Raw genomic sequence first — 124,377 nt, forward strand, 5'->3', positions numbered from 1 at the left:
TCATTTCAGGTCCAGAGCTATAACCATTATATCTGATTTTATTACATTTCACAAGATTTCGATGAACTTCCTGTCCTCTGTTCACTATATATATAAAATATGTAGAAACATAAAATGGCCCAAGCACCTACGGCAAAATTAGCAATATGTTTTCATGAGTCTTGGTCCCAGAATGAGGACGAATTTGTCATATGGTTCCTGGCTGAAAAATAAGGTCTACATTAGAGAGAAAATGTGTTATCGGTGGGCTGCCAAGTGCCTGTGCAAGAACCTGCTGGGGCCAATTCATTTATATTAGGATGCCCTGCAGAGTTTGTCTATGCGAAACTGCAGTGACCAGGGACATCCATCTGCAGTGAGCTAATGAGGCAGTGCTGGGATAGTGAATATTGGTCATATTGGAAGACACACGCACATTCTTAGTCATGCACAGAGACACACAGGTTACAGAAACAGGCCAAAATTACTTTTTGCTTTATGTTCTGTATGAGGTTTTCTGTAGTATTGTGTCTCTGAAATGCTGTGTTTTCCTAAATGTCAAATTTTATGAAACATTTTTCTTTCTGAAATTTCATCAGATTCTAGGAAAATAAATATTTAAAATTTTTTGTAATGTTGTATTTTCTGAAATCATGTTTTTCAAATGTTGTGTTTGCTGAAATTGTGTTTTTTTAAATTTTCTGAAATCATACTTTTTTCAGTGTATTTTCTGAAATGTTCGTTATTTGAAATGTTGCGTTTTCTGCAATGTTGCTGCATTTTTTCTGTATTATGTCATTGTGTTTTCTGAAGCATGATGCATGAAATGCTGGCTTTTCTGAAATGCCATGTTTTTTGGTGGAATGATTTGTTTTCTGAAACATTGTTGTGTTTGCTGAAATGCATTTTCCAAAATACTGTCGCATCATATTTTCTGAAACATTGTTTTTTCAGAAACGTGATGAATTCTAGAAATGTGTTGTTTAGTGAAATGTCGTTTTCTGCAAAATTTTGTATTTTCTCAAATGTTGTGTTTTGTGTAATGCTGTGTACAAACACACATTCTTGCTCATGCACACATGAGCATACACACAGGATATACAAACAGGCAAAAGAAAGATCTTCACACATGTAAATACATACACACGTAAATAAATATGCAGACATTCATCCACACATAAACTACATGTAAGTAGCTGGCAGTCACACACAGAAGCACAGCCACACTGGCCCTCACTGGTAATGAAATCCACATTGATCAATAAAGAAAGAGAAGCCAGTCGAGCAGCACGTCAGCCACTACAGCAAACAAATAGTCCGGCTGACCAATGCACCTCTAGCAATTGTGGGCTACATCTCAGAGCGGCATTAGCCAGCGTTGCTAATGAGCTATTATACCAGTGACCCTCGGGACAAACTCATTACCAGGTGACAATAGACGGCAGACAGAAGCTAGATTCATTATCATAATTATCAGCGCCGCCTTTATTGTAGCTCACTGGGGTTGCTGGTCGAGGTGCATGCTTTTGTGTGTGTGTGTCTGTGTGTGTGTGTGAGTGTGTGCGATCATGTGTGTGGACGGAAGCCCATACTGTGTTACTAGTAGTTATAGACCATTACAATACTGTGAGAAATGATCTCCTTGCCCATGCAATAGCTCAGAGCAATTTGAATGGAATTTTCTCATATGTTTTTTGCTATAATGAGGAGGCCTCCACTTTCCAATAACATTTGGTTGTGTCCATTTTGCCCCATAGAGTCTTAAATGATTCTTTTTTTTCTTCTTTTTTTTCCAAAACAGGCTGAAGCTCGAGCTCTAAATCTGGTGAAAAGGCACATTACAAATCTTGTCTCAGTCCGCTCAGTTTGAGAATGGACGGCCACTTCAGGGCTTTGCAGCTGTTCCATCTGTTCAGGGAAATCCATCAAATGCCTATCTATCAATCCGCTCCCTCGCCTGTTGACTTGCAGCAGGAAGTTTACAAACTTCTGCTTCTCAGCCTTCAAGACAGAGAGAGGGGGGTGGATTAGCAGCTTTGAGCGCATCAAAAATGTAATTCTACCTTTCCACAGAAATGATGTATGATGAATTTCTCTCCTGTAAACAATCATTGCTGTTAATGTCATTGTAAGGCTATGTGTTTGTAACGTACCTTTGGTTCATTATGAGGCACAAAAGCATAAACAATACAATGTAATAATTCCTCAGTTATTTATAGCCATAGCCTAATTTTAATAGTTGGAAAATACTGCTCACATTTTTACAGTTTCTTTTTCTTCTTATTCTGTTCCGGTTCTGTGATTTTATTACTAACCTTGTTTAATCACTTTCTGCTGTCACTTGAACTGAATTTACTTGTGTATATCTTTCACATGAACACAACTGTAGCTGGGTGGGAAAACTCAGAGTTAGTAAAACCAGCTGATACTGTTTCAGCCATGTTTGCTCATGTCCCAAGTTTGGGTTTAAGTCAGTGATCAATAGAAGGCATGTGTGTGGCACCCCACCTGTGACAAAGGTTGATTCAGAGTCAACTTAACAAATTAATTAGTTTTTATTAGTATTTGAAATGAAGTTAGAAGATTCATTAATGTTTTAGCTCAGATTTTACTCAACTTCTTAAAAAGTGGGATTAAATGTAGGTGCATTCTGCATTTATGTTGAAATTAAGTGTTTTAATTTGAATTGACTTTGTTTTCCAAGTCCAAGGTTTGTTTTGTTTTCTAGATGATCTTCCTGCTTGGTGAGAAAAAAGACTCATTCTACACATCTTTTGTTCTCAAACAATAGAGCTGCATGAATTGTTTCATTGCTATGTTGCAACCACTACCATTATTGTGTTATTTTATTAGCTGCATGTTGAATGAAATACTGATGAAGGCATTCCTAAACACTGCTGGTGCCATCGGGACTGTTATAATTAATAATAACTACAACTCTGTGTGTAATGTGGATTCACATTCCACCCTGGGTCTACTAAGCGCTCCACGAACACGCTTGAAGACCTGGGGGGTTCGGGCCTTCCAGTCAACAGCTCCTAAGTCTTCCACTAAGTTTGAGAACCCTGGATTCAGTGGACTCAACTGAAAACCCATCTGTTCAGACAGGCTTCTAGTTAGTATGTGGTATTTTATGCTCTTAACCTTTGTCTTTTATCCGTTTTCCTCTTGTATATCTTTTTGCATGTCTATGTCGTTTTTATTTTTGCTCTTATTTGTTGTATTTTGATTTGAATTCTTTCATTTGACTGTGTTCTTTGACTTGTGAAGCACTTTGTGACTAGTGTCTGTGAAAAATGCTATATAAATAAACTTTGCTTGCTTGCTTGTTCAGAATTTTCTTCCACTAGGTACAGATTATTATCTGAATCCCCACCAAACCATATAAACTCATAGATCTCAGCAACATAAATATGATTTTTTTACATCAAGATCCAAACACTATTTCCTGACAAATTGATGTAAGTGTTGGAGAAATGCTGTATCTCGTAATGTTTAGGAAAGTGAAAAAAAAAAAATCCTGGATCCACCCCTTTGACCAGATCTGCTTCAAAATGTAGTCAGTTCCTCCCTGGCCCTTGCCCCATCCCTCCACCAAGTTTCAAGGTGCAAATCGGTTTAGTATTTTTTGTGTAATTTTGCTAACAACCAAAACTCAGTGTTGAGCTGATGCAAAAACCATATGGGCCTATTAAACTTAACAAAGGTTAAATCGACTCCTGCACAGCTTATGAAAACGTTTGCCAGCTAACATAGCTAGCAGGAGAGGACAGTGGATGAAGGGTTGTAGAGAGGATGAGGGGGGTTAGAGGTGATGAAGGAAAAACAATGAAGAAATAGGAGAGAAGTTTTAATGAGAAGGAGGAGGGGATGAAAAGATGGGAGGATTGAAGGCAAGACAATGAGAAGGAAAGAGTGATGAAAAGAGGATGTTCAGTGGAGGAAAAGGTGATCAAGATTAAGGAGGAACAATTAATGAGGAGCAGATGGATGGGAGGGAGGAAACCAGTGAAGTCAAAAAGGAGGGAATGAACAGAGTGAAGGAAGACAGATATGGACTGAAGACAGGAGGGAGGAAGCAGGGAAGAGAAGCTGGCTGGCACAGAAGATGAAGGAAGGAGAAATATATTTATTTAAATGGAGAAAGAGTCTGAAGAGGAAGAAGAAAGTGAGGAAGGAAGAGGTGTGATCAACATCAAGCAGCCAGGATGGAGGGATGAAGGAAGCAAAGGATGGTTGAAAAGAGTGAGGGATGACGAGACGGGGGCCGTGACGGGGAGCCATTAATAATTTATGATAGCCTCAGCTTTTCAAAGCAGCCCAGCGGTCCCGCTCTCTGCTTTCCCCTGACGTTTAATTTGTCTGAAAATCAGCGAGCGTGGAGTCTGATTATCGTCTCCGTCTGCCAACGCCTCTGCCTCAATCTCCCTGACACCAAGGTGGGATCACAAGCTGTTCTGTACACACGTCAGCCCGGATTCCTTTAGGTTGAAACAATCCTCGTAGGTAAGCTGAACCTTTACAGACACACAGTATAAGGCCGTATCTCTCTGTGAAGCATCTCTGAGCCTCTCAGATCTGCCTGAAGTTAAACGCTGTGACACCGACCTGAGATGTTCTGTGTTTTTCCATTTATGAGGCCATTATATTGTCAGGGAAATGCAGTAAAGTGCCCTTGTCAGAGCTGTCTCTGTATAGTTTTACAGGCTGTTTGATGGGCCTATTTCAGAACAGGGGACAGAGTATCTTGGTTTCTTACAGTAAAGCTTCTCTAACAGCTAAATGGCTTTTTGGTCTCTATCGATGCCTCGCTCACCACAGGAGGGATTAGAGTTGGCAAAATGTTGTACTAGAAATTAAGCTTCTCTCATATTAGAAAACTTGCTTGTGGAAACTTTGCTTGTCTGCATTTTTTTGACATTGTGCTCATGTTACAAATGACAGAAGATCAGTCTCGTACGGTGGCTGAGATGTGATTATGGTGGCACAAAAAAAAACAACCTATAAGTTCATAAAATACAACACATTGTTAAATATCAGTCCCTGTGAACCCTAAAAAACCAGTTGCGATTGATTGTCATCCTTCAGATGTCTGTGGGCTGTTAGTTCATCAGAGACATTGCTCCTCTGAACCTTTCAGAAGGTTTTTAATTTGAACTGTTTGAACAACTGTGGAGAGAAAAGATTAGAGAAATGTCTGAGAGGAAATTAGTAAAGCAGAACTGCCTTTCGTCTTTGTTTCTGTCCTGTTAATTATCTGCCTCTGATTTATTTTGCAAGTCTTTGGAAGGTTTCGAAGCCAATGGTTTAAACTAACTGTATCTAAAGTTAAGTTGGTTCCTGCTATTTTTCTTTAGCCTCAAAGTAAACCTCTAATTTTCAGGATGAAATCACAGGACCTGGCAGGGTTGAGTGAAATCTAATGAAAAGAGCCATAGAAAAACACTTACAGAAACAGAATTATTTTGTGTTTTCCAGGTCTTGGTAAAATAAAACATCAGACACAGACACACATGTGGGTGCTCCACTGCCGCCACTTGGTGGTGTTGTTGTGTTACAGCAATGCAGCACGAGTTCATCCTATACAGGAAAGGAGCATTCCAACAATTTTACATATCAAAGTCACATGGAGCCTGTTAGTCTCTGGAGAATCTTGATAAAGTGAGAAGTTACTCATCACATCGTTTGAATAAACTCATATCGATCGTGGCTAAAGAAACAAGACCAGTCATGAACACAATAGGGAGGATCTAATAAAAGACGGGCGTTAACGGGCACACCACACTGGCAAGAAGTCAAATACCACAAGGCGGCTCCGAGGGTGTTGTCAAAACAGCCAGGTGTTCCTGACTTACTATGCAAATTTACTGGGGCAGTGTGGGGTGCAGTGGGTGGTGGAAATTTCCACTTTCAAGACTGATAAGATCAATGTGATATGATCACAGGAGGTCACTTAAAAAATATATCTTGCTGAAATGATTTCTGGATTTCTGACAGTTTTCATTCTCAATTGTTAGAATTGTATCAGTTGCAAAATATAGATTGTTTTCTTTTCATATAGACATCTCCTGCTTTGGGGAAATATGCTATTGAGCTGAATTTTTGGGAAAGGTAAGATCAAAACTTTTTCTAGGGAGTAGAAGTTACAACATCTTAGCATCCGTGGCTTTGATTTTCATCACTGCTTTTAATCAGTCTCACAAAAATCCCTCAACTTTATGACAGTTGTAACTTTTACTTGTGGTGTCAAAAGGTGTCAACCCAATAACCAGACAAGCAGGAAGTCAGTGATGTCATATGATTTACTGGAAGCTGAGTCATTGTAATAACATTTTATTAGGTCACTTAAAAAAAGAGACAAATTTTACTCCATTGAGGTTTCTGAGTTTTCCTTTTATTTTTTCTTTCTTTTCATATCAGTTGTAAAATATATAGCCATATATTAACACTCAGTGTAAAATGCATGCACTGCTATTTGCAACCTTTAAAAGTACACTTCTTAATAACATTAGAAAGAATTTCTTTGGCCCTACCTGTACTCTCACCCACAGGTGTTGCTACAACCACCCAGATAAGTTGGCACACATTACATGGTGTGAAAGCTCTTGACCTTAATTATAATAGTTTAACAAAATAACTTTAAATGCAAGGTCCACCTACTTTTTCCAAAGCTTTCAAACTCATGTCACAGTCACAGAGATGTATGTTCGTATATCTATGAAAATTACATCATCAAAAAATTCCTTGTGCTTTTAAAATATCATATTTGTCCACAGCTGAATGTCTTCTCATTTTATCTTTTCTACTTTATACCTCGACGTATGTTTGAAAACGTATCGCTTTTGGAATGGTTTCTGCTCATACCCTGTGTACACCATGTTAGTTTGTGATACTGTGACATGGTCCATACATTTTAACTTGTCATAGCAGCAAACTTACAGATGAAACAAATCTTATTAATGATAAATAAGTTCCTTCAAATGTCCCAGAAAGCTGTGCCAGTGAGCCAGCACAATAACTGGAACTGGAACTAACTCACCTAAAGGCAAGGTGGTAATTTTTAATGGTACCAATCAGACCTTTTGCTGCTATATTGGTTGGCTGTAGTAGACTGTGGCCATGTCTTTGGTCGAACTTACTCGTGCAATATTTTGAAACGTGTGTTTGAGCATTTGTCAGTGTTGCATTGTATTTTTTACTTAATTTGTCTTCAGTGATTAATAATTACCTCACCGATGCAAAAATATTAGTTTAGCACCAACCCGTATAAAGTATGGTCTTATGTGGAAAAATACACACATACTGAATATTCATATAAAAAAGGTAAAATATGAAATATTCAGTGTCATTGAATATGGAGAGCTTCTGCAAACTTTACATCTTTGCTTGACATGTATACAAAAAAAAAAAAAACACAGAGTAAGATAAAATAAAGATTTTTAAAAAAGCATAGCATTTGCATGTACCAGTGCTAAGAAATGAATGTGCGCTACCTCAGTTCAAAAAGTGGCTCTTTGTTGAACCTTGAAGCTTTTGGGAGGACAGTCTGCTGCTGCTCCACATTATGAAGACGTGACAGAGACTTTGTGGAAGCTTCTGGAGACGACGTTGGGGCTGTTGCTGTGTGAGAACGTGGCCATCAACACTTTGGTGCCAGGTGAAGAGGCCATGATGGACACCTGCTTCTCTATCTTCTCACCTGGCTTTAGAAGAGACAGGCTGGGAGAGAGAGAGAGAGAGAGAGAGAGAGAGAGAGAGAGAGAGAGAGAGAGAGAGAGAAAGGAGGATATTAATCTTTTCAGATTTCAACCCTCACAAACGCGCACACACAGACACACACACACACACACACACAATATCTCCAGAAGCCCTGAAAGAGTCTGGAGATTAATGGCTTTGCACAAAAGTAGGTAATAATACTGGACAATGAATAAAAGAGGCAATTGACAAGAGATTTGCTGTCCCACAGCACAGAATGATGGTAATGTAAATGTGTGTGCGGGTGGTGAGTTTTTAAGTGATGAGTGATTAATAACTTCAATTATACAACCAAGTCTTTGCCAGGTACAGCGCTCCCAGAACTCATTCTCTGGCCTTTTTCAAGCCAAGGAAGCAAATGCCAAACCAGTTCTATTGCTCCAGGATTTAGCATGAGGATTTATCACCTCTTAACTAGACATGTCTCCTGAATCTCTTCTCTTGTTAGCGAGCTTATTCCTCTCTGGAGTGAAACTTGTCTGGGCCAATAAAAAGTCACAGTGGCCCAGGGCACTGAAATAAGAACAGATCAGGACCAAACCAATAAAAGTTCAACTCAGAAGTTGTCACACTTTCACTGACAAAGTTTGTTCAGTTAAAGCCACAGAAGAGCTGGAGGAAGATAAAAAGAAGAGGAAGTAGAAGAGGAGGATTAAGTCTTAAGCACAAACAAGGAAACAAAAGCAACATGCAAATGTGGAACATAGAAAGTTGCAAACATTGTAGCTATGCTATTTTACAATGAGGCAATTCTAAAAGTTAAACATGTTGGACAGCTACATTAGGAGCCCAATTTGCAGAGTGTGGTGGATTAGAATTCTTCTTAAAAACAGGCTTTTGTTTCAGGGGAGACCTGATGGCCGGGTGGTTAGAGCGCATACCAGAACCCTGAGCTGCAGGTTCCTGGTTTGGCCCCGGCCAGCCAGGAACATTGGCTGCATGTCTTTACTCTGCATTTCCTGTCTGCCTCTTTCTCTATCGAATAAAATAACTTAATAACTTCTTTGAAAGAATAACACAAATTTTATTTGAAGGAAGAATGTCTTGAAGTTGACATAAGCAGAGAAAAAGAGGAGGAGATTGTTGCATAAATATAAAGGTAGATTTGTAGAAGGTAGAGTGTGTTGGTGCATTGCTCTCCCTCACAGTGCTACACCAGTGCATTCGGATGTAACAACATTGGGTTCCAGCTGTTGCAAAATCGTACCTGGCCACATTCCCACACCACATTCCTCAGACACTTAAACCACAGATCATGTTTTCTTCCCAGCTCAAACATAAAGGACAGATATGTGTGACATCACTGGAATGTGACCACAGGACAAAATGTCTCTTTTTTTCAGTGACACCTCTTGGGCAACAGTTATAAACGTCATTTGAGAATGATGATTTACTGACTGACTGACAGACATACCTGGCCTCCTGTTTGCCATGCAACAAGCCAGATCCCTCCACAGTCAGAACAGCTCCATTCAGAGTTTTGGTAAACTTGTTGGTGAAGGACACCTGGGCTGTGTGCTCCCTCCTCATCTCGATGCTGTCCCCTCCTTCGATCTGCAGAACAGCAGATTACATGATCAGATACAAGACCAACAAATCATTCATTCACTTGATCGTGAGCTCTGGTGATCAACCTTTGGTCCACGTGTGCTGTGAGTGATCATTAAATAGGACTTGTCATGTCCTTCTTTGTCATTCCTTGTTTCATTTTTTTTTTCATCTTTATTCTGTGTTACAAACATGTCCTCTCGTTTCAGATCCTTTACTTCCCTCCTGCGCATGTTTCCCATTGTCTTCCCTGTCCTAGTCTATTCAGCCTCTGTGCTCTCCTTCCTTTGTCTTTGTCCTATGCATCAAGGGTTCCAGTCTTATTCCCTAGTGTTTGTTATCCCAGTTAATGATTCTTGCACACTTCCTGGACCAAGCTCTAGTTTAGTTTGCCTGCTCTACTGACTGTCTACCCCTGTATTGAACCTTTTTCAGCCTGTAAAGACGGATCACTGTATCCCGTCCCTGCTTCTGAGTCGTGCTGTTGAGTCCTCACCTGCATTGTTTCACGTTGGACAGATTTGCTGTTATGCAACAAATGAAAAAATCTGTTTTAAAGCTACTACAATAGACAGGTTTATTCTCTTCAGACGGTGCAAAAGACCTATGATTCGGAATTCTAACTGTGTTAACTCAGTCAGCTCGAGGAAATGTTTGATATTCTTTTTTATTTATTATACTGATGTTTGGATTCACTTAAAGCAGAAGTACGAAATGATCAGGTGATTCCAATTGCTAATTACTCATCATGGTTGAGAGTCAGTAAGTCAGTAAGTAAGTCAGATGAGTATGATCCAGATGTGCTATGAGCTGAGGCAGTAGATATCAACATATGTGCAACATGTGGCCATTTTTAATAACAAGCCAAAGCCAAAGTATTGACATTTGACTCTGTTCATGAAACCATGAACAGAGTCTGTTGTTGAATGTTTCTGTGATGTGATTTCTGTCATTGCTCTTCATTAAACTGATAACAATGACAAGCACGAGGGAGATCAAAGCGAAGAAGATGAAAATAAAAAAGGAAGGAAGACAACGCTTCATTATTAATTCATAATACTCTGTGAGCTGAAGAGAGGGGAGGCTGGATGCTGTTGTACCTCTATGTTGATCTGTGGCGAGCTGATGTTGACCTCCTGTGTATCCAGGAACCTTTCTTCAGTCGTCACGTCCTTTATCACCACTGCAAAATTCATTATGTCATCACCCGCCAGGACTGACTCATACTCAGAGGGCGGGATGGTGTGCTGGAGTTTCAGAACTGCAGAGAACATAAAGGATGGGGTAAGAGAAAAAAAAAGGTTATCAATCAGAAGTTTGTAAAGAAATACAAATGTGACCGAGTCAGTACAGTAAACAGATCTAAAAATGAGATACTATCAATTCACCAATAGTACCAGGGGCTGTACAATTTCATAGTGTATGTGAATCAGGAATGTCTTTGTCTTTGCTTCCCTACCTTCATGTGGCTTTATGTGCACCTCTTTCTGCATTTTCCAGAAGCTCTCCTGTGGGTTGCGGTTGTACTCTTTAATCTGAGCGTTGAGGTTTTCCATCAGGACCCTGGGGTTGCTTGACTGGTTTGTGACCGTCACACACATGGGAATGCTCTCACCCACCGATGGCATCCCATCTATTTTTAGGGACACCTCCAAACTAGGTGGTGATTCTGCTGGACATGAATTTGGGAGATGTGCACATTGTTTCAAAATGGATACCGGGTAAACCGCTGAAGAAAAGCCTGCATTTGTAATATTCTAAAGACATACTACTACCATTGGTAACATTTTCAGCCCAAGAACACAATAGGTTTTTGTGTCTTATCAAAGATTGTGTTGCCAAATATATGTGGATGCCCCTTCCAGATAGTGGGTTCAGCTTCATCAGTCTCTGGTGCATAAAATTAAGAATATAGCCATGCAACCTCCTTTGACCAACATTCTCAGTAGAATGGGTCCCACTCTTTAAATTTCAGGGACTATTTGTAAGTTTTCTCTTAAACAAGCATGTTTTTTTGCCAGGAGAGGATAGTGGTGATTGCTGCTTGACAAGAGTTTCGACCATCCTTGTGTTGGCAGAAAAAGAGGTAATAATATGCCCTGTGAGCAGCAGTCTTCAGGGCAGATTTGAGGCCACAGTAGGTAAGCTGCAATTGCAGTTTTGCAAAAAACTGCAATTGCAACTGGATTTTTTTTTTTCTTTTTAGAAAAGTTGACAAAATACAATTGCAAATGGTCTGTGTTTCCGTTATAAAGCTTTGTTTTCTCCTCTTGCAATATCATTCAAATGGAACGTGATGACGGATTTCCAGCAGTCTGCCTGATACACCAGGCGCCACAACTTGAATGCAGAAAAAGTGTTTCCATTTCAATTTTTTCTATTCAACAAATATTGCTTTGTTGAGTAGTCTGAAAAACCTACTAATTAGCATATACATCTTCAGCTGAGCTGGTGAGTGGGAATTGAACCCCCTCACTGTGACAATGTTAGTACTTTCAAAAACCTAAACCATATGGTTCCCAACCTTTCCCAACTCAAGGCCCACTTGAAAATCTCAAAAATATTGGCGACCCACATCTGAACTAGTAACAATATGGAGGCCAAACAATGCCTTCTCAGAGCACTTGTAATTTTAATGATCACGGTCAAACATTCAGGACTGAACTGAAAGAGAGGAAGCTTGATTTTTCTTTTTTTTGGTGTGTTTTTTTTTGACAGGGGACAGATCATTTGTTGATTCACCATCATTCTCTAGACTCTCCTCCGCCATCCGGCAATCCATTCTGTTACTCCTGTTTCTGTCAAGCCCTAATACGAGAAAAAAAAAAAGAAGTATTTTTTAAACATTTATAATGTTTTTAAAGATCATTTTGTTTTAAAATATTTAAAACATCTTAAACATTTTTAAAACATTATACATAATTTTTTTTTTTTAATGTTATGTAATTACATCTTTTCACCATAATTTTACGGTTTAGGGAATTATTTGTCAGCCCCAGCTCACAGGTTGGGAACCCCTGTTATATGGCATTGTGAAAATGAAGCCAAAATGGTGACTTAACATATGTTCACTTTTTGACAGTATGAGGCTTACCTGCACTTCTTGCCAGTGACCGTGGTGTGGGGTGCGCGGATGAACACATCATCACCATCTCTGCAGTAAAAGTGAGATTTTGTTATGAAAAAGCAACAGCATCAAAATTAAAATGGCAAAATGCTCGACAGTTCATCAAGAGGCATAGCTAGACCACATGTTGTATGTTCACTCTTGAAATTAGGCATTGTGCACATAAAAAAACAGGTAATTTCAATGGTCTGCTCTTGTCTCAGAATTATTCAGAAACTGTTGATTATATAGGAGAAATCTGAGGTTTTGAGAACCAGCTGACAGGTTTTTCCAGGTTGAAAAATATTCAGTCAGTGAGTGGTGCATTTAATGTCTCAGTGGTGGACAGAGCTGTCAGTTATCTGTTGAGTAGCTTACTTGAAATGATGTTTGTCTCAAGCTAATTTACTGATGTCCTCACCTGACCATAAAAAGCAAAATGAGAATTGTTGCTTATATAAAATTCCTTCTGATAATTTGCATCAGCATATAGACACATTAACTTTTGGTTTTGTCTGGCCAATACCCAGTGGCAAAACAAAGTCAGTTTTAAGGTATTTGTGTGCACATATTTATGCATGGCCGAATGAAGGTGAAAATGCTTTGTTACCATATGGATGGCCTGGCAGCATGACTGCTGGATCATCACCTGAAAACAGAACAGAACATGGGGAGAAAAACTGTATCACACAGGTGGAAAACAAAGACAAAACATACCCTACTGTTACATATTGCTGACTCTTCTCATTACACAAATTGACTGCTTTTGAGATGAAAGAAGATGGACTACACTAATACAGCCTCAAAGACACAGGACCTTCTCTTACTTTTCATGGTCTTATAAGTTTGTGTCAGATTCTCTGGACTGTCCGATCCAATGCTCTTGGTGTAGATCAGCTCCCCCACCAGCTCAGTGTTCACCTTCTTTGACACCACCTGTCCATTGCGCACGATCAACCTTATGACATCAGCGTCAACAGAGGCACAGACGAATGGCGTGTCATAGTGGGCGCCAAGGCAGCGTTGCTGGACAGCAACTACGGGACAAGGGCCACAGCGGAATATCCCTGCAGTGAAATATATGTTCATTGTTACATCTTATCTGTTTAATATTCACAAATCAGATCAGGCACCTTATCCATTTCTTTCCACTTAATGTTTGGTATTTCTATCCAAACCTTTAACCCTTATTATAATTCAAATAAATAACTGTGCCGTGTTGAAGCCCACTTGGGACAGGGAACCCACCGTCACTCTTCTCCTGGGGGGTTGGGTCCACTACCTGCCAGCCATCAAACTCCTCACCGAGGTCTGGTCTTCTCATCCAGCACTCCACCCATACATGGAAGTTCCTGCAGGACATACAGGGATGGATGCACACACACACACACACACACACACACACACACACACTCAGAGAATGAGTATGCATGCACCAATAAACAAACAGTAAAAATACAACTAAGGCACAGATTCATAATTCATATGTTAATATAACACTTTCATTAAGTTAATGTTAAAACAGTCAAACAAAAATCTATTCAGTACTTAATGAAAAATTCTGTTTGAGTGTAAATTGTCAGATCATACAGATAACTAAGCAATTAAAATACCAACTATTATCTTTTGGGGTTGAGAAGAAGTGACACCAACCAAATGCTGTCCTTTGACAGGTTGAGCTTCTCCCCTGTGGTTGAGTAATACTCTTCAATTTTCACGTTGGCATTACCGTCATGGGCCGCATTGAAAACTGTAACCACCCTGGAGGGAACGCCCAGCACTCTCATCACTGCAAAAAAAAACACATCAGTCTTTAACATCACTTGTTTTACCAAATTAAGGCCTGAAGTATTTAAGTGCCTAGTAAAAATATAAAGGATGAAATTAAATTTAGTGGTTATATCTATTTCTGGACTCAATGCTATTTTAAAGATCAGTTCATCCAAGAAACAAAAAAAACAAACCAAAGAAAACATTGCTCTCTTACTTCTAATGGTATCTGGCCACGCAGATGGTTTGGGTCGCTACTTTTAATTTTTTTGTTTGTACTTTTTTGTAATTTGAACAATTCATCCCTTCAGTGTAAGAACATATACGATCTCTTAATATTCATCTTTAGTATAAACTGAGCTCATAGGGTTATCAACATAGTATAGTATCCCACAAAAGAAAGAGAACATGAACAGCCCAATATGAAATTGTAATCTGGGGCGCTTTAAAGAGAGACATTTAAAAACAATGGTCACAATAAAAGGAGCAGACACTGTATCCTACACTTCCCATAGTGCAATTTGATAGCCTCTCTGTGCCGGGTAAATAGTCTTATTCTCAAATTCACAGCCTTTCTGTTAGAAATCACTGGTTTCCCCACCCCAGCTGAAATATGAGCCAGATACTGTCGTTCAGTGTCATTAAATCAAACATTAGTAGATATTAAATGTTACCCAGTAAGTTTGGCATAAACACACTCCTGTGTCATTCAAAGTACCTGTGCAGAGGACTGATGCGAAGACCCAACACTGTCCATAGCACACTGGGCTGAAGTTGGATGAGACCCAGCGGTGAAGGATGTCAGCACTGCCGCTCCACTCTGAAGGCTTAACACCATCTTTATAGCTGCCCTGCCACCTCCCCCGCAGAATACCCATGTCATCCTCACAGTTCACCTGTGACAGGAGGAGACACATTACTGACTTTTCTTTCTTTATTCGCTGTGAAACTACAGAGAAAATTCTAGTTATGGTATTGATAACATCAGTCGGAGTTTGAGTGTTGTCTCTCACCATAGCACAGATCACCCTGCTGAGGTAGACAGGGTCTGCTCGTAGGACGTAGTCTTTGTGTTTGTCCTGGAGGTGCTGTGGGCTGAGCTGCAGGAGCTTCAAACATGCCTCCAGGACCCCAGGCTCATACTGCACATATGGAAACACAACTCTAACTATACTGTATTCTTACTTGCAAATAATGCTGTGATTATACACGATCCATTCACAATAGTGACATGATTGTCACATACCTGACCGAATGACCAGGGACGCTGACAGACGTTTAGATTGGTGCCCATGTAGATCATCCCATAATCACTCTTGATATACTCTTGTATTTGGACATCCTGTGGTATGTACACTGGGTCATCTGAAAAGCAATCACAGTGGTGTTGGATGACTTCTATAACCAGATAATAGCAAAGCTGTAGATAATAACAAGAAAGAGTATCACTTCATGGACCCACCTTTCAGCCAAGGGTTGCAGAGCAGCACAAATGATCCCACTGCATAGCTCCTTCTGAAGTGTTTGGTCTCTATGTGGACCAGGAGGGTATATACAGCCACCGAGGACGAAACAGGGGTGCAGATGTGGATGGTGACTGATTCCGCATTTATGTTGCCTGGGTAGATTTTGGCTGACCAACAATGGGGGTCGAACTGTTCGTCAGAAAAGTGGACTGGGATCCTCTGTGCCATGTTGCCTGTATGGTGAATGAGGATTCACTTAAAGCAGGACTATGTATTGTTTGAATGAAGAAATCATGTGCCTCTTGAAAATGAAAAGCTGAATTCAATACACTCAGGATCGACTTGTAATGGAATTAGAAACAGTTAGGTGACTTGATGAGTGCTCGAGCTGATTTTCTGTGAGATGAATAGATTGATACCATTCTTAAGTCTGTGCTCCAAGTACGGAGCTGGAGTCTGGACGTACTTAGCCTAGCATAGCATAGAAATTAGAAAATTAAAAAAGAAATTGTGGGTAAGTACTGGCAATATTAAATTCATAGCATGAAAATTTTTTTCATGCTATGAATTTCACATTTCTGTTCGTGTACAGATTAAAATAACAAGGTATGATATGTGAATCGGAGAGCCTTAGAGATGTTGGTATGTGTTTCTCTTCACAGATCTCTGACAGATGTCAATGTTCCCATTTTTTCTTTCAATCTTGCGTTAAATGTGAGCGGACTTAATCCCATCTTTGATACCTAGCCGAACATCCAGGACCAGGCTCTCGGTGTAAGAGCTCCACAACTGGCTGTGAAACATCAGGGTGAATTTGAACGGTTTCCCTCGTCGCACCACCAGGCGCTTTTCGCTGAGCCCCTGTGTCTCATGGGAAAGGTGGTTTTCATGAGCCTCAAAGTTGACTAACTTCAGTTGGCAATGGTCATAGCCGGTGCCTGGAAAAACAGATGATATATTATGCAAATCACATTGATCTAAAAAACTGTAGAAAAGAGCTATAGAGATGTGGAGCAGGAGCCCAAGTAAAAGAAGAGGGAAATAGGGGGAGAGAACAAAATACAAAACAATACAATGTTTAGTACAGGAAAATACTGATCTAACTGTTATTAACTGAGTTCGCACTGTCGCACTGCCTCTCTGTCACATACCTTTGCAAGACCGTCTCCACATTCCACCACGTTCTCTGCTATACAACCATGCTGTTTACATTCACAACTTGAGAGCCTGACTTTGTGCATTCATTGACTTCATTTACTAAAAAACATAAATCATGTATAAAACAACCAATTGTTTCAACTAAGAAATAAAAGAAATACATAGATTATTCTGTGGAATATCCTGAAAGTTAGAGAAAGGTAATCATAAGTCACTCATTTGGTCTCTATATTGATTTAGACAATACTTTATCTGATCTGGGATAGGGTTAATCACAGTTTGTCAGAAAGTTTCTTGCCAAGCCAGAAATGAGATAACTGAGTCTTAAATGTTTATATAAAATGTAATCCAAACTATCATACGAAACTTTACTTTAACTTAAAGTAACTCAAAAGCATGAAAAAGCTTGGAGTTAAGCATGATTTAAAGAATGGACTCACCACAGAATTTTTGCTTTGTCTGTTGCATGCAGTCCATGGCTTGACAGCAGACGCTGTGAGTGACAGAAAGAATGAAAAGCATGCTCCACCTTGCCACTGATAAGCATTCCCTGACATCATCCACCCCTGACTTTTTTTTTTTTTTTTTTATATTTCTTTAATGGTCCAGAGCAGTATACACTGGTAACAATTACTTTTTAACCATAATTTACGCACTAGAGTCCAGCTTGTGGAGCAGCAGCATGTCATTGGTGGAATTTAACCATACAATCTACTATAATATACAGCACTGGTGGTGTGACACATTCATTTTGTTCATTCTGTATGAAGACACGTTATCCCATTCTTCACTAAACAGAACAAAATTTCCATTTATTGTGACTGGATTGATATACAATGTGAAACATCATGACATGACTGATGGCTACACTAAATTAAACAGAAACTCTTGTACATTGAATATCAATCAAGTGCATCAACCCTGTAAAAATACCTATTAGCTGCTGATACATTTTTACAACTGCTTGTTTTGTTGGATTTCATAATATTACAAAGTGTAAATGACACAGTTTTTATGTTAAATGAAAAATACCAAAGACACTTTTTAAGGGTGGTGGTGGTCGGGGGGCGAAGTTTCCTGTGCTTTCAGTTGGCTGCTGGTGAGCTCTGTGCTGAGAGTCTAGTATGCAGAGCTGTGTCTGTCTGAAGCCTCTGCCTCATCCTTAAACATTACAATACATTAGTCAGGACGTGTATTTATTTGTCATATAGCTAATGCTGCTGCAAAATTAATTACTGACCAAGACATGTATTTTTTCAAGCTCAGTGGTTATCCCACAGTCTCAGTCTCTCATGTTCCCAATAGAAACAATAACTTAATAATAAATAATAAACAGTGCATTCAGAAAGTGTTCAGACCCCTTCACTTTTTTCCCATTTTGTCTGTTGCAGCATATATATCTATATATATATATAGATATATATGCTGCCACGGAGAGGGACAATAACAGACTGCAGCGTATCATCCACTCTGGGGAGAAGGTGATTGGCTGCAATCTTCCGTCCCTCCAGGACCTGTACGCCTCAAGGACTCTGAGGCGTGCAAGGAAGATTGTAGCTGACTCCTCCCACCCTGGACACAAACTCTTTGAGTCACTCCTCTCTGGCAGGAGGCTGCGGTCCTTCAGGACCAAAACCTCTCGCCACAAAAACAGCTTCTTCCCATCTGCTATTAGCCTCATCAACAAGGCTAGAGAGCCCCACTGTTGCTGATCCCCCTGATCCTCAATTGCACCAATCACCAGAAAAAATTCCTCGTATGTGAAAACATACTTGGCAATAAAACTGATTCTGATTCTGATTCTGATATATATAATATTTATATAATTATTTTTTTTTTTCCACATTCATTAAAAAGAGTGCAGTATATCCATGTTATCTATCTGACCTGGAACTAATTCAAGTTCAAACATCAAGAGAAATGACACACAGGGACACACCTGTTCTTGAGGAAAAGAAAACGGTTGAGTAAGTCTTTAATTACATTTATTAGTTTTGTACCCCAATCAAACGCCCATGTAAACATTTCTCTGGAAAGGTGTTGCTGTTGGTTCCCTCCCTTCTTGTTGACATTGACCATCACAATGACATTCTTGCGTTATCTTACGTAAGCTGTGATCCACAGCTGCGAGCCAAACCCCATTAACAATCCATTTAACAAATGATTAAACCAGATATATAACATGAAACATACACAACTGGTGGTTAAGATAATGTGTAAGTAAGAAAAGTGCAAATTCTTTTTTGATGTAAAACGACCATAAAGAGACACAAAGTGACCACAAATATACAGTCTGTGGGTTTTGCTGCTACATCGGAGGGGTGGTGGGGGGCAGGCGGGGTCCTTTTACATGGCTTCACCCAGCAACTGTTCATAGTCTGTCCATGGCTGAAAACTACAAACAGCAGATGTTTAAGTTGCTTATTTGGCACTCCTTTATAACACAGAATAAAAAAATACACACACACACATACATGCACACACACACACTGAGATTCTTTTTAATGTATGATGACATATACAGTAGGAAATGTGTTATCATTATAATTATAAAATAGATTTTTATTGCTCACAAATCCAGTGCACACCCTACTGCCTGAGGGAATGACAGTTTGTAATCAGTTCAGTGCAACAGCCCTGTAATAATTACTGTGCCGGTATTCACCTCTGTATCAGCCAATATAAGCAAAACCTTATTAAATCCTAAATTTCTACAGGGAATAAAACACACTAAGAGATGGGCCTATTGCTGGTGTTCACAATATGAATTTATTTTCTCAAAGGAACCATTTGCCAAAGTATTAATTTGATACTGTATCTTATGTATGTGGTATGTGTACTGCTGTGTGAGTGTGTGTTAGCGCAAGCTGTAATAAAAGTTATCAGGCTTCAGATCTGCAACAGCGTCACTCCACATCTATCAGAGGAGGCATGTGGTAGCCTCTTACCATCAGCCTGGCACTCCATGATCCCTGCGGACGCTTTGGTTAATTTAATTAGCATCGGAGAACTTTAAGTAAGCATGGACAGACTCTGTTAGGATTCACTTGATTTGTCGAGAGGTGAACATGTGACCTCTGGGTAATGCAGTTCATGAAAGGTCAATATGAATCGCTGAGAAATCTGAAATGGACAGAGAAGAAAAGAGCACTGGCAGATTTTGAGAAGAAAAATTAACGATTAAGAGCAAAATAAAGAAGCTCTGATACTGCATAGCGGTGTGTACCAGCCCACTTAGAGCACTGCTTTCACATCAAATGAGACTCATGACTGAAAATCACATATCAGAGAGAACTGACTCTATTTACAATTTCATATGATCCACGACTGACTGGCTTTCTCAGCGTGTTTCCTGCTCTCTTTGTGCTGTGGTGGCTGAAGGGCTCCCTCTAGCTGCTTTTACCTGTATGTGACAATACTGCTGGAAAATGAGTTACTATTTTCTACAGTGATAATCTCAGTCCTTCATTTTGATAATTGTAAAATAATATACATTTCCTCAAAAACAGGACAGACATTGTTTTTTTTTTAACAATGTTGGTTTGAAAGTAATCAAACAACTGCTCTCTATTACTCTACTACCCCAAAGAGATTTAAAACACAAGACACAAAATGACTGTGGGTCTTGACTGAAGCAGCTGTTCATAGTCTGTCCATAGCTGTAAACTATTTGGAGTTACAAACAGCAGATATTTAAGTTGTTGATTATGTTGAATAAAATATGTAACTATTAATCGTGTACAGGTTGTTGCTGTGAAGAAATGTGAGTTTTAATACATTTCTATTCATCTACAAATGTGAAAAGAACTGGAGGAAAAACAAAAAAAAACATGAATGCAAATCGTCCAATGGAACATCATGTTCGGGGTCACGCGCTCTTCCGTAATACAGAAAGACATGCAAATGAGTCAAATCAAAATAGTTAACTTTTTATTTTTGTCAAAGAAAAAGTGATACAAAAGGGCATATTGGAGCCCATTAATAAGTACAAACCTGTATTTTTTTAACCCAGAATTTAGCAACAGATAAAAAAAAAAAAAAGTGAGTGAAAAAGTGAAAAGTGATTGTTAAGTTTCCCTTAAAAGCACTTTGCACAGCGATTAATCAGGCTTCAGATCAGTTTTGTTCTGTTCAAGCAATTTCATAGCGTTTGTCAGCAGACTGAGCTCGTAGACCATTGTGTCCAAAAGTGACTTCAACACATGAAGAAATATCCTTTTGTAGAGATTGATTGTGTTACATAATTTGTATTTCATGAAGAACTCAATACAGCTCTGACGCATTATTTCAGAATGTCCTGCTTGTCCCCATCTACCTGATTTGATTCCTACATTTACCAAAGATACCTGTACAAGTTTTAACTGAGGGTGATTTGACTTCAACCAGGGTGCAAATGTTATCGTGAACCTTTTCCAAACAAAGCTGCATTCATTCACCATGTCTGCACAGAACAATAAATCCTGACTGGACTATTCGTTGATAACTCATATTTTACCCAAACAAGGCACTGCATCTGTCCTGCAGAGAACCAAAACATGACACAAGTTTCACTAAGGTTGGCAACACTTTCACTCACTTTTGGTGAACAATGTCAATCAGTTCAGCTGCTTATAGAAGCTGGCCAAGACAGACAAAAGAAAAAAAAAAAAAAAAAAGATACCAGAGGATACATTCTAGGAAGCCTTGCATTTTAGTGGCTTGAAACGTTACTGTCAGTTTAATTGAAATTATAAGATGGAATTTAAGTTTTCCAAACATAAGAAAAGAAAAGATGTCTGTGGTTACAAGGTTTTCACACATTCACATGAGACTCAGAGGCACCCAAAGGCTACACCACAATACACGCACAACCTTAGAATAGCAATGTTGCCTGCAACTGCAATATCTAATAAATCTAAACTGATGTGACCGACCATGCCGTGACTGGGCAGGGTATAAAGAATTAAATTACACATTAAGGTCACACTGAATCAGAATGACAAATATACTCCATTTGTGAATTTCCCTTGAAAAACATTTGTTGGCATCATTGGCGAAATACAAAGGTTGCACATGCACAAAAGGTAGAAAATATATTCTCCGTAAGGGCAAAAAAAAAAACAAGGCAAAATGTAAATGTGCTACTAATGAGAAGCTAATTTACAAACAAAATACTTCTTTTCACCAGTGAAGGACATTTCAACAAAGTATGACTTAAAGTAAAAGTATGGGTGTCAAGTCCCTTCCTGCAAGAAAATGAATTAGAATTTTTGTACCATTTTTTTCTATTAAAACCTTTTTTTCTTTTTAAATAAATATGAAATTCAACAAAACATTTTGTATTTTCCACACACATGCACCCACACACATATTAAAACCCTACACTTCAGGAATGCAAAAAACATGTTAGCTTACATAACTTAGAACAAGAGAAAAAAAAGAAGGTTTGACGCAGGCATTTCTAACAACAACAACAACAACAACAACAACACATAGAAGGACAGTTTTCCATCTCACTCTGAACATATGATGTGGAAACATCTGTTATTGCTGCTTAATTCAATTGAAAATGAATGTGGTTTCAACAGAAACACAAGCAAGATGTGTAGTAGACGATGTAGAAGATGTGTCGTGGACACGAAGCCTGACGTGATTGTAGTAGAAAAACAAGGAGGAATTGATCCTTCTGGGGCTGAGATAAGATGTACATCCCTTTACTTGGTAAAGGTCATTGATTTAAGGCATGAACATTAACTTCCTGAACTGATCTGATGTGCATATACTGAAGTGAGAGCCCATCACTTCCACTTAACCGCTTCCTGAAGTCTTCACTGTTCTAAACCGATTACACTGACAAAAGCAAAGATTCAACTGTGCTTTAATTCACCCGCACTGATAAACAAACCAGAACTGAATGCTTTCAGAAAACATGCAGTGAAGAGTGAACGGTTTGTGAGGATCTACTGAACTTTTCTCAACTGGCTGAAAATGTTGAAAGAAAGAGGGAGGGAAAAAAAAAAAAAAGGGAAAACCTGCACTTCAAGCGTCCTTAAGCATTTTCTAAACCTGTAAGAATCTATCATCAACCTACACATCACCCGTGAAATACATCTAAAACAGTCACTCTCATGTTGCATCAAAAACATTGATTTAAGATTTTGCTCTCATCCAAACACCTGAGACTATGGCTAAACGCCTAGCTAACTAATAAAGAACAACATATTCAGTATTAGTTTTTTACCCGCTAGCATAACTGCAGCAGTCTATCATCACCTGGTTTCCTACACAAGACTTTAATTTGCTTATTTTTTCTTCAAAACCTAATTTTTTGTCAGACTGTGGAGTTTCTACCACCGTTGTGGTTTTGAAGAAAAATAATCAATATTGATGATGTCATGGTAACCCTTTACGTTATCGTTTATTCGGAGAAAGATGAGGGTCCAGTTCCCTAAACCCATCTTAGTTCTTAGTTTGTGTTCACCCCACTGAAAAGGAGTTCAAATCCACTCACAGCAGGCAGAAATAGACCATCAGCCATTTATTACAAACTGTGGGAGACCGTGGAACATGTGCAAATCTAGTCTGGACCTGGGACGTTAGAGGATCCAGCTTTTCAGGATTCCAGTTTTAGACACAAATTATTTATAAGGGAGAAGCCTTTTACTTTGTTTCAAGCTTATAACGACCATTGTTGTGAAAAAAAAAAAAAAAAAAAAAAGTGTGAAACTATCCCACGGCTCCAAGATGCTTTCAGAAAGCCCGGCCATGAATCTGTACTACTATTAACCCTGGTTTCAACTGGCAAACTAATCAGTGTTAAGGAAACCAGCCCACTGAGTCCGCACTCCACACACACAAACACCTGCACAATCCACTTGGATAAAACATCGTCAATAACAATGAAAACCTCACTTAGTACAAAATATCAAAATAACATTCATATAAATAATTTAAATAGCTATGCTAAAGCTAAGGTCTTGGTCTAAAATGTTTCAATGGCCAAAGAGAAGTGCTAATAATGTGCTGTACAATCTGGGGGATTTAAGATTTTGTAGTTGGGTAGCATTTTAGGGATCACAGACAATTACTCTGCAAATATTTTTTCTTTGCCCCACTTAATGTCATATGAAGTCAGTTTTTTTTTTTTTTGTTTTTTTAACAAAGATTTTGTCCATAAAATGTTGATTTCCAGGCATCCTTTAGTCATAATTTTAGAACGATTTCCCCACGTTCCTCCCTTCCTCTTCTTTTTCGTCTAACTGTCGCCCAAAACTTGCGATAGGTCGCCAAAGTCACAGTCAAACAATTCGCTGATGCCTTCATGGTCCTCCAGTCCAAAGTGGTAGTCGTGACTGTGAGGGGGGGACAGGTTGATGAAACCATCCAACGGGAGAGGGAGGCCTTCTCCGTTGAGGAAGTCCGAGGAGGAGAGGGGCGAGAGGTTAAAGTCTGGCATGTCTCCGAGGCCGGAGAACGGATCGCCTCCCAGGAACGACTCTGTCGCAGAAAGTAAAATGTGAAAAATACTGCATGACTGAGAAGGATCGCAGTCTACTGATCTACTAATGATTAATCAAGTGATTCACCTTAGTATCTGTTTTTTTAATTTCGTCGTCTTCACTTTGTGTTTGAGACTGTACATATCACACATGTAACAGGTTGTTTTCTGACACCTCATTTAGTGAAAGCTAAGCTACCTTTGAAAATTTCAACGTGTGCAAAGCTGCTGTTCCTTTGCTGCTGTTTGTTGTCCTGCACCCGTCTCCAACTGGGGTCGGATGCCCACAGTAAACACAATTTTTGCTTTTAATATGATAAAATGTTTCCGTCTGATTCAGGGCTGTATTGCTGTATGTATTTATTGACACTCACCTGTGTAACCACCTAACACCAGTGATGACGGGTCCTGTTGAGATGCAGCTGTCACTGTGGACGATGTTGATGCTGGGGATGATAAACCCACCTCCAGGGTGGTTGTGGAGGTTCTGGCTTGTGACTGGTCTGTGGGCTGTGTGGCAGGCGGGGCCAAAGAGGGATCAGCATTGGGTTTTGAGGGACTACTGCCTGTCATTGGGCTACAGACACCAGAGCTGTCTTCTGGACAGAGGAAGACGTCGATTGGACCCCGCGTGCTTCTCAGCGACACCTGGTAACCCTGAGAGATGTAGACAAATACACACTGAAACCTCATGATATCACAATAAAGAAAAAAGTATTATTCAAACTTATTTTTAAGGCCTGTACCTCACTGGGTTCTGAAACTTGCATCTGGGTCTCTGGTGGAGCTCTGATCACCATCACCAGCTGGTCCGGGCTATCAAACGACTTCCTCAGGTCCTGGCAGCGCACATAGCCCAACGTGACGGACACAACAATTAAGGAACATAACACAGCTGCAGCCGGTCTCACATTAAGACTGACGAGAAGAAGACTGCGTCCAAGACTTAAAAAAAGCTTTGCTGTCGATGCCAGTTGGCAAGAATCAAACAAATTACTTGTGTTTGAGGAGGAATGTGACAAACAGCTGGAACAGATGCTACAGTACAATGCCAGTGGCATGACACCCTGTTCTGCCAGCCACTGAGCAGTTAGCAATCTACCATGACTGATTATTGTACACTACTACTGTAACATCTACATGCTCTGTTTAACAGTCATATCACATTAATCAGAGGATCCACTTTTAAGTCCCCTACTCAAAGGCACCTTGGCAATGGTAACTCTCCTTTTTACCTCATTTGGGTCACATTTTACTGAATGGAAAAAATACAGACATTTGAACATTTACATTTACATATGCTGTACATGACCATGACATGTGCACCTAGAACAGCACTCAGTGGAGCACATACCTCCAATCATGTCTGACTTTTTACATCAAGGTCCAAACGCTATTTCTCGAGGAACTGATGAAAATATCAAAAGATACCCCATCTTGCAGTATTAGTGAAACCTGGATCCACCCCTTAGAACCAGATCCATACCAAAATATAATGGGTTCCCTGGCCTCCGCCCCACCCTTCAACAAAGTTTGATCCACATCGGTTCAGTTCTTTTTGCATAGTCCTGCCGAACAAACAAACCAACTGTGGTAGAGGACGTGACAGCAGGAGAGGGTGGTGGAGTGGCTCAGGGAGCAGTGCTGAGGTGAGTTAATAATTGCAGCTACGCCGGGGTGACTAATTTCTCTGCTCTCCTTTGAATCCAGTAGGGTGCTGGGACTAAGGCTAAAGCACAGAAGTGCACCATCAAGCTGGCTCGGCAGAGCTGCCGTTGGACGAGATGTGACTTGTGTTTGGAGCGGAGTGTGCAGAACCAGAGCGCATGGCACTCATGGTGATCTGCGTTAATTAATTGTGTCTTCAGAATAAAGAGCTGGTTTGGAAGCTGACATGTTGTGTGCTCTGTGCTGAAGTGAACCCCTGGCAGTCGAGAGCTGCTATACCAGTAATAAAAAAAAAAAACAGACACAGGGAAAACATTACCTCCTTGGTGGAGGTAATTAGGCTTCACTGGTGCTGCTAGAATCACATACATATCTGATGAGTCCAGCTTAGGTCTAACAGCATCAGTTAGGACACTTGATCGTGGTCAGAAGGATATTTCTTGTTCTGTGGATCCTCTGTGAGCAGTCGGAGCTGCAGGTTGCACTTGGAAATGAGCTCGTCCAGCTGCTCCTCAGCCTCTGTGAGGTCACACACCTCCTTCTGCAACTCCTTATGGCGGGAAACCAGCGCTGTATCAATTCGATTACCACTGCACAGAAAGAAAGCACAGAAAACAAACAAAAAAAAATTGTGGTTTCTGGACATGTATTCTTAGTTCATACTGTTGCTTTGCTCCAGTTTCTTTACAGTAGTATTATGAAGTCTGTAAATACATTTTAGTCTCTTATATAGACTCACAGCCACTGGATATTGTTCTTGGACTTCTTGGAGATGAGCTGGATTCCCTCCAGGACGTTTGTTATGTCGTAGATGCGTCTCTTCTGGACATCCAGGACCTGCGAGGCCCAGTTCAGATCCACCACGCCGTCAGCTGACTGGGACAACAGGCTGAGAAAACGCTTGGTGGTCAGGTTGAGGGAAGTGTCATACCGTGACTTCTCGGTGGTGGTTCTAGGAACTGAAAAGAAAAGGGATGTTTTTTATGAGCGAGAGTTTGGTTGATGATCAGGGGTAAAGGATTATGACTGTACGTCACATTTAAATGAAACATTACATTTTGACTGACTAGTTAATGATTGTTTGTTATACTTTCCATCCACTAAAAGCAAATGTCAGTCATTTGCAGATTTTTATATTTGCAGGATATTCTTTTCTATCAAATTAAACATTTACATCAGTGGAGGTGCATGTCATTTTACTTTTTCAAAGTCATTATAGCACCAAATTACATGCAATTTTGCATTTTAGTGCTTGTAACTTTGGTTAAATATGCTATTTATGTCAGCCGTCCAAAGCATAATGAACATGTCATTCGAGGTATTTTCTCAGATACACATCTGAGTGTCTCTACTGCTGCAGTGGAGTACTTTACGCCCTTTCACACAGGACTGTTATACAGCTGTGAGCCTTTAATCCTGGGTTAATTATGGAATTTTCTAATATTTCTGAAATATGACATTATTGATGAGCTGAACTGAACTTTCTGGCAAGCATTTCTTTTTTCTCCATCTTTTCAGCATGTATTCTCCTCCTTTTATGAACAATAGTAATGGCCAAAAGTCAAATGCTGACATCTATTAGAAACACATCAAATCTTAGTTTGGCTAATTGAGTGGTGATAACAAAACAAAACACTTGAATTCCAGATGTTCTGAGGCGATTGAGAAACACATTTTAAAAACCTTCCTGAATCTCAACTGCTTCCAATCAAATTCACATTATTCACAGCATCTTCCAAGTTTCACTACCACTCTGACTTCAAAGAGAATTTGGGATGAATATGACACTTTTTGAGTCATTTGGGTTTTGTACTTCAGCTCCAGTCATATTCTGTGCAAAACTTTCCCAACATTCAATTCTCTCATGTTCTTACAGTTTTCAAAATAATATTTACTTTACTACAGTTACTGTTCACTGCTCATTTTCAGTACTTAATGCTTTGCATATATCCCATCTTAAACGGTACGAGTTTGAAGATTTTTATGCTGTGGAAGCGCAACAGTAATCCACGTGGATAGTGTTTTTAAAGCATTTCAGATGTCTGTCAGCGATCAGTCTCACAGAACAGAGGCACCTCAATTTCCACAAACATTAACTCTGAGAAATGTGTTTTTTTTTTTTTTTTTTGTCACTCCCATCAGCAACCATTCAAATCTCCTACCTTATGTTTTTAACCCGTGAACCACAATGACTGATCACAGTCAGTGGGAGGGAGAAAACAGGATAAATTAACTCATAAATAATAATAACAACCATTGTCTTCAGTGTTGCTTAAAAAGTAGGGTTGAACAATTTATCAAAATATCATCAAATCAAAATATGGCCAAATACAATATCCAAATTGCAAGCATTGTGGTGCTGTTTGGTACAAGCTACATTTCCAACAAAAATCATGACTCATACTGCAATCACAATATCTTTCAAAATAAACACAATTTAAGTATTTTTTTTTTGTTGCATATCATTCAGTCCTATTAAAAACTACCTTTTCTCTCTTGAACAGACCGAAAGTTATAATATTTCAGTTGCTAGTCAGCCTGGTGAGGACAAAGACAGGTTGGCAGGTTGTAGCAAAGTCAGATTATATATGGACTGAATGGATTAGATGGATGAATGGATGGATGAATGGAGCACTCATACAGATGATGCGGTGTTTGTTTTAAATTTCTGTAACAATGAAAGATAAATAAGTGTGTGTGTACCTCTGGGAGGGGCAGGCGTGGAGGGTGGTGCTTGACCCACAGATGGTCGAGTGGTGCTGACATACTGATGGTCACTATCCAGGTCCAACTTCCTTTTCACCTGAAGAAATACAAATAGTTGCAGAAAAAAAATATAGACTGTCAAAAACCTACTATTATTATGAACTACATGTTATTACAATTGTGTTCTAATTATGTCTTGAGAAGAGAAAAAGTAAGTGAACACGACTGGAAAAGAAACAGCCTGGTGAAAGCAAAACAAAATGTCTTGAAGCAACAGGTGGAGGGACTTGTACGCTTCTGTTGGACACGTAGAAGCACGCCCAGGAAAACATTTCAAAATATTGTGCTGAAGGACAACTCCTCAGCTAACCACTTCCCACTTTCACTTTCTGTCTCTCTCCCTCCTTGCCACACCACGTCCCTCCCTCCTCACCGGAGGTCTTCCCAGAGCTGGTCGTCTCTTGTCCTGGATGCCCACATCAGCAGGGCCCTGGGGCGTGGCAAACAGCAGGATTTCCCCTGTGCTGGTGGGGGCGATGGCCGGGTGGAGTCCCTCATTGCTGGGGCTGGTGATGATCACTATCTGGTGGTCCTCACCCAGGTCAATACTCCCAGAGTTCAGCAGAGTCTCAAAGTCGGCCAAAAGATCCTCCGATGTCTGCCCTGTTATCAGAGTCTCTGACATTGCAGTGTGTCACTGAGTACCCCTTCACTGGACTTAAGGGGTGCTGAGGGGTCACAAACTAAGACGCTGTGGTTAGACAGATGCTCAGCACCTACTTGCATTTGCTGTACTCAGTGAATTTAAGGAACAAATGTTGAAACCTCCTGAAAGTTTTCCTGCAGGTTTTCAGAGGCTGCCCAAACATCTCTGTACAATGCCTCTCTTTCTCTATTATCGATCTAATTGATTATAGACAAGCTACTACACATATATTCTAACTAACAATATAACTTTAAGTGATATCTATCGCAGGCGACGTGCTAAATCAAATTCAGACTTATGGTTGAACAGTAAGACAGGATGTTCTGCCAAACAGGAAATTTGGCAAATAAAACAATATCGCTAAATGCATATCAAATCTGAGCCTCCAGACTCAACCGCTGATGTGTCATCGAAGAAAGACATACATTGACCGTGGCAGTAATAAACGCTGGGGGTTAGCGAGCTAGCAAGGGAGCGAGCTAATCTTTTGTTTTCATCTCTCCTGTCACCACAGTACAGCCGTGAGGCCTGGCCACACTGCCCTCAACACAGCTACCGCCACTGCTAACGGGCTAGCATCTGTCCTAACAACACACAGCGACACAAGTTCGCAAACCACCCGGTGCAGCCGCCAAACTAGCCATCAACGGGTGTAAAACTAGATTATTTCTCCTAACGCCAAAGACGGGGCTTAGTTAAAAGGCTATTAAAACTTTAAAGCAGCTTTCCAGAAGTAGGCTATCGAAATAAAATGTCTACTGATACAAAGGGCATCTCCGGATCTCAAAAGCATCTTTGAGAGTACGCGTATGCGAGCGACACTTGGTTCAGCGGAGAACACATAAAATCGTTACATGTGAAAATATATGGCAGATTAGCATGCTAGCTAAGTTATTAGCCGCAGTTCTTCAACCCCCTCGGTCTGTTGGGGCACGCAGGAAGCAGTCCGATAAAGCTGGAAATACAAGGAATAAAGCGATGAAATACACATGCATCCTTCACAACAGGAGCCGCTGGTCCTTCGGTTGTTCACGTCGGGAGCGGTCCATGTCCAAAAGCGCCGTCTCGACCCAGATATCGGCTGTTATTGTTGTTATTGTCCCAGCTGATCTACATCTAAACAAGGCTTGGACGGTTTTCGCGCGAAATCTTTTTTGCCGCGAAACGGGCACGTGCGTCGATCCCACGGTTACCATTGGTCAAGAAGCGGCTCTTTCCGCAGGGCGGGGCAGACGCTCTCCGATTGGCGCAAACGGTCGTCTGTCACTCTACCGAGCGCAGATTCGTCGATCATGAGGTGCGTTCATGTTCCGCGGAAAAATGAAACTTTCTGCCCTCGCTTTCATTGTGTCATCTTACTTCAAATTAACACGGCATTGATTTACGATCGATCGCTATTTAAACTACAGTGCATGCCATTGCTGTACCAAAATATGAACTATTTCTAGTTTACGTGTTTAACGTAATTGTGTTTTCACGTAGGAATATGTCCAATAGAGCCATGAAAACCTGAACTGTAATGCTTTGGTCCTTTAGACAAACAGACAAGCTGTACTTTCAACCGCTGTATATTTTTATACATATTTTTATGTTAGTGTGGACGTTAGCTGGCCTCCACCTGATGGCTTGAGCGCTTCCGTCGTCCTCCCCGACCAGCTGAGTGGAGCGCACCTCAACGGGCAGACCCTGCTAATCGAGCGTCTAGAGCGCCGCTGGAGAGCTACAAGATGGCGCAGGCAATATTTGAAGTGCTTGAAGGTAGGAATATTTGGTCAGTTACCACGTCCCTACAGCCAGAATAACACGCGAATTTGTATTGCAAACAATGTCAGTGTACCGGGCACATTTCGATGCACGGAGACCTCACTATCAAACGATTTCATGCGTGCATTCTTGTTGGAACAATCCAAACATCCCCAGGAAGGGAGAGTGTCTAGGACTGTAAACAAACAAACAGCCTGGTTATTGTTTCGACCTTATGGACAGCTTGTGACTGTAAGTTGGTCTCATCTGCCGCAGTCAGGCAGCAAAACGATGTGGGCCTCCTCCTGCTACTCAGACTGCATCTGCAGCAGGCCATTTTAATGAAAACCCATCATGTAATATTTCATTTCATACCTGTAAGGATTGATAGTGTGTGTGTGTGTGTTGGTGAATTTAAAGTGACATTTTACTGTGTGTATTCTATCTTTCGAGGTATTAATCATTATTATGAATGAATTTGTGTGCATTCTTCCTCTAATATATTACTACCACAGAGAAAAGGAGCTGCGGTTGCTGAAAATAACCCGATATGAAGCTGCTAGTCTTGACTTAATGCACAGTATTTTTTCTTTTCACATTTGACGGCTTGGCAGTTAGTGCAGAGATCAGCCCTCTGTTGAAGTGTTCAAAAAGATGCAGTTCATCCACCATCTTCAGGCCCAGACTGGTTATTCACCTACACCCCTTAAGAGACTTAAAGACAGTCGGATTTCAGTGAATGGATTGCCCAGAATACAGTGGGGCATGTTACTTATTACACTGTTTCTCCACCCTCCTCTTCTTCCTCTTCTTGCTCTTAAGGGATGGACAACCAGACAGTGATGGCGGTCCAGTCTCTGCTGGATGGCCAAGGTGGAGTTCCTGACCCAAACAACCAGAACGTCTCTGGCACGACCACTATCCAGTCTATGGGTACGTGCAACAAATACAGTACACGACAGCTATGTGATTGCAAAACGAACAGAGGGATAAAAAGCAGTGAGATGAGCATCATCGCTTCATAGAAAGAAAATCCACAAAATAAAAAAGCCATCTGGTAGCTGAAATGGGATGTAAAGGAATACTATCTTTGGAAAACATGTGACAAGGGGCATTTGGATATTAGTTTTATCAAATGTGTCAACGTCCCCTAGGAGATTTTTTTAGCATCTGAAGATCGGTTTAGAGAGTAAATATTGGTTTAAATAGGAGCCACGCTCAGTAAATAGTAGTAGTGCAAGAAATAGCAACGGTTAATGTTTTATTTTCTTATATTTGGATTTTTTTTTATTTTAATCCGATAGTTACAAGTTGCCCATAATTGTGGTTATTATTGTTGTGCGTTTACTCTAAAATATCTCCCTCTTAGTGCTTGTTTGTGAGCAGCATACTTTAAGCCTCTCGCCCTGAAGGCTGCTGTTATTAATGCTGGTCACCGTGTTGTTTCTGCTCTGCAACCTCTTTGTTGCTGCTTTTTTCTTTGATTGTGCAGCTGTGGACGCTTTTGAAACTAACCTGTTTCTCTTCTGTTTATTCCAAACAAATCACTTTTGTTGCTACTTGAAACGTAAAATGCATCATCGCATCCTGTACGGCCAAAACTGGCGATACAGAATAATGTGTGAATACAGCAATGTTATCTAAGTTGACATGTTTTGTAAGAACATGCTTGAGGCTCTGACTGCAGCGTAAAGCAGTGTAGGTCTGTCATTCCTTCTCCACTGTTTTCTGCAGCGAGTGCCTCAAACCTCCATGTTTGTCCCCCCCCCTACAGATGACGAGGACGTCTTCCTGTGTGGAAAGTGTAAAAAACAGTTCAATTCTTTGCCAGCCTTCATGACACACAAGAGGGAGCAGTGCCAGTCCAGCGCCCCCTCCCTGTCCACGGTGTCCTTGGCCTCCACCAACGTCTACACACCCGTCCCGTCAATCAGCTCCGGACCACAGACTCCTGCCAACAGACAGGTGAGGACAGAGAAATGGGTGATTGCTTCATTGTTAGATCAATTAAATGCTGAATCAGCTACTGAAAGGAGAATTTATTTCAGGTTAGGTCAAACAGTTTGTTGATGTACTTGCAGAATATAAACCAGAAGCTTGTAAATATGGGTTTGAATAATAAACAGAGAACAAAGAAAGTGACCAGCTGGTCGAACATTTGCTACAGAAAACAAAGAAAGGACAAAAAAATAATAATAATAATTTTTAAAAACGTAATAATAAAATTTAGAGATATTTTATCATGTGAATTTGTGTAAAACATGACAGCAGTGACAGCATGACTGTAACTATGACAAGAATTTCTAACAAGAAAAAAAAAGTTCCAGCTGCAGCTCCTTTAAGAACCAGTGCACTGAAACCAAGACAAATAATTATGATGAATAATAATAATCACAGCATTAAGCAAAGTAATAAGGATTATAATTGTTTAACACAATCATTTATGTTTTCTGACTTTGGATTGTTTCTTGATCACGACAGCAAATACCAACTCAGATTTTATTTTGTTTTACTCTGCACTTACACACCAGGTATCCACCTACATCACAGTCCCCCCCTCCCCTCTCACACACACTCTGGTGCAAGGCAACGTGCTGGTCAGTGACGATGTTCTCATGTCGGCCATCTCAGCCTTCACCTCCATCGACCAGCCCATGGCCGCCATGCAGACGCCTATACAGGTAAAACAACAGGAGCTAAACTGGGACAGTTGAAAATGTCCGTTCTCACAACAAAATGAAAACGAAATCATACAACCGTTTGTTTTGTATTGCAGAGTAACCTGAGCATGCACACAGCCGGCGTATCTTACCTTCAGCACCATCACCACCACCACCACCACCATCATCATCATCAACAACAGCAGCAACAGCCTCAGCCCTCCCACCCCTTGCCCTCCAGCCAAACACCGGCCCACCCCCTGCCAGCCGGCCAGCCTGCCCAGCAGCCGCTCTCTTCTCAAGTCCCAGCGAGCCACAGCAACTCAGTGGTCCAGGTGTACAGCACAATGCCCCATATGGCTGCGGGTGGAGGTGCAGAGATCCACACCCTGGGTCTGCAGCCTTTCCATCCTGTACAAGTGAGTAAGCTTCGCCGTTTGGTTACCATCTCAGTGTTACATATGCTACACATCATTTAATTCCAAGGCTGTTTTTGTCACAGGGGAAAAAATGTAAAACCTTTGTGACTATAATGGCTGAAGGAAGAATATTAAAGAAAACTCCAAATGAAACAATTTCAAGAACGCTCAAGTACATGATCAGATGAAGCATGGAGTCGAAGTTGAAAAGCAGTGTAAGACAAAGCACTGAGTCTGTGTGTGTCCCTCAGGTGCCCAGTCAGTGTGTGGAGAGCCAGTCGTTCACCACCCCTCCTGTCTACAGCCCCGGGAAGCAGGGCACCAAGACAAAGACCTGCAGCATCACCACCAACCTGACGGAGCTGGGCGACTTTGAAAAGGTCATTATTCCCAAACGACCAAGAAGCAGCAAGAAGAGCCCCGACGGAGCAACAGGTCTGTGAGGAGAAAGACTGAAGGGCACTGAAGCTGTTCACTGGGGATATTCTGTGCTGTTGCCTAAACTTATATTTGACCAGTTTTAATAGCAGATGATAAAAGCATCATGAAGGAAAATTCTCTGAAACATCAGTTAAATTAGAGACAATACACATCTAATGTTTATAATGTATTCCTGCATACTCGTCTAAGATCCATTCAAAATGAACAAATATTGAGTTTTAAAACATGATACGATTTAATTATTAATTAATGAAACTGCAAACAATGACTGATTCGAAATGTGTCTTGATGATTGTAGGATAAATATTCATTCCCTAAATGTGACCTGTTGCTCTTTCTGCAGCAGAGCAGCTGAAAGGAAAAGGTCCGAAGCTGAAGTGTAATTTCTGCGACAAAATCTTCTCGAAGAATTTTGATCTCCAGCAGCACATCAGAAGGTGAGTTACTCCCCAACTGACCAAAAAAAACAAAAACAAAACTTCTGTACAGAAAACAGCGACTCAGTTTAGTTCCAGTCATGACTTAATGACTTATAACCATTTTCCTTTTACAGCCACACAGGAGAGAAACCCTTTCAGTGTATCGTCTGTGGCCGAGCCTTTGCCCAAAAGTCCAACGTGAAGAAGCACATGCAGACACACAAGGTTCGCACAACCAGCTACAGTGTCTTTGACCTAATGTTGTAGTTCTGAACAGTCAGAAAATACCTGTGGTGCAGTGTTGTGAGTTGTGCATACATTTTTAATAGAGACTAACACAGCTATTGACTGGGAGTTTTGGTTAATGGAATATACTGCAATGTCCAGTTTGCTGTAGAACATCATTTAAAATTAGGCTTCATCAGAAGGCTCTTTCATTTTAAACCAATCAGTGACTTGTTACTCCCATAACACGTGAACGCAATATAATGCCAACAACCTAGTAACAGCAGCTGTCTTTATCTTCCAGGTGTGGCCTATGGGTGTGGCCAGCACAGTGTCAAGATTACCAGTCACAGTAAAGGTGGTGCCAGTGTCATCCAATCAGGAGGAGGGAGGCGGGGAGCCGCAGCAGCAGCAGCAGCAGCAGCAGCAGCAGCAGCAGCAGCAGCAGCAGCAGCAGCAGCAGCAGCAGCAGCAGCAGCACTGTGAACAGGAGGAGGAAGGGTCTCAGCAGCAGAGCAGTCAAACACAAGCAGAGGAAGCAGCAGCTCAAACAGGTAATATCTGTTGTGTGAAATTACACTGATGACATTACAACAAGTTAATAAACCAGTTGCCATTACACTGCTGTGTGCTCGTGGTTTCCTGCCACATGTTCAGCACTCTGCTAACGAAATCATCATCATCATCAACATATCACTCATATTGTGTTGAGTTTAAGGTTTTTACTGATCCAGGACAAAGAAACGCTAATTGCAGTTGTAAAAGTAATAATGCTCAATAAACACAATGCATGATTGCAGAAGCTCCAGGGGATTTGGAGGAGAGTGCAACTGAGGCTCAGGCGGATCCGGAGGGCAGCCAAGGGGGGGAAGCCGTGCGGAACGGGCATCCCCAGGGACAGATGCAGGTGCAGTCCAACCAGAGCCAACAGTGCCAAGCTCCGACCAAACAGATCGTCGTGATCGACAGCTCCTACCAGTGCCAGTTCTGCGCCAGCAAGTTCAAGACCTACTTCCAGCTCAAGTCCCACCTGACCCAGCACAAAGGGGAGCAGGTGAGCAGATGCAGGGTGTTTTTGTTTCCTTTGCTACAATAACAGTATGAAATGATTTTCTGATTACTTCAGAATTGGATGCGGGATGCAGCCTTTTCATTACAACAAGCTGCGAAATACAGAGGGATAAAAACAGCCAATAAAGCCAGATTAGTGACTTCATATCTGCTTCCCTGCAGGTTTATAAGTGTGTACTGAAGTCCTGCTCCCAGACTTTCCAGAAGCTGGATCAGTTTTTGGAGCACATCAGGACGCACCAGGAGCAGCTGACCTACCGCTGCCACCTCTGCAGCAAAGTGTTCCCCTCGCTGTTCGAACTGGGCGTCCACCAGTACTCCCACTGCTTCTGCCCACAGCAGAACACGCGCAAGGAAACCACCATCTACAGGTCAGCTCAACCACTCATTACATATTCAGTTCAGCAGAGCACAGGGGGAAATAGTCCCAAATAAACACACTAGTCAAGTCAGTTGTATTTGCATAGCACCTGGTTCACAACAGAAGTGATCTCAAGGCACTTTTCAAATAGAGGAGGTCTAGATCTTCTCTTTACAATAATATTTAGAGAGACTCAATAATTCCCACTGAGAGCGAGCACACTAGCTGAACCTGACTCAGGGTGGGCGGCCATCTGCCTCGACCGGTTGGGTTGAGAGACTGCAGGGGAAAAGACCACCATGCAATAATAGTAATTATAATAATAATGATCATAGTAGCAGCAGTAACAGCAACAAAAATAATGTTAATGTGAACTTATAACTGCTATAAGTATAGTACTAATGATAGCTAATATCAGTAATTAATTATAATAAGGTGCCCATCTGTTTTAACTTTTTAAAAAAAATGAAACTATATTTTAAGCCACTTATAAAGATGATATCCTCAGTAAGAATGATTGCCGCAGAGAGGATGGGGAAGAGGGAGAGTTCACACTGTAGTGTTAGTGCTGTAAACATCTGTAGTGTCTGAATGAAGCTGAGCATGATGGACGGTCTGACCACCACCAGTTGGTCCTCAGCTCATTTTATGTTTGTACTTATCTGGTGTGATGGATATGTTACCGTGGTCGCTTCAGTGCATCTTTTTTTTTCCTTTTCTTTTTCAGGTGTGTGAAGTGTCAAAGCAGATATTCTACCCAGGAGGCCCTGGAACAACATCTAATGACTGCCTCACACAACTTTCCCTGCCCACACTGCCAAAAGGTACAATAGAACACAAACTACACATGTCTGAAATCTGTCAAGGTATCCTCATGTAAAAAAAAAAAACTGCATGGTCAGCTGTTCTGTGTAGTTCACTAGTTCAGTTTTTTTTTTTTTTTTCATGTCACATTTGCAGTGCAGTGTCTCATCTGATGTCTCTCTGGCCATCAGGTTTTCCCGTGTGAAAGGTACTTCAGACGCCACCTCCCCACTCACGGCGCTGGAGGGAGGTTCAAGTGTCAGATCTGTAAAAAGGCCTTCAAGACAGAGCATTACCTCAAACTGCACACACGTATTCACTCAGGTCTGAGAAACATTATTTCGCAGGAGAACTTTCAGCCTCCAGACAGCTGTGCATTTTCCTAGTTCTGTCGCTAAGTCAGGGGCAGATGTGCTGATGCTGTTGCTGATTGCTGATGATGATGACTGAACACACTGTGGCCACATTGGGCCATCACTGCTAAGGCCTACAACCCAGTTCTGCTCTATCACACCAGAAGGAAATGCTAATACTACCTTAACAATGCCTGAGTAAACTCCTGGGCTACTGATAAATGTTAGATAATGTAAAGTTGATGGGGATGAATCTCAAATGTTAATATTTGAACGCTTTGGATGCAATTGCGAGAAATTAGTCAGAGCAAATGCTAAAGTTACGTTCACCACCGTTTGTATATCATGTTATCTAACATCTGACATCTGTAGGAACCATTAATCAAAGTAAGATTGATGCTGATTCCATGTCCCAGGTGAAAAGCCATACAAATGTTCCCTCTGTGAGGCGACGTTCAACAGGAAGGACAAAGTGAAGCGACACATGCTCATCCACGAGCCTTTCAAGAAATACAAATGTCCCTTCAGGTGAGGATCCCCAGTGGGAAAGTCCGATCAGCTGAAGTCACTCCTCCTCTCTATGCTTTTTTCCTTTTCCTTCTCACCTGTGCTCCTATGTCACCTTTATTTAGTTCTTCCTTTTCGCTTTGATTCTTTCCTTTCAGGCTGTCTTACTTTTCATTTAATCCTATTCTAATGTTTAACATGTTTTCTCATTAGGACGCACGTGGGCTGCACCAAAGAATTCAACAGACCAGACAAACTCAAAGCCCACATTCTGTCTCATTCTGGTGAGTGAATAATGCCAATAATAATTCTTATTTAAATAAAGAAGACAGAATATTGTTTGTGATGCTCTGATAAGCTGTAATTTGTCTCTTAACTGATCCATCTGTCAGCAGAATCTGTCAGCAGAATAATAAGGTGGAATTATTGCTCTTGGATGAATGAATGTTTTCTAGATAAACCTAAGACTAAACTGCAAAGTGCATGTTTACAGAACCAGGATAGTACATTAACTGATAGAATAACGTCTGTAAATTTAATCACCAGTTTCTACCTCCAGAGCAGCTCAAAATCCAGTAGCTTCTTGTCTATCTACAGTCGTCAGTTAAATACAGTACATGTTTACATAAAGTAGGCACTGAAACTATATTATTAACTCTTCTCTCACCCAGGTATCAAACCCTACAAGTGTCTATTTTGTCAGAAGGCGTTCAGCCGCAGAGCACATATGCTCGAGCATCAGCAGTCCCACACAGACAACTACCGCTTCAGATGCTCCACCTGCAACAAGGGGTTCACCAGGCAGAGCTATTACAGAGACCACAAATGTCCAGCAGCAGGGAACAGGACGGGAGAGGAGGGAGCGGCCGGAGAGGCAGAGGGAGACGAGGCCATAGGAGTGTCAATGGTGGAGGAGAAGGATGCAGAGGATGATGGGAGAAGAAGCAGGTTCAGGAGAGAGGCAAAAAGGCCAGGGACAGGGGGAGATGATGGAGAGGAGGACGAAAGCTCAAAGGGCAGCCACGAGCAGGCGGAAAGACAAGAGGAAGAGGAGGAGGAGGAGGAGGAGGAGGAGGAAGAGGAGGAGGAGGAGGAGGAGGAGGAGGAGGAGGGAGAGCGGAGAGGGATTGAAGAGGGCTGCCAGGCTGCTATGTCTATCACCACCATCGATGGACAGGCAGAAAGAGAGGAGGAGGAGGAGGAGGAGGAGGAGGAGGAGGATGATGACGACGACGACGGGGTGGAACATGGCGGCGAGGCACTGATTCAGAGCAATGATCAAAACTGTTTGCAGCAGCCATGTTTGTAGTTTCATCATCTTTTTGGGAACATTTCCTGGACATGGACCAATTATCCATTACAGTATTTAAAATAAAAACAGTCAGAGTCTGGGGAATGATTTTATTATGTGTTTTATATTAAAACGCTACTTCAATCATATGCACGTATTTTACTTCTTTTACTATAAATGAAAATGGGGTATGTTACCTGGTGGATCCCTACTGCCACGATAACCAGTGAACCATTTCCATACAGATTTTGTGTCACCAGTGTGTAGGTTTTAGGGAAATTTTAAAATAATATTTATAATTATGTTTTCATTAGCGTATAATCAGCTGAAACTAAGAGTCATTGTGTTTTCGTTATCTTACAACGAGACCTTCACATCTACATTGGGAGTGGGTCCACTTCCACAGAGCCCACCATGTTGCACTGCCATGATTCTACAGTAGCCCAGAATGGACAAACCAAGCACTGGCTTTACGTCACTTTATGTTACCTGAAGACCACCACAGGGTCTCCCACACATTTGGAAAGAGATGGGTATTCAATTGTTTGCAATCTGCACCCTCGCCACTAGATGCCACTAAATCCTACACACTGGTCCTTTAAACCGTGAACCGTAAACAGTGATCAAGGCGACTGTTTTCTTGAATTCTATGTAGCAAAAAGTAAATTGTTATAGGTTTACTTGTGTCACAAAGAATATGTGTCCATATAAATGTCCCTGTATTTGAGTAAAATTTCACCCTCTGACACTCGTTTACTGTTGTGTAATGATCAGTTTTTGCTCAATTGATAAATCACAGTAGGTGATATCTTAAATATCTATAAGTTCACCTCATGGGAGCACCCAAAGAAGGGCTAAATCCAATAATAAATTGTGGAATATAATTGTGTTATACAGTATTGTTAGACTATTATTTAAAATATTTATGGCCATAATGAAGTTTGATATTGCATACATGCATAACAGGTCTACATTTTTTTATTGTTAGACAAACTATTTCCATCCAACACAGGAAAACTCCACCGTATTGAGTGAGTCAAGTGTAGAGCATCACCTGTATTAATTATAATTAAACAACATGTTTACTGTTTATGTCAAAGAACAAATCACATTCATCCAAGGCACAAAGACACATTTTTGATTTAATTTATTAAGGTGACAATTTCTATATTACACATCTTTCATGTACATCAGAAATTAAACAGGGAAAAGAAAATATAATGTTACCATAAACCTCTTATTAAAACCATTCTTTTACAAAAGAAAATTTGTTATTGACACCATTTACAACTTGTTTTCATATACAGGAGTGACAGTGGTTTAGTTGTACATAGAGGATTCTGGAGCGCAAACACAAACAAAAAAGAGCGGTGAATTATGATATTTACAAATTTGCTGAACTACTATGTACCCGGGGTTTTTATTATGTGATCGACCCAGAACAAGATTAAAACGACACTCTGTATGAGGGGTAACAATCTGAGGCAAAAAAAATGTAAATAGGCAACTTTACCAATTAACTATTCGTCATGTTACATTCGTTATATTACACTGGCTTTGTCTCAGTATTTGTTATCCCAGCTGAAGTCACAGTTAGCCATCGAAACAGGCTGCGTGTCATCAACTCTAGTCTCATAGCTTTTCCTCACTGGTGCAGTTTCTTCATAAGAACTTCAAACGCCTCTTGGTCTGGTTCCGTCTCCACAGCAGAGCCAGAGTCCAGAAAATACATCTGACCATGACACCTGCGTGGTCCATCATCTCTGCTGGCATCAGGTTGCTAAAGAGAATACCTGATGCCTGAGGGTGGAAATAAGGCTACCTGAAGGCTAATGACAAGCACCACCTCACCACGCATGTGGAAACAAAGAGCCTAGATTTACTAACCCAGACTGGAGGCTCCACATGCTGCAAGAGAGGGCGGAGGGAATTTTATTTATTTATTTTTTTCAAAAAGTGCTGTGCTTTGTCAGATGAACAACACCTGAACCCAACATTCACCAGTAACCAAACCTAGTCTTTTTGGTGTTTAAATAAATAATTCAAAAGGACACTCCAAAATGAGCAACCACACTACCTGGTGTTTTTTTGTTTTTTTTAAATTTCATATAGATAAATAAGATTAATCATCTGTTACTGTTACTGTTGAGCAGATGTTGTGTAACGTCAGCCAAACCAAACCAAACAAGTATTCACAGTTATATTATAAAGACTGTTTCTGTACACACTCCATGTTGAGCTCCATGTTGGTAAAAGCATTTGAAGGTTTCTGCCAAATTTGGCTGTTCTTGGGATCCATCATCAACAGTCCACAATCCACAGTAAGAATCTTTACCTTAAGTCATATCTTGAACACATCTTCAAAAATGAAAGCTCAACCACATGAATTGTTTCACATGTGTGTCAGACGATAATTCTGAAGCAAATGACATGAGAGGAATTCTGACTGTGATGAAGTGAAAATACTCAGAGGTAAAATGTTCCTTCAAGTGTAAAACGGAAGACCAAAGTTTTGAATAGTGAACTGCATCTTTCTGGCAGAGGTGTTTAAATTTTTTCATTTTGCGGTTTGCTATGGGGCAAGAAAAGAGGTAAATAAGGTAACAACTCCATTGCCAACTTTCAAATGCTACAGGTGTGTGAATTTTGTAAAAGCATGCAATCAACAATGCTGATTTCGATTGGGTTTGACTTGAATATGGTGTTTTTCACTTGTGTTTTTGTGTGATCTGACAAAATTAATGAAGCGATGAATACACACTATCTTAAAATACTTTCTTCATCCTAATGAGACCACCCCACAGATTAGCAGAAGGAAGGCATTAAAATGTCTGAAACTGATATTAAGATGAATAATCTATAAAATTCCCCCTAGAATACTCTAATCTAAGACGTCCCATCCAGTCCAGTCCCTGGCCCTATAAAACTAGGGTCAGTTTAAGTTCTGCTGAAGTCCTCCACATTTTCCCACCACTATGAATAATGGAGGTTACAAAACTTCTCACAATCATTAAGTCATTCACAGATCAAATACTACAGAACCAGAACACAAAACTGTTTCTGTCTTGTTTCTTAGATTAGACGTGTCTACCAAATCTTTGAAGCACTAACACTGTTATTAAAGCGTTAATTTGGGGCACTCCTTCTTACACTACCCCTGCTCAAAGTCATCAACTTTAGTCATGAGAGATGTGGATGAAAATGTGAGAGCTTTAAGGTATGATGGGAAATAATGACGATGATAATGACAAACTCTTTCTAATGGAAAAAAAAAACAACCTCAGAGCAACAAAGTGTGCTTTTTTGGTGAAATATAACCCTGTTTTAAAATAGCACACGCTCACAAATGCTTAGTCATTGAGATGATGCTTTAGTGCAGAGCAACTTAATAAGAAGAAATCAGCTTGGTTCCAACTTTACTGTTGGATCCTTCTGGTTATGAGATTTTGACTGTAGCCCCATGGCCACCATGCCATTACATGATCACATGATGGGAAGAGGAAGGGTGAGTTTTCGGGGTCCCATGCATAATTTAGCGCACATTCTGAGAGACAGGAGCAGCTTCTGTGTTTTGGTTTAAAAGAGTACAAAATATCCACGTACCACTCAGGCATCGAGAGGCCTGCTGCGAGCACGGTGTGCACAGTAGATCCCAGTTCCCAAATCCCAGCTCCTTTGCAACAACATGCACCCATAGAAGTACCATACAGGTGCATGCATGCACGCACAAGCACAAACACACAAAACACCCCCCTATTCTGAAGAGGCTCCCTGATTTGAACACTGGTGGTCTTTCTTCCTTCAGACTCCTGCACCCACTGTTGAACTTCTCCTGGTTTCTCTCACTCTTGTCCGAAGCCTTCTGTCTCCTCGATGGCAAACATCAGCTTCTCCTTCAGTTGCTCGTAGCTCTTGTAGGGCGGCAAGTCCAGTCTGTTAAAGCTGGGAAAGGAACATGAAAAATAACTTCCAGCTTGACATCGGACTTTTCCGTCTTTTCCTTTAGTGTTTATTCTACAATGTCTTTAACAAACAGCTGAATATGACCATCAAACAAGACTTTGATTTGGTCCATGAAAAACTACTTTCTATTTACACATATAAATCCTTGTGCTTTGAGATCTGTTCTTGTAGCTCAATGGAATTTGGCCCTGATTTACGACAACTATCTAATCAGGAATTATTACAACTTTCTACAAACTGCTACAAACAGGCTTGGTGAGTTAGTTAATTAAAAATTCTGATCCACATTGAATAAATGTGCTGTGGACTCGACAGTTCATAGCATGAACTTACCATGTGTGACTTCTGGGAAGCCAGTTTTCTTTTCCCACCTTCTCAATACAGAACTTCTGAGGACCATTACTTCCTGTAAAGTGAAGCACAGGTCAGTGGGAGCTTGGATGATCATAGTTAATTTAACACAGCATGAACAATATGACACATAAAAGAAACTGGGACTAACAGTGATACCTAGCTTTACACGTGCTATAAAAAACTGAAAGTAGTAAAACAATGCTTCATGTTATAAGCTCACATTCTGCTCTGCTGTAAAAAAGACCAGTGTTACTGGTCTACAAATTAAACAGAAGACAGACATAAATGAAGAACAGGTTTACACAGACTCAAAACAGAACAGAGCATTATCCAGACTCTGGTCTAGATGCATTTGGAATGAAATGCCAACGTGTATTGCTGTAATTATGATTACCCATAAGGTCAGCGAAGCCTCCTACAGGCAGGCGACAGGTACCGGTGACAAACTGCAGCAGCCTCATCCTCTTCTCATTGTCCATCTCCTTGATGAACTGCAGAGAAAAGTGGCAAGCTGTTTAAAACACTTCAGTGTCACCAGGTTAGAGATTACATAAGAGCTCATTAAATCAATTATGTAATAGAAAAACAGCATCATTCTAACTAAAGAACAATGAGCAGGGAAAGATGTGTTAAGGAAAGAAACTTTTTTTTGACAAAAAAGGAAAAAACTAGCACTTATGGATTAAAAATCGAACAGTGTACACATAAATACACCAAAGCCTACTTTTAGCAAAAATCCTGTTGTATTTTCTTGGATTTCTGAGAGGAACCACAAAGTGTAAATCTGAGCTCCTCTATCTGAAGGTGCTGCACCACACATTTATATCTCTGTTCAAATGTCCGCTTCAGTCACTTCTGGGCTCACAAATTAGTGCTACCACCACCTACCAGGTGTCTGGCTTACTGTTTAATCAGAGTAATCATCATACGACTCATAAATGAGAAAGATAACACAAAACATTAACATAATATAACAAAGGCTCACAACATACATTAATTTAAACTTGACACTGACCTGCCAGAACCAGATGATCTGTTTGCTGCTGCGAGCGTAGTGCCTGTAGATCGTGTTTCTTTGCCAGTCTGCGAGGTCAATCTCCTGCATGCCACACAGCATTACCTACAACAGGACACAAGTTATTTACATGTTTTAAATGTGTCATTTTATTCATCTAGAAAAAGTATTACAGTACAGAATGTGTCATCCAGATGTCAGGCCTCTTCAGTGGATCCCATAGCAAATTCATACCTCCAGCTCTTTAGCATCGAAGTACTGCAGGTACTGCTGAGGGAGGACCTCGTTGAAGCCTTCAAAGAAAGCCTGTGTCTGCTCCTCCACCCCTCTGGACAGCCTCCACTCTGCTACCAGCCTGTGGGGGGGAGACAAGTGCATCCCCACAAACACAAACATTAGACTCCATCTCATAAAACTGTGTGGTTGATTTTCTAACAGAAAACTAAATTCTAACATTAGAAATGTGGAACCAACCTGACACAGAAATTAAAAGGCTGTAAAATCATATTTAATAAAAACCCACCTGATGTACTCCTCCTTGTTCTCCTCAGTGACTTGGATGTCTCCTCCTCCGTGCTTCAGCTCATGGGTGGTGATTTCCCCCAGGATCTCTTTGTCAACAGAGAAGAACATCTCCAGTCCGCACTCCTCGATGTTGTTATCCCTAAAGAGCAGCACAGACAATTACAACACTATTCCCTTCCCTTCGCTGTTGCTCCTGTTATATGTCATGTTCATTTTACTTCACACTACAAAAAAAAAAAAAAAAAAAAAAGGGGGGGGTTGACAGTTTGACATGGCAGATAAACAGTGTGTCAACAAACCTGATGGGTCTCATCTTGTGATCAACTTATTTTATAGATGACGGTGCTGAACAGTTGCCTCACTCATTGAATGTGTGGCCTTCACTGTGTGATATTGTGTCTCAACTCGTTGGTCCTTAAAATTAGGTCATATACTTTAATAAACTATGATATTTTCCTCTGACGTTAGCAGAAGGTTTGTCTGTCTTTCAGGCCAGGGGACCCACCTCTGCCTCTGAGATTCTTTTAAGTTTTAACAAGCAGTCCTATTGCTGTAATGTCTGAAGCATTCTGCAGACTTGAGACTTGACTCAGACTCAAAGGCTCGAGACTGAACCAGGTTTTACAATTTGTGAAACACGGATAACTTTGTGCTTCAGTGAGACATCAGGCAATCTCATCATCATCATCATCAACTCATCCTAGCAATACATTTAGCACATTTGAAACCCAGAGGGGTGCCTAACACTTAAGGAGTTTTATTTCAACTCTTAATCCATGAATGAAAAACAGGAACATTTTTGCAACTGAGATTGACAGAGGAGGTGCACAATCACTTAAACACGTGTATAATACCACCTCTCTCAAACAGCCTTCCACATACAGTGTACTCACTTGATCCACATGAGCGAGTTGTAAAACTCAGGGTCTATTGACTCCAGGTCTTTGAGAGCCAGCGGCTTGTTCAGGATGCGCTTGTAAAATGGCAGCGAGAAACCAGTGTCGATGAACTTCCCATGGAAAAGAGCCTGAGGGGCAGAAACAATACTGTTAAATTCTTACGATACAAAACCCTGAAACCACTCTTACAATGATCTTTCCAGCCAAGGAAAATTCCAGCACGTGATAAAATGACTTACCATGGCAATGAAGCGTCCGATGAACTTGAAATACTTGAGGTGGTCGGGGTTGATGTAGGAGGCGGGGTTGATTTGAAGACAGTAGTTATCTTTACCGGCATATTCAAACAGGCAGTACATGGGGTTCAAGACCTCGTGGGACAACAGGAAGAACCACTCCCTGAAGAAGAGAGGACAACAGTGATGAGAAAAAAATGTAGCCACCTCGCTAGCTAACAAATTAAAGAATAAGGAGTTGTCCATTTGGGGCAGATTTACATAAGTGAGGTAAAATTTACAAGAAACATGGCAAAGTCTACAAATGCTTTAAAGAAAGTGACAGTATAAAGACAGACAATAGTCCAGGTGTGAGCCAAAGTAGGAGTGGGTTTCAGAGAAGTCATGTTCCAAAAAGATAAATCATCCTCCCGAAAATATTTAAAGGAGGCTTCTGCTGCTGAAGTCGTGGTGAAGACAAATATTAACAGTGATTTTAGAAGCAAAAATTCCAAATGATTATTCAGAGTGAGGGATAGACCAAAACTACAATAAACACAACTATAATGAACACACATTTACAAGCATTCATGTTTTGCCATTTTCTAACTTACCTGGCCACGCCTCCATAATCAAGACCCTCTTCTCCAGGGAAGATGATCCAGAGTCTCCTTCGTAAATCTTGAGCATTGAAGCTCATTATCTAAAACAGAGACAATATACTGACAGGTTGGTGGTGGAGTCACTGTATTACACAGCAGTATCTTAGTGGGGGTATTATGTTTTTTTTGTCACAATTGCTGAAGCTCATTTTGTGAAACGCTGCTGAAAAACATTAAGATCAATCCCCACAACATTTTACACGGAGCAGCAAAAGTAAAACACTTTAAAACACAGCATCAATGAGTTCAACACATCATTAATACTTAACATACAGAGACCTGAAAACAAAGTCAAACACCCTCTACAGATAACTGAATGAACTTGTATTGCACATACACCAGTTACTGTTTTACATGTTCACCTTTCTGCCAAGTCTCCTACTCACAATGAGTAACTTTTTTGTGCCAGTAATGTAAAATAGATTAACAAAAAAACAATGATACCAACAAAAAAAAGGTGAGAAAGTCAAGCCGACTTTCAAAATATCTTACTACTGCTCAATGTCACTTTTTAAAAACCAGTTCAAAAATAGTATAAGACACTGAAAAAAAGAGGCTCAACTGAAAGCCTTTAGTCTTTCCTGCACTTCTGCATGCCTCCAAGCCTCTTTTAAGACCTTAAAGTTGCATCATTTCAACAACGTTTTTGTGGATTTCGTTAAGGTGGTAAATATACTGATTTTTAAGTAGAAAAGAGGGATGACCAGGACAGCGTCACTTTAGCTAGAGGCAGACTAAGTGAGGTACATTTTTTGAATAGCAGACAAAGCAACAAGCACAACGAAGTGCGTGGCTCAGGCTGGGGCGGGGTCACCTTACCTGCTGAAACGAGTCCTCAAACAGGGTTTTTCTGGATACGGTGATCTTGATGTGTTGAGGCATTGACAGTTGCTGGGGAAAGGGGGAAATGTCAGAAGCAGTTAGATGTCAAATGTGCTTTCAGTTCTGACAGGACAACAACTGCGAGATCAAGAGTCATTCAAGATGCAGTTAACAGCCGCTATGAAAGACTCACAACATCACCCGTATAATCATAGACTGTACATTAAGTCTGTGGGTATAATGTAGTAGATGCTTTTGCTGCAACTTTTATAATGATCGGTTTGTGATGGTTATAAAAACGAGACTGACCACAGATTTAGAACAAGCACAAGTCTCACAAGAGGATATACAGATGTGATTCATCCTTGTCTGAGTGAACTGACATATCTTTTCGTAAGAAGTGAAATCTTTTATAATAATTCTTTTAAGAAATGTACTTGAATTTTATTTGTTATGCAATGGCCAATTAAAATTTAGAGAAGAATATCTAATGTGTTAACAATAAACTGTAAATTATTTCTATACTCAAAGATTGAAATTAACTTAACTAGAAAAGCACTATGTAAGTGCAGTCCATTTACCTTTTATTTCCTCAGTGTAACTGCTGCTTTGCATGTTTACCAACCAACCAATCAGAATATGACATGCAATGATACAGACTATACTGAGAATGAATGTAATACTAGTGCTCAAACACACACTTATCTGCTCTTCATTTTAAAATCTCCTTCTCTTTTGAGGTTTTTTTCAGTGGATAGAGGTGCCAGTGATCAAATCTTATTTATAGTTTTCTGCATTTTCAAAAGGTGAGTGCAGCACAGACTGATACCGTGTGTGTCTGCTGCTATGATTCACTGGTCATTTATCAAACAATCTGACATGGCTCAGTGTTGATATGAACAGTCTATTAGATCCATCTGGCACAGTATACGAAATGAACTTAATAAAATTAATGTTACGGCAGCGTATGCAGGAGCCATAATGCAAGAGGACTGGCCAGTTGTGTGCCAAGACTGACTTTTATTCTAACAATTTCTAACCTTAGTTCATGCTATCCTTAGTCCACTGATTGGCACCCTTTCACATTGTGAAAGAGTGCCAATCAGTGAAATCACCTACTGCACTTCTCCAGTAAGAGAGAATTGCTGATCCCCTACATATAATATCTAGTAATTTAAAACAGCTTGTTCTGAACAGGGTATAAATAGAAGCAGTCTGTCTGCTCAGGAAACGAAGGAAGAAACATGTGCTTTACTTAAGAATAAGTAACCAGTGACCCTGTCAATCTGCACACTGATATACAGTGATCCCTACCTGGCACCAGAATCTGAAGTACTGTACTTTGGCTTTGAAGTCTCGAACGTAGGTGATCTGAGGTCCGTTTTCACTGTGAAGTAAAAGGAACAAACTCTTAATATGTTTCTATATAACTAAAGCACATCACTTATTATTTTAACATGTATTTGTTGTTTTTTTATGTCTTGTCTCAAGCTGATATTTTTTGCTGTTTTCATGTGTTGTTATGTTTTTTGTTTTTTTTTTGCTGCTACCATTAAAACAGATATACTTGCAGAGGCAATGAAATTATCTTGTTTGGCAGTTTAGTTTTCCCCCAGATCTGAGGTAATTCCAAAAAGTATTCGAGCAGTATTTGACACACATACATAAATATGTGTCTCATCACTGCCGCATTGTTATACCCACACACCAAACTGGTTTTTCCCCTACTGTTACCAAAGCAAAGTAATCACTCACAAGTTAGATTACGCTCACAGGTTATTATCATGAGTCGGCTGAGGTGACACGATGGTGAGAATGTCAGAATGAAAGAGAGGCAGTGACCTATTTGTCATATCAGGATAATACATTGCAGGTTCTAAAAATAGAGGGGGATTTCAGAGACAATGACTCAGAAACACAACTACTTTCTACAACAGAGCAGAGGGGCTATATATTAAATAATATAACTGTCAAATCCAAGCTAAAGTAAGAAATAGTTTGATGTAAATCTGAAAAAGTTAGATACCTATCAGCTTCAAGCAACTACTTTGTCATAATACCAGCTTTAGACTGTAGACTGAGTCTGTGGTTTTCTCTGACTCATTCACTTCTGGCATGCACAAGTGCAGGAAAGACTAAAGCCAGAATGTTATTGACACTGGCTCCAAGCAACATGTATCCAGGGTATAATAGTTACAAAAGAGCAACTAGTATATGTGTTTCACTCTTTTCTTTCTATTGCCAGCCACAATTCACTATGTTCACTCAATCGTCCAGGCTGTTGTAATTTAAGTACACACTTCCCCAAAAACCTGATCCATCTGCTTTGGCCTGCTGGTAAATTCCTAATTGTTTTGGAAAACAGGAAGCATGTTCATGTTCATAGAAACACTGTGGTGATATGACTAATTTTTGCTTCTCATGTCAAAAAGGTTGAATGTTGTATTAAAGCCAAAATAACAAAAACTTACAAAGCAGTATTACTATTATTACAGTTCATTCACTGCCTCTTCATTAGCTGTCTAATTTACTAGCATGTTCATGTCTAAAAATTAAAAAGTAAAAGCAGTAGTTGGCAGCTCTGTAATTCCAGTACCCAGAGTCAACAAAAATCACGGATCACTTCATGACTCTTTAAATCACAAAATAATAATGTCATGTGATTTTTCAAAAGTCTGAGGATTTTGAGTAAGTGGAAATCAATAAGGTGGAGGACATACAGTGAGGACTTTCCAGTGCGTGGGTCAATGTAGGTTGTGGTTCTCCTGTTGTGGTCTACGAAGTAGGGAATACCATCGACTGTGAACCTCATCTCCCAGCCCTCTGGAAGCGGCTTCTCATTGAGCAACCTAAAAAATGAGAGTGGATCAATATTCAGCGATGGATTATTTCAGGGGAAGTGAAAAAGATGGAGCAAACACAATTATGCTATATACAAGTACAGTGCATTTCCATTTCCATCTGATATGCATGTTATCTGAAATGACAGCAGAGGAGCATGCAAACACACACAAACTAACCCTTGTGTTCGTGGGTCCTCCCACTGTGTTGACCGTGTAGGATGATGTACAAAATAAACTCTGCCATTGGTGTCTGTTCTCTTCTCTGAAAGACATAATAACGATTAGTCAGTTATAAAACCTGATGCTAAAACAGTGGTAATTCTGGGCGTCCACAAGGCAACATTAAAACCTTTAAGCCTTTTAGCTTAATACTTTTGAGATATTGGAGGTTTACAGTGATTGCATTATTTCCCTCAGACCATCCATCGTGACCTTAAGCCTTTATAAACAAAATCATCCCTTTTCTGTTAGAAAATTCAATTGTTTCTGTGGTATGTTTGTTGCATACCAGATAACAGATAACAAAGATAAGCACTCATACATATACCTACAGTTTAATAAATTCATATTCAACAATAAAAATGAGTCATGTGGCAAACATCAGAAGTATCACTGCATATTAATGGAGCTGTAAGACAAGAGGCCTGTTTAGAGATAGAGGTACCAATAGCATGCACTCCCTGAGGTAAATTAAGGTCCAGTATAATGAAATTGAGTAACAATCAGATCAAGCAATAAAAGCAGTAAATCTGCAGAGATGTTGGTCAAAATCCAGGACAAGTGACTAACTATGAAGGTTTGGTTGTTTTTGGTGCAATGGAAGAAACAGTCTTCCTGTTAAGTATACACACATCTGCACAGTATTAAAATATTGTATTTAACAATCTTGTATATGACGTGGAAGTGTGCAGGAAGTTGCCACTAGTTGCCAAGTGGATTGCCTCATCAAAAAGAAATTTCGGGTGCCGGAGGTCACTGTTGAAAGCTACGTATTTTAAACAAACAACAAACTTCTTGAGTGAGCCCTTACAGTATAAGTAATATGGAGTACTTTAACACACATTAGTACCCTTGAATGAAATCTAAGTGCTGGTGAGCTAAAAATGTCTCAATGATGTCTCAGATGCCTGTGTATCTAAACCAAAAAGCCTTAATGATCTTACCCCATCCATGTGGCAGAGGCCCGAGAGGATCAAACTCCTTATTCTGAGTGGCGGCGACCTGGTCTTGTACCTACAGAGCAGACAAGCAGAATAGTTAATATGAATAAAATATGGTTGTTTGAGAATCAGTGGTGTTTGTCACTAACAGTAATATCATAAAAAGAAACAGGTTACTGGGTAACGGTGGAAAAATACTTTAACTTAACTTTAATTTTGCCTATTAACAGTAACTGGGTTGCAGTGACCACTGACACAAATAAATGTGTTGAAGTATCAGCATTAAGAGAAGGTTTCTAGATTTCAAATCTAAAACTCATGGACGTGTCACTTTACAAAGAGGAAGTCTCACCCCGAATATGAACCTCTGGTTAAACTGCTGCATGGCGCCCTGCAGCTGGTTGCGCTGGTGCTGCCACTGCTCATAGTTACGCACTGTCTCCATAGTGGGGCGCTGCCACGTGGTGGTTCGAGTGATGTGGTCAACAAAGTAGACACGCCCCATCTGGTCGACACGGCGCTCCCAGCTAACGAAGAATGAAATGAGGGAAGACAATGGGAGTTATGCACTATTAAAACCAATTCATTTATCATGGTGCTTTTAAACAGAAAGTGACTACTTGGTTTTAAAAATCTACATTCTGTACAAGCTTTGTCAAACTTGATTTTAACCAGCCATGTCAACAAAGTCTTGAATTGAAGAATGTTAAAATATGTTGCTAAGAACGACATGATCCATTGGGTCCACATTACTCTGCCCTATCGGTTCACACAGTGGAGTGGAGAAAGCCTGGATGAGTAAATGCATCAAAGCTCAAAAAATAAAGTGAATTATCAATGTGGTAAATGAAGGAGGCACAGGGTCGAGCCGCATGCTGCTCTCAGCAAATTACACAGGAGGCAGTCCAGCCAAAAAGCGGTCATGATCTGCAGTCAACAAAGTGTGCAGGGTTTATACTTCACTCCTATGTGGAATTTGAAAAGACTGACTTAACAAGACAAACAGAAACACTGGCAAACTGCCTGTGGAATTACAGTGCGCTTTCATTTATCTTCATATCGATACACTTACAGTAACACCCTGTTTACACCGGGAATTTGCAGAGCAAGATACCTTTGTATGTGGCTGCAGTAACAGAGGCCTGTCATCAATCGAGCTACATCATTAAATGCACTGATCTGTTGGAGGTAGTCTTTGTTCTTCACTGCACTGTTTGTATCATTCAGGCTTGACAAATGTGTGACCTCATATATTTATTAGAAAAGCCAGTTTTTTGGAATACACTGAAACCTGCACTGAATCCATGTTAAGTCTTCTTCATCCTTGACTTTGATTGTTGCACTGCTACATTTCTTGGCACGTTACTGCCACTAACTCCAGCATGATACCACTATCCACGTGCACATGGCCACACATGTTTGTATGTATGTATGGGATACCAACGAAATGGGAACCCGTCGGTCAAAACACCACAGGTTAAGTTTAACATAGTTTCCTGTTCAAATGCAAAGCTGTTTCTCTCCAGCAGCATCAAATTAAGTCTGATGATGATGTGAAGGTGTAGCTAAGACGCATTACTAGTTTGAAGAGCAGTGGACAGCAGCTGCTCCATCTACTGTACTGCACCAGTAACCATATCTTTTAAGACAGAGGCAGTCAGATTTGATCTACTATACGACCATTACTACTTTATGCTCCCATAAACCTCAAAGGGAAAATAGAAACAGTCTACTGCTTTCTGTATCTAAGAAAAGAAACATCAAACGAGAAGGATTTTTTACCCAGGGGGCAATGGTTCAGGGCGTTCCCACGTTGTTCTCTTTTCCACATGATCGACAAAATACACCCTGCCGTTTGGATCCACCCTCTGTTCCCACCTAGATAAAACATGGACAATAAAATTCAGGACATCATGTAATGGTGCATGACTCCAGCCATTTCGGTTCTGTATAGATCTAAAACAGCTATAAAGAAATGAGTCATCCTACTGCAAAGCAGCAAATAGCTGGTGAAGGTCACGATGTTGCCACAGTCATGACAATATAATAGCTGACAAAGGAATTACAGCCGGAAACCAAAGAGACCGACCAGAGAAAAAGATAGTGATGATAATGGAGTGTATAAATGTAAAAGTGACAAACTCACAGATGTGATTAATGCTCAGACACATCTGTGTTGTTTTCTACAGCCAAACAAGTAACATGTCACCCTTTCCTATCAATAATAATGTGCTAGCAGTCGCAAAAACATTTATCTACCCTCGCATTTGTCACGTGTGCCTGCTCACGTATCTGCTTTGTGTGTTTTCTTTTTATCTTCTTATGTATTTCAGTGAAGGTTTGATTCACATCAGCAAGTAATCCCACTTCATTGTTGTCCTCACACTCACACATCCCTAATGAGCATACACTTCCATTTACCAGTGTAATCCCTCAGGAATTAGATAATTACCTCATTGCCGTATTTTTATTGAGCTGAAGTAAATGTTTGATAGACTCTACTTTTTGCTCAAAGATAATAAAATTTCTTTATGACTCACTAATCCCCCTCTGAGTGATTAATCACATTTCATTTTTCATTAACTCTCTAATAATGAACAAGTGTTTTCATAGCTTGTCCTCTGTCTTTGCTCCAGTGATAACAAAATGAGAGCTAACCCCAGGGGCAGCGGGCCAGTGTTGACAGCAGGGACCCTGGGAGTGACCACAGGGGTGATGGTTGGCTGTCTGGTCGCTGCTCCAGAGCTCGAGGCCGGTGTGGAGTTCCTGTCTGAGCCTGCTGATGGACTTGTGTCTGGGGTAGATGAGGGTCCTGAGGCCGGTGTTCGTACTGGTGTGTCAGAACCTGACTGACCGTCACTGCCATCGGCTGGTGCAGAGCCGTTGCTGGAGGATGCTGAGGAGAGAATTGGAAATCACTGCGTTAATCACAGATCTTCAGACCAGGATGGGACAGTTACAGATAAATTAAGAAAGATAAAAAGAATTCTGTTTCACTTCATCAAGGCAGAAGGGCTTTGCAGCTTGAGTTGGTAACAGGTAGATTTAATTAAAGACCAATTTTCATCTTCACAGACATGACACTGACACATTTAAGCCTAATTATTTGTGCTATTTCTCAGCCTTTCCTTGTGTCAATATGACTTGTATAAGATTAAACTGAGTGTACAAACAGTGTCATTCAGAGTGAGTCAAGTGTTGGCCCAGGTCCCAAATTAGCCTCAGGGTAAATTTTTGACATTAATTAGATTGTGATACAATAAGTGTTAATGTCAGAGGAGGAGCACTTAATATTTGTGTCTAGAACAGATCGGCATTTCTTCAGTAAATGTCTGACCTGGTGAAGAGGTGGGTCTGCGGGGGGTTGGAGGAGGAGGTCTGGAGGGCCTGGGTGGCCGGAGAGGCTTCACACTCCCTGATGACACCAAGGGAGACCCTGTACTGCTCACTGACCTCCGCCCACTGGGAGACGACTTGTGCTCTACACCATCCACAGCTGGAGAACTGTCTCGACTCTGCCTGTGAGGAGCGAGGGTGGACGGAGGTAAATAAAGCAGGAAGAAAAAAACAATAATAATAATAATGTGAAAGTGGAAATGTGACACAAGTGAAACTCCACTGAGGATGAGGAGTATTGTACCTTATGGCATGATCCCCATTAGGTTGTGATTCCCCATTTGATGTACCTGAAATAAAAACAAACAAGATGAGGAAAGCATAAAATGAGTTCCTTTTCACACATAACACAACCAGTCTAACAAACATGTTCTATCTAATGTGACTATACTAAACCATGTTGATGAAGTTTTGCTTAATTATCCCTCATCTTTGAACTTCAAGGAACTAAGGCTGTGTTCAGACCTGATAATAAGATCCGTCTGGGTTGATCTGATCTCAAGGTGGACAGCTCAAGGTGGAATGCACCCAAGACGCATTGAGGATGCATTTGAGATCTGATCACCCAGACCACATTCTGAGATGGTCTGGGCCACATGTGACCACATTCTTTCAGCAGTGTGAACGTCCTGGGCCACAATGAAGAACTGCCTACTCTACGGACCTCTTCTGCCACAGTTTCATAATGAACTGAAAATATTGTACTATTTCAAAAGGTGGAAAACACCTCTCTCTCTCTTTCTTTCTCTTTCTCTCTTTCTCTCTCTGTACCAGGTCTCAACAGGGCCTAGGATTTCATATGAAAACCATTTAGAAATTTGCTCATTTCCATTTTTTTTCTGGTATTTGTTTAACTAAACAAGTGCATCCATCAATTGTATTTTTTACAGATGTAATGACATAAACCTGAAAAACATTCAAACAGGTCTGCATGCTTTTGATGTAAACTGTCTTCAGCTTGTGACTCACTGTGATGGTCAGCCTTGGCCATGGCAAACATCTCGGGGTCGACGGTCATGCCGTCCAGGCAGATGGACAGATCTCCCACCACATCTGACTGGTCTCTGTCGGCACACAGCTGTAAGGTCTGCACCACCTCAGAGACTGCGTTCAAAGTAAAACAATGAAAATTAAAATATATTACCTGCTATTCATGATGAAGTCATATCACTCATTGACGAGATGCATTGTCCCTTAAAATTTCATCAAAGTCAAACCAGCAATATAAAGAAATGATTGCCATCGGTTGCCTATGAACATCACCACATTAGTACTTCATTTCACTTAACTCATCACTCTTCACTAATTATTTAAATTACAACAAATGATCTCAATAAACGAGAGGAACAAAACAACACTGGAAGATCTGTTGTTCCTGTTCAGGCTGAATGTTTGTTCTTGCGGGAGTAATGAAGGGCTCATTTATAACAAACCCAAAACATCTTCAAATTACAAGTAATTTAAATTACAAAGTTATGGGAATGTGTGTGTACTTTTCCTTCTCTGACGTGGAACATCAAACAGCTCTCGATTTGATTCATACCCAGAGTTCACCATCATTAACACTGCTGGACAGGGTCCATGCATAAATAGTGACCAGGCAGGGGGTTGAATTGAGTCATTATGAGAAACAAACCAAAGATAAACAGCCCAAAAATCTACCAGGGCAAAAGAGGACAACAAAAAAACAGCCGCCTCCTTCCAAAAAGAGGAGCATCTCACTGATTTATTTCATATTCTGAACAAGGCTTATAAACTGCATCTGTAACTGGTTTGAAATCCGTTCAGTATTTTAGGGTTGACTGATTTTTTTTATAGAAACCTAAACAGCCTCAAGGAAAGAGGAAAAGAGAATGGCCAAGGAACACCCAGCGACGGGATCTCCAGGCAGAGATCAGGAGACCCCAGGATACACCTGGCAGGGTTTCCCACACATAGACTTTACTTGGGCAGGCGGCCCAGGTATATTGACAGCCGCCAAAGTATGATTGGCGACGCATAACAGATTTATCTTTGTTTTTAATTTGTTCAAAATGTTTGTTATAACGTTGGCTTGTCTGTGACTGTCACGTAGCCTCGGCTCCTCTCTCTGTTCGGTGAGTGTGGAGCTTTATTACACTGGTCTGCATGTAGCCTGTACGATAAAAGTACTCCCCGGTATAGACGCCCCTGCTGGCTCAGCAGTTGAGATCGTCACTGTGAACGTGAGACCTGCTGAGTGCCTTACAGACAATATGTTCTTCAAATCGTAATGAAATGATAATGTAATAATCATGTAATGAAAGGAGTCCTTATTGGAAGGAAGACAGAAAACAATGTCTCATGTCATCTAGTGAAAATACGCATTCTTGTTTGGCTTGGATCCATTCAGCTGTTATTCAGCTTGCAGGACCCTCTTCCAGTTTCTAGAATATCAATAAAATGCTAAAAGTGGGACTACGGATGCTGCACCAATGCCTATATTTCGACAAGTGCAGCCTTCGTGTTCACAACAAGATCTGGTGACAAAGTTTGTTGATCGCGCTACCTTTTCGCACGAATGATTTTAACTTGACGAGATACATTCTAGCGGGACATGTAAGGCAAAGTGTCTTTTTTTCAGGTGTGATCGGTTTTGACCCCCGACCCCAACCCCCCTCTTCATTTACCACCACAAGTATATCCCAGATCTGTGGGAAACACTGTCACCTGGTAACAGGTAGAAAAGGAAGCTAATGACCCAAAACTCTGGAGGTCCCTTGCTGACAGTCTGTACTCCCTGAGGGAGGGTGTCAGGTAGAAGTAAGTAAGTGAGTCAACTGCTTCAAGCAGTTTGATTAAAATAACTTTTTTTTATATCCACATTTTGCTTCACTGCTGTAACATAGTTGTATCAACCTGTGTCACAACAAATAGGTCTTTGCCAGAAAGTGATGCATTTTACATTGTTGGCAGCTATGACAGTAGTTATAAAAGAAAAACGGCAGTTGTGGCAGTAACAGCCAATACTGCTGAACAGACAAAAGATCCACCATTAGAAAAGAAAAGAAAATACACCCCACACTACACAAAGAACCAAAGCTGTTTAGCCTAGATGTCATTGGAAAAAAAAAAGCCATGTCACCATTTTTGAGACTCCATATACAAAGTAAAAATTATATTGGATAACATAGACTCCCTGACAAAAAATAATGTTTGGATTTGCACTGTAGAGTTTCACATGGAACCCGAGCTCTGAGCCACACCAGCTTCTGATCTACCTGAACTATATGTCAAAGACACAGATTCTAATTTGATCTAAATAACATATATCTATAATAAATATATAATAAATATATATATAATAAATACATATTCTGTTGCCATGGCGCCGCGGATGGCTGCCTCGGTGTTTTGGTGCGCATTTTTTTGCCTTATTTTCTTTATAAATCCAGTTTTCTGCTTTGGTTTCACCAGAGAAGAGCTCATTAATATCAGAGAAACAACTCCAGTGGATTTTTTTCCTACTTTTCTCGACTCATCTGTGGGATTATTGGACATTTTGGTCAGAGGTGCACTGACCGTTGCTCTCGCAGTGAAACGCCGGAGGAGAGGAAAACGTGCCGGTGCGCTTGCGCGTCTCCGCCGGCGCGCACTCCGCACACCTCTCCCAGGTATCTTTCTCTCCAACGTGCGTTCACTGCCCAACAAACTGGATGAACTTCAGCTACTGGTGCAGAAGAACAGAGACTTTTCCTCATCTTCCGTCCTGTGCTTCACGGAGACGTGGCTGTGTGGATCGATTCCGGACTCTGCGCTGGAGCTGGCCGGCTTCCAGCTCTTCAGAGCGGATCGCGACACAGAGCTGTCCGGCAAAACGAAGGGTGGAGGAATCTGCTTTTATGCTAACAGTGGCTGGTGCAGAGACGTGACAGTGAACCTGCAGCACTGTTCTCCTGACCTGGAAACTTTCATCATAAACTGCAGGCCCTTCTACTCCCCCCGTGAGTTCACCTCAATCATCCTGGTCGGTGTTTACATCCCACCACAGGCCAACGTGCAGGAGGCACAGCGGGCGCTCGCCGACCAGATACTGTGTGTGGAGCGGACCAACCCGGACTCCGTAGTTATTGTCCTTGGTGACTTTAACAAAGGTGACCTCAGTCATGAACTGCCCAAATACAGACAGTTTGTTAATTGCCCGACCAGAGAGGGGAACACTCTGGACCACTGTTACACCACAATCAGTGGTGCTTATCACGCCGTCCCCCGGGCTGCACTGGGCCACTCTGACCATGTCATGGTCCACCTGATTCCCACATACAGGCAGAAACTAAAACTGTGTAAACCTGTTGCGAGGACATCAAAGCAGTGGTGCAGTGAAGCCATAGAGGATCTGCAGGCATGTTTGGACTGCACTGACTGGGAGGTGTTCAGGACTGCTTCCAACAGTCTGGATGAGTTCACAGAGGCTGTGACGTCATACATCAGCTTCTGTGAGGACTGCTGTATCCCATCATGCACCAGGGTGAGTTATAACAATGACAAACCCTGGTTCACAGCTAAGCTCAGTCAGCTCAGGAGGCAAAAGGAGGAAGCTTTCAGGAGTGGGGACAGGGACAAGTTTAAAGAGTCCAAGTACAGGTTTAGCAAGGCGGTGAGAGAAGCTAAACGACTGTACTCTGAGAAACTTCAGCTCCAGTTCTCAGCCAATGACTCTGCTTCTGTCTGGAAAGGGCTCAGAAAGATCACAAACTACAAACCTAAACCCCCCCACTCCATTAATGACTTCCGTCTGGCCAACGATCTGAATGAGTTCTACTGCCGCTTTGAAAGACAGTGGGACAAGCCTGACACTAACCTCCACATCAGAGCCACATCAGAACCCCCCTCCTCCCCTACCAAAGGAACGTCTCTCTCTATCCTGGAGAGAGATGTCAACAGGCTTTTTAAGAAGCAGAACCCCCGCAAAGCAGCCGGTCCTGACTCTGTCTCTCCATCATCCCTGAAGCACTGTGCTGATCAGCTGTCTCCAGTGTTCACAGACATCTTCAACACCTCACTGGAGACCTGCCACGTGCCAGCCTGCTTCAAATCCTCCACCATCATCCCTGTCCCCAAAAAACCAAGGCCCACAGGACTAAATGACTATAGACCCATTGCCCTGACCTCTGTGGTCATGAAATCATTTGAGCGCCTTGTCCTGTCCCATCTCAAATCCATCACTGACCCACTCCTGGACCCCCTGCAGTTCGCCTACAGAGCCAACAGGTCTGTAGACGACGCCGTCAACATGGCTCTCCACTTCATCCTCCAGCACCTGGACTCCTCAGGGACCTATGCCAGGATCCTGTTTGTGGACTTCAGCTCTGCCTTCAACACCATCATCCCGGCTCTGCTGCAGGACAAGCTCTCCCAGCTGAGCGTGCCTGACTCCACCTGCAGGTGGATCACCGACTTCCTGTCTGACAGGAGGCAGCACGTGAAGCTAGGAAAGCACGTGTCTGACTCCCAGACCATCAGCACTGGATCCCCACAAGGCTGCGTTCTTTCTCCTCTGCTCTTCTCCCTGTACACCAACACCTGCACCTCCAGCCATCAGTCTGTCAAGCTCCTGAAGTTTGCAGACGACACCACTCTCATTGGACTCATCTCTGATGGCGATGAGTCTGCCTACAGGTGGGAGACTGAGCGTCTGGTGACCTGGTGCAGGCAGAACAACCTAGAGCTAAACGCTCTGAAGACAGTGGAAATGATAGTGGACTTCAGGAAGAGCCCAGCCCCACCCACCCCCATCTCCCTGTGCGACTCCCCCGTGGCTACCGTGGAGCATTTTCGCTTCTTGGGAACCACCATCACACAGGATCTCAAATGGGAGCTAAACATCAGCTCCCTCATCAAAAAAGCTCAGCAGAGGATGTATTTCCTGAGGCAATTGAAGAAGTTCAACCTGCCAAGGACTATGATGGTGAACTTCTACACCTCCATCATTGAGTCCATCCTCACCTCCTCCATCACCATCTGGTACGCTGCTGCCACGGAGAGGGACAATAACAGACTGCAGCGTATCATCCACTCTGCTGAGAAGGTGATTGGCTGCAATCTTCCGTCCCTCCAGGACCTGTGCGCCTCAAGGACTCTGAGGCGTGCAGGGAAGATTGTAGCTGACTCCTCCCACCCTGGACACAAACTCTTTGAGACACTCCCCTCTGGCAGGAGGCTGCGGTCCTTCAGGACCAAAACCTCTCGCCACAAAAATAGCTTCTTCCCATCTGCTATTAGCCTCATCAACAAGGCTAGAGAGCCCCACTGTTGCTGATCAATTGCACCAATCACCAGAAAAAATTCCTTGTATGTGAAAACATACTTGGCAATAAAACTGATTCTGATTCTGATTCTGATTCTGATATCAACAGATCCAAGAGGAATATTTGTGATGACATATATTCATTAAATATGTATCTTGGTCATATTGTCCTCCCACACTACAGACTGCACTTAATCAAATATTTCCAGCAAAGTTAATGAATGAATGTCATCTGAGATGTCTGGGACCAGTGTATGCTTTATATCACATCTTTAAACATGACTCTGAGCATGTATATGTAACTCAATGAATGTACAGCCGTCCTCAAAATTATTCATACCCTTGTTAATTTTGTGATTTTTTATTTTTGCGATGAAACTAATGCATTTTTGTCAAGTTTGTTTATGAATTATATGTGACCAACAAGTGAAAGAACAACAACAATACACAATTCAAGAAACTCTTAAATTCATGGGTATTTTATTGTCGGATTACCAAAAAATGCCATGTTCAAAATTATTCATACCCCTGGCAATATCTCAACAAAAATGTCCCAAATGTGTTCATCTTTGTCCCAAAGTTATTTCATGATGTCTCATTGGAATTAATACCTTTTTTGTTGACCAAATGTTAAACAAGGTTAAAAAAATAGCATCTTTCCAGAAGAGTATAAATAGTGGGAAAGTGTTCAGGTCATTGTTAATCTCTGGTCATCATGGTAAAGAAGAAGGAGCTCAGTGAGGACCTGCGTCAGCGTCTTGTGCAGGCCCACAGTGAAGGAAAGGGTTACAAGGCCATTTCCAAGCAGTATGGTGTCCCTGTCTCAACCGTCCAGAGCATCATCAACAAGCACAAGAGGTTCAACACTGTCAAAAACCTCAGTGGGCGTGGCCGAAAGTGTAAGGTGTCCCCCAAACTTGCCAGGAGAATCTGCCGAGAGGTCAACACCAACCCACGGACCACAACCAAGGCCCTAATTCAAACCCTTGAGCAGACAGGGACAAAGGTGTCACGGTCCACCATTGAGCGAGTTTTGCACAGAGGAGGTCTCCATGGACGTAAACCTCGGAAGACGCCGCTGCTCAGGAAAAAACATCTGGTAGCTCGCCTGGCCTTTTGTAGAGGTCATCTGAAGCAAGATCCCAGCTTTTGGTCAACAATCCTGTGGTCTGATGAGACAAAACTGGAGTTATTTGGCCATATGGATACCCAGTATGTCTGGAGGAAGAAAGGAGAAGCCTATAGACCAAAGAACACTGTGCCCACTGTCAAGTATGGTGGTGGAAGCATAATGCTGTGGGGATGTTTCTCTTCCAGTGGCACAGGCAATCTCGTCAAGGTCCAAGGTATCATGAAAAAGGAGGATTATATCAGGATACTTGATGAAAATGTCAAGGAATCTGCTGAAAAACTCAAGCTTGGCCAAAACTGGATGTACCAGCAAGACAATGATCCTAAACACACCGCCAAGGTAGTCAAGAAATGGTTCAAGGACAATGACATCAGTGTCCTGGAATGGCCAAGTCAAAGTCCTGACCTCAATCCAATTGAGAATTTGTGGCATCACTTGAAGACCAGAGTGATGGCGAGGAAACCAACCAACCTGACCCAGCTTGAGGCATTCGCCAAGGAAGAGTGGGCCAACATCCCACAGGAGACGTGCAAGAAGCTTGTGGACACGTACAAGAATCGTCTGGAAGCAGTCATAAAGAATAAAGGCTATGCCATTGACTATTAAATAAAGACAATGGACTAGGGTATGAATAATTTTGAACATGGCATTTTTTTTGGACTCCGTTAATAAAATACCCCAGAAATGATTTTTTAAAATAATTTTATATTGTTGTCATTCTTTCAATTGTTGGTCACATGAAGCTAAAACACAAATTTGAAAACAAGCATTTATTTCATCACTAAATGAAAAAAATCACAAGAATCAGCAAGGGTATGAATAATTTTGAGGACGACTGTATATAGTATTCTCTTGTTGATAGTGTTTTGTACTTTTTGCTGCTCTTATTTCTGTGCTCTTTACCCCTGTGTTTTGGCTGCTGTAACGCACAAATTTCCCCGTGGTGGGATCAATAAAGTCCTATCTTATCTTATCTTATCTTATCTTATCTTATCTTATGTAAAACACAAACACACACACACACACACACACACACACAAACAAACACACACAGACAAACACACACAGGACATTCTGAGGGGCTTTGCTTGTATTGCTGTGGGGAAAAAACCACAGTAAAAGGCCAGACATGAAACACAATACCTAGAAGAGCTTTGTGTGTCTGTGCATCATATACTCACTTTTCATGTCATTGGACTTGAGCGTGTCACTGATGTCCAGCGTGGCCATGCCTAGCAACACGTCGGACTTCAGGGTCTGGTGGCTCCACACGCGAAACGACAGTTTGCTGAATGGAGTCACGATCCTGATGAAACAAACAGCTCAGTTGACACATGCAACACATTTGCACCTTTGAATGAAAGACAGAGCGATGGCTTTCCTCTGTCCACTGAGGATCTGATTTTCAAAAGAATCTGAATCTGCTATTCCCTGATTAAAAACCTTCATAGCTTCCTCCTGATATATGCATCGAAATTTCTGAGCATGTAGCCTAAATGATATTAACTCACATTTATGACAATAACCAATAAATGCTGTTAATTCGTGCCATTGCTTGCTGTTCGGAGGTTGTAATGAAAAACCTATTTAGCTGGTGAAGAAGTGAAACCACTGTGTCTGCGTGAGCAGCAAAAGTCTTGGTGTTGTTGTGAAAGCAGCTCATAGACAATGAAGTTCATAAGTTAGTCACGGACAACGAGTGTCTGTAACCATCACCATGACAGTTGTTTAGCTCGCTCCCTCATCGCCCCCCGGAAAAGACATTTGTGGACACATGTGCTCAGGTCCGGTTACATCCCATAGTAAACACTTGTTATATAATAACTCTACCCCTATGGGTGCAAGAGAAACTGTAGAAGAACTCTATATTAAGAAGGTCGCAGTGCACAGCAGAAGATCCCTGACAGGCTAAAATTAAGAGGACATCTGATGTGTGAATATGTTGGACTGCAGGAAGTCAAGAGGTGTGAGTGCACTTAATGTCCAGTATGCGTGTGGAAAGAGGATTCCTGTAAACGAACCGGACACGCTCTCTCACCGCTGTGTGGCATTCTATGTACCAGCGCAGGCCATTAAAACCACATGGAGAGAGCATATCTCTTTTTCAACTGTTCACACACCATTACCCTCAACTAGAGACAAAATCCTTCCCAAAACCAAGACCTGGTGACTCAATGAGAACTAACGCTACTGCAGGAAAAAACATCAAGATCATATCTTACACCAGCAATTCTAAACACTTTTAAGGAAGTTTTTTTTTTCCTATGATTAAGAAAAACTCCTCATCCTCCCCCCTTTTTTTTTGAGGAAACTATGATGTGTCATTTTTTTACAATATGCTTCCTCCTCAAAGCCCAAACCCTATTTTCACTAATCACTTGATTCAAACTTTGGGAAATCTGAACAATGGCAGTTGTACTCAGCATGGGAACTGATTGCTATGTGCCATGTTCTTCTGTATGTTTTCTTTATACGCTTCAACAAATTTCAACAAACAGCATTCTAGATGAGCAACTTTAAGCTGCTTCTTCTGGTAAAACTGCAACAACTTTTCTTATCTTCAATAATTCTTGCACTGCATCAATAATGGCTAATAGCCAAAGGACAATAGTTTTAGATGCCTGTACAGTCTTTAATTCAGTAAGTGCTATACCAAGATTTTAGCAAAAGGTCCTGAAGGCTAAGACTTCCTTAAAAGACATATCACCCTCAAAGTGTACATGCATAAAATCTGTGCTAGAGTCTGGTGTGAGTTCATTCTTTTCCTTATCTATAATTTTGGTTTTTATAAATACTCATTGCATTACATTATTACTGATGTATTCTCCTTATTAAGCCTTAATGTCTTTAACGTCTTTGTTCATGTGGGTTATGAAATCATCAGATTTCCACGCAGGCTGAGAAAGTAAAAGTTGGCGTCTTGGTCATAGCTCGGTTATGAAATCCGACCACACCAGAGAGCGTCTCTCCTGCCGGGGCTGCTGACAGCGCTGTCAGCTGGACACTGGAGCTGAGAGAATGAGAGTGGCCAACAGAAACAAGTCGTGCTGCCCAGCCCCGCACAGTCCACGCTCTGCTGCCCTAAGCTAACGTGACCTGTCTCTGCTTCCATCATAGTTCGTTTTGTAATTTGTGATTTGTGATTTCTGTAATTTTGAGATTAGTATATAGTTGGTTTGTAAAGTTTACATCCTGCCACTCTCTTTGTACACTGAGGCAGGTAAAAAAAAAAAAACATAAGCGCTTGGCTGATGCATGGACTTTTAGGGGCAGGCCCATTAGGATGACTTATAATTCAGGTAAGGTGGTTATCAAACTGGCTCTAATATGATTTCTGTAAACATTCAAACATAAGCATTCACTCTGTGTCCTATGTGGCAAATTCCAACGTGCAGGAATATCTTGCTGAAATAATCTATTTTATGAGAAGCAACAGAAAAGCTAAGTTCTGATTATCATAAATGTGATCAAATGTCATGTGGGTATGGAAAGACTTTGACTCACACAGTGAGCGGCTGCTTCCATTTGGGGCTGTGCGTGTTGTTGCATTTCTCCGTTTTCTTGGACTGCCCTTCGACTGTCACTTCCACGTAAGGACTGGGACCAAACCAGTTTTTCTTGTTCTCTTTCAGTTTTGCTGAGAGCACTGAAACAGGAAGGACAGACCGCATAGCGGACAATTAGTCAGAGTGGTACTAGTGAAAGAAAGATGTGGTTCGCAGAGAGAAGACAACAATAATTTAGCTACAGGGCAATACTGTGTATCACAAACATTTGTAAATGGTAACAGGGATGCAAAGTAACCAGGACTTAAAAGCTATAAATTACAAGAATGGTAAATCTTATCTGGTTAGTGAAGCAGTGCTTTTACTATTTCAAAATGTACCTCTTTTGAGCAGTAAAACATTTGTGCAATACAAATATAATAATACAGGATCTACCCCTAATTTCCAGCATGTAGACCATGTAATGATAGATGGATATCACTCCATGATTAAACACATAAGACAAGGCTGAGTTCAAGTTCTCAAAATCTTTTTCACATCAGACCTTTTAACTTGTTATAGTAGCAATAGCACAGCTGTTACTAATATCATAAATGATGGCTCAGTTCCATTGAAGTGTGCCAGTGAGCCATGACAGTGTGACAGTGAGCCAACACAAACAATACCAGGAACCCAAAAGTGTAGCAGCTAAATGGAATTCGGCCATCTGTCATTTTATTATTCACACCTGCGCTTCTCTTACTGTGACACATCAAAACGTCTTACGTGGGAAAAGATGCAGAGATATTAAAGAACTGAAGCCGATATTTTTACTTGAACGCTGGTTCGCGTTGATAGAGTCTGAGGACTTACCAATGATTTGCAGCTGTGCCTTCATAGGGTAGCCATTGGACGTGCCCGACTTGGTGACTCCACTGGCCATGACATAGGGCTGGGATAGAGGCCTGCAGCACAGACAACACATCATTAGAGTGGTGACAAATCGGTTTCCTGCTGCTGCAACTTTGCAGCATACACATGAGATCATTTAGATCAAGCACAGTGTATTTAGGCCACAATATAAAAGGCTTGCAAAAAATACACTACACTGAAAAAAACACATCTTTCTTTCTCTACACCAAATGCACTAACTACTAACAAGTAAAATCAAAACACACGGTACAACCACTGCTCAATTATTAATAACTATATGTGTCTAAATTTGACTAACACCCCTTATCTAGGCTTACTTTAAGCCACAAAATTAAGCTTTCCTGGCTGTATTCTCATTACAAGAAAAACATCAAATGTAGTAAATGATCAAGTCTCAACCTGGTTTAACACTGAGCTCACTGAGCCTCCATAATACCCCATGCAGCCCTCAGACACATGAGCTATTACTAATATTTAATTTACACGTTTTGATGAGATCTAATTCTTTTTCCTTCAAAGGTTAAATGCACTTACTGTAAATCTCTTTGGACAAAAGCATCAGCCAAATGAATATAATGTCATGTAATGTAATGAAGCTCATCTGGAGCGTGTGCTTTAACAAAATGAGAGGTTAACCTCCCTTCCTGGAACATATCCTTCATACTAAACAGCATCACATCAACTGTTCAAAATTTGCATTCAAAATAGCAATAGGAGAACAGACTGACTGTGTGGTCAAACCTTATAACAAGGAGCATTAAGTCAAACTAGCTTGCCACTCTGTTTAAGTTACCTGTCAGGCTGTCTTGTGAAACACACAGAAGCTGCACCATGATGGAAGGTAATAAAAGGAGACGAAGGTCAGGCCAGGTCGGTTTAAAACTAACTGCAAAATACGACCTGTGCCCATGTATCTGTTCTGTGTCTGAGGGCCACATACAGCTGACTGCAAACAATCAATACCTGAATGCATTAAGGTTATACCGAGTTCTGTTATAAACAAATAACTACTTTTCTAACTTGGATTTCTACACATCAATCTATCATTATGTAGGTATACCCGCTTACCGTGTGCAGCCCATCCCATTTTATTTACTCACAGTGCCTTCCAGCCTTACCAGCCTTCACCTTTTTCACATTGTCTATGTTGCAGCCTGATGCTAAAATCATGTCAATTCACTTTTTCAAAGCCAAAACAGAATTTGTGACATTTTCGCAAATTTATTAAGAAGGAAAAACTGAAATATCACATTGACTGAAGCATTCAGACCCTTTACTCAGTAGTTAGTTGAAGCATCTTTGGCATCAATTACAGGCTCCAGTCTTCTTGGGTATGACGTGACAAGATTTGCTCACCTGCTTTCCTCCAGACATGACACTTAGAATTGAGGCAGACAAACAGTTCAGTCTTGGTTTCATCAGACCAGAGAATCTTGTTTCTCACAGTCTGAGTCCTTCAGTTGTTTTTTTGCAAACTCCAAGCAGCTTTCTTGTGTCTTTCACTGAGGAGAGGCCTGTGTCTGGCCACTCTGCCATGATGCCCACTGCCGCAGTGATGGTCATCCTTCTGGAAGTTTCTCCCATCTCCACACAGGATCTCTGGAGCTCAGCCAGAGTGACGTTCAGGTTCTTGGTCACCTCTCTCACCAAGATCCTTCTCCTCAGACTGCTCAGTTTGGCCTGGCAGCCAGGTCTAGGTAGAGTCCTGGTTGTTCCAAACTTCTTCCATTTAAGAATTATGGATGCCACTGTGTTCTTGGAAACGTTCCCCAGATTTGTGACTTGACACAATCCACAGATCCGGGTGTGTGTTTCTCCAAATCATGTTCAGTCAACAGGATTTTCCGCGGGTGGACTCCAATCAAGGTGTAGAAAGATGATCAAGAGAAATGGGAGGCACTTGAGCTAAACTTCAAGTGCCATTGCAAAGTGTCTGAATACTTATGTCAATATGATATTTCAGTTTTTCCTTTTTAATAAATTTGCAAAATGCCTGCCACCCTGTTTTCACTTTATGGGGTATTTAGTGTAGACTGATGAGGGTAAAAATTAATCTAACCAATTTTAGCATGAGGCTGCAACTTAAAATGTGAAAAAGAAGGGGTCTGAATACTTTCTGAATGCACTGTATACCTTGGTGATTTCCAACATGCCTCTTTGTAAAGCACTATTAACCACGAATAAACTGCTCTGGTGTGCGAACCAAGTGATCTGTCAACACTGAGATATGCTTATAGTCCTGGCTGCTATGCTTATTCACAGCTCAATACTGAAGATGAAACTTGTAGAAAAATGTTTATGTTTGCTTCTTCTGTGACAGACTGCTCCTGGTACACTTTTAGAAACATTATTTAAAAAATGGCAGCTCTAAAAAGAAGCTTTTGAGGACTGTCATGAAGAACTGATGTTTATGATTTCAGTTTTAGATCACTGGAACTTTTTCACCAACTCCACTGAAGCTGTAATGGCAACATCATTACAAGAAACACTGACAACAGCGTTGTCTGGCTTTGGAGATCATTTTCCAGTTTAAAAATGTAAGAACTGTTCATGTAATATCTACTGGACAATTTGTCAACAATTATGAACTCTGATATGAAAATCCAATGACAACTAGGCGGCACCACCAGCAAATGTGTCAATCAAAAGGAAACAGAAAGGTAAAGGAAACACAGGAAATCAGTTCCTGTGACCTTTCCTAGAATCTGGTTTGATGCGTCATTGAATAATGCATGTTCCTCAGTCTATCTTGTCTAGGATGCACATGGCAGAGGAGGAAAAATGAGGAGCTCCTGGGTAAACTTTCACTTTGGCTACTGCTTTAGTCTCTGTCAATAATTCATTGCAACTGCTGACTTTGCAGCCTCATAAGCAGGCTGACCGGGAGGGTATTCACTGAATATTAAACTCTAAAATCTTCTGCCTTCACTTGAATTTTTTTTTTACCAGCTATATGACATCAACCACAGGCTGGTAAATTGTGTTCGGTACATCTCTGGGGCATGTTATATTAAATTTGACTTCAAATTGCTGAACAGCCCACTTTGAAATAAAAAATAGAGAAACTGCTCTTAAAATCATCAAAATCTCTAAGAGTTTGTCTAAGTGACATCAACAACAGGCTGAACTTGTATTGTCTAGATTGTTAACTCACATACATACATTGTTTACACCTTGACTAGGAGTACAAAACAATGGTGCATCTTTCCAATACGTAAATTCGTAGTGACCAACAGTATGATGGGAAGATAAAAGATCAAACAGGTTCTATTGTAATGATGCTGTATGGAAACAACAGATGTTCATTCCATATTAATCCACCAGTAGATACATATTTTTACCTAATGAAATATTAACTCTCTCATGCTGAAATCATCCAGGTAATTTATGGACTGTTCTCAATAACTCACCACATGTCATGAATAACACATAACATCTAATAAGATAATAAACTAGGTCTCTAATAGAAAATCAAACGTGACTTATGTCCTTCAAACCAGGTGTCACGTTGGATATATTGTTATGGATTATTATAAAGCATCTTTTCTTGTAACAGACGGGACACCCAGCCTCCCTGTTCAGTCCCTAGATGACTAAACAGTTGACACTGCCTGTAGAGAACGACAGTGGCAGACAAGGACCAAAACCAACACAAACAGGCTTGCCAAGATGTGAATGAGTAATAACTGTAACCAAACAAATCGTTGTTTATTTCTCTCGATACTTATCTGCTTCTAACACATAACTGCAATCTCCCAAGGAGACAAAACTGTGCAGTCAAAACAGCTGCTGTTCGCGGATAATAAACAGCAGCAACCGTGTCTCATAATCTCAATAATTAAGTTTGATCGCTGCTCGCTGGATATTCAACCATTGTGCGTACATTGACACCAAATTAAAGGAAAAGCAACTCTAACCACTTTCATTCCATCTATCAGCATATCCATTAATTATTGACTTAGATCCCCTATCTGTAACTATTACCACCCCACATTCCCTTCCTTTTACAATAAGATAACAAACGTTGCTAAAGATTACATAATTTAATCCAACTAGCGATGGATAACGAGCTAGCGCTAACTGAGTTAGCCGTACAATGAGGAGCAGCATGTCCCCATTATCTGACGGACTGCACTAACGTAAAACATTATGTGTATCAACAGTGGCGGTATGGTCGCAGGACTTGCTGAGTACGTGTTGAATGTCAGTTCTGACAGCCTGCTGCCATTCCAGCCCGGCTAACCGCTAGCACACTAGCTCATGTCATCATCATGGCTGGCTGGAAATCCCAAAGTCCAACGGCTCTGAAAAAACACAAATACCACCGGTAATAATTCTTGTAACTGACTTATACCACATACCCGGATCCCAAGGGAGGTTGTAAAACCAAGCTGGTGAAGCTGCAGTGAACTCCCAGCCCTCGGTGTGAAGGGTGTTTGGGTTTCAGTCGGGGTTTCACTTCAAGGAACAAGAAACTTCCACCATCTTCGTAAGCTCACGTCATGTGACCGAAACAAGGTGGGGCGCACGCTACTCCCCCTTCGTGCTGTGATTGGACCGGAGTTGGAGCGAGATGGACCAATGAACGGTCAGTAAACATGCTGATGCATTTAAGGAGCCTGCAACTTCATGCTATCGATAAGCAAAAGCGAAATCTTCATTCATTAAATCTCTTGTGGCATAGTTATTTTGTGGCATTTTGTGGAATTAAAAATATTTGTTCTATGAAAAATCCAAACATACATTATGGGGCGCTAATCAATTAAAAAGCCTTCTAAAGCCTATTCAATTTTTCAAAATGTACTTGTTATGCAGCATGTGTTTTTTGCATTGCAATGATGTGATTCACTGTTTACACTGTACATTGTACTGCGATATGTACTGTGATCTCGACGTATGTGTTGCTTTCAATGTTCCAGCGTTTCCTAAATAAAAAGTTTGATGAAAGGTGTATTGGTCTAACGTTAATATTAGCAATTTAGGAATATCCTACTGGTCGTATGCATGATCGTTGATGATGCATATAAAACCTTTGTTACATAACGGTGATGACGTTCTTGCTGTTTTCCTGTTTGTTTGTTTGTTTGTTTGTTTGTTTGTTTGTTTGCTTTTATTTATTTATTTTTTTACAGTTTTCATTTACTGTATTTGCGGATGGTGACCGAACTACAGACTGCAAACGGCAGGTGTCATTGTTGTACTTGCAGGTGGCTGTTGCAGACCATGATCACTCACAGTTTTTCTCCACACAAGCTATATTGACAGCTTATTAAATTATCCAATAAACTATTTCCCGTTTGTGTGTTACAATTCATAAATATTCCAAACATTTTTAAAATATTTTTTTATGCCCTCATAATTTGCGGCTATTGTGTGACGCACTCTGGCCCTTTCAAAAGTGCATTGACAAGGACATTGAATCCGACAATTGGCGTGGAAAGTTTGTGAAAAATGTGAAAAGTTCTGTTTGTCACTGCTGCTAAAAATCAAAACAGTGATCATGACTGGGAGGAGAATCCCACTGCATTTTAAAAATGTATTACCAAAAACTGTTAAAGAAAACATAATGTAATAAAAAAAAAATCTAATTTCAGTAATTACATAAATGCTTGAATTGAGCTGGATAATAATAATACCTTAGGATCTTTATTATAACAAACAAAAGATGTCCGAGCAGTTTCCTGGTGGTTTATTTTGGAAGTGGTAACAGGAAATCATGCCCACGATATCGCTCCCGGTTGACTGTTGTGGCTGAGTGGTCGGGGTTGGTCAGTGTTGACAGAGGGGCAGCATGAGAGGCTTCTCTGCTCGGATCATGCAAACATGGGGATATTTGGAGGAAAAATCAGTTTGACAGCTCACTCGGAGAAAAGGTGAGACACAGCTCTCTGCTTTTACAAAGTTTGGCTTTCAGATATTAGAAACAGTCCAGACATGACTCAATGTTGTGATTTTATGAGGCTTCACTTGAATGCGGTCGTGTGAAATCGATCCCCATCCATACAACTCAGGATGTAATGCTATTTAGACCTTATATATTATAATATATAGCAATACAAAGCACATGTAGTGTTAAATGATTGTGGCAATATTGTAATAAATGTAAGCCCAATACAAATAAACTACTTTAAGTCTGTAAATTCAATGTTAATCATCATAGATACACTGTAAGTTCCCACTCAAAATATGATATAGGGCTGTGTTCATACCATAAAGCACAGTAAGGTCACAGTAGTTTAACCATTGGTACACTAGAAGTTTTTATAACCCAATATTAAAGGAATGTCATTGTGCTTTTTCCTGTTTGGGGCAAATTATATCATTGAGGATGAATACAGGTTGAAGGAAGGTCACACCCTGAGCTGGCAGGTTGCCTGCTTCTACAGTTGCATTTCTAAATAGCAAATGAATAGAAATAGAAACAGAAGTAGAACAGAGTAGAATAAAATAGAACAGAAGTGTTGAAGTAGGAGTGTTGCTGTCATTATCTCTACTAATATGAACCACAGCAGATGGCCGATGAGTCCTTGGTCAACATAAGGTGAGTCAACACAGTGTTAAAAGTGACTTGTATGTGACAGTAAAGGCGGATGATATTGCAGTGATTTAGTCATTTACTGGAAACTGTCTCCTGTGATTAGCTGAGCTCTGAGACTCAGTCAAGTTATAATCGGCTGTCAGCCTTTGTGTAAACTGAGGTGCAGCAGTTCTGCACATGCTGAGAAATAAAATGTAAAGATTAATAACAGAGGGCTTTAGCTTTAATTAAGCCAGTCGAAACACTGAACAATCAAAGTGAAGCTAAAACAAATCTCTCTTACAGACTGATGCAGTTTGATAAACCAACAAAAATAGTGCAAATTAAACTCCAGTGACTGTCCATCTATTCTATTTGACATCCAGTCAACTTCCAAAGCATCAGGAAAAACAGTGTAGGGTACATACACAAGTGCTTTCTTTGTTATTTCCTCTAGGAATTTGCATTTTTCCTGAGTGATTTTCATTCCCTTTTACATGCACATTAGCAATCACCAGTGAACCCTACGGACTCGCAGGAGTTGCTCTCTTCATAGACATAATTTCTTGTCTTGCTGTGCCTAACCCACACAGAAAATGAGACTTTTAAATACTTGTTATATGTGTACTTATTCCTATTCCTTAGTTGTCATTCTGTATAATAGAGCGGCACTCACTGATATTATTTTAATACCATCCTCAGCCTGGACTTGCCTCTGCAAAATTTGGCAGCTTTTATTTCACCAGCAATGGCTATTTCCATGTTTGCTTTGTGTGTTGCTGTCTATAATTAGCTCCATTTGAGTGGAGTGTCTTCAGGAATACCCTTTACCCCCTCCACTTAGTGCTGCCAAGTTGTAATCCTCACACCCAAGACATTGATCGCAGACCACCTTCTTACTTGACTTTTGAATGCCTCAGAACGATTCCTGGACTCTGCTGTCTGACTGAGTGTCTGCCCGTGGGAAACTTTCACCCCCCCACCCCACCAATGTCGCAGTGCATCTTTGACTGGAACAGCCTGCTCTTGTCAGGCAGTGATCAGTGTATTAATAGGTGTTCTGGCCGCTACTTTGGTCCTAACCCCCGGCTTGCTCTTCAGCCCCCCCCCCCCTTTCATAACACAAACAAGCCAACAAGCCCCCCCCCCCTCTTCTTGTGCTTATTTTAGACTCAGTGGTAGATAACTGACACGTCAGGGTTGCATACTGTATGTAAAAAATAGGTGCAGGGGTTGTATTTCGGATCACTTTGAATGATAAGAAATGATGGGACTCCAGCTTTTATGTGGACAGATTTAAAGCCAGAACCCTCATCCCATGCTTGTGTAATTGGTATTCATGAACAAAATCATCCCCCTCTTATGTTAGTTTTATGCTATAAAGCTGTAAAATTGCATCCATTGCTTTTACAATGAGGAAATGTAGGTTCATTTTCTTTGGATTATTTAAAGAAGGTAGATGAAGAGGTGATGCGTCAGAGTTTGTTTATTCTCAGGGGGAAACTTTGGAAAGACCTCAGCGAGATGATATGAAATAAGATGAAAAAAGAATCAGCGCGGATGCTTTGGTGATGACTGCGGTGTCAGGCTGACCATATCTGAGAACTGTGCGTGCTGGCTCCCACACTGACTGATAGATGGGGGAGACTTGTAAAGCTCATATGGTTATTGCTGGTTTGATGATGATCTTCTTCTTTCCCACCACGGCCTACAGGTATCAGTAATCTTCTGCCTGTGTTGGGAAAGATTGGGCTTGGTAGGATAGAGGAGTTCAGGAGAAGGGGGGGGGTGATAATCATAGTTTAACTATGATGTCCAGGGAGCTATGCCTCTCTACTCTGGTCTGTACTCCCCCTACAGCTTTTACTACCCCAGGGACAAAAAATACAAATGAAAAATAAAAAGACACCACATGGCATAGCTCCAAGCTGGAGCAGCTATTTTTGGGTCCTGCTATGGGAAAATAACCAAGTCCATAAGCACTCATATGTGGACAGCTCAGTTGCTGTAAAGCCTGGTGCTGCTGGTGTGCTGACTCTCGTAAGTGATTAACAGGATCAGACAGTGGGAAGAGTCCACTTTCCACAGAACACTGGACTTTAACAGTGGGACCAGAGGATGTGCACTCACAAAAGAAGGGTGTTCAGAAATGTAACACCATATCCCCTGCAGATCAACTCATGTTCCAGAGGTTTGTTTAAAGTTGAAGTGGGAGACTGCATCCCCTCTTGTTCCGTCTGGTTCAAGTATCCTGTTTCAACTATAATTTAACTTCTTTGTGGTCATTGCATAACCGATCTTGTGTGTTGACTGGTTTGTGTCCCTGAGTGTTCTACATACTTGGTTAGCAAACATTTAAAAGTGGCTGTCCAGAAAGATGTATTATGTAATATTTTCAATATTAACATGGAATTGTTTAAGAATGCAAATAATGTCAGATGTGTTGACTCTAGTGAGGAACCGACAGGGAACAACCCATCTCTGAAGGGCTACAGTACTTTTAACCTCTTTTAGCTACCTGTTTTGCTTTAACAGGGCATTTATTGTATGTGTGAGCGTCGTAGCTCCCATCAATGTCATTTCCAGGAGCAGCGGGCAGCTGATTTTTAGCCAAAGAAAGTCAGAGACGCGATCAAAAGACCCAAATATTTCTGGTTCAAAACCAAACTAGACCTAAAATTAGATTAATTGTTGACCTTCTATTCATCAGATGTCCAGACAGATGACTCTAATAAACGCGAATGCTGCTTTGTCAGCTGGAGGTGCAAAGAAGCAGCCGTTTGCTATAAAACCTCAACATGGTTGAAACCAGTGCTTGTCAGCATCTGATTTTTCTGACAATGGAGTTTAGGGGGTCATGTTCAATCATTTTTATAATTCTCCAACACAATCCCACAATTGTGCCCCCTGTATGCATCGATTGTTCAGATGTGTGGTGATGCAGAAGTAAGACTAGGTTAGAACTTGTCCAGCAAATGCTCTTTGTTGAGTGAGAATGCCTGCATCTTATCCTGATTTGTACAACTCACAAGACAACACAGGTATATGTCTCGTCTTTGCATGTGGTGATTCAGAACAACTGCAAACAATTTAAAATCATTAACCATCACAAAGATGGGCTAGTTGTTTGTCTGCTTGCTTTAGAGTTTAGCTGCCCCGTACTGGTCCAATTAATACAACATAACAAAGTAAAGGTGTTAACAAAACTAATGGAGGTGAAGAAATCCAGAGCTAGGATCAGACAAAATGTTGAAATTGTTTCATGGCATGAAAGAATGTCCACACAGCTTTGCTCTTGGCCCAGATTTCAGACCAAAAAAAAAAAAAACCTTTCATCTGCAAGGTAATTTTTTTACCTTGCTGTCTGACATAATAGTGACATAAAGCTGATCAGCTTGAAGCTCCTCTCAAATACCTGGTTCCAGCTGTTTTCTTTACGGCTCTGTTGTGTCAGCTGCTATCTTCACATCGTCTTATACATCATCACAACAATGTTACTGCCTAATCTCTGATGAAAGTGATGAAAGCCATGATCGATAAGGGAGGCCATATTTGACCTTGCATTGTGTCTAAGCATACAGCGTATCAGTTTTATCATGGCTGACCGTGTTCTGAGTGATAGGCTATGCTTCGTTTGTTGCTTCCATAGACCTTGTGAAACTAAGTTAAAACAATAAACTCAATGGCTGAATTCCATGTAGGTGCTCCAGATCCAGGGTCCTGATATTATGCATGCTGGATGTCGAGCTTCCTAGGACACTAAATGTAATGGAGCGATTGTTAATGTAATTAGTTTCACCTCTGCTTTTGGCTCATTGAGATGTTAAAATGTCTGCTTGGAGAGATGTCAATTTTATAGCACAAATTCCCATCCTAGACAGCAAACTCATGATACCAACACTGAAAACCTTGAGAAAAATTAGAATTATGACAGCGGCTGAAGTTATTCACACTGCTGGGGCTGTTTGCATCGTTTCGAAAAAGTTATTATGGCAGTTATTCACAAAGACTCTAGAACAGTTAAGAGTTTTTATTTTTTATTATTGTTATTTTACTATTATTTATGACATGTTCTTCTGGGGATTGAAACAGTTTTGGGAGATTTCAGTGTCGGTGAAATCTGTAATTTGTCGTGCCTGCAGTGCACACAGTCAGCAGCACCATTTTAAGATTAGAACTGCAATTATTAATTATTTCATAAATCATCAGAAAATTTAATGAATAACCATTCAAGTAACTAAATAACTTTGCACATCTATTTAGTGAAGCAGGTGCACAGAAGCAGGATGAATAGATCCGAAGTCTAGCCCCGAAACAGTGTGAGGGTTTTCTTTAATTGCTGAGCAAATGTGGCAAAAATGAACCTCTCAAATGTGAAAAATTATTATTATAAAATCCAGTAATAATAAACTTCCTCACTTTTCAATGTCTAACAGTGAATTTTTGTTTTCACAATAAAAGCCTATGAGGATGTTCGCTGTCTCCCCTCGCTATCAAAGTCCCTTCCACGTCCCTTTGTGTACGTGTAACAATGGCTTATTTTTAACCTGTTGGGCTGTGGAGTGGAGAGGGGAGCGAAGGGAGGAAGTGGTTTGCAGGATGACAGAGGAAGATAATAGCATCCTCTTCAACCTTCATCCTTCCTTTGCCTTCCCTCTCACACAGACAGACTCACTCACACACTGTTGAGGTTTGTGTTGTTTCTCTGCGAGTCTCTGGATCTCCTGCTGGGAATACAAATAAATAGGAATAATGTGTGCGCAGATGCATACAGACATGCACCAACAGACACACACATACTTCGTTCCCCGGGTAGCTACAAGAGGGAGCTCTGACAGTCTGACCTATTAGCCAGTCAACCATAGAGAGAACTGAATTCAGTGTCAGGGCTGAATCTGAAAGTGACGCTGACTGAAATACATGAGAAATCACTGAACAGATGAGAAACACGAGACAAGAAAAATGCAGTTGAATGAGCCAAAATCACTTTTATTTAGCTGCTTCCTCTTCTGAAATGTGATATAGATTGAACTAGATTTTTATATGTGGTGTAAGGCTAAATCATCACCTCTTACAGCATATAAATGAGGCAATAGATATATAGTGTACAGTGGTGGAAATTAACAAAGTACGTTTACTCAGTACTGTACTTAAACTTCTGAAACTTAAACTTATATTTCAGATGGGAGCCTTGACTACACATATTTGACAGTTAATAGTTACTATACAGATTTTATATTACAGACATATGATGAGTTCATAAAATAATATAAATTCTTAGAGATCAAACAAGTGGTTCCCAACCTTTTTTGCCTGTGACAGTAAAGCAGTGTCTACTTTGTTGCTCCTCCATGATTTGGGTCTTTGAGTTGTTAGCGGTTGCACCAAAGAGTATTTGCCCCTCCTAAAAAGCAATTTTTCTGCAGCACAAGTACTTTTACATTTCATACTTAAAGTGCATTTTTCTGAAAATAATTAAATACTGTGAATACAGGACTTTTAGTACAGTTTTTTTTACATTTTTATATTTTTGTATTGGTATTTTCATTTAAATAAAGTATCTGAATATCATCTTAATCCATCACTGACAGTATACATTGTAGTTTATGGATTAGTGGATATACAGAAAAATGTTTCAGCAACAATTTTAATAATTGTCAACATTTTCAAAGAAAAAATGCAAAGCAGCTCTGGTCCTAGCTTCCCTAATGTGAATATTTAGTGTTATCTTCTTTGGTAGTAAACTGAATGGGTTTTGAAGTGGAGAGACTAAATAAGCAAATTGTTCATACGCCCTGTGAATTAATATCATCAGATGAAATAATGAAAATCATCATTAGATGCTGTCCTGGTGTGTGTGGATCTGCAGAGAGTTGATACGTAATTTATTTTTCCACACAACAGTGGCTGTATATCGTATGATAATACGCACCTGGAGGTTATAATTTACCAGTCCCTTGACTGCGTCATCCAGACGCTTAGCTCGGCATGTAAATGAAGGGGAAGCCGCTGTTTCTCATTCCTGACCTGCTCTGGAGTCAGCCGCTGCGTATTTCTGCTCCTTCTGATTCTCCCTGGTGCTGTGTTCCTGGTATTTTATCTTATCTCTGTCAAACACTCCCACCTGCAGCACAACAATAACAATAACACTCTGTTATTGTTCCTTTGCATCATATTTGTTTCTCCTTCTTATCTTAAAAGATCATAAACTATAAAATTACATTTTCTCTTTTGTTGTTGTCAGCAGCAGAAGAACTTCAGTCAACTATTTGCTCTTAAAGCTGTTAATATTACACTATATTTTGCTTGTTTGTTTTTTTTTTTTCCTTTTTATTTTTTTAAGCTTTAATGCAATCCTTCCCCAAAGCAAAGGATTCAATTACTGCATTTGTTATGATGAATTCCGCCCTGAAATAAATGCAACATGGTAAGAACTCTGCAGTGGCAACACACACATTAATTGTTTAATTTTAGTAGTAAAGTCCTTTCTGCTGGTCATACCCCAAGCAATAATGACATCTAGGGTTGGGGTAATATCCTGTTTTACATCACAGCAGCATCTGCAGTCCATTTCACTGCATGTAGGGGCCAGTAGACCTAAATCTGGTGTAGTAGAACAACAATATTTGGATTTCCCATCATCCCATTTGATGACCCATGACCCCATGAGAGCAGTATGACTCACAGTGAGCTTTAAGGATGTTCTGCTGTTCTCTAAAAGACAATTGGGATCAAGAAGACCACCGTTTTAAAAATGACATAATTTTACACTTAGGGTCTTTCAACTAAATTTCATGCTAAAGCATATACCAAAGATTTTTGATAAAAATGTTCGAGTTAAGAGTTATTTCCATTTTGCAACATTTAAGAGTCATACAGGAAGAAAAGGGCCCCCCCTCACTGGAAAGTCTTGCTTTGCCTTTCCCACCTACACATTTAGAAGCCGGATGTACTGAGCTGTACATCCGACTTCTAAATGGAAAATTACCATCCCTTGGAAGTGAATCAAAGGCATTCTGGGAATTGTACGAGATAATTGATTGGAGGGAGACACAATTTAAGAAAAAGTGTGTGCAGTTCATCAGTAATTAACTCCAAGAATGGGTAAAATACTACAGAGTGGTGATATTTAAACACTGGATGGAGATGAAAGTGTGGAACGCTGGCCAAAGCAACACTTCAGGATTGTTGTTTTATCTGCTTACAGCCAGGAAAGCTATTTGTAAATTGTAGCCCGTTGCCAGGTGTGGCTGGTCTACTGAATGTCCGATTGTGTCCCAGCATGCCTCAGATGAGTTATTGAGAGTTTCTGTCAGCTAAAAAATGCTGTGTGTTAGTATTTTCTGGCCATTAGTAGATGTATTTACAGTATGTCCTACCTCATTGCATTAAGGAAGGCGTTACTGGAGCCACCCCTTTATTTTGAGCCTCTAGCTTCTTGACAGATATATTTGTTTTAGCAGAAATAAAAGAAAATTATGACAAAGTCCATCCAAAACACTGAGGACACTGACTTGTCCTATGATCTTAGGGCATCGTATGAGTTTGTGGCTCAGGAAACGTATGTTTATTGTGTCCATTGGATTGTATCTAGGCAAAGGATCCCGAGGCTCAAACACAAACCTGCTTCGTCTTTGTCTCTAGTGTGCAGAAGCTAGTTAAACCAGCTAAGGAGCACTGACAAAGGAAGCTTTTTCATATGCTTATACACAGCGTATTTGTGTGTACCTCCAAAACAAAGAGGACAGGTTCATCACTGTGATTATTGTGTGTATGTTGCAAGGTGGTTGTTTCATGCGTACAAAAGACACTTTCATTACAAACACCACTTACCTTGAGCACCTTGGTTTCCAAGAGACACTGCTGCAGCCTGATGTGAGTTTCTGAAGGCTGATGCACATGTTAATAATGTTTATGGGTGAAGCTGCCACTAGCTGATGGCTTTGTTCTGTGTTGTGTTAGTATGAGTGCGAGTCTCCTACACAGGGGGGACAGGTTGTTTCTACAGCTGTTACCAGACAGGCAAACCACACATTCCAGTTTGACAATGACTGCTCTCAGACCATCTAACATCACACTGGAGAAAGACATCAGGACTCCTTTGAAGGAGTACACTGAGCAATTGGGAGATTTATCAATTAATATAGACATCAACAATTACTCATGCTTCATTTGTAGAACAGTGGCCTTGGTGTTATTATGTATTATTATGGTGAGAAAAGGAGGGGACTTTTACAAATAAAAGTAATAAATGGAAAATACAGGAGAAAAAGACTAAACCTACATCCTCAGTTTGCAAATATACATTCAACATATTTGTTATTGTCAGTGCATCCCGTGAAAAGACCGAAACCAACAGTGTTTTAGTTTGTCTCTTATTACTTTCTGTCTTCCTCAGCCTGCATGTGGCATTCAGTCCCAAGCCCAATCATTTCCACTGAACATGTAAATTCTCAAAAATGACTCATGAATATATACTTTCAGGCTCTGTAATTTTCTAGAACAACTAGGTGCTGTATTTTTTTTACTCATTCATCAAAGAGAAGAAAATGCATTTTCTTTTGCAGGCAATTTTTTCCATTGATGTGATGCACTTGAGAGTACTTTTACAGCCGCGGCAGCAGGACAGTGAATGTGGGATTGAATGATGATGAGTTCATCATAATTCAAGATTCAAGAATTTGTCAAAGGTCTTTGCGTACATACATACGTAAAGAAAAATGAAAAAACTGTAAAACTACCAGCCACTTTCAGTGCTATATTCAGTGCTTAGAATAATAAATACATTAAAAAAAAAAAAATGAAGGAACATGTCACCCAGTGCATCAGTGTGGCTAATTAATGTGTTTTTAGTTATTTTTGTTGAACAGTGGAGCTCCTTGGCACAGAGGAATAACATATATGAGGCTTTGTATACACAGGCAATAATTGTTAGTGGGGTCATTTCAATATGGGCTTGGTCTCTTCATGGGATTTGATCACAATAAGAAAAAATATTGTGATCAAATATAAATGTTGATATATTGTCAAGTGAGCATCTTCTTTGTCTGGTCTCAATATGAGGTCGATTTGTTTTTGTACAGTTCTGGAGACTCAGAAAGAGACTGCACCAACAATCAGTCAGTGCAGCTCGGGTCAAAGACCTCTCCGTAGAGACGTTGCCAAAAGCTACATGCGCAATTATGGCAAGGCACGTGCAAAAGCAGCTTTTCAGCTTTAATGTGAATACACCTTCATCATCATCAAGTAAATGTGGCTACATCAACTGTTTGGCCTGTTGAATATTCTACAGGCTACAGAGGAAAGACAGAAACAGCTTTCTTAAAGGTAGTTGATTTTGGTGTTTTTGTCCTCGTCACTTACCAGAGCTGAGCTGATATATCCCTTGAATTACCGCCAGAGTGGCTGGGAAGCATAAGGGACACACACAAACTGAACATGAGACAGTGACTGGGATAAATGTTGACAGATGACAGTGTCGGAAGAGAGAAAACAGAGGGGTCAGAGACAGGTTGGGAGGAAAAGACTGTCAAAGAGCAGGGATGAGAGGAACAGGAGAGGAGAAAGAAAGAAAGAAAGAAAGAAAGAAAGAAGCAGTGGAGGGGCAGACATGTCCTCCTGAGGGAGAGAACGTCTGGACACAAAACAACTTTTCCATCTCAACATGGAGAAGTAAAGCGAGTTTAGACACAGATCAAACACACACTTTGTCATATGTAGGCAGCACAACATTTATGATGACCCTGGAGAAAATGAGGGAAAGAAAGACGGGGACAGAGGAGGTGACAAAGGCGATGACCTCTCACTTTGTATTGTTACCAGAAAGCAAGGAACCCAAACTACTTGGCTACAGTTGACAGATAGATTGTACGCAGTGTACATTGTTGACAATGGCATACAGCGAGCACTGCCAAGGTATTATAATGTGCGAGTGCATGAGTCCTTGGATTTACAATGTACTGATGGGAACAATGCATCACCAGACTCAACTGTGTACAAAACAGACAGAAAAGCATTCATTGTTTGGTTTTTATTGAATGGAATTGTAATTATAAATGAATGTTTGGGTGTTTGTGAGTGTCTCTGTGTATGGTCGTCGTCGCCTACAGAAATCAAACTGCAGTCCAAGGGAAACTATATAACAGTATTGTGTGAAATGCAAAAATCAGCAACGAGCGCTCAGCAGCACAGACGACAACAAATAGCACCTTTTGGCTTATCTTTGCATACATGAATGTCTTTAAACGCTTTAATATTTTTGCTTTTGATGTGTCAAATTACAGACGGCTGCGTTGTCTGTCACTGGAAGGAAACAATTTAAAGGTTTTATCATGAAGGGCAAGTAAGAGACTGTGAATAATTTATGTGCTGGTGTGTCATGAAGTTCAGATGTCAAACTGCCTGACATGCAGTGTGATTCATGGTGGGTGCAGGAGGTAGGGTTCGAGTGACCAGGAAGAGTTGCAACTTGATGGGTCCCTAAAACAGACACTGACAGTTACTTTGAAAAATTAATCTTTTGCATTTCTTTCCCTTCCACCGTGGTCAGCTGTAAATGGTTGTACAGTCAGATTTGGCAGAGAAGGCTCTGCTCTTTGAACTAATCCCCAGTTTATACATTCCAACTGTGTAGAGTTAAGACTTAGCCATAAACATAAGCATAGTCAACAATAACGAAACCTTTTTGAAATGGTGAAATACACTGCAGCATCAAGCCATGTGAAAGAAATAGTTCAACATTGTGGGAGATCAGCTTATTTGCTTTTTGGCCGAGAGTTAGAGAAGAAGATACAAAACCACTCTAATGTCTGACTGTCGAAATGAGGCTGCAGCTGGCACTATAAGATAACAAACCCCACCTCTTAGCACCTCTAAGGTTCACTTATTAAGATGTCATGTCTCATTTGTTTAATCCAGAAAAAAATGGAAGTGTGAAATCAGCAAGTACAATGGCACTCGGTACAGTGCATATCATCACAATCAATGTCTTACTTACATGTGAGATTCAGATTATTTTCTGGATCTGCACCAAATTGTATTAAGTCATAAGATCATTAATGTATCTGATATTTTTTTGATATTTTTTTTTTTAACCTCAATAGCCATACATTATTTTCTGAGAAACTGATGGAAATGTTAAAGAAAATATGTTAAAGAAAATGATTTTTTTTTTTAAATAAAATTGCTGGATTCACCCCTTTAACCAGATCCACACAAAAATTCAGTGGGTTCTTCCCTGGCCCATGCTTCATCCTCAACCTCATGCCTCAGTGAGAAGTGTAAGGTTATAGAGGCTGCCCTGTGTATCGGTAGCCAAGGCAACAGGCCATGCCTCATGTATTTTAGACAATTAAATTATTTCCATGGTCTGAGAAAGTCTGCATTAGTATGCAAAACTTGTAATTATGTTGTACATATGCAAATTAGTGCATTACATCATGTAGCAAAAAAATTTTTTTGGCTGATTAGACCAAGAAGCTATCTATTTAATACTTTTGATTTGATAGACTTTGACATGTTGACATGTAATAGCAGGAATGGCACTGAATTATTAACACTAATTCATAATGGCTGCAGTCTGCTTAGGCGTGTGAGATGCAGAGCCCTGGTTGTGCATGCTCACAGAGCCACCTCATAGGAAAGAGCTGTCATTACTATTACTCTTGCTACATTACCTGCCTAGAAGACACATTGCAAGTTCAGCATCAAACTCCAATATCCACAGCTGTCTCCAGCAGTGGAAAGCAAAACAGATGTTAACCTTTGTGTCTGTCAAATCCTTTCTTCTACGGAAGTTAGCAAGCTAGCCAGCTATCCCTGGCCTGTCTGGTCGCTTTCCGATAGCAGCTTACTGTAGCCTCAAATCTGCCCTGAAGAAGTAGCACTGCTCAGAGGGCCTGTTATAACCGCTCCTATTAGAAGGACAACCATGGCTGATAATCACCACCTCCTGCTCCCGACAGGAAACCACATTCAGTGGCTGAGAAAATGCACAAATAGCCCCCCTAATGTTTTTAGCTTCATCCCCTAAAATGTCTGCTGCAAACATCCCTTTATATAAAGTACTAGCTGCACAAGGCGCAAGCAGTGGTAACCAGCTAGCCTCCCTCAGAAGTAAAAGAAAACACCCTCCACCACTAGAAGCTGTCTGAATTAGCTACGTGTTTTATCATGGTAGCTTGGAAGCTACACACCTATGTACTTTGGGTTTATTCTTTCTCTATTACTGGTCCACACCTTGCTGTAGCACTTAAGCTAACAGCTTGTTTAACTACAGCATGTTTTCTTAGTCTATACCTGTTCATAATACAGGTTTGCTGGTTTTTTGTTTTTTTTTTGGCATAACAAGGCTTAGCTGCTTCCTACTGCTTTGTGTTTTTGCTAAGCTAACGTTAGGCTAAAAACATTGTCAATACACAGAAATGAAGTACTGATATTCTCATCTTGGTAAGATAACAAAATACTTTTTTTTTTAAAAAAAAGATTTTTTTAACTAAACATGCAGAAATCTCAATCGCAGCTACCATTATTAGGGCCAGACTGTGTTTTACATGCGTCTGAGATTTGCACAACTTTTCTATGCCTTTGACAGGTTAGGTACACATAAATATTAAAATCTTGAACACTGAGAAGTTATTTACTGCAAATGTTTTAATAATTACCTTTGCGTCTTGGGGTGAGTCAAAACAGTTTATTTCTGTACAACCTCATCTTTCCCTTTGTTTACGTGACATCACAAACACATTATGCATTCAATTATGCTTACGGTGCTCTCTGAAGCATAATTAATAAAAAGCATTGAGTTCTGATCGAGTCATCTGGCTATGTCTTGTTTTTCTCCTTATAAGCCCATCAACACACTGGAGTGCTCTGCGTCCCTTGCTGTATGTGAGCAAGTGGAGCAGGTGGAAAGAAAAAAAAAAAAGTCCGAACAAAGAATGAAGAATGGTTTTTCAAACTATTCAAAGCACTGATTCCCAAAACCCTCACACCTCTGACGCACAGCATTTCCCACATTTTTTTCTCCTTTATTTCCCCATCGCTCTTCCCTATGCTCTCAACTGTCAAAATGTTTTCGTTACTCCGGTCTCAGAGAACAGTTTCTTGGCATGAATTGGAACCGTAACCACTCGAACTCTTGAGTTTACAGTGTTACCTTCCAGTTTCCTTCACTCCTACCCCTCAAGTTCACACTTCCATCAATTTTCAAACCCAGCATATCATTTAAAAAATTTTTTTTTTTTTTTACATCTGCATTGTACCATTAAATTAAAAGAAAAATTTCAATATGCATAATTTTATCTTGGGATGGATTTTACAGTTCTAAATTAACAAGTCATAATTAATAATTCAGCATTTCATTAACACCTAAAATGCGCATCTGGCACTATGATTATATCATTATAATGTACTTTTTATCACTTGTATTTACAGCAAAATTAAGAAAACACAGCTGAAGACATTATGTTATGCCGTGCTAACCATTACATCCAATCACTGAAATACACAATAGCCAGTTTCCCTCCTCATGGATAAAGCTCATCATGTTTTTCCACTGAAGAGACACTTTTTGTAGCGTGTGTTGTTTGTTTTTTTTAGGGTCTCTGCCGCTGTCACCTCTGTCTTATGCTTCCGTACGCTGAGGATTTCTTTCCCCCTCGTTAGGCTCATTAAAGAGGAAACACTAAAGGGAACTTGCTGCCCTTTTGGCCAAAAATAATAATAAACACACATCTGTTTCTCCGACCCTGAGTGGGACAGTGAAGAGGAATGGCCGCTGGAGCATGAACTTCCTGTCCTGATAGATGAGAAAATACACATACTGTAAATAAACCTACATAAGCCTGCTCATAAACCATGCAGTCACATACGCACATTGAAATCCAAATCCAAATTAAAACTGTAACATTGTATATACAGAATACTTTGTTGACATCATGCAATTACAGTCTTGTGCTTTTTTTATGCTTCATGTTCCCAGATCCCTCTTTACAGTTTTTCTCATGTATAATGAGATATGATTGCTTGGAAAATTGGCATAAAAATGTCTAATAAATGTCCTGTATCCTTTTAGAGACATGTGGCGGACTCTAACACTCTCACTGATAGTTGCGCTGGTTCTGGGCACAGAGGTGAGTACCACCGTGGTTCCCTCTAGATGCACAGCTTTCTCCTTTTCACACATTTGATTGCTGAAAGTACTATCACATATAATATGATATAATATTTGTAGCGATTATGTTGAGAGGAGCACGTGCATTGACTTAATTAAGGTATTTGTAGATACATTTTCCAGTTATTTATATAATATTTGTAATATACCTTATCTTTATCTCACTTTTTGGATGACTTCACTACCCAGGTGTCCCAGTCTGAGGATGTGGGGTCCATGGTGACTGTTGAAAAGGGAGTGCAATGGCAGCAGGAGAATTTCAGCGACATATCTGCTGTCCTTGGAAATTCCCGACACCAGATTCTGGCTGCTCAGTTTGAGTGCTACCTGAAGATTATCAGCGATCCACCACGTACAGAGGAAGGTGATGAGATTGTGCCTATTGTTTATTCACAGCTGAGCTGATAACAGAACTGTCCAACTTGTACTAATGTCTTCTTGTTTTGTTTCTGTGCGGATGGCGGATAAAATGTTAATCACAACACGAGACAGTTTTCAAATAAATCATTCCCTCTGTAAATGTAATCACTAAGAATACTAGGAAAAAACATTTAATCACAGGACATTCTTTCAAAACTAATCAATTTTAAAACTCCTTAGATGGCCTTGCCAGTAATTCTATTGGCTCCTTTTTTTTAGCACTGCTGTTGTGCTAGGACCCACAATGAAGTTATGCGAAAAAAATCAGACTTTCAGTCAATGATTGTCATGAGGTTAAACAAAGAAAAACATTCTTTACATTTAATACTTTGTGGAAATTGACTTCCAACAGCAGTGAAATCATCAATAAATGCCAGCGCGTCAGTTTCACTGGCCACAGCCACACATGTCTAAGCAACAGAACCAGCACAATGTTTGACTTTTGAGTTGGCTGCTTCCCGCACTTTAACATCATTTCATGAGTCCATAGAAACTATCGATACAAAACCGTTTTCTAGAGGAATTATTAGGAATTATTGCTTTTTCTGCATCAGCTAGTAAGACTCCAATCTCATCAAAGGTTTGTGTTAACTTAAAGCTGCTATGTGTAGAATTCTCAGCCTTGTAATGTCAGTGTTTTGATCGATTACTTTTGTCCGGACTGATATCTTTTCTGTCATGTTCTCCAGTGGATGAGGTCGACTTATTTTGTAGATCCCCTGACCTTTCATTCAGCGCCACAATGAGGCTGATTTGTTTTGTGTGTTTTAGTGAGAGAACTATTGAATGGACTCGCATGAAATTTGGTAGAGTCATTCATGTTCCATTGAGGATGAATTGTAATAACTCTGGTTAACTAGATGTACATTTTCCAAACCAACATGTTGGTCTTTATCTTCGATACTTTCCTCATGTGAAACCAAAAAGCGCAGTTTGGAAACACATCTGTTAAAACATAAATCTCACTTTTGTGTCGCTTGTCAAAATTAATTTTCAAGTGTGGAATGTGCTCATTGTTGCCTCATATGGGTGTTTTCCATCTTCTGGCTTCAGGGTCAGTAATGAACCCATTGCACATTAGTGCACCGCAGTGAAGCCAGAAGGATACCATATTAGAAAACTTACTTGGACAAGTGACAAAATCTTTTGGTTTTACAAGAGACCAGACTCATTGTGGTACGTACAGGTCACTACATAAACCTCGAGATTTCTTCATGAAAAACATTCTTCAAACATTATTCAATAATAATAATTAAATAATAACTTCTTTAACATGCAGATTTAGATATATACATTACTGGTTGTCCTGCAATTTCCAGTATGTGCACACACTAATAGAGAGAGAGAGGAAGTGAGTCTGAAAGAAAGGAAACTTGCCCTTTGTCTCTTTACCAGTGGCTGCTACTCAGTGCTTCGCTGCCTTTGAAATGTTATTTTGTGCTCCATTTCCCAACATGCCACTGTGCAACCTGGTACCGCCAGGTTTCCGTCTATTGTTGACCCTCTTTGTACAGGCAAGCTGCAGTTAGACAGATAGTTTATGTAAGTGTAACACCACTTATGTTGAATAGATAATTTATGATGCATTCAGTCAGGGAGTTTATTAAAAATTGAAGCAGCTCCCTACCTTTATGACTCCCTGTTGACAATGAGACACTGACAGCGTAGACTCATGTGTTGAGTGATAATACATTACAGTAGACTTCTGTTTTGACTAGGTTGTTTCTCAGATGTTCCTTTAAAATGGAACCAAAACCTATCGATGTCTGCACAATACATAAATGAAAATTATAGTAACTGTAGTGGTTTACAAAGACTGAATAGGTTTCCCAAAATAACTTCATACCTCCCATTATACCCCTCATTAAAAGTCAAATACCCCTAATAATACTACTTCAATACTAATACTAAATGTGATGTAGTCATGTAGACGCTATAATTAAGGAAGTTCATATTACCAGATACCAGCTTTTATTTTGGTGTTGTAAACATGCAATGACTGAAAAATCTTTCCTTGGAGGAATCCTCCGCCACCCTTCAACACTGAAGCCTGGTTAAAGTTCTGAACAGAGAAAGAGCACCACCTAGAGAGGGATTAGGTGCCTCATTTGGGCATGCATCACTTTAAAACTGGAGGTGGAAAAAGGCTATATGGTAGACTTTTACATCCCTTTATTTCTAGCCCTGCTCCTGTTGAGGATTTCAGGTGGTAGCGTAGCCTCAGATCTAAAGTCTGCACTTGTAGCAAACAGTATTACATTAAAGTTAAGTTTAAAAAGCCAAGGCAAGAGCCAGGGGGCTTCATGATTAAAACAACCATGTTTGTGCTATCATTGTTGCCCACAGGCACAGTCATACACTTCTGTCATGTCTAGTGTCTGCACGCACTGCAAGTACAATTTCCTGTCTGCGCTGCCTTCTGCAGGTACTTACTGTAATCGGACGTGGGATGGCTGGCTCTGCTGGGGGGACTCTACTCCAGGGACTGCAATGCAGATGTGTCCTGAGTACTTTCAGGACTTTGACCCTGGTGGTGAGGCCTTAACACATACACCTGCACACACACACACACACACACACACATGCAGACACATGCACAGTCCAGACCGAAAGTATTTGGACGGTTACACGTTGTTTTGTTTCTGATCTGATCTCTGATCTTCAGCACATTCAGTTTGAAATAAGATAATGGATACTGCATTAAAGTGCCAAGTCTCAGCTTTAATTTCAGTATGTTTACATTAATATAGAAAAGAACTGTGAGTGAGATATATCCCTTTTAACACATAGTGCCCCAAGGTTTAAGAATTCAAAAGTAATTGAACAGATACACATCAAGTCAAACAAAATCATCATATTTGGTATTTTTTGGCAAATCCTTTGCAGTGAATGACTGCCTGAAGTCATTAACCCACAGACATTGGCAGACACATTGTATCTTCACTGGTGATCTTAGACCTTCACTGCTGCCTCCTTCAGCTCTTGCTGGTTGTGGGGTCTCTCTGTCTTCTGTGTGGTCTTCACTAAGTGGAATGCCGCTCATTCAGATTGAGATCAGGTGGCTGAATCATTTTCCGGATGAATGATGAAATGTCGTTCAATGAGTTTGGAGTTCAGGATGCCCCTGTACCTCTGCAGTCATCCTGTTGCTTCTGTCTGCAGTGAAATCATCAATAAATGAATGTACCAGTTCCATTGGAGCCGTACATGCCCAAGCCGTAACAGACCCAGCAAGATGTTTGACAGATGAGGTGGTGGCTTTGGGTCATGAGCTGTTCCTTTTTTTTCTCCACACTCTCCTTCTTACATAATTTTCATAGAGGACAATTATTGTTTTATCATTTCATAAGAACTTTGAGTTTTCTTTTCTTTTATGTTTATATGAACTGCAGCTTGGCCTTTCTGTTTTTCAGGTTAACCTGTTGTTTGCATATTGTGGTAAATCCTCTGAGGTTCACGGGGTCTTGATCACTAACAATGAAGCATGTCTGCCTACATCCTGGAGGAGGACATTTCTTCACCATGCAAATGATTTTCTGCTCATCCAAACATTTAGTAGCCAAGTCTCCACCTAATTTTGAACGCTTGCAATTTGGGCCCTACGTGTCAACACGGTTATATCTTGCGCAAAGTTCTTTCTTTACTGATGTAAGCTCACTCAAATTAAACCTGAGACTTGGCACTTCAATGTAATATCCATTTGTTATGGTATTTCAATTTGAATGTGCTGAAACACAAGGTCTGAAAAACAAAAATGTGTAACTGCCCAAATACTTACAGTCATTATGGTTCGTATTGATATATACCTCTTAATTATTTTTTTCATTTATTTATTGATATTTTGGGGTTTTATGCTGTTTGTATCATTGAATAAATAAATAAATAAATAAATACATGGTACATATAGACCAATGCACTGACACTAAAACATGCAAATTATAACTGGAGTATATAGTGATCATTTCATTGTCTATTTGCCTGAGGTCACCTAAATCAAACTGTAAAGTGTATTTGTGATTATAATTTTGTTATCAACAGAGAAGGTTACCAAAGTGTGTAATCCTGATGGCCAGTGGTTCCACCACCCAGAGAGCAACCGCATCTGGACTAACTACACCCAGTGTCAGGCCCACACCAAGGACAAACTCAAGGTAAAACACAATGCAGTGAAAGTACTGTGTATCAGAGAGTTGCAAAGGTTGGAACAGTTCATTCACTTATGTCATTTAGACAATCAGAAAACCAATAAACAGGGCTCGTTGTCCTATTTCAAATGGACCGACGCATAGTAACCATGAGACTAATTAATCCCTTCCAGTGCACTCTAGCAAAACACCATTTGATTAATATCCTGGATTAGTGAAGACTTTTTACACCATTGGCAGATTTGCAGTAAACCCTGTGGAGTGAACTATGAACTATTTTTTTTTTTTTTTATTTGGAACCAACTAAAGGAAATAACAGCAGAAGGCTTCATGACAGATGTTGACATCTGATAGTCCGAAGTTACACAACGCAGGCTTGGACAGCTGAACATAACAACATGACCTGAGGGCAAACTGCAGTCTGGACTCACTGAATCATGTGCTCTGACTGTAAACTGCAGCAAACAAGCTGAGTCCACAGTGCTTAGCTAAAGTTACAGTTCAGCAAGTGGAGTCAGATTTCTTTAAAATCTCCACATGGTCAAAATCTCTAGAGGGTCAAAGGTTAGCATGTGACTTTAATTCACACGCTCCCGTAGCCTGTCCCCTGTAGCTGGGCGGTGTGATTGTATCGTTATGAAATGAGGTACAATAAATACCATCCTCACTACGCTGAGCTAATCAAAGTGCAAGGTTCAAAGTCGCACTGCTAATTATGTCGTGCTTGTGTGGCTTTGGATCAAGTTTGGAGTAGCAGAACATAACTGTAATCAACACAGGAAAACTCCTGAATTCTTTGTGATTGTGAAGTAGATATTGATATTCCTGCACATCCTGATTTCTTCCCCGCGCTTAACTTCTTTAGACTTCAAACACCTAAACATCTAAAACACAGAATTGTGTCTCAGTAGAGTTCTGGTTTAAAAGTAAATTTACTGTGAACCTTTTTGATGTTGGCCTCTAGTTTATGATCAAGGATTGATTTAATCCATCCTAATGTCTACAAGAAGCTTAAAGCCCCTGCACACAAATATTTCTGTAGGAATTGGCATCGTAAAGACTGTCTGAGCCTCTGGACATATTTCATGAATCCCAGTTGTTTGCCATGACATTTGTCCAGCATTGTCAGTGTATCTGAATTTATGGCCATTCAGGAAACACTTTTAATATTCTCCCTACAGATGTTTCCTTTCCTTCTGTGCTTTTGACTGCATATTGTATAGAGAGTATGCAAACAGTCTACCTGATTCCGTGTGCAGGTTTACATCTTTAACTTATAACCGTTCTTGAGAACTGCATATATACATATTGTAAGTTATGCTGCTGCTGCAACGCAACAATTTCCCAGTTTGGGATCATTAAAGTACTTTGATTGATTGATTGATTGAAGTGGTGAATGTATATCCATGTATCATGATTAAAGATTTTTTCCCCTGCAGTTTGCCATCAGCCTCTACTACCTGGCCATGGTGGGTCATGGTCTGTCTATTGTCTCCCTGATTATCTGTCTGATCATCTTCTCCTACTTCAAGTGAGTCAAATGAGAGTTTTCGTCTGGTCTGACTGAACACTTCTATATACTGTATGTAGGGATTTACTTACTTGGTTTCAGAATGTGAGATGGCTTAAAATGGTCCTAACTGTTTGTATGTAAGACAACATATAGCAACAGTATTGACCTTTTATATCATAATTTTAGTTGTGATTCCAACAGCAGATGTAATTTGATATTTAGTAATTGACACAGAATATTAGTATAGGCATTTAAAAATGTAAAGTAACCATAACTGATGAACTATTCCTTCTTTCTCTCTGTTTATCTCATCTTTTAGGAGTCTCAGCTGCCAGAGAATCTCCCTCCACAAGAACATGTTTCTCTCCTTCATCTTGAACTCCATTGTTACTATAATGTGGCTCTCCGTCACCGTGGCCAATAACCATGCCATAAATTCCAGCAACCCTGTAAGCCACTGAGTTATATTTCATTTCATGATACTAATGAATTTCAATTCACTTACTTAACTTTCTGAAGTGCTCAATAGACACTATAATCCTGCTCGTTTTTTGTTTTTAACCATAGTCTTAATGGATTAAAAGTTGCTTCTAATTCATCATGATACACTTGAAGTAGAGTTTTGCCATTTCCTGTCCATCAGGTGAGCTGTAAGGTCCTGGCTGTCCTGACTCAGTACACATCTACTTCCACTTACTTCTGGATGCTGTGTGAAGGCATCTACCTCCACACGCTCATCATAGTGGCCGTGTTTGTGGGGGAGCAGCAGCTCTTCTGGTATCACATCCTGGGATGGGGTGAGTCAGGAGGATCTGATGTTTCACTGCCACTGCTTGTGGCGTTTCAGTGTAAGCTGCTTCCATCTTGTGGTCGTGTTCATATAAGACATCATATATACATATCTGCAAGGGACAACATTGTTTTGTCGTAGTGCACATGGATATGCTTCCAGCAGATTACATATAATGATTATATCACATGTAACTTTTCTGATAGTACGATCATCTGAAAAATATGAAGGAATTGCATTAATACAGCAACACCTATGCAGCTGCATTTTGTGGGCGATTATGACTGCCATTTGCTCAGGATGCTTATAATGCATTTACAATACTTCTCTTTGCATTATCCTCTTCAGAGTTTTCAAGGTTAGCAGTAATGTAAAACATTAATGTAATACTCACTAATTACACCTGGATATATGACAGCATCTATAACGGTTTCCTATATTTTAGTACATTCATTTTCAAACATAGTTCAACACAAAAAAATGTCATCTTGAAGGCTGGCTGTACCTGTGCTTAGATAAGTGGGCTTTTCATGAGAAACTCTCATCCAGGCTTTCAGTTGGCCTCTCTGTGCCACTGCATTCAACCAGCTCTTATGCATTCAAAATGGATTCTCTCTCAAAGGCTCACATCTTTTTATATCTGGACGGTATGACCTTCCTGTAATCACCAAGTCCTTTGTGCCGCCTTTACTGTTAACTCCCTGCTTTTGCTGCTGGAACAGGAACTGTGGCCTCAGCTTTCTGAAATGTATACATGAAACTTGTTGAATTAGTTTAACATTTGGGGGAAATATACTTGATCGCTTTAAGGTGTTTTAGATTTAATGTTACATTTAAATATTGTGATGCAAAAGCAGAAGCCACCGGAGAGATGCATGGCGTCAGTCTGATATTTCTGTCTGTGTTTCTGTTCTTTATCCTAAGGTTTTCCCATCGTTCCTGCCATGACGTATGCTGTGGCTCGCGGGCTTTTCTTTAACGACAAGTAAGATGTAGCTACCAAGACAATTATCCTTACAGATGTCACTAATGTAGTTAAATGTGCTGCATGTTTACTGCACTGACGACAGTATGTGACCTTGTGTAACATGACTACAGGCCATTCATATTAACTGTGATATTAATCAAGATGCTAACTTTGCGTAGTGAAAAACAGGCATGCACGTACCAGAAAAAAACAGCCCACTCCTTAGAATGTCTTTTGGTACAATCGAACTCTGGACAAGACATTTTTAGGAAAACAAAATGATGTCACTAAGACCTCAGTTGCACTTGATTGCCGACGTGTACATGGACAGCTGCAGACCCCACAGACGTGTGGTTGTTTTCATTTAGGAAGAGCAGAGGAGGCACGAGGAGGCTGAGCTTTTCCGTTTGCAAAGAGTGGAAGACAAAGCAGGTTCAGGTTCTCCAGTTCCTCACTGAGCCTCATCTCATTCCTGCTCACCCTCAGTTTTCCTTTGTCATGTGAGGCTCGTTTCCTCCGCAGAGGAAGACATATCCAATCTGCCTGTAAATGCATCGCCCTCTCTAACAGCTCCATTATCTCACGGCGCTTTCCACCATTAATGATGACCTTTTTGTTCGCCCCTTCTCCATTTTTTCACTCAGCTTCTCCTAATTTTCCCCCACCCTCAGTTTTTCTGCAGCTCGTGCGTTATCCAGAATGATTTTCATCTGTTCAGTTACCTTCAGCAACGCTTCTTCTCCTGCAGTTTGGTCCACACTCTTGATATCCATGATGTGCACGATGATGGGGTTTTTTTTTCCTCAGTGTGCTTTGTTTTAAGAAACAGGGTGATTCCACAGTGTACGGCACTGTTGTGTTGTGATATTAGGTCCGTCCAAGAACTAAATATGTTTAAGTTAAACAGTTTCCTTAAATGCTGCCAACATCAAAGCAACTGTAGAGTCATACAGATTTTTGATAATCCCTTACCCTATCCCTCACATAGGCTGCAAATAACAGGACTAGGTATAAACCTAATGTATGGTATACTGGTCAAAATGCAACAGCATAATGTGCTGTCAACATAAAAATGAGCACTGGCAATGAAAATCCATTTCTGATTTGCAGTGTAGACTGTTCCATAGTCGGACTGGCCACTGGGATCACCGGGGGTAATCCTGGTGTGCCACCATCCGTGGTCCGGTCAAAAAAATCCATAAAGTTTTTACTGGCCCTGTTTGTGTGCCTGTCATTTATCCATTGTGAGCATGTTCTGGGACTGGATTCACAAATGTAATCAACCCTCACCAACACAACCTGACCGCACTGGGGATAAAAATAATTCAGCAGGGAGCTACCAAAAAGCGGAGTCGTACTTCAAATACACCGAGCCTGGCCTCCATTGCAGATAAATCAACAAATAAATTTGTTACATGGAAAAGAGGCAGAGGGATAACTAAACGTAAGACACACCAAGCAAGAGAGAGCAGGAGAGTGGGAGGGAGAGATGCCATTGGTTACTGCTAAACTAACGAAACTAGCACAACAGCAGAAACAGCAGGAGCTGGAAATGAGACAAGAAGTTTACTGCAGTACAGCAATAAAAGCCCTGGTAAGAAATAAAAGATTTCTGTCCAGAGAAGGCTAGAGGGCTTTTAATCTCAAAAATTTAGAGGAAGGGCTACATTTGTATTAACACCTAATGCAGTAACTTTCACAGGGCAAAGAGGAGTGGATCAAAAAGAGGCTTCGCACCAAAATGCCGCTATGACCAATCAAACAGAGGGAATTAGAAATAAAGACCTGCCTCCAATGGGTCTGCTGTAAATAACCCCTGTTGAAGTAATAGAAACTGTTCACACCAAATCATTTTGAAAGAGCAACGGCCAACGGGAAAAGCCCAACACTCAGCCGACCGGTAGCGTATCTTCATCGCTCACTCAACTCCATCACTCACTCAGACACTCACTCACAGACGCTGACCGGCACAGCCAACAATGGACGTAGGCTGTGTTCGGATCCTCTTTCTAACCCACTGAGTAAGTGGTGCACTCCAACTGCATAATCTATGGATTTAGTTTACATGTGAAAGACCAGATGTATATTAGATTTGCAAGAATTTCTTAGTATGTGGCAGGAACTTACTCACATTACTGCCCCATAATGTATTAGGTCTCTTCAGACTGCCAGCGGCTCTCCTCACAAACCCCAAACATTGCAGCAGATTTACAAACAGATGTTAGTTAAATAAAGTGACCACACATTGGAAATTTAAATTAAAATGCCCCTCCAGTCATCACTGGTGATTTTTGCTGTGAAATGCATTCTGGGATGCTAGCCATATACTTCAGCATGAACAGTTTGCTTGGTACTGGAATACTTAATCGCTTAGTTAGTAGGTAATATGCAGTAGATTCTCACAGAGTATTTAGTAGGCAGTGCGTTAGTAGGCAGTTCCAAACAGGAAAACTCACATTCATGGTGTCAGGGATTTCAGTTCCTGCTCTGTGTGTTTGTTTCAGATGTTGGATCAGCTCAAGCACTCACCTGGTATACATCATCCACGGGCCCATTCAAGTTGCACTGGTTGTGAGTCATTCACGAAAGTATATTTTATACATATAAGGTAGTTCCTTACATCACATAAGATTACTTTTACATTGTCAGATGCAGACTTTGATGTGTTTTGTAGAAAATGACCTTTAAAACGGCTTTTTAAATACAGACTGGAGAAGTACTTTTACTGGAAACTCCTCCAAGTGATATATACTTATGTGCACTGCTATCAGTCTATCACCCATTTTCTAAATTATTGTCTTAATTGGCAGATTTTCATCAGAAACAAAATGAAAAACAGGAATTATGTTAATTTACCAATGAGATGTGAAAGCAAATATTTTTCACTTTTACTTGCTGTGTCTATATTTGATTGATGTAACATTATAATGGTTGAACAGGGGTGCAACCCATTGATTCTTTCTTCTACAGTACGCAGCCTTCAAAAGGAACTTCACTATGCTATCCTTCCCTTCATGTGGTTAAACTCATAAGTATTGAAAGGAAATCACAACAAAAACTCAACAAAAGGATATTATGCCATTAAATACAATGTAGAGTAACAGGAACAGAGGTTATAGGAGAGTCCTCCGTGGGCTCCTTATTTGAAGGATAGTATATAGTGCCACCATCAGGCCAGTCATTGTAATGCCTTAGATAATATGAACAGATGTGCCTTCCGTTCAAGTTTAATCAAGTCTGTCTCTGTCTCTTTCATCCATCACGTCGTCCACCCCCCATCAATGTTTCCAGGTAAATTTAATCTTTCTCCTGAACATCGTCCGTGTTCTGATCACCAAACTGAAGGAGACCCACTGCGCTGAGTCTACGACTTACATGAAGGCAGTGAGAGCCACCCTCATCCTCATCCCTCTGCTGGGAGTCCAGTACATGCTTTTCCCCTGGAGGCCAGAGGGACGCATCAGCCGTGCCATCTATGATTTCTTCGTAAATATCCTCAGCCACTTCCAGGTACGGTCAATAATAAACTGTACATTAGAGTTTGAACAAGGTGCTGATGCTGCTACCTGCCACAGAGACCTATTCAAACCATGGATGTGTTAAGCAAAATGGCAAAGTTAACTATAGCCAATTTTATAATAAAAACCTAAAAAAAAAGATAAGATTTGACCTTTTATGTTACAAACACAGCTGGTGTTTAGCAGAAAGGCTTTTCAGAGTATTAAGTACCATTAAACCCATTTTCATTAAGCAACAACATCAAAGCCACTCTGCTATTGAATTTGAATACGCAAGTGCTATTTGGTTTCTTGCCTATGGAAATTGGACATACAGCTGAATCTTGTGATAGTCAGTTTCAAGTTCACAGGAGTTAGAGAGGAAGAGGCTCTACCACATCCAAGATTCATGGTCACCAAATAAAAGTGATATGACGCAAATAAAAAAGTGATTTTACTTATTAATTTATATTGATTATTTACAGATAATCTTACTGACATCTGTTTGTGTATAAATATATTATCTCTGTCCATTTATTTCACAGGGACTCTTGGTGGCAATTATATTCTGTTTCTGCAACGCTGAGGTACGTTAGAACTATCTTATTGCATGTGTCAAAGATACTATAACCGGCTAAAAACTAACACAGACTTCAGGTAGATCAGTTGTTTTGGCCTGGATAATGTAAAATGTTGTGTTATATACAAGATACTGTCATGTAATGTTGATTATTTTTTATCTAAATACTCTCCTGACCGTCATTGTTGATGTCTAGGCCCAGGCAGCACTGAAGAGGAAGTGGGCTCAGTGGAAGTTCACGTGGGGTAAAACCGGCTGGGTAGGAACACCCCCTGCCAACAAGCTCGTTAACGACCATAACAACTCCTCCATCACCGAAACTAGCCGTGCCACCATTAACTTGGAGCAGCCTGTTGCTGCGCCTTCTGAACAAAACAACCACTTCTTGTCCTACCATGAGAAAGACAATGGGGAACAAAAGAATAACAACATTTGCAGCAATGGGGAGGCAGAAATTTTCAACAAGCCGGAAACCACTTACATCTGACTGGACACAGCATGGAGGTGACACAGAGGGACTGAAGCTGCAGGAAACAGAGAGGTTGCAGGTATATTTTCATAATAAAGCCTAACTGACTGGGCAATATATCTATGTTTATAGTATTTGAAGAGCACTTAAAAAGCATGTGGTTATCACACACATACACACGCATACTTTTGCAGCAACTTCTCCAGTTTTTGGACTCGTAAGAGCTGATGTGAATTCATTTTATGGTGTCATCCTGTTATCCTTGTATAATAATGTTTGTATTCCTAGTTTTAATATTTCCTGTCAGAACAGACAAAGGTGCAAATCTCAAACCTGCTATCTTGTTATCCTAGACGCAGAGCTGTATGTTTGTGTAGTCTGTTACCTTGTGAAGCCTCTGAATGCTTTACCTGTACACCACTGTGACCAATGAATGTTACAGCCCACTTATGTGATCACACATATTTTTTCATGTGCTTTTATCCAGGAAAGATAACCATCACATTAGCATGGAAAGCCAGCATCCCTATTTTGGCTGTTGTTCAGTAAATGAAAAACCTACACCACACTGAGAGAATCATTGCGTGAACAGGATGGAACACGACAAAAGCAGCACAGTAATAGTTCACATTTTAAATCAAGATCTCAGAAATAAGATTTACTCTCAGTCAGAGGAAGTGTGCAACTGCCAAAACATACACTGCTTCATTTGTAGAGCATTAGGGACTAATTTGTCCGGCAAAGGAAAAACACAATAACTTTATAATTGACTGAAGACCAGAATCTTTTGACATTTTTTTAGGACATAATAATATGTAATACTGCATAGACATGGAGCAAATTTCCACATCTGTGGACAAAAAAGATTATATTATTATTATAATTTCTGCCAAAACAGAGTTTAAAAGAACGTTGAGCTAATAACCAAACTGTAGTTACTGCATTACACAATAGCTAAACTAAAAGAACTGCTGTATACCTGTATACCTGATATACAACAATATGGTTGGTAGCTACAGATTTTAGCTGCAGTGGGGTTAAGGATTAATTTAATGGTCACCTATAGTAAAACAGAAATTTAATAGCTACAATCTATGGGCCATGAATAATAAAAATCAAGTTTCTTCTCTTAAACCATCGAGTTAAAAGGGGCAAAAAAAAGCTAACAAGAAAGAACACTAGATACTGTAGATACTGTGTTTCCCTCTGTATTCTGTAAAAATGATTCAAAAACGGTTTCGAGTATAACAGGTTATATGGCAATAAATCTTTTGGGTGAAACAAAGCCTAAAGAAGGCATAACATGAAGGCATTACAACCTTTCTATCTCTTATACAGTTTACCGGCCAACCTGAAAACTTCAACCATTTTGTCTCAGCTTCACTGTTTCTGTAGTTACATTTTTCCTCTTTGTAGGCATGAGCATTGGAAACTAGTCAAATTTCATCTTTGGGTGGTAAAACTAGGTCTTTGCAGGTAGATGTTAAGTTTGGTCACTGAACAGAAGAAATGCTGTATCTACACATTATTGCTGTACAAGTTTTTTGTAAAATTTGTGAAAGGTGAAAGGGCTTTAGTGGCAAACTGTATGTATCTATGTCTTTTGTCCAAAGTAGAACAGCCTAGGTACATGACAGCTAAACATGTGTGTAAACTGGAATGTGGGTAACATTAAGCCTGATCTGACTCAAACTGATTTACATCCTGGAACTAGATTATGTGCTGAACATCGCGGGCAATAACTCTTCTAATTCAAAATAGGAGCTGAGCTGTGAGTACAGGAGAATTACCAGTGAAGAGATAATGGAGCTCTGGGTGAAGCAATCATTTCACTCCTGCTGAATCTCAGTCATTCTCCTCACTCGCTCCATTAACACTAAGGGTCGGGGCATTTTGGCAAAAACAGCACTCAGAGCAGACTGAGAAACACTATGGTGTGTGGAATAGTGTATGTGAGCAGTGTGTGCACAGGTGCTTTTCACAAATAGTCTCTCCAACTTTGTCACTTTGTATTATGACATTAATTTTATTGTAATATGACAGAAGAGCTTGATCTTCTGAAACGTTTCTGTGATGAATAGAGAAAAAAACTTTAATTAGTGTATAAATTGTTAGAAATAAGCGTTTTTTCTATTTCTTATTAACTCCACTTCAGTCAGCATGGGAAGGAGACAATTTGTCATGTGTTTAAAATAGTGTTCCTATTGCTTTGTAAAGTTCTGTATTATTATTGTAGTGGCTGTTTTACTATTTCTAAATGCACAAATATAATTTACTGCCACTTCACAAATTTAATAGTTTTTCCATTGCACATGTACAGTGTTGTATGTACACTGGCAGGCTACAGTACCAGCACCATTTCAATTTCCACTGGAATACTGAGCAAGTCTTATATTTGAAAGTTAACCAGCAGCAAATGTATTTTGGTGTTTTTCCAGGATGCATCCATGCACAACATACTGGGAATACAAATGCTCCAGTGTGGATACAGCAGGGTACACTGATGCATGGGGGAATAAACCACAATTGTGGTAAGAAAACAGCTGAGTATGAGAAAGCTCTGTTAGAGAGCAGTGGTTCTCAACTCTTTCTGTACAGGGTCCCAACCCTGTACACGTCTGCCAATGCTGCCCAGTGGAGAAACAGCTGTCATGGACATATTTGCAAAGAAATTTGAGAAACATTCCAATAAAATGTCAAAAGAAATAGTAAATTCAAGCATATTACTGTATATATATTTTTAACACTGCCATTTATGTGTGGAAATAAAGTTGTTTGAATTTAAACTTGTGGTTTTCAGTGTGAGTTGTATTTCATAATGAAATTATTTAATCTGTGGCACAGTTTGTCTATTTGCTTATCAAGGTTGATAGATGTACTATGCAGCACTTTGGTAGTTATGTGCTTATACTCAAATTTGAGAGGGATCTATTGTCCACTTCACGTCTTCCTTGTTACTTTACACATAGACTTTCATACAACATGTGCATTGCTTTATATTTTATAATCAACAGCAAGTTAAGAAATGAAATTAGCCTCACTTTGACCTACCAGAGAATTTAGATTATGTCATTGCTCTAATTGAATAAAGGATGTGAACACTGCAGACAGGGTATAGTGCCAGTTAGGCGGGACAAAAAACGGTGATCTGCTACTGACTGATTTTGTGTAGTAAGTGGTTGTTTGGCTGCTGCTGCTGAGACACACGGTTCCTGTTTAATACTCCACATGCAAAACTACATGCTATCGGTACATTGTCACACGTAGAAGAAAAGGATGAGGTCCCACCGAGATTTGAACTCGGATCGCTGGATTCAAAGTCCAGAGTGCTAACCATTACACCATGGGACCGGATGGTACCGCCTTGATAGCTTGTTGACTTATGAAACATAAACATACCTCCATATATCGTGTAAATGATTAAAGCTGTTGGTTAGTGGTTCTATAGTACTATCACTATGGTACAGTTGCACCGCTGCAAACACGGCGGATAAAATGAGCTAGCTGTCGTGAACTAGCATAAGTGTATCTCAACGGGAACGGATACGTGTAACGCCGGTGCTCGGTGGGTGTGGAGAGAAGCGAGAACCCTCTTATCTGAAGCTACAAGCTGCCATAAAGATACCGCAGCCCAAACTACTAAAGTTCGCGTTAAGCCGGTGAAGGTAAGTGTTATTTTAACGTCAATCGTAGGCGCCATGGTAAACAAAATAACGGCTAGCTTTGTGTCCTTGTTGCTGAGGTTTACCGACAATATACCACAAGGGGGCAGCAGAGGATCTTTCTTTCTATCTATCTATCTATCTATCTACCTATCTATCTATCTACCTATCTATCTATCTATCTATCTATCTTTCTATCTATCTATCTATCTATCTATCTATCTATCTTTCTATCTATCTAGCTATGACGTCACAGACAAGGTCATGTTTACTGGCCGGTTGTGATGACGTGAAGGTACATTTAAGTATATAGTTAGACAGATAGACAGATACTTTATTCATTCCCTAGGGGTTATTCAGTTGTTAGGGTTCCAGTTAGGGTTATATCATTTAATCTGCTGTCTTCACACTCACAGATGTTTGGTTACACGATGCCTAACACCCCCATCTCGCTCTGCATTTGTTATACCACATATTCTCTTAATAGGGATGATTGATTTTTTCTCTTAAATAAATTCAGATTACCACAGTCGCTGAACTTCTGCATTAAGGTCATAGAAGTGTGATTGGTTTTGCCCCTGTTGTATAGACCTGGATAATTACAGAGCACAGTGGTCCAGCCCCCCCCCCCCCCAGCTTAACAGAGAGGTGCTGTGAGGATACATTCACCTGATGTCCCACAGCTTAGTCTATACTAACAGCTTAATGCACACACTCAACGCTGTCATCACAATCCCTAACATGTGAGCAGACCACTCCCACTTGGCCTGCTGCTCCCTTAGTCCCATTAAAGACCAGTACACACACACACACACACACATTTCACCAGCTAAGTGGGATTAGTGGTTAATCAATGTGGTGCTGGACTTTGGATGCAGGAATGTGAATGAAATCAGTCTGGTAGGATGCAAGGCTATCTGACTTTACAGAATGTCATCACCGATTCAACCTATGCACCATATGCTGGAAGTAGGTCAACCACACAGACAAATTAATTTTGTATGACTATTTGTTTTCAATCTCCCTGCCAGGGAACAGCTATGTGAGTTATAATTTCACACAGTGATCTGACACAATCAACCCTGTATAAGAACACGCTAACAGCAAATCATTTTACTGCTAATAAAAAAAAAAATAATAATTCAAGTCAGTATTTTAAAGTATCATGTGGTTTGGGACAGATGATATGAAACAACTAAAGGGGAGCAAATCAGGATTTCAGGTGTGAATTCACCATATAGGTAAGCAGAATGCATGTTGTAGGCATAGTGACACAAAAGCTTATACAGTGCTGTTTTCTCTTTCCCCCTGCAATCAGTCTGTCTTATTTGGGCTAAATCCTGCTTTCGTGATAATCTCAATTTTTGCCTAATTGGAGAATGACATCGATTGTTTCTGTTCACATTTCTCTTCCTCTTCAACGCACTTTATAGTTACTCTTTGTGTTGAGCTTTATGAGCAATTAATACCATTTATTATTGGTTTTTTTCATGAATCATTTTGTACATGTTCATCATAAAGTATTATCCTTTTTTTTTTTTTTTTTACATGTATCTATTCTGCATCTGCTGCTGTGGCACTTCTATATTGGCTCAGGATTACTGCTACAAAGAGTTTCTAGATCCTGACCAGGGCGTAGTCCAAACAAACTGCTGGTCAGTGGGTCTGTTGATTTACCTTTGGTCCAGTTTTAGATTTTGTTCATTTCAAAAGTTTTAATAAGTTAACAGGACAAAAAGAAAAAAAGGGTTTCTCACCACAAGGAGATCCAAACCAGTTCTGACTGAGCCAAATGATCTTTTTAAGGCTTTTTAAAAAAAATATCTTTCCTTTATTAGATTAGACAAGAGAACACATTACTAACCCTGCTAAACTTCACTGAAAATTACAACACGAGTGAAAAAAACAGAAATAATAGCAGGACATGATGAAAAATTATTGACAATATTAGAATTAATATCACATAATTTGCAATATCAATACAAAACAAAAAATGCAATTAAAGACATAAGAAATTTCAACTTTCTAAAAAAAACTTGTATTAAAAAAATCAAAAAGCACCTACAGCGTCAGCATTTCAGGAATATGTATGCCAGCGAGAGCTTGAAGTGCAAGTACAGTGCAAGAAAGTCATCAAGGATGTGCTTAAGAAAGACAAGCCAGTCATTTTTCAGTCCTCTTACTCATAGACTGGAACAGACAAGGATAATAACGCCAGTTTGACCATAATTGTTTGAGACAATTTCACTGAAAGAAGAAAGATTTTAGTCGTTACATACAAAATATGACAGCAGTTAAAAGCTTGTTAAATGCATCGGGTGAATCACTTCAGGACTTTCTCCTCCTCATTAAATTGAATATCTGAAATGAAATCGGCTGAATTTAACTTCTTTCAAATGCACCTTGAGATTTGCAGATAAATGATTGTCTAAACTGTAGGTGATTTATACCATTGTTACAAAAGATATAACGCTAAAAGCTTTGTTTGAATGTCAGTGGGAATAAACAGGCTCCCAGTTGATGAGAAAATCAAAGTTAGCATCAAACAACATGAGCTATCTTTTTTCTGTCTCTTCAGTTTGATATATCTTTTTTTCTTACCGTATTTGGCCTCAGATGTATTGTATGTTGTTTGCTCTACGGCCATAACATAGTCTGCAGCCATAGGAGCGGCCACCATGTTCACCATGCTGGTCTAGCGTGTTAGCATGCTAACATCTGCTCTTGAACACTGAACCCAAATCCAGCTGAGGCTGATGGGAATGTCATTAGTTTTGTAAGTGTTTGGTCTTGGACAAATTAATATTTTTGGCCTCATGGTGGAAGGATTTGAAAAGTCAAGAGATCACCAAAGTCAGTGGGAGTCATCCACTAGGGACCGTGAATATTTACACCAACTTTCACAGAAAGCTATTCAATAGGTGTCAAGATATTTCAGTGTGGACGAAATAGACCGACCAGCCTGAAGAGCCATGCTGCCGATATGGTTACAAAGCATGTTTATGCTGTTAATATGACTCTATGTAACTAAACTGAGTCTTCCCAGCCAGTATTAAGGCTTTGATGACAGCGCCCAGTCCCATATAGGACTCTGGGTTTCCTTACGATGGCTCTTGAAACCTGCCTGGGACCATTTATGAGATCATTTCCATTTTCCCCCAATAAAAGATATATAGAGCTATTTAGATATGTGCTAATTTATTGTTTGTTTGTTTTTTTGTCATAGTTAACATAGATTGCACATACTACTGTTTCCTCTCAGTTAACAAGAGCCCAGGAGCCCTTCCTTTGATTTAACTTCACAGGCTACAACCAGCAGAAGCATGTGTGATTTTGCCTGGTTCGGTTTCAACGGGATGAGATTGACAGACGGTGGTTCCTGAGCTAACCGCTGAGAATGTTTGTTATTGGTTGAAAGATTTATTTTGGCGATGAAAACTGGACACAGAGTGTATCGGAAACTTTAGCTTTAGCTTGTTTTATTTACCCCTCCAGTCTTTTCTCAGCTTACAGTGTTCCCAAAAGTTTCCCTCAAGATGAAGTGGTGAATGGAGCTTTTTAGAAAATGTGTTTACCGCTGTCAGTGGTGTGCACAGACTATTTAAGGGCCAGGGGTCAAAAAAAGGGGCAGAAGGCAGGGTTAAGTTTAGGTTTACTTAAAGGTTTCATTTTTGTGTTAATGTCAATGGGGGGGTATTTCAGATAACCTCAGGAGCTCCGGGGGCCTCTCTAGTGTCACACTGGGTGTGCACGAACAGTGGAAGTGTCTCATCAGGGCAGTGGCTGAGTCTGGTCTAACAGCAAGTTTCAGAAAAGTCAATTAGAAAACAAAAAGGACAGAGACGCAGCAAAACTAAATGATAACGTGTAGTGAAAACAAAACAGAAGCAAGACAGACTGCATTCAAAAATGTAGCCCTCATCTGAACTTTAAACAGCTTGGAAAATACCCCCATCTCTGGGTCCAGGTGCGCTTTACAGTGTCTCCTGTGGTTTTTCTTCCATCTGTTTTATAACTGTGCAGCCTCTGTCCTGAAATGATAACACACGCACTCCCATTTTGGCTTTATAAAAGAAGCCTCCCAAGCCATCATGCATTTTTTTCCGAGGCCTTCTAATGGTGTGTAGCTCCAGCACTGCTGGTACTGCAGGTGCTACAAGGAAGAGGAAATGCTGGCAGTCTCCAGCGAGTCACACATGAATAATATTGTTTGCATAAAATGATTTATGGGTCAATCAGTCATTTGGATTTGGTTTTATGCAGAGATTCATACAGGATGAAGCATACTGATTTCGGGGATTCCCTGACTTCTCCTCTGGCACCGCCATGAGTTTGACATTTGAGGTTGTAAGTGAAATGTCTCAGCAAGTAATGGATGGACTGGAATGTAACACTAACTGCAATAACTGTGGTGATCCCTTAAAGGTATAATATGTGATATTTTCCACATTAATAGCTCTAAAAACGACTGTAACTATGTTGTATTTTTTTGTTCATTTGTGTAGCCTATGTACTTATCCCAAATGTAACGCTCCATTTCATTTGGTCACACCTCAGTGTCGTCAAATCCCCTTTGGTGCATGCGTTAGCATTTTGATTGTCTGCCAGAAGTGATCAAAATGGACTTTTTATCCAGTTTTAAGACCTGTTTTTACTTTTTCCTTTTAGATCTGGGTTACTTTTAAATTTTAACCAGATGAATGATTTCAGTCATCAGACATGTGGATCGTACTTTATCAGAAAAATAAACTGTGCAAGCATTAGCAGCAGCTCAGCTCGCTGCCCCACTGAGATGTCCCGTGTCTACTAAACAGTGTTGGAGAAACACAAAATTTTTATGTGAAACTTATATTTTCAGTGTTTTTAATGGATTTAATCACAGTGTCTGTTTTGGAATAGAGGAGACCTCTGTGGATTATTCAGCTCCCAGTAAAGACCTCCTGAACGGCTGACACTGAGGGAATCCTCCCTGGGAATAGCTGTCTGCTGTGATGGCAATGGTGGTAGCCTGATGTCTTTAACGTTCCTTTTAGTCTTGTTGTCAGTTTTAACGTGTCCAGTAGTTTGGATTCATAACAAAATGAATGAAATTCCCATCAGCCTCAGCTGTAGGCTGCTTTGAGTAAAGTGCTATCAAGCAATTGTTAGCATGCTTTTACACTAAACTAAGATGAACATCAGCTTGTTAGCATCGTCTTTCTAAGCATGTTAGCCAATTAAGCCGGCATTCAGCCAAAAGCACCACTCTGCCTGAATACAGCCTCTCAGTGGCTGTAGACTCTTATCCTATTTTCAAATTCTATTTCGGTGACATTGCTATTTTCAACAATATCAAAAAAAGATATATAGTCATAGTATTTTTTGTCATATTATCAGTGTCTTCTAGTCCTAGCAAAAAGGTCCTTGACAAATTTTGTCACAGTGTTTGTCAAATGAATCACAGTACAGTTTATTTATAAAGAAAGTCAAGAAACCTAATCTGTTACCGCAGTGTGGTTTTTAAAATGCCAGCTAATCCTGTGGGTCTGAATCACTTCTACATCCACAAAAATCCATGTGGTCACTTCACAACAAAGGGCTTCTGCTAAGAGGCAGCAAGTCTAAAGAATCATCTCCCACTCCTATGGTGAACCCTTGTTAAGACCACCCCAGTGTACCGAGCATACTAATGGTGTCTGCTCTTCTCTGCTGTGGCCTGGCTGCGACTGTGACCTCTCATGCTTGGATGCTCTCTGATTGGGTCCTGCAACCTGACTTCGGCCTGGCAGGAAGGCAGGGATAGTGTTTATGTAACACACACACAACCTTAGATTAGCACCTTTGGAAGCCTGCCCTCTTCTCAGCCTGAGTCTTGCTGTGTAATCTCTTGATCTCATTTTGACACCTCTCTCACTCTCTGTTATTCCAGTTAGCAGGATGTGGTCTCATGGTGTTCAGCATCTCCTTTTTTTTTTTTTTAAGTCGCTTCAGTTTGCTAATTTCTTCTTCTCTCATATTCTGATGCTTTCATGGTGACATACAATATATGAGCGAACTACAACCCCCCTCCTTCATTTTTCCTTCACTTCCCCTGGGCTGTGGTTGGCCTTTTCCCTCAGTGTCTCCAGATCTTTTCCTTGTTCATTGTTCCTTCCATCATCCCACCCCCCCCTCTGCGTTGACATGCAAAGTTCCCTCACTGCAATTCTGTCACATGTGATCTAGTCACTCAGTGTCCTTGTTTCACGCCCGCCTGGCCATGGCGAGAATCACCCCATCCGACTTCTGTAGAGGTGACAGCAGCAATGTAAAGCAAACAAAAACACTTAAGTTGAGTCCACAAGTCTGGTAGACTGAGTTGCGGTAGAAGTCACTGCAACAACGCAGTGAAAATTAACGAAATCCAAAGATCAAGCTCTTTTCTTCAGATCATGTGCTCAGATTTTTTTCTTTATCGTGTTTGTGTGTACTGACGGAACTGACTGAACAGTTAAAGTCAGATACAGATATTTTTTGTTGTTACTGACAACTGCCGTCTTGATATAATGACATATTTATGATCGCTAGAAAACGTGATGTGATGTGTCAGGATAAGGACATAAATACATTTTTATGGGGATAGCAAGCTTTAACTGTTACTGTGAGCATCACAAAATTGTAATTTGTTCCCCTTAAAGAGGCCCAGAACAAATTCAATCCAGACATAATCAATGAGGAATTGTCTTATTGAATATTTGCCTCTTTTGTGTGCGATGTTGTGAACATGTGAAGACAGCTTGAGACTCTCAGCAACTGAATGTGTTCAACATGTTATTTTGTCGCTGTTTATTTCTGTATCATCTCCATCTCTCTGCATGACTGCAATTTCGCAAAGAGGACCACACGAAGGTTTTATCTGATAATCTAATAAAAACATGACATTGGATACACAACGGCTCACAATAAATTCTCCACTCATAACTGTGTTTAATTTGTTCCAGGACTGTCCTTGGTTCCTGCCTCAGTGCTTGCTGCCATATCGCTGTCCTGCACCTCTGCCCCTGTTTTGTTAGGACTGTCTCGTATATTTACCTTCTGTGCTGTAATCAATGTATAGAATAGATGGCGGCGGCAGTGCTTTAAAAGGATCATTATTAACCTATCCTGACACTTTTCTTTGTGAGTGTAGTGAAAGGGCCTGAGATTAACCCCCGCCACATCAGCAGTTACTTTCAGACCCAGTCTCTGAATTGCAACACATATCAAATATAGAATGTGAGAAATGTTTTATAACGCAGCCACTGCCTCCTTCAGGGGGTAATTATCAGATAATAGTAAATAATATTTCCTTGTATTTCCCGCTTTTCTCGACCAGAAGCATGAATGTGTTAGGAAAAGTTGATACCATTTTCCAAGAGGACGCCACATTCTCCCTAAAGTTGATCATTGTGAGTGGCTGAAAAGGTTTTTCATGCCTCCACATTTTTGGGCCCAAAGAGCATGAACTTTTTTTGTTTGAGACTGATGGCTCAAACTGTAATAATACAAAGAGTGATTGTGGAGAGGTTGTAAAACTTAGAAAAGTGTATTTATTGTTTACCAGCCATTTCTTTTGTAATTGTCTGTGGGAAAAATTCTTCCCGGGCTCTGTGGTGCACACCCGACCTGCGATCACTAAGCCAAAACTGCTGCGCAGCGTACTGCTGTTGATGGGGGCTTGACCTTAAGGAGGAGACGGAAACATGTTTTTCACCGTGGCACTGTACATTTCATCATACACAGCACATAAAGAGTACTGTCTAGACCTGCTCTATTTGAAAAGTGCCTTGTGATTTGGCAAGATAAAAATAAAAATTGAATTGACTTTATAACAGAAATAGCACATGTGCAGAAGACACTAAACTGATAGTTACATAGCAACATCCAGTGTAAGTTTAGCTACTATTTACAGCCTTTCATAACTAATCAAGAATGATGAAAGAACCCTAAAAGTATTTTATTGGTTATAAATTCAATAATCAATAAAAATAATTCAATATAAATTCTATGTACAAGAGATAATGTCATATTTCTTTATGTGCTTAATGCTTGCGTGATGAATATGCTTGTATTAACAGAGACACATTGATGCCATCAGTAACATGATTGAAGTAATAATTGAATTGAGCTCATTTCCTGGCAGCATAAACTAACAATTCTCCATTATGATATTTCACATCCAAAATTGTGCATAACAGTGTTTTAATAGATGGTATCAAATAACTAAATGCAAACATGTGGCCTAATAATTTATCAGTTAAGTTTTGTAAACATAAATATGTTATTTTATAGTATATTTATAGCCACTTTATACGATGTCATTCATGTAGAGCATTATGTTTATCATAAACATACGCAACTTCTAATATAATTTAATCGACTGCATATTAGTTATTATAAGTAATTAATTAATTGATAAATGTACACACATAAAATTGTAACCACATGTAATATTATCGAATAATGCTATAAATCCATCCTTCCATAATCTGTGCTGCTTATCCCCTGAGAGTCATGGGGGGTGGGGGGGGGTGGGGGGGGGGGGGGGTCACCAGTCTCATGCTATATAAGTATACTTAATTCTAACCATGTGTTGAAAAGGATAAATAACCCACAGAGTGGGTGAGGTTTTTATGAGCTACCTGCTTTAAATTTGGTTTCAGTCTTAGTCAGCCTGACTAAATTTAATCTGAGTCACATACCAGGCCCAGAAACAGGCCTGTGACCTATTCTGGGTCCCAGACTATATTTTAAGAAGACATACTGTTCTGTAACACAGACAGCTGCTGAACACATTTCTGGTTCATCCACGCACACACACACACACACACACACACACACACACACACACACACACACACACACACACACACACACACATACACACACATGATTCTTGATTCCTAAACTGACACATTTATGTGGCCCTCATTCCCTAAGTGCCCTATTTCCTCAGCATTAAATTAAATTAGGTGCTAAAAAAACCCCAGGAAACAAAAGTTATGAAAAAAGTTCACATGGGAAGTAATGACCCACAGACCGAAGAACAGACATTTTTTTATGGGATAAAGTCAATTCTTTGACAGGCGTCACAGACTCTTAAACAAAAGCTATTTGATTGAATAGCATTTAAATAATACACTCAAATCAGTGTCTGCCCTGCTAATTTCTTTTTTTGTCAGTCCTGTGTAATGGCATTTTTTGCAGATGCAAGACTTTTATCCAACAGCGTCATTATGCATCCTCACACTCCAGGAGCCACTTACCAATGGGAGGCTCACTCCAAAAAGAGCACTATTCAAACACCACGCAACACAAACACTGCTCATTCATTCCTGCGGAGCAGAAAGAGCTCTAAATCTGTCTGAAGCTGTGTTTTTGCTCCCAGACTCCCTCCAGGTGGGACGCCTCTGATAAAACCCACAGACTGCACACTGTACCGAGGAGAACTCCCACAGACAGGCTTATACTGTAAGCAAAGACTCTGTGTGTGTGTGTGTGTGTGTGGTTGTGTGGTTGTGTGTGTGTGTGTGTGTGTGTGTGTGTGTGAGTGAAGAGGAATTAGTGAGACTGTCAGACAAATAAAACTGAGACATAAGGAGAAGCGTGAAGAGGAAAACACATGTATATGCATATTTAATGAGTCACTTTAATGAAGCTGCTTTACATTAAAAAAAAAAATCAAAATTATTACACATTTATTACCAAATATACTTGTGACATTTCTTGATTCAGATGATATGCGTTGGTATAGCTGGAGGAATTTGCTGTATTTTTAAAATTCTCAAGAATACAGCTACTGACTATGTGGATTTGACTGTTGACCAGACTAAATGACGGGCACAGGGTTTGGTCATGTGGGACAGAGCTGTCAAGGGTTATTGCTGAAGCCCTGCACAGAGCAGCTGAGGTAGAGACAGATAATACTGGTGCACCATAGGTCAGATTGGTTTCTGGGAAGGAGAAGTCAGTCAGTCTAATTGCCAAACCATCATCATTTTTTTTTTTTCCTGTACAAGTAATAAATTGCACTAATGATATACAGGAAGGCTGCAGACCGCTGGGCATGAGGGCGTAGACAGGAAGTCCTAATTTTCAGTGTTATCCCCCAACTTTATGTCCAGGCAGCCAGTGGTAAATGATAAATGGACTGCACTTACACAGCACTTTTTTACCCCTATCCACCACTTAAAGCAGTTTACAATACTTGCCACTTTCACCCATTCACTCACACATTCATACATCACACTCTTGACACCCCCTACCTCCTACCCCCCATTAGTAAGTGCACTGATGATGCAAAGCCACAGATAAAGTCACATCTAGATTTGATTATGCAGAAGTATATCACTTTTTAGGTCAACTCACCAAAAAAGTAAACATCCATAGTAACTCAAGGTCGTTTGATATAAAAATATATATCTAGCTGCAAGGCTGGTAAGGGAGAGCACAGGTGAAACTTAAGTGGTTACTGATGGCTCAGTTCCATCAAGTGTTTCAGTAAACCACGCCAGTGAGCCAGCATGCACAACACCAGGAGTCTGGAGCTTGGTCATCTAAATGGAATGCAGTCACCTCTGATGTTATCAATTACACGTGTGTTGGTTCTGCTATGACGTGCCAAAACATGGATAAGGTCTATAGAGCTGTTCACATCATTGTCTGTATGGTGCGTATTTATTTATTGGCACAATGAAAAATAAAAAGATATGAAATACATTTATTTCATGAGTTTCTGTTTTGGTTTGTATCATCTCAAAACGTAACCTAGATACAATGCTGGAGGAGCAGTTGCTCCTGGGATTCCCCTTGTCTGAGTGGTTTAGAAAGTCTCGGGCTGTAATCTGTTGCAGGTTAGCTAAGGTTAAGTTGTTTGCCAACAGAAGAACAGAGTAAATGGTCTCATTTTAGCTCTTTAAGACTTGTGCGACCACACACCGGACTTCATGCTCTTGATTTGTAAGAGGGCCACGTACAGGTCTGTGGTGACTAAAAGCCTCTGAGCAATCACAGAATTTTCAACCAAGATGAAAGATTTTCTATTTTTATTCCTCCCAAATTACAAGAAGTCAGTGTTTCCTGCCGGTGTGGAAAAGCCTCTGTAGACCATCATGAGACATTAACTTTCCACTGAAACCCAGACTAATGAGGTTTCTTTGAGGCTGGCAGCTTCTTAAGAGAGGGTGGGTGACCCCCTGCAACCACTCAAAGGAAAGGAAACTCCAGGGTACTAGATAACTAACTAATTACTAAGTACACTCAAAGTCTTCATCATTTATAATAGAAAGCACCATTGGTGCCTACCAACTGAAATAATATTTTATGTGTAAGTTTTTGCTTGTGAGCCTTTGTCACAGGTTGTATGTCTGTGAGTTTTAAGCTGTGCATTGGAAGAGATATTATTTGTTTTGTTTTTTTACTGTGTGTGTATGTACTCAAAAGCAAACGGAAAAAGGTTTCTGTTTTCTCATGGTTAAAATCAGTTACATTCTTCACATGTTTATCTGACTGTGTTTTATCTCTCTTTCTCATTTTCTTCCATTACAGAAATGTGATACATGACATATATGTCTTTATATCAAGAACATGTTACCTAGTAGGGGATATAATATCATCACATACAGTATATACATCCTCTTGCTATAAGAAGATCCACGTTTATAAACATACATATATTTAAAATACCCATAGTGAAATTTCTGTGTGTACATACATTAAAAATATCTATGATTAATTTGCATATGGTTTAACATGTTGTGAGCATTTATGCTAACAATATATTCAATTTATATATGTTTATAATAAGTTTATTAAAACAACATAACAGCATTATAACTTATTAATTTTAATGTTTTTAATGTCCTCCCATTCTAGAACAGTGGTCTCAGACTTTTTGAACCTACTGTATATAATATCAGCATATAGAAACAGGCTCTGGGATGGATATATATTTATATAACATATGTCCACAATATAAGCATACATGCATTAACATACATATTTGTATGGCTACACATATATGTCAAAATATGAAATAGTTCCAATTCCTAATAGGTTTTATGTAGAATTTTACATTTATGTTTTATTTTAATATGTACATATTTTATATATGGAAATTCAATATATGTACATATATTATATTTGTGTATAGGTTTTTTTGCTGTTGTAGCATTTTCTACTTTATTATTTTCTTTGGTTTGCCAGTTTGTAAAGTACATGGAGTTTACTTGTGCCTTAGAGTCCCAGAAATAACTGCAGTAACTAACAATATATAGTTCCACCAGTAAACACATAAAATTGTTCGTAGACTCAGTGTTAATCATTAATCTAAAGTGGACTGTGTAGTAGAGTAAATACATAATGTAAACTATGTAAAGTGAATATGAACATAAGTACACAGTCACTGTAGTTAGGTACATACATTAAGTGAGCAATACATTAAGTGCATAAGTAAGTAAATAAATACATCACAGAGTAAGTGTGTAGTGAGGTGGTGGGTAAGTACATACAGGAGAGATTATGTAATAAAAAAAACCACACAAGTAGACATACGTCATTACACCCCAGTTAATAGGAATGAATGCAGAGTATGAACAGTTAAAAATGATATAATTACACAGGCATGTATGTAATGAAAAGTTCAGTTTAAGGTAATTGTGTGCGTGCTTATTGCAGTGTCTGATTTCTGAGTGACAGCAGTGTCTCCTCCCCCTCCTCAGGCCTCCTCTGCACACTAGCGTGCAACAAATATGACGAGCAGGGACACTCTTAGTCAAACATTTACCCAGGGCAGGTCAGGGAGCTAAGAGTGCTGTCTGGGGGAGCCTCACCAGCCCAGTTTCTATTCTCTCTCCTAAGTCAAGTTGTGCGACCGCACATTTAAAATGTTGCCTAAATTAGTCTTCATCAGACGTTTACATGCAAGTTTATTTATTTATTGTTTTTTTTTTATTGCTATACTTAATCTTAACCATTTATTCACAGGTTGATTAAGCTTGTTTTATTCTGTCCTCCCTGTCACCTATGTATGCACACACACACGCACACACACGCACACACACACACACACACACACACACACACACACACACACACACACAAACAACTCCCTTTTCCCCCCTCACATGAAAGATTTAACTCGAGCATGTCAGGGAGCCTATTGCTTTGCCTGAAGAACACCAACAATACTGCGTCTCCTACTTTCACCTCCCAGGTTTTTAAAAAACTCATCGTTTAAAAAATTCAAATCCAGTCGGCTTTCGTTACGCAGCAGTTGGGTGGTTCCATAGCAGCGACAGCACTTCATCATCAGGGCTGTAAATATGAGGCCTGGATGTAAAGGGCAAAGTGCTGCTTGTGCTGATTGTTTGAGTGTTTTGATGTGTGTGACTGTATACCTCATGCCTGTGTCATTTTATAGACCTGTGTCTGTGTAATCTGTGTAGAGTATGTGTGTGTGTGTGTGTGTGTGTGTGTGTGTGTGTGTGTGTCTCTTTGTATGCCGGTGTTGCAGGCTTGAGTCAGGAATGGTTGGCAGAGTAGTGTGTAATTTTCTATGTATAACCCTCGCTCCGAGTCATTACGCTCAGGGTTGCCAGTTTAGGTTTTTTTTTTGTTCTCTTTTTCTGATGTGATCTAAACAGACACCTCACACAAAGCAAACATACACAGAATATTGTATCATTGATTACTATATACTTCAAATGTATGTGTCCACTTCAGGGAATGCATATACACTGTATACTTTGCTATTTGGCCCCAGCATGAGCTGGAGAAAACTGACACTTTTTCAAGTCTTCCTTCTTCTTTCTTTCTTCTGAAACCCCCCCCCCCCCCCTTCCCTCTGTCTTTGTCCCTCTGGGGAAATTATTCAGTATAATGTAGAAAGCAGTTGAGCTTATACAGATTTGCACCTGTTGTCTTGGAAGGAGAACAAAAACATCTAAAAACAACTTGTACTTTACTGGGGTATGACCGAAATGAGAGAAGACATAATGTAAGCACTGCAGTGATAACCTATAGGGAGATCCCAGTAATGTACAGCCACACACAGACACACACACACACACACATAGATCCTACATAATCATCCATCCATCCGACTGCGCTTATAGACATGCAGCCGCCATCTGCTTGCACACACGCAGAGGCTAAAGACAACAGAGGACAAAGTCATTGGGTATAACGAGTACGGCTGCATCTAGCTGTTATGTTAACTGCACATTAGATTTTTCACATTATTTATTATATTATATGTACAGTAACAAAATATGGATAAAAGCAGCAGCATCTCACATTAGAAAACCTGGAACTAGTGAACATTTTTGTTGAATTACTTAAATCATTGAGAGCTAAAAGTCAATGGACAAATATAGCATAAATTATAGGTTAACTTTCCCTGGCACCTGCGGGTAGAACACTGAAGCTACAAGATGTTGCCCGCACCCAGTGGTTTTTTCCTTTTTTTAATTTACTGCTGGATTATTTATTGAAACAAAATGGTATCATAATCTAGTCAACAGCTCTTTTTTAAAGTAACCATGTAACCATGAACCAGCTCAAAATAACATATGTAGATTGGTTAAATAACCCATCAGTAATATACTAAATATCTGTAATACATTTGGTCGAAACAATCCATGGAAATTCACAATATTTATCTGAATGGAATATTTGATGACCCCAACCCTGGGGGCAGTTGCAACATATAAGAAATACATTCAATTTCACTAATGAACTGTTACCTTTTGTCTCTATATGCACAGTTTTCCCAAAAATATGATTTGTTTTACAATAATATTATAATATTGTATATTTATTTAATAATATTTATCAAATATGATGATAATAAGCATGATAATGATAATAATGAGGTCTACACCTCAAACCACCTGGGCTCTTTGTCCCACAACATAGCAGTTAGCCGTAAAAATCTTGGCGTCGTCTTTGATAACCAGCTCAGCCTGAACAAACATGTAAACACAGTTGTCCAGTCCTGCTTCTTGCAGCTCAGGAGACTCTCCAAGATCAGTCCTGTTTGATCCAGTAAGAATCCAGCGACTGTCATACATGCTTTTATTTCCTCTCGTTTGGACGACTGCAACTCTCTCCGTACAAGTCTAAGCCCACAGAGTCTACATAAATTACAACTCGTCAAAAATGCTGCAGTCAGATTTCTCATTTTATCATTCATTTTTATTGTTCGTCCTCAATTGTATCTTGTCTTGTAAAGTACTTTGTAACTGTGTTTTGAAAGGTGCTCTATACATAAAGCTTATTATAATCATTATTCCTTGTATTCTGGTATGTATTAATTGAGCAATAATTGTTGCATCTGTTGTGCTATGGGACAAAATTAGCTGCGTATATTGCTCGTTTTGAACTGGAAATTTTTAAAAATACTGTTCTGTCTTGCTTTGGCTGCTTAGCTTGGGGACTGTTACGATGACTCGTCAGAACCCTTCCCTCCCTATCAGCCATGACAGAATAGATCACGTGCTAGCTAGACACACTTACCTTGACATGCTAACCATGTCATTTATAAGACAACAAAACAATAATTCAAACTAAGTAAGTTTTGATTAATTAATTCAAAACCAGATGTTGAATGTGTATTCTGTATTCCTGGTGGGGGGATGGTCGAACTGAGCATATACTATATGAGTTTCATCACGCTATTATGTTTCTGATTGGAGGAATAACACTTGTTGCAACCGTTGCTTGTCGCAACCGTCCCCAGTCTCTCCTAGCAGGTTAAGTTGACAGTACTAACCAAAACTGGGTCAATTACTTAACCCAGTGATTTTTGGAGTGAGGTTGATAACCAGAATCCCCACCCTTGCCTTCTTATCCACATGTATGATCCTGCAGTCACATGCTCCGTGCTCTCTTTAACCCCTAGAGCTTAGCATGTGCTTCAGGATGTTATGATCTGTGTCACATGCGTCCGCTCATGAATGGACTAATGTTCATGCGAGAAAACAGAGTTATGCATGACGAACAGGGGAAATCTGCACACTGAAACCTCCATATGGTTGCACTGAAACTGTCTCTTGTCGGCAGCAAAGGGGAACTTGTTTCTGCACTCGTCAGACAAGTCTCCTGTCTGCTGTGAAATGAAGAATTGTTTTACTGTTCTGCAGAAAACAACAAAGTCTAATTTTGGAAGCAAATCTGTGATATGATGTGTTAACTTTAGGGACTTTGGGCAACAACAATAAGAAAGTCCCTGAAATATCAGAAAATACGCAAACAATTCAAAGGAAATTTGAAAGTGGAAAAATGCATAAATGTGATATGTGAATGTGCATTTTGGGCAGGAAAACAAACAAGGAAAGAAGAAGTACACAGAATTAGGATGAAAAAGAAAATGTTGACAACACACAGCCCGCAGCGGAAGGAAAGGATAGAAGCATCTATGCCAACAAAAAATAAAATAACCAACAATGGTAGGGTGAGGATGGATTGGTTGAAGGGAGAATGGGCTCTGTTCTCTTCTTCCAAACCTGCTGCAAGTTTCCAGCTGTGGGGAACAAGTGTGGGATATGTGGTATACGACATAAAAAGAGAAATATTCGTGGTAGGAAATTGCCAGTATGGACTGAAAGTGTATGATTTCATAGTTCACTGAAATTGAATCAAAAAAGGACAAAAATGCCACAAAAAAAAAAAAAATATCCAAAATAAATGCCAAGAAATGCACTCAGAAAAAAAGTCTTACCCTGGTGGACCCTGCTCTGCCTGCTGTTATAAAAAGCCAATCCTCATCTTTTATACATTAAGTTTGTATTATAGCAGCAGTTGCTGAGCTTGTTCTGGCTGGGGATCCTCCTCCTGTCACGTGAGGATCCATTTTGGGTTCTGACGCAACGCTGGAGGAGCATTACATTCCAATGTTATATGAAATATGGGCATTTTCAGAGGATTTGCGGTTAGTAACGGGGACAAACTGAGGCATTTATGTGCAGAACAACAACGGCCAATGAGGAATGTGGAATTTCAACTGTGTTCTCGCAAGTCATATAATTCCTATCTGTTTGTTGTGGGAGGGGATCTTCAATGTTTCCAAACACAGACAGATTCATTTGAAGCTGAGATTCAGGCTTCCTCTTTGCCACTTGTGACGAATCCCACTAGGGCAGAGGTCACAGGGGACTGGAGGGGGAGGGAGGGGTGGCAGGAATGAAAACAACAAATCTTGAGAGGAGGGGGACCCTCCATTGTCATTTCAAGCAATGTAAAGTAAAATATTCTGTTGCAGGATCAGGCAGCAGGGACGTACTATAGACAACTGGAAACAATTAGAACATTGATGAAGTCATCCATTTATAATTGGTGCATCATTTTATCTTTATTACCACCACATTGTGGCTGCTGTGTGCATGTTTGCTGCGTGGACTGAGCAGAGATAGGAACTGAGAACGCATGAAGGGCAGCAAGAAATGAAGCAAGAAGGGAGGACAAAAGCAGAGGGCTTTGGTGTTGTGCAACAGTTTGACATTGATCAGGGTTGTCGAACGATGACGCGGCGGTCTATTGTCTCATCTGTCTGCAGCGCGCAGCCTCTCCCTCTCTTCTCTTTTTTGTCCTCTCCGTCAACTCTCCCCACCCACAAACCTTTCATTTACATTTGTCCCCACATTTCAGATACCGAATCGATACAGATTCAACAGACTGTGGCAGCCAGAGCAGAAACATATGTCAGCAGCATGCGTTGTTGTTGCAACAGCACAAACTGAACACAATTTGATTTTGTTGTGACAGCTCTTAACTTTTCTTTAAAAATACGCTCCTGGTCAGATTATTGAAAAACGTTGATTTTTTCCCCCCCAACATTTACATGCTTAAATGTCCCAACACAGTGCAGTTAACCAAGTTCATATGTCTCATTGTACACAGTGTATTTTATTGTATAGTAAGTAGTTCCACTGGGATGTTTGAGGCACAAAGATTATAGTACAATATATAATACAATATTTCATGAAAAAGCAAATAGAAATGCCAAGAAACATATTAGGAGCGTTTTTCTTTCTTCTGTTTTTTCTTTTTCTTTCCCATGAATCATCTCATGACCCATCAGGATTTATCTGGTGACCTGATGGTTCAACCACTGGACTAAACTACATCATTGTGTCAAAAGTAGATAAAACCAATTGCATCAAAACTGCTCACAACACTAAAATGCATCAGTGTAAATCTCATAATGTAACATGTCATAACATATAAGTCACAGAGGACATTTTTTTCTGCAGTGAATAAATCTTTCAATCAATCTTTATTTGTGTAGCAGCTATCATGCAGTTTAGTGCAAAGAGCTTTACAGATGACTGACAAGTTAATAATAATAAGACAGTTCACGTGTAACTAGTAAAACAATTTGAGACAAATGCACAAGAAATAATAACCTTTATTTGAAAAAATGAACAAATAAATTCAGTAAAATGAAATGAAACTAATTAAATTCAAACATTGGAAACATGTCAGACAAGTGGGCTCATGAAGTGCTTTCAAGACAAGTGAAGAATTTTAAAATCAGTGCAGAAACTGTCAGGAAACCAATTTAACAGGTGTACTGTGAAAAATACTTTTATTTTGGATACTTTAAGTACATTTTTACTAAGAGTTCTGTACTTTTACTCTAGGAAAATGATTTGTAAGATCATGAATGTAGGATGTATTTTCCTTGTAATGGGATATCTCACATTGCTGTGTTACTGCTTTTACTCAAGGAAAGGATCCCAACACTTGATTTAAAGTGGCATGCTAAATAAGCCACAATGGATAACCCCTGTAGTATAGTAGTGTATTCAGTGTATTATAGCAGGACAGTGTCAGCAATGAAGGAATACAAATATGCAGAAATAGAGAAAGAAGCATATTCTTCCATTTTCTTACTCTGAGAAAGGTGATTTTCCTATTTTTTCTTTCAGTTGCAGAGACGCTGTGTGAAACTATTTTGGCTGACACTTGTTATCCGCAGGTGGTGTGTTATGATGGAGCAGATTTATGACTGTGTAGCTGTGTGTAGTGGGCTGCAGTCAGTCGGGCTGAAAGTGTCGGCGCTGGGTGTGTATCCTCTCTCCAGTCCATCCACTTCACATTAAACGCTTCCTGAAGAGCTGAAATGAGTGGAAATAATCCATCAAACAGATTTCCCATTTCCCCCTCGGCCAAGTGGATACAAAACAAAACGCTGTTTGGTATTTACTCAGATTTTAGTACATTCTATTAGATACTTTTATTTTATTACAGCAAAGGAAAGTGGAATTCACTTAAATGCAACAGCAAACACTTTTTATTTGCTCAGAGGGTGCATCAATAAATTGAGCTTTAGAGGCGTGGCGGCTGCACGGTTTAGTGTGTATTCCAGACAGGTGATGCTGTATTACTTCCTCAGGAAATGTCAGACATGCACCATGTGTCTGTGGAAAAAGGAAAGACATAACAATGACATCAGCACTGTGAATTCTGTATTTCATGACCAAAAGAACAAGAAAAAACTCTGACAAAATAAACCTCATGCAAAGAAGAGCCCACCAATCATATGATAACAATAATATCTAACACACTGTTTATTCAAAATATAAATATGCACAAAACAAGTACTGAAAAGATGAAGTAAAATCATCAGGTCAAGTCAGCCAAGAAAATGTTTATATTTTCTTTGGCTTAAATCTTTAGATTTTGTTTATGTTCCATAAAGTGGACTACAGTGTCCTAAAGTGGACTAAAGTGGTGGTCATAGGTTTTCCTTTTATTGCAACATTGCTTTTCTGAGTACAATTTCCTTTATGTGGCTCATACGGATTCAAACAGAGCATTCTGCCACCAAAGGGGGAAGATTGTTGAGGGTGGTTTGTGTCGAACAGGTGATGTCTGCTGTTCACAAGCTCAATACTCCTCTAGGATTATAATACATTAAAGTACAATGGTGGACTATGCAGCTGCATGCCAGTGTTTGAAAGATAGGAATGACAGGTTGTGGTAAGGTGCCTCTAATGTCTCCACATTCTTGAATCCTGTTCAAAAAATGTTCTGCCTGTTTGATGTATTCCCTCCTGCAGGAGCACATATAGGACTGAGGAATGTGGGCTGTTATGATGTTGACATACTGAAAATGTACAATATCAGCCAGGTCGGTTTTAGCTGTGTGTAGTCTCACAATTCTGAGAGGCCACATCCATAAGGTTTTATATATAAAGTAGTTTTTAAGTGTTTTTTTTCCTGACTGGATGAACAAAGGAGATAAAATAACGCACTAATTTGTTACTGCATTCACTTTGTTATATATTTTCATGTCGTCCATACTGGAACGCTCCTCATAATATCACAATGTGAAATCT

The 124,377-nt window shown here is 40.2% G+C and overlaps 5 protein-coding genes and 1 non-coding gene across 11 annotated transcripts; 2 read left to right on the top strand and 4 right to left on the bottom strand.

Annotated features, from left to right (window-relative positions):
* Nucleotides 1-6,351: 6,351 nt before the first annotated feature.
* LOC139620181 (protein-glutamine gamma-glutamyltransferase 2-like) lies at nucleotides 6,352-17,292 on the bottom strand. Of its 4 annotated transcripts, none has more exons than XM_071475472.1 (16): nucleotides 17,226-17,283; nucleotides 16,371-16,565; nucleotides 15,624-15,860; nucleotides 15,408-15,526; nucleotides 15,175-15,303; nucleotides 14,880-15,057; nucleotides 14,045-14,180; nucleotides 13,640-13,743; nucleotides 13,219-13,458; nucleotides 13,002-13,040; nucleotides 12,380-12,439; nucleotides 12,028-12,093; nucleotides 10,745-10,954; nucleotides 10,386-10,546; nucleotides 9,152-9,291; nucleotides 6,352-7,698 (listed from the first exon to the last, which is right to left on the bottom strand). In XM_071475472.1, the coding sequence occupies exons 1-16, from the start codon at nucleotides 17,260-17,262 to the stop codon at nucleotides 7,542-7,544; spliced, it is 2,208 nt and encodes a 735-aa protein (XP_071331573.1). In that variant the 5' UTR covers nucleotides 17,263-17,283; the 3' UTR covers nucleotides 6,352-7,541. The 4 variants fall into 4 exon arrangements, with proteins under 4 accessions (XP_071331573.1, XP_071331572.1, XP_071331575.1 ...); XM_071475471.1 differs by having other exon boundaries at nucleotides 10,745-10,957; XM_071475474.1 differs by lacking the exon at nucleotides 12,028-12,093 and having other exon boundaries at nucleotides 17,226-17,292.
* A 3,401-nt stretch (nucleotides 17,293-20,693) lies between these two features.
* Nucleotides 20,694-30,516, bottom strand: e2f1 (E2F transcription factor 1). The gene is made up of 7 exons (XM_071475479.1): nucleotides 29,070-30,516; nucleotides 28,634-28,733; nucleotides 26,670-26,889; nucleotides 26,368-26,520; nucleotides 25,009-25,123; nucleotides 24,637-24,919; nucleotides 20,694-24,261 (listed from the first exon to the last, which is right to left on the bottom strand). The coding sequence occupies exons 1-7, from the start codon at nucleotides 29,319-29,321 to the stop codon at nucleotides 24,020-24,022; spliced, it is 1,365 nt and encodes a 454-aa protein (XP_071331580.1). The 5' UTR covers nucleotides 29,322-30,516; the 3' UTR covers nucleotides 20,694-24,019.
* Nucleotides 30,517-30,987: 471 nt separating this feature from the next.
* Nucleotides 30,988-40,390, top strand: znf341 (zinc finger protein 341). 2 transcript variants are annotated; one of them, XM_071475476.1, is made up of 16 exons: nucleotides 30,988-31,100; nucleotides 31,908-32,018; nucleotides 32,860-33,050; nucleotides 33,617-33,766; nucleotides 33,862-34,164; nucleotides 34,416-34,599; nucleotides 34,949-35,042; nucleotides 35,159-35,249; nucleotides 35,554-35,803; nucleotides 36,050-36,303; nucleotides 36,483-36,691; nucleotides 37,409-37,505; nucleotides 37,677-37,809; nucleotides 38,255-38,366; nucleotides 38,559-38,629; nucleotides 39,017-40,390. In XM_071475476.1, the coding sequence occupies exons 1-16, from the start codon at nucleotides 31,070-31,072 to the stop codon at nucleotides 39,652-39,654; spliced, it is 2,919 nt and encodes a 972-aa protein (XP_071331577.1). In that variant the 5' UTR covers nucleotides 30,988-31,069; the 3' UTR covers nucleotides 39,655-40,390. The 2 variants fall into 2 exon arrangements, with proteins under 2 accessions (XP_071331577.1, XP_071331578.1); XM_071475477.1 differs by having other exon boundaries at nucleotides 34,952-35,042.
* Nucleotides 40,391-40,751: 361 nt separating this feature from the next.
* itchb (itchy E3 ubiquitin protein ligase b) lies at nucleotides 40,752-71,826 on the bottom strand. Its single transcript, XM_071475478.1, has 24 exons — nucleotides 71,667-71,826; nucleotides 67,246-67,337; nucleotides 66,392-66,533; nucleotides 64,069-64,193; nucleotides 56,460-56,594; nucleotides 55,735-55,780; nucleotides 55,432-55,613; nucleotides 54,753-54,990; nucleotides 53,877-53,972; nucleotides 52,447-52,621; nucleotides 52,098-52,167; nucleotides 51,112-51,196; nucleotides 50,812-50,940; nucleotides 49,406-49,478; nucleotides 48,089-48,160; nucleotides 47,222-47,310; nucleotides 46,632-46,791; nucleotides 46,387-46,520; nucleotides 45,492-45,632; nucleotides 45,203-45,323; nucleotides 44,969-45,073; nucleotides 44,348-44,444; nucleotides 43,933-44,005; nucleotides 40,752-43,578 (listed from the first exon to the last, which is right to left on the bottom strand). The coding sequence occupies exons 2-24, from the start codon at nucleotides 67,313-67,315 to the stop codon at nucleotides 43,479-43,481; spliced, it is 2,658 nt and encodes an 885-aa protein (XP_071331579.1). The 5' UTR covers nucleotides 67,316-67,337; nucleotides 71,667-71,826; the 3' UTR covers nucleotides 40,752-43,478.
* A 1,211-nt stretch (nucleotides 71,827-73,037) lies between these two features.
* calcrl2 (calcitonin receptor-like 2) lies at nucleotides 73,038-103,162 on the top strand. Of its 2 annotated transcripts, none has more exons than XM_071475480.1 (13): nucleotides 73,038-73,178; nucleotides 87,897-87,954; nucleotides 88,185-88,359; nucleotides 90,841-90,948; nucleotides 92,454-92,566; nucleotides 94,000-94,091; nucleotides 94,393-94,522; nucleotides 94,717-94,870; nucleotides 95,788-95,848; nucleotides 98,335-98,401; nucleotides 99,122-99,340; nucleotides 99,873-99,914; nucleotides 100,104-103,162. In XM_071475480.1, exons 1-13 carry the CDS (start codon nucleotides 73,129-73,131, stop codon nucleotides 100,392-100,394), a joined length of 1,560 nt encoding a protein of 519 aa, XP_071331581.1. In that variant the 5' UTR covers nucleotides 73,038-73,128; the 3' UTR covers nucleotides 100,395-103,162. The 2 variants fall into 2 exon arrangements, with proteins under 2 accessions (XP_071331581.1, XP_071331582.1); XM_071475481.1 differs by lacking the exon at nucleotides 73,038-73,178 and adding an exon at nucleotides 73,773-73,846 and having other exon boundaries at nucleotides 100,104-100,534.
* A 493-nt stretch (nucleotides 103,163-103,655) lies between these two features.
* Nucleotides 103,656-103,727, bottom strand: trnaq-uug (transfer RNA glutamine (anticodon UUG)). The gene has a single exon. It is a non-coding gene; the product is annotated as a tRNA-Gln (tRNA).
* Nucleotides 103,728-124,377: the final 20,650 nt, after the last annotated feature.

Source organism: Trachinotus anak, unplaced genomic scaffold (assembly GCF_046630095.1).
Source record: "Trachinotus anak isolate AG129_WGS33_773 ecotype Australia unplaced genomic scaffold, CSIRO_AGI_Tana_v1 ptg000004l, whole genome shotgun sequence".
Lineage (NCBI taxonomy): Eukaryota > Metazoa > Chordata > Actinopteri > Carangiformes > Carangidae > Trachinotus > Trachinotus anak.

Excerpts from the sequence above, each read along its gene's own strand:
- znf341 (XM_071475476.1), top strand. The coding sequence starts at position 31,070 with ATGGCGCAGGCAATATTTGAAGTGCTTGAAG. Across the intron at positions 35,043-35,158 it reads CTCCAGCAGCACATCAGAAG|CCACACAGGAGAGAAACCCT; the intron begins GTGAGTTACTCC and ends TTCCTTTTACAG. Across the intron at positions 37,506-37,676 it reads CCTGCCCACACTGCCAAAAG|GTTTTCCCGTGTGAAAGGTA; the intron begins GTACAATAGAAC and ends TCTGGCCATCAG.
- LOC139620181 (XM_071475471.1), bottom strand. The coding sequence starts at position 17,262 with ATGGACTGCATGCAACAGACAAAGCAAAAATTCTGTG. Across the intron at positions 16,566-17,225 it reads GACAAAGCAAAAATTCTGTG|GCACCGGCTATGACCATTGC; the intron begins GTGAGTCCATTC and ends CTGTTTTTCCAG. Across the intron at positions 9,292-10,385 it reads CGCCACAGATCAACATAGAG|ATCGAAGGAGGGGACAGCAT; the intron begins GTACAACAGCAT and ends GCTGTTCTGCAG.
- calcrl2 (XM_071475480.1), top strand. The coding sequence starts at position 73,129 with ATGGGGATATTTGGAGGAAAAATCAGTTTGACAGCTCACTCGGAGAAA. Across the intron at positions 94,092-94,392 it reads ATCATCTTCTCCTACTTCAA|GAGTCTCAGCTGCCAGAGAA; the intron begins GTGAGTCAAATG and ends CTCATCTTTTAG. Across the intron at positions 94,871-95,787 it reads GTATCACATCCTGGGATGGG|GTTTTCCCATCGTTCCTGCC; the intron begins GTGAGTCAGGAG and ends CTTTATCCTAAG.
- e2f1 (XM_071475479.1), bottom strand. The coding sequence starts at position 29,321 with ATGTCAGAGACTCTGATAACAGGGCAGACATCGGAGGATCTTTTGGCC. Across the intron at positions 26,890-28,633 it reads CACGCCTGCCCCTCCCAGAG|TTCCTAGAACCACCACCGAG; the intron begins GTACACACACAC and ends TTTTCTTTTCAG. Across the intron at positions 25,124-26,367 it reads GAGGATCCACAGAACAAGAA|GTTGGGCTATGTGCGCTGCC; the intron begins ATATCCTTCTGA and ends TGTGTCCGTCAC.
- itchb (XM_071475478.1), bottom strand. The coding sequence starts at position 67,315 with ATGGCCAGTGGAGTCACCAAGTCGGGCACGTCCAATGGCTACCCTATG. Across the intron at positions 64,194-66,391 it reads TGGAAGCAGCCGCTCACTGT|GATCGTGACTCCATTCAGCA; the intron begins GTGAGTCAAAGT and ends TTGTTTCATCAG. Across the intron at positions 56,595-64,068 it reads CAAGTCCAATGACATGAAAA|TCTCTGAGGTGGTGCAGACC; the intron begins GTGAGTATATGA and ends CTTTGAACGCAG.